Source organism: Heterodontus francisci, chromosome 37, assembly GCF_036365525.1.
Source record: "Heterodontus francisci isolate sHetFra1 chromosome 37, sHetFra1.hap1, whole genome shotgun sequence".
Taxonomy (NCBI): domain Eukaryota; kingdom Metazoa; phylum Chordata; class Chondrichthyes; order Heterodontiformes; family Heterodontidae; genus Heterodontus; species Heterodontus francisci.
This window is the reverse complement of record NC_090407.1, coordinates 17112347-17256525: the sequence shown is the minus strand read 5'-3', so window position 1 is coordinate 17256525 and position 144179 is coordinate 17112347. Positions and strand designations below refer to the sequence as shown.

General features: G+C 43.4%; 3 protein-coding genes and 1 long non-coding RNA gene across 7 annotated transcripts; 2 read left to right on the top strand and 2 right to left on the bottom strand.

Annotated features, from left to right (window-relative positions):
• Positions 1-11751: 11751 nt before the first annotated feature.
• Positions 11752-13934, top strand: LOC137351934 (transcription factor HES-3-like). The gene is made up of 4 exons (XM_068016812.1): positions 11752-11823; positions 11938-12033; positions 12189-12270; positions 13435-13934. Exons 1-4 carry the CDS (start codon positions 11752-11754, stop codon positions 13932-13934), a joined length of 750 nt encoding a protein of 249 aa, XP_067872913.1.
• A 29969-nt stretch (positions 13935-43903) lies between these two features.
• Positions 43904-121880, top strand: pank4 (pantothenate kinase 4 (inactive)). 3 transcript variants are annotated; one of them, XM_068017176.1, is made up of 19 exons: positions 43904-44049; positions 62189-62271; positions 64095-64303; positions 69681-69864; positions 70662-70754; positions 72438-72591; positions 76415-76596; positions 76797-76878; positions 77676-77776; positions 82553-82708; positions 85709-85821; positions 88201-88288; positions 94669-94820; positions 95952-96007; positions 96737-96786; positions 105302-105406; positions 108374-108474; positions 110757-110825; positions 115691-121880. In XM_068017176.1, exons 1-19 carry the CDS (start codon positions 43908-43910, stop codon positions 115902-115904), a joined length of 2334 nt encoding a protein of 777 aa, XP_067873277.1. In that variant the 5' UTR covers positions 43904-43907; the 3' UTR covers positions 115905-121880. The 3 variants fall into 3 exon arrangements, with proteins under 3 accessions (XP_067873277.1, XP_067873276.1, XP_067873278.1); XM_068017175.1 differs by having other exon boundaries at positions 62162-62271; XM_068017177.1 differs by lacking the exon at positions 82553-82708 and having other exon boundaries at positions 62162-62271.
• LOC137352092 (uncharacterized) lies at positions 79139-108142 on the bottom strand. Of its 2 annotated transcripts, none has more exons than XR_010969637.1 (3): positions 108042-108142; positions 105281-105430; positions 79139-79309 (listed from the first exon to the last, which is right to left on the bottom strand). It is a non-coding gene; the product is annotated as an uncharacterized lncRNA (long non-coding RNA). The 2 variants fall into 2 exon arrangements; XR_010969636.1 differs by having other exon boundaries at positions 105286-105430.
• An 815-nt stretch (positions 121881-122695) lies between the features above and the next one.
• Positions 122696-140273, bottom strand: LOC137352091 (glutamate receptor U1-like). The gene is made up of 10 exons (XM_068017178.1): positions 140164-140273; positions 137121-137152; positions 134006-134068; positions 132303-132485; positions 130687-130913; positions 129748-129845; positions 128179-128396; positions 125859-126084; positions 125314-125558; positions 122696-123067 (listed from the first exon to the last, which is right to left on the bottom strand). Exons 1-10 carry the CDS (start codon positions 140228-140230, stop codon positions 122984-122986), a joined length of 1443 nt encoding a protein of 480 aa, XP_067873279.1. The 5' UTR covers positions 140231-140273; the 3' UTR covers positions 122696-122983.
• Between the last annotated feature and the right edge of the window lie 3906 nt (positions 140274-144179).

Here is a 144179-nt window from a genome sequence, read left to right as displayed (position 1 = left end):
TTCAGCCATAATGTCGCACTTAGTTGAATATTTTGCTGAACGCAATAAGTCCAGGCTAAACCATGGTGGGCCATTTAGGGGTGACACCAGAGGGGACTAACAGAAGCTGCAGGGTTGTAATGGACTGGGACTTAAATCTGGCATGTTAAATATCCAGGATCACACATGAATGGGCATTTTTTCAGGTGCTGATGCCCGTGGAACCTTGAACCAGCACAAGTTTTTAAAAAATTGTTCTTGGGATGTGTGTGGAGCTGGCAATATTGCCCATCCCTAGTTGCCCTTGAGAAGATCGTGAACCTCTGCAGACCCTGTGGTGAATGTACACGGTGCTGTTAGGTAGAGTGTTCCAGGATTTTGCTCCACTGACAATGAAGTAATGACTGATATATTTCAAAGTAAGGATGATGTGTGACTTGGAGGGGAACTTGTTGGTGTTCCCATACACCAGCTGTCCTTGTCCTTCTCGGTGGTGGAGGTCATGGGCTCGGGGGCCGAAGAATCCACACTGCAGCCACAGTGCACTGGTGATGAATGGACTGAATGTGTAAGGTGGTGGATGGGCTGCTGAGCAAAAGACTGCTTTGTACTGTATGGTGTTGAGCTTCTTGAGTGTTGTTAAGCTGCACCCATCCAAACAAGTGGAGAGTTGGCACCTTTGAAGATGGAGGTGTTCCAAAAAAATCTTAAATGAAAGCACTGGTTCATACTAGTTCCTATTGTAGGCATCCATAGAGTAACGAAACACTCCAAATCACTGCAGATTAACTGGATATTATAACAGGTCTCCTGGTCTCTATAGGACTCTGGAATGGGTGTACTGAACCATTTTATTGCAAATAATAAAAGCATTGTCCGCTAAAGCAGATTAGTTTGATGTTGATATTAACCCCTCCTTCGCCATACTGTGGAATCTCCGAAAATAATGCCAGTAGTTATTTTCACTTAAGTGCCTGTTTACAATCAAAGGAGGTGGGGAGGGATTGGAAGGAAGGGAGAGGGGGAGGATCTAGGATTAAGGAGAAGTTGTTTGTTGGTAAAAGTTGTGTTCTGTCCTCGTCCTTGTGTCCCTTTCCACACTTTTCCACCTTGTAAAACTTAAATTGCTTGGTGACACTCACCCATGTTCTAGGTCTTAGCTCATTGCCTTTGAAATACACTTTTGGTGTCCTTTTTCTTTGGTATAAGTAAGGAAAACCTCAACCCCTGGTTAAAGATCCAGGCAGCTGATCCACCCATGGGCTTCTGCCTAACATGCTCTGAAACCAGTCGCTGAAGGTGAGTGAGGAGCCTGTTTTAAGGTCAGGGATTGGGAGCAGGTAAAACGATGAGCAAAAATTCTGTACTGTGATGTATTGAGGCAAAAAGCATCACTCTAGTGTGCTTATAACCAAAGGAACATAGGAGCAGGAGTAGGCCATTCAGCCCATCGAGCCTGCCCCGCCATTCAATATGATCATGGCTGATCATCCACTTCAATGCCTTTTTCCCACACTATCCTCATATCCCTTTATGTCATTGGTATTTAGAAATCTGTCAATCTCTGCTTTAAACATACTCAATGACCGAACTTCCACAGCCCTCTGGGATAGAGAATTCCAAAGAATCACAACCCTCTGAGTAAAGAAATTTCTCCTCATCTCTGTCCTAAGTGGCTTTCCCCTTATTTTGAAATTGTATCCCCTGGTTCTAGCTAAGATGTTTCCCCTGGTTGGGGAGTCTAGAACCAGGGGAAACATCTTAGCTGCATCTATCCTGTCTATCCCTTTACATATTTTGTAGGTTTCAGTGAGATCACCTCTCATTCCTTGAAACTCTAGAGAATACAGGCCCAGTTTTCCCTAATCTCTCTTCATAGGATAGTCCCGCTATCCCGGGAACAAGTCTGGTGAACCTTCATTGCACTCCCTCTTTGGCAATAATATCCTTCCTTAGGTAAGGGGCCCAAAATGCACATAGTACTCCAGGTGCGGTCTAACCACGGTTTTATACAATTGAAGCAAGACTTCACTACTCCTGTACTCAAATCCTCTTGCGATAAAGGCTAACATACCATTAGCCTTCCTAATTGCTTGCTACACCTGCATGTTAACTTTCAGTGACTTATTGACAAGGACACCCAGGTCCCTTTGTAAATCTACACTTTCTAATCTCTTGCCATTTAAGAAATACTCTGCACATCTATTTCTCCTACCAAAATGGATAATCTCACATTTTTCAACATTATATTCCATCTGCCACATTCTTGCCCACTCACTAAGTCTGTCCAAATCCCCTTGAAGCTACTTTGCATCTTCCTCACAACACACATTCCCACCTAGTTTGTGTCATCCACGAACTTGGAAATACTACATTTGGTCCCCACATCCAAATCATTGATATATATTGTGAACAGCTGGGGCCCAAGCTCTGATCCCTGCGGTCCCCCACTGGTCACAGCCCGCCAATATGAGAATGACCCGTTTATTCCTACTCTCTGTTTTCTGCCTGTTAACCAATCCTTAATCCCTGCCAGTTTATTACCTCCTATCCCATGTGCTTTAATTTTGCTAACCAACCTCCTGTGGGGGAGTTTATCAAAAGCCTTCTGAAAATCCAAGTATACCACATTCACCGACTCCCCTTTATCAATTCTCAAAAAACTCTTAACAGGTTCATCAAACATGATTTCCCATTCATAAATCCATGTTGACTATGCCTAATCAGATAATTATTATCCAAGTGTCCATTTATCATACACTTTTATCACTGCTCTAGAAAACCATCCCTAACACACTCCAGAAACTCATCCTTCACAGCATTAGTGCTCATTAGGTTTACCCAGTCTATATACTGATTGAAGTCACCCATGATTACTGTATTACCCATGCTACATGCTTCTCTAATCTCCTGATTAATGCCATGCCCCAAACTGTTTGGTGGCCTATAAAAAAAACTCCTACAAATGTTTGCTGCCCCTTGCTGTTTCTTAGCTCCACCCAAAGAGATTCCACATTTTGTTCTTCCATAAACTTCACCATCTCTGAAGTTAAGGAGGTGGTGGGCGGTTGCCTCCTCGTAGCAGATATAATGTACAACAATGTTCCGCTCCGGTTGATCAACGTGTACGCTCCGGTTCAATGCAGCGAGTGACTGACCGTCCTCCAGCAGCTCCCACTGCTGATGGTGACATCCAGGCTGGTCATTCTTGGCGGTGACTTCAACTGCATCATTGGTGCAGTTGGATGATCCGGCAGTGATGACAGCTAACTGGATGCTACGTCCATATTCCTAATGGAAACAGTAAAGGATGCCAAGCTGCACAACGTCTTCAGCAAACCTGCACATGGAGCACAGCATAGATACATCTGGTCAAGGTCAGATGGGTCTGCCCATTCCAGATTGACTTCCTGTTTGTGTCCCATGCTTTCACAGTCAGATCCACCAACGTCAAGCCGGTGTTCTTCTTTGACCACTGCCTCTTACTGGCCGACTGTCACTTACAGGATGACCAGTGGGTTGGCAGGGGGACATGGAAGCTGAATGCTACACTGCTAACCCCAGAGAACATTGAGGAGCTCAAAAGGGATTACAAAGGTTGGAGAACCGTGAAACCTCTTTGAGTCTCCTGTGCACTGGTGGGAAGTGATCAAGGTGAACATCAAGAGGTTCTTTATCCTCAAAGGTGTTCAGAAGGTGAGAGAGGGAGACAGAGGGAAATGTCCCGACTCCAGAAAAGAATGCAAAATCTGCTCCTGCTGCAGTTGATGAGGCTTGAGGTCAAAGAGGATCTCCAAGAGGTGAAGAGCTTGCAGGCCTCGCTCTTAACCATGGAAGCCTCCAAGAGCATCGTCCGGTCCAGAGTCCGCTCTGTTGGGCAGGATGAGACGTGCTCGCGTTTCTTCTTCCAAAAGGTACACAGAGAGAGCTCTGTGATCAGCAGCCTAAAAGAAGAGGATGTCACAGGGTGTCAGTTTGGAGGTATCAGTGTCACAGGGTGTCAGTTTGGAGGTGTTAGTGTTACAGGGTGTCGGTGTTTGGAGGTGTTAGTGTTACAGGGTATCAGTGTTTGGAGGTGTCAGTGTCACAGGGTGTCAGTTTGGAGGTGTCAGTGTTACAGGGTATCAGTGTTTGGAGGTGTCAGTGTCACAGGTTGTCAGTGTTTGGAGGTTATCAGTGTCACAGGTTATCAGTGTCACAGGGTATCAGTGTTTGGAGGTGTCAGTGTCACAAGTTGTCAGTATCACAGGGTGTCAGTTTGGAGGTGTTAGTGTTTGGAGGTGTCAGTGTCACAGGGTGTCAGTGTTTGGAGGTGTCAGTGTCACAGGTTGTCAGTGTCACAGGGTGTCAGTTTGGAGGTGTCAGTGTCACAGGGTGTCAGTGTTTGGAGGTGTCAGTGTCACAGGGTGTCAGTGTTTGGAGGTGTCAGTGTCACAGGGTGTCAGTGTTTGGAGGTGTCAGTGTCACAGGGTGTCAGTGTTTGGAGGTGTTAGTGTCACAGGGTGTCAGTGTCACATTGAGTCCTTGTTACAGTGTGTTAATGTTTGGGTGTGTGCATGTATTAATGTTAGTGTGTGTCTGTTAGTGTTGTGTGCTAGTTTTGGTGTTAGTGTGTTAAGACTACAATTCAACCTGAGCTTTTCCCTTCTGCTTCAGTGAATGAACAATGTGAGGGTTTAGAATTCAGTCGCTTTGATTCTTTGTGCCTGTGGAATTGTCCAACGGGAGTCATAACCCTAACCTGCTATGAAAAGTCAAAGGAGCAATTAACCTAAGTTTACAGCCTGAGGAGGTGAATCCTAAAGGACTTCCCATTCATTCTTCTTATCAATTGATTCCCACCAGCTCCCCTGCCGGGGCTTTCTCTGGGGTTGGGTATGCTGGAGTCCCGCAGGGTGATCTAGTTAAAGATGTAGCCAGTCCGCACATTCTCTGCTGCATCTCAATAGCGTCAGAAACTATCTTCATCCCAAAAGTCGGGGCTCACGTGCTCCTTTGTAACACAATTAATGATCATGAAAACGCACGCCTCGTTACCGGCCGTCCCTCCCATTATAAATAATGGAAACTGAAAGTTGTCACCCGAATCCGATCAAAGCTTTTGTCTGCCCCTGTAGAGCCTGTTTATCCCACGGGTGAGCGGAAATTAGTGGAAACTGGTGCAGTAAGTAACACCGCAGAAACACGTTATTCCAGGACATTGTTGATTGAAGCCACCAATGTGAGCTAGGGAGGTATATCTGTCTGGGTTTGCCTTACTATAGAGCTCCCAAAAAAAGCCTTCAAGCTAATTTTTTTATTCGTTCGTTGAAAGTGGGCGTCGCTGGCTAGGACAGCATTTATTGCCCATCTCTAATTGCCCTTGAGGAGATGGTGGTGAGCTGCCTTCTTGAGACATTACAGTCCATGTGGGGTACAGTGCAGTTAGGAAGGGAGCTCCAGGATTTTGACCCAGCGACAGTGAAGGAACGGTGATATAGTTCCAAGTCAGGATGGTGTGTGACTTGGAGGGGAACTTGCAGGTGGTGGTGTTCCCATGCATCTGCTGCTCTTGTCCTTCTAGGTGGTAGAGGTCGAAAGTTTGGAAGGTGCTGTCGAAGGAGCCTTAGTGAGTTGCTGCAGTGCATCTTGTAGATGGTGCACACTGCTGCCACTGTGTGTCGGTGGTGGAGGGGGTGAATGTTTGTGGATGGGGTGCCAATCAAGCGGGCTGCTTTGTCCTGGATGGTGTCGAGCTTCTTGAGTGTTGTTGGAGCTGCACCCATCCAGGCAAGTGGAGAGTATTCCATCACATTCCTGACTTGTGCCTTGTAGATGGTGGACAGGATTTGGGGAGTCAAGAGGTGAGTTATTTGCCGCAGGATTCCTAGCCTCTGACCTGCTCTTGTAGCCACAGCATTTATGTGGCTGGTCCAGTTCAGTTTCTGGTCAATGGTAACCCCTAGGATGTTGATAGTGGGGGATTCAGTGATCGTAAGGTCAAGGGGAGATGGTTAGATTCTCTCGTTTGAGATGGTTATTGCCTGGCACGTATAGCATGAATGTTACTTGCCACTTATCAGCCCAAGCCTGGATATTGTTCAGGTCTTGCTGCATTTCTACACGGACTGCTTCAGTATCTGAGGAGTCACGAATGATACTGAATATTGTGCAATCATCAGTGAACATCCCCACTTCTGACCTTATGATGGAGGGAAGGTCATTGATGAAGCAGCTGAAGATGATTGGGCCTAGGACATTAGCCTGTAGAATCCTGCAGTGATGTCTTGGGACTGAGATGCTTGACCTCCAACAACTGCTAGGTATGATTCCAATCAGCGGAGAGTTTTCCCCCTGATTCCCATCGACTCCATTTTTGCTAGGGCTCCTTGATGCCGTACTCAGTCAAATGCTGCCTTGATGTCAAGGGCAGTCACTCTCACCTCACCTCACCGCTGGAGCTTAGCTCTTTTGTCCATGTTTGGATCAAGGCTGTAATGAGGTCAGGAGCTGAGTGGCCCTGGTGGACCCAAACTGAGTGTGGGTAATTTAGCCCAGAAAGGACTAATAAGGGACATTAGCTCGTGGCCTGAAAGGGTGGTGGAAGCAGGTTCAACGATAACTTTCATATACTAAAATGGCATAAAATTGCAGGACCATGGTGAAAGAGCAGGGGATTGGGACTAATTGAATCGCTCTTTTGAAAAGGCTAGCACAGGCACGTTGGGCCGAATGGCCTCCTTCGGAATGGTTTGATTCTATAAACTTTGACAAGCAGCTCAGTACCCACTGAGAGAGGCCCCAAGTCTTGTATGTGCCAATTTGTGTCGCAACTATCTGGGCTGACGGGGAGAGGGTGCACTGGATTCGGCCTAAACGCAAACTGTATACGCTTTGTGGTAAGTGGGCCCTGAGGAGAGGTGCCTGTTGTTAATGGGATTGGAAATGCTATTTCTCGGAGAGGGACAGCGGGACTGAGTGAACTGTGGCTTTCCTTCCGTGCAACGTGTAATTGACGAGCGTTATTGCCCCAATCGTGTGCAGGGTTCAACAGTGAGGGGCTCAGGATTCCTTCACACTCTGCTCCATTCTCCCTCCTTTTCCGCCCACATTCTATCCCGAAGTTTGCTTGTATCCTTTCTCTCCTCCAGCAGATGTTTTCCACATCAGCCCACAACAATTGCAAGCAGCTCATGTTTAAGAATGAAGGGCCGCCTGCTTTTTTTAACAGCACCGAAAAGACAATGAACTGTTTGTCCCGGGTGATGGCCATAAACTCACTGCTGCCTCTTCACAAACTCCTTTCAACTCTTGCCTGAACTCAATGGGATGTTAATGCGGCTCATTGGGGCTTTCTCGGCTATTCATTCCCCCATCGAGCTTTTATGTCTCAAATCAAACTCGAGTGACTTAAACAAGCTCCAGAAGAGTCCATCGAGGTTGTGTTTGGTCTCGAGTTTTTTTTCAAAGGCCTGTCGCGTGCCAAATCCCCCCTTTCAACCTGTTCCCAAAAACTGGCTTCAATTTACCATTTCAAGATATTTTTCGCAGTATCGAATCGATTTTTTTCAGAGATGCTCCCACATTAATTGTGCGCCCGGAGCTGGTTGTCTTGTCTCTGTCTGTGGGCACCGAATTGGGACAGTGTGAACTCAATGAGACGGAGGCGTTTCCGCGATTTTCCTCGCTGCGAGGAGCCGTCCTGGCTGAAGGCTGCTGTCAGGGACTGGGTCACATTTAATATGATAAACAGGAGGCCCCGGGGATTCGCCTCAACTCAGCAAATTGCTGCTTTTATTCTTGTTTTAATAGCACACAAAAATGTCCTTTTGAACTGGTTAGAAAATAAAAGTGTTGATCAGACTGGATTCAAACAGAGAGAAATTGAGTCACAGATTGAAGCAAAGAACAAGCTATAGAATTAAAAACAAGAGGGAAAGAGGGCGGAAAACAGAATACAGGGAAACATAAATGTTGATCGGTGCGTTCAAACATTTATCCACAGGGGGTTTAAATGCCCCAAGTTCGCGCTTCACCCCACTTCCATAACCAAGACTGCTGATTTCCACCTAGACAACACTGTCTGTTTCCACCTCACCTCAGCCCGTCTGCTGCTGAAATCTTTTGACACTATCAAACCCTCCTTTCTGGCCTCCCATTTCCAACTTGTCCCAAATGCAGTCACTTGCATTCTCTTCGCCTCAGTTTCAGTGATCTACATGGGCGCCCCATCTCCCAACGTCAACTCCTCATCCTCAACCTTGCCCACTCTACCTCAGCAACCTCCATTGTCATACCCCCATCCCCCACACACATATTACCACGCTGCTTTTTGGTCCTTCATATCTGACACTCCCCCCCCCCCCCCCCCCCCCCCCCACCACCACCACCATTGTGGCAGTCTTAAACCAGCTTTACATAGTTTACTGCAAACGAATTTCACCCAGCTGGACTATGCTGGTGTTTCTGCTCCACACGAGCCTCTTATTTCACTTAACCCTTTCAACATATCCCATTTCCTTCTCCCTCACTAACTTATCTCTCCCCCCCCCCCCCCCCCCCCAATGCATCTCTGCTGTTCGCCTCAACTACTCCAGGTGACAGCCAGTCCCACGTTCTCACGCTGTGGGTAAAGAAGTTTATCTAGTTCTCCGATTGGTTTTATTAGTGGCTATCTTATATTTATGGCTCCTAATTTTCAACACCCCTACAGTAGAAGCATCTTCCCTACGTCTACCCGATCAAGCCCTTTCATAATTTTAAAGACCTCCATCAGTCTTCCCTTTTCCAGGGAAAAGAGACCCAGTTTTTTCTGATTGTTATCACCTCCCACTTTTAGTTTCATCCTTGTAAATCTTCTTTGCACCTTCTTCAGTGCCTCTATATAAGTTTTGTAATACGAAGACGAAAACTGTGCACAGTTGTCCAAGTGTGAGACCTTGGCCTGTCATTCGAAACTCTCAAACCCCTGCCCCTCTGCAATTCTCTTACCTCCTTTGAAATTTTGTTCAAATATGGCAGCTCGTCAGTGATTTCCTGCATCCTACACTGAAGCACATTGAGTTCAGTCACCGTAAAGAAATGTGTTCCCACATATCCCCCAAGAACTGGGGGCAGCCACTTTGCTATCGCACAGCGATAAAGCATTAAATTATGTGTGCCTGGAGAGAGATCTAACGAGGGCGATTCCGTGCCCCTCGCAAAGCTTATCTTATACAGACATCGTAATGTGGTTTGACTGTACTTACCAAAAATATAGAATGTTCCAATATTGTAAATAAATCCTATTAATTTATCTTTAGAGTTTACAAGTGAAATGTACAGGAACGCACCGTCTGAAAGGGCAGTGGAAGCAGATTGAACGATAGCTTAAAAGTACACAGGAAAAGACCCGGGAATGAAAGTTCTTTTTATATTTTTATACTTGAAAAGGGGAACAATTGCAGGGTGATGGAGAAAGAGCAGGGATTGAGACTAATTAGATAGCTTTTAAACAGCCGGCATAGGTGCGATGGACCGAAGGGCCTTCTATATTGCATGATTCTGTGAAAAATCCGTTAAGCACGATGAGTTACATTTTCAACTGGCTGACAACTAATTAATCTTTATCTTTCGACTGTATCTTAGCTAATATTGAATGGGCGGGAGGGTAATTAGTTGCAACTAGCAGCTATACCGTTTAAGGGCTTAGGTTTATGTGAAAAGGTTCAATATTTAACAGTTAACGTGTTGCCAACGTGAAACTGTAACATTCTATAATCATGCGTTTTTAAAAACTCAATTCCCTTTTCCAACCCACCCCACCCTCCAAAAAAAGAATCCTGCCGTTGAATATTGGTTTAGTTACAGTGAAATGTTTTTTTGAAACTCCACCTTTGGCTCCTGGGACAATCCCAGCTCCCAACCAATCGCAAGAGTCTACCTACTAGCTGTCCAGACTCTTCCTCGTCCTTCCTCTCTCCAAACAGGAGCTTGACATTCCCAGAAGGGTCAGGCCGTTTCCACTGGCTGGAGAGTTATGAACTTCGAATGAGGTTTCGGTCATTTAAGATGAGGAGACATTTCTTTACTCAGAGGATTGTGAATCTTTGGAATTCTCTGCCCCAGAGCATACACAGTCCTTGAGTATATTCAAACCTGAGCCTGATAGACTTTTGGAGCATTAAGGGACATGGGGGAAGGGCCAGAAAGTGGTGCTGAGGTAGATTAGCCAGGATCTTATTGAATCAGTCTCCAGAGGCTGTACGCTCTATTCCCGCTCCTTTTTCTTATGTTCTGATGAAGAAATGTTTTCACCTCACGGTGTAAAATGTAGCAGCAACTCCCTACAACACTCCCCTCCTCTGTCTATCATTAATGGAAGAAACTTTAACGGGAGAAATGTTAAACCGCCCTAAAAATATAAAAACAACTTTCACTCCTGGGTCTTCTCCTGTGTACTTGAGTTAACGACACGCAGCTGGGCTTAGACAGTAAAACATTTCCCAGACAGAGTTGTTGCAAACTTCAGTCCAGTAAAACTCTGCACTCAGTGTAAGGCAATGTATTAATTACAGTGAACACGTTTTCCGAATTGATTTATTTATCTATCCTTAATTCGCACTGAAATTTCTGTGTAATTTGAACTTTAATTGAATGTTTAATTGTGTTTGATAATTGCTCCTGTCAGCGTCTTGGAACGTTTTGCCGCGTGCGCTATAATAAACGCAAGTTGTTAACTCAAGACGTAAAGGACAAGTAAATCATCATCTCACTTCTAAACGCATGTTTAAAAATACAGATCTGTGTCACAATTACCGACACTAATCCATTAAGTAGAAAGTTACTTTAAAATGTTTCAAACCCCCCCCCCCCCCCCCGTCACCCCAAGAGAGACTCAAAGGACGAATATAGAGAGTTGTGAAGGGACCTTTTCTATCTTATGCAATTGTTGCTGGGGGGCTGTTCACGGTGGGAAGCGCTGAGGTCGAGGGGAAGCTGAAGCTGCTGTGAGATTCTGAGCAGAAAATTGTGATTGTGTCAGAACATGGAGATCATTAGCACGGTGCTGCCTTTGAGAGCAAAGCGTGAAACGGATTTGGGATTTACCAGAGAGCGAGAAATGAGCTTTGAATAGCACCCCCACTATGACATTGGCCGCCAGCCTCATCACCGCCCTGTCACCCACACACAGCAATTTTTCGGTTAATTTTCCGCTGTGTGAGGGACATTACCGCACAAGATGCGGATCCCCGACCTCTCCGCAATGCCTTTCTTATTTGGAAGAATAAATTGTAAAACATTAGACACAAACATCTAGAAATCGACAATTAACTTATTAGTAACTATACTAAAATTAGTAACAAATAATCCTTAATAGCAACAGCAAATTCTGTTTCAATCAATCCAATCTCTACCTCTTACAGAAATGTATGTGTTTCTTTCCACTTTCTATCTGGCTGTGTTTTTATTAAGAATTGGTATGATTTTCTCATTTTGCCGGATTCAGATAAATCAAAGAATTCCTTTCATTGCCCTAAAAGTAACGTTTAAGAACTGACTTGACCAAATGACTCTGGAAGATCAGCTCTGTGTTTCAGATTCAGTGGCGAGGAATAATAAGAACAGAGCCTTTCTCTTAGCTTTTACAATGGGTTCTTACAACCGGAGCTTCTGCGGGCAGTAAGTCGCTTTATTCAAATGCAAAGTGGCGATGCTTTATAAAACCCCGGAGTTCCTCCAGCATTCCACCACACAGGGCAAGTACACACGGCTTTCAAACAAAAAGTCAATTCCCCAAAACCAGGCAGGGAAATGAAAAATACCAACAAAGCAATGGAAGGATTTCCGTCTCCACTCACGGCGCAAGCGTGCAGTTACAGGAAGGTGGGTGTGAAATTTACAGCAATCGGCTTGAAATTTTTTGACCTCATCTTTTAAAATGTCATTGGAATCGTGGAAAGTACTGAGGAGCTAGGCTTGTTTATTTTCTGTCTCCAGATTTCAAAGCCTTTGATGGAGAAAAAGAGAAGAGCTCGGATCAACGAGTGCCTGGAGCAGCTGAAAACTCTCCTGGAGGAACATTATTCCAATAATGTGAGACATTGAATTAGAAACAGCACCAAATGTTTTTCTCTTGCAGTTGTCCAGTGAGGATGAATGGGTTTGGAATGTGCTTTGTAAAAATGCTTTACGTCTCCTTTCTCCGATAACCTAGTCTAAAGAAGATATATGTATATTTTCCCCAACAGATCAGGAAACGTAAACTAGAAAAGGCCGATATTTTGGAGTTAACAGTGAAACACCTGAAGGATTTGCAAGGGTCTCGCAAAGGTGAGCATTATGAGCGCTTTAGCTTTGATAGGCCTGCTCCTTGTAACCCTATTGGTTGGAGCCGGAGATGTAACATGTTAGGGAAAAGAACAATGCTTTGTAAGTTTCATTTTCTCCCAATGTGATATTTCTCTAAAGGGATTTTCCGTCCATTTTCTACATTTTTTGTGTTGTTGCCTGTAACGGTTACAACTGTTCCTGATAAGAAATTAGGAACGGGGTGGGTGGTGCGGGGGGCGCTTCAGCCTCTCATCCTAGTTCACCATTCAGTTAGATCCTGGCTGATCTGTACCTCAACTCCATTTCCCGCCTTAGCTTCCTAATCCCTTGATACCCTTAACTAACACATCCCAGCATCACAGTCTTTTTGCGGAATGCATTGAGATGAGAGTGTGTGTGTTCAGATATCTACCACCCTTAAATGGAATGAAATATTTTGTAGATGGGGGATATATATAGTTGGCAATTTTCAGGAGCTGTGCTCGCTGCTGGGTGAAGTCTGTCTATTATAGTCTAATTCAGTTAAGTTTAGCGTTTGACTAGTGAGTTTATCCTTTAAACTCATCCTCCATAAGCTGTGTCGAAGTATGACGCATGAGTAGAGTTCAAAGATGCGAGTTAGATGCAGAATGCAAAAGTTGCACCGCAGTCGGAGAATTCGGAGTTCCTACAAGGAGAAATCTGGGGAACTTAGGACTATTAAACTATAGTTCGCTGGTGCAACTACAATAATGAAATACATTTAAGGGGAAGTTGGATAAGTAGACGAGAGAGAAAGGACTAGAATGATATGGTGATGGAGGAAATGAAGTAAGGTGGGAGGGGGCTCGTTGGGCCGAATGGCCTGTTTCTGTGCTGTAAACACTGAAATATAAACAGTAAATGCTGAAAATAGGCTGTCTCTGGAAAGATGTACGTTTGGGATGTATATTCTTTCTCGGACCTGACAGATAAATATCCCCAATAGGTGGGTATAGAGAGAGAGAGAGGGAAGAACGGGTACTCCAAGCACAGATAGGGAGTTAATGAGTTTTTGAATAAAGTAGAAAACTGTGATATAAAACTTAACCAGTGAGGCAATGAGAGAGTGTTAAAAGAACGAAATAACTGACTGGTGAAGAGGTCCAATCGAATTGCTCACATTGACTATATTTGGGTTTTCAGGAGTTCTGATGCTGACTCAGGAAGGTGTGGCCGAATACCAGGCTGGATTCAGAAGTTGTTTGAACGGGGTCAGCCAGTATCTGCTCCGAAGCAAAAGCACAGACGAGCACTTGCGCCTGGGAGTGCTGAACCACTTGGTCAACGCGTTTCCTGTCTTCTCCGGCTCCCGTTTCAGCACCGCGGACAGCGCCTGCCGCTTCGAAGCCGCTTCGTTGCACCGGGCTCAATCCGCCAACCTTACGCCAACCACAACGCTGCCGGGCGAGCTCTCCACCTCCGCCACCCGCGTGAATAGCGCCCCCAAACCCATCTCTCCCCCCTTAGTTAGAAACAGCAGCCAGCGACAAGTGGCTGAAATCAAATCGAATGATAAGAAAACGGAGATTTGTAGTCCGGAACCAGAAAAAGACGAGCGGTGTCCGCCCCTCATTATTCAGAGTAAATGTCCCACCAACAATATCCTTTTCCCCGACTCAGAACCTCTCTGGCGACCTTGGTAGCTGTCTGATTCCCCCTGATGTATATCGTATACATTAAGTGCACTGCCCTTTCTATCATTTCTTGTAGTTTTGTGTATTTAAGATGTTCTGTAAATGTGTTGTAAAAAGGTGTTTGAAATTTTATTTCTATATTGGAACACAATAAAGTTTGTATTGTTTAGATTTTGTCTCAAAGTTTTATCTATTGTAAATGTATTTTATTTATTGTAAATCCAGCTGGTGTGAAGCTACTCACTTGCTTGTTCTTTCTGTCCAGCATCTCTTCTCCCCTTTTCAAGGTATTGATCCTGGGTGGGTGATGGTTTCACACGTACCAACTGCCCTCTGGTGCCCTGGCCAATTGCCAGATCAAGCTTGATCTCGGCAACAAATGTCAGCTGATTGACTGCATCACATGGCGCCCGATTTGCTGTAGGAGTCACTAGATAATGATCAGGTGTGGAAACCCTGGCTGATTCTCATCCTCCTTTTCCCATTCTAGGGCTAATATAACCAATTATACATCCTCCTACCAGTCCTTGAGGTATAAAATTTATCAAGTACCCGGATCTGACTACTTCATCATTCTTCTCCATCAGAAAAAACATAACAGTCAGAGTATGGTTCACAGTGCATGCAGAGAGCCATCACCGCTCCCCCATTCCAACTTACTGCTAGATGAACAATCAAATGTGAAACAGTTACTGATCTGGTCAGTCTATCACTGGTAAGTGAAATGTGATTGTATGGGGGCTGGGTGCAGGGTGAGTTCGTTGAAACTTGGATTGCTACTGTGGAATAAAATACATCAACACTTGTGGCTATAAGCTGGAAGAATATTTAATTATTGATTTTAATAATTTGGAATATTACCTATCTAATATTCCATTGGATTCCCTTCTGCTTTGTGTCCACTGCGTTTGCAGTTCAATGAAATAGACTGGATTTATTGTATAGTGTTCTATTCATCAATTACAGGTGAAACCATTAGATGGCAGTTGGGTGTTTAAAACTGGTTTATAAAAGTTCAATAGTAATTTTCAAAAGGGAATTGGATAAACGCTTGAAACGGAAAAATTCAGGGATAAAGAGAAAGAGTAGGGAAGTGGGACAAATTGGAAAGTTCTTTCAAAGAGCCAACACAGACATAGTGGGCCGAATGGCCTTCTCTTGTGTTATAAGAGTCTATGATTCGAAGTATAAAATGGTCAACACAGACTGAGCCATTTCATCCAGTACCAGCTCCACATTAAGCCTCTCTAAGATGTTTAGTCTCATTGCCTTGAGTTCACTTTAGCTTCTGTCTAAGTTGCAATACCGCTGTGAAACACTCCAGTCCAGCCAGTCAACCAAGACTTAAAATAAGTTGCACACAACTGTGGAAAAAAAGTCTCAAGCCTCAATTCATCAAGCATTGTCGTCAGTGCAACAGAGAATTCCCTGGATATATTTACAGTACAACTTTCCAATTGGATTAACCAATTAGAAGGTAGTCTCACACCACTTCCATCAGAAAGGATCTGGAGAGTAAATCCACTGTGGTGTCAAACTACCTGTAAAAAGTGGTCAGGGAATGAAAACTTTTGGCAACTACCTGCAATTTATTTAACCAACTTGCAATTTTACAGCACATTTTAGAAAGCAAAATGGCCCAAGCTTCACAGGAGCATTATCGGACAAAATTGACAGAGATATTTGGTTAGATTACCAAAATCTTGGTTAAAGAGGTAGGCTTTAAGGATTGTCTTAAATGAATAGAAGTGGAGGGGTTTAGAGAGGGAATTCCAGAGCTTGGGGCCTAGGCAGCTGATAGCATGACCGCCAATGGTGAGGTGAAGGAATTGGGAGATGCACAAGGGACCAGAATTGGAGCAATGCAGAGATCATGGAGAGTTGAGAACGGGAGAAGGTTGCAAAAATAGGGAGGGGCAAAATCATGGAGGGGTTTGAACCTGATAGTGAGAACTTTAAAGCCCAGGCATTGGTGAACTGGAAGCCAATGTAGGTTAGTGAACACAGTGCTGATGGGTGCAGGGGACTTGGTGTGAGTTAGGATACATATCTATCTACATATTTAGAAAATGCAGACACAGACCCCAGCACTATGTAAAGATTTAAAATATAACTGATGGAAGAGGAGTTCTACACCTGAATTCAAACATGTTCTCTGCTGGATAATAGAATTCAAGTGCCATGCTTGCAGAGTAAGCAAGTTTGCCTCAGACTGGAAGCTGCAATGCAATATACACCCACTCTTAGATAGTCACAATAACTGATACAGGATGTCAAAGAATGAGTTATCGAGAGCAAGATGATAACATTTGATAGTAAATGTGCATGAATCAGTGACTATATAGGGAACATCATTTATACACCAGGATTTAAATTTTATGACTTTTTTAAACTCAGTTTTCTCAACTTTAGATTAAATGAGTATCAGTAGTTGCTGATTGTGTTTTTTCTTTTGGGATCTTTCACTGCAGTTTGTGGCCTCCTCATATAGAACCATGATTGGGGAACTCCAGCTTTTCAATAGGGTTATATTTTGTTGCATTTTATGCACAAGATCTGAAGCAAACAATAAATAACAAAACAGACTAAGAGCCAGTATGGTATATTGATTGTGTTAGTCATGGACACCCTGTTGGGCAATTGGGGTATTTCATAAAGTGTGTGTTTAATCATTAACACCGCAATAGTCATTAATCAGCAATGAATTACGATTCCTATTTCCTCTCTATTCGCTGTGTTCATAAAAAAACAAAGTGCTCCCATACTGTGTAATAAAAACTAAACACCACGGACGTAATTAGAGTCATATTATTGAAATTATCCTTGTACTCGTAATCACTAAATAGGCTCCAGTAGGCCTAAGAGATATGAGAGTTAGCCTGCCATTCTGTTACATCATGATTCTGGGTCCATTGGTGTAAAATGTGAAGCAAAGCTTCACACACACAAAAAAAAGAAAAGCTGAGAAGAATGGAGGAACATCTGAACATAGGGAAAAGGAGGAGGCCATTTGTCCTGCTCCTCCATTCAGTTAGACCATAGCTGATCTGCACTGCAACTCCATTTACCTGCCTTTGCTCCACATCCCTTGATAGCCTTATTCAATAAAAATCTATGGATCTCAGCTATGAAAGCTTCAATTGTCTCTCAGCATCCACAGCCTTTAAGAGGAGAGAACTTTAAATTCTTATTACTCTTTATGTGAAAAAGTGCTTCTGATTTTGCTCCTGAATGGCCCAGCTCTAATTTTATTATGTCTCCTTGATCTTGATTCTCCCTATTGAGCCTATCGGATCCTTTCAATGTTTTGAGCAGTTAGACTGTAGATTCGGACAGGTACTCTGCTTTCCAGTAGAAAGGTATGTGTGTGTTTATTTAAATGGCGTGTACTTAGCAGAACCCACTATTATATATCATGAAAAGACTAAATACAATGTTTATACAGCACCTGGGAGATCAAATGGATCAGTTCACATTAGACAGGAATTATACTTCATCTGGTGCCAAGTTTAAGATTTGTAACATAGTGTCCTCGAAGTTGAGGCCGGGAGAGGGAATGGGAGAATTGGAGGGGAGGGATTGTGAGGGTGGGACACTGCTTGGCTGGAGTACATTCAGAAGGCTGATCCGGATTTGCCTCCCAAGTTAACATCACTTTTGCATCAATGTTCATCGGAAACCACTTCACAGCAAAGCAAATGTAGTAGAATAACTGTAGTCTTTGAGAGAATTGAGAGCTTGCACGCAAGAGAAGATTAGAATGCATTTACACCACAATCTTAGCTAACAGTTTCCTCTTTGCACCTGTACTAAAGTTTTAGCTGAAATTTGGAGCCAGGACCCAGGGGTTTTAAAATATTTATTCTTCAGACGTGGATGCCACAGGAAAGGCACCCGTTGTTGCAATACACCTGCCTGACTCTGAAAATGAGAAAAAGGTCTACACTTTTGTTACCTCCGGACTCGACTATTACACTGCCCACCTCATGCCTTGCACCATCTGTAAACTTGAGCTCATCCAAAACTCTGCTGCCTGTATCTTAACTGGCAGCAAGTCCCACTCACCCATCATCATATCCTCACTGAACTGCATTGACTCAAATTTAACATTCTCATTCCTGTGTTAAAATCCATCCTTGTCCCCAACCCTCCCTAACTCCCGAGACCTATCACCCTCTGAGATATCTATGATCCTACAATTCTGGCCTCCTGCACTCACTTTGCTCCACCATTGGCAGCCATGTCTTCAACTGTCTGGACCCTAAAGTCTGGAATCCCCTCCCTAAACCTCTCTATCTCTCGCCTCCTTGAAGATGCTCCTTAAAATCTATCTGTCTTAATATCTTTTTTGCTCAGTGTGAATTTTTGTCTGATAACTCTCTTGTAAGCAGCCTTGGGGTGTTTTACTAGTTAAAGGCGCTATATAAATGCAAGTTGGTTTTGGGGAAGAGAGTTGAAGAGTATTAAGGAGCAGGCTAGTGTGAACAGTTAGATTTCGTGAGAGAGAGAGAGACGGCAAGAAGGGGCACCGTGTGGAAATCAGAGCGGACTTGGAGTTAGAGGCAGAAAGATTTAGGGAGAGTGAAAGTTAGAGAAAATGTTTGAGTGAATTAGGACCTGGGAGTTTGTCTGTGAGCAGGAGAAATGTTCATTGTAACATAACACACTAACAAGGATTGATCTACTCTGAGCCAATTAAAAATCAAAACGATCCATTCTGGTGTTGAAAAGGAACATTTTCAAATGCTCTCCCGTAGATTATCCAAGCTCTTTGTTTCCTCAAGTGTCCAGGAGAGAAAAGAGGAATTTTCTCAAAATAGGATTAAGCCCATCAAAAGAGGAGATTGCAGCAAGTCTGGCCCGGGAAGCAGTCCTGGGTAACGAGCGGTCACTGACCTGTAGCTCACGTCCATCACAATCATTCCGGGTCAAATGTTCCAAACTGCCAGTCATCCTGAGTGACAGGCCATTTGATCAACCCGCGGGTCTGCTTCTCAAATTGACTGGAAAATTGAGGACTGTGGACAGGGAATCGCCTCTTTGTGTTTATATGAAGAAGCTTCAGTCGGTTTTATATTCTGGCCAATAAACAACAGGAGCCGTCTTCAAACCACTCTGAGACACCTCGGAGCACAGACAGGCCGAATGTGAGCAGAGTGCAAAACAGCGCCTGGCTTGAAAAGAGTAACGAAGAAATGATTTGGTGACATCAGGCTTGCGATTTATAGATTGGCGGGGCGGAGAGTGGGGGGAGGTTCTGGAGATCCACAGTTTGAGACCCTGGGAAAGAATGAGTTGGACTGGAGAGGAATGAGATGATAATTCCTATATAGTGATGGTCCAGGAAGGGCCAAGAATATTTGGAAAGCTCAGAGAAGCAATGGCCAGAGTGAGAAAATGGGGAGAGGGGTGAGGGGGGAGCCAGAGAGAGGGGTTGGAAACTAAAGACGGAACGTTATAAATTATTTATCTGACTCTTTGTCAATTCTTACCCTGAATCAATAAAACTGAATATTGATTGGATTTGGCCGCTTTACGTATTTTTGTGGAATGCTTTTTGGGTAGAGACTGGATTGGAAAGTGTTTGTCCCCAAACATTTATTAACTTTCATCTTTAACTTCGTCCCTTTGTTAACTCGGAAGATTGTTATGGATAATTTGATGCTAATGTTACTATAGTTACTAAAAAGTTAAACTGTCGAGATTTAGATGTTTGTGTGCAGCGTTTTACAATTTAACTTATGCACCCGAAAAGAAAATGCATTTTGAGGAGGTCGGGGATCCGCATCTTGTGCGGTAATGTCCCTCACACAGCGGGAAATTAACCGAAAAATTGCTGTTGATCAGTGTGTGTGTGGGTGACAGGGCGGTGAAGAGGCTGGCGGCCAATGTCATAGTGGGGGTGCTATTCAAAGCTCATTTCTCGCTCTCTGGTAAATCCCAAATCCGTTTCACGCTTTGCTCTCAAAGGCAGCACCGTGCTAATGATCTCCATGTTCTGACACAATCACAATTTTCTGCTCAGAATCTCACAGCAGCTTCAGCTTCCCCTCGACCTCAGCGCTTCCCACCGTGAACAGGCCCCTACTCCCCTAACAACAATCTGTACAAAACATTGAAAAGTCCCTCTTCACAACTTTAAAATACTTTGCAAATAATCTTTGAAAATGTAATAATGGAGCCTGGTTGTGCGTTAATGATTCTCAACAAGCCCCCAGGCACCGTTCATGGTTTTACGCGTGTGCTGCATATTCAAACAGCAGGTGCAATGTTGTGCTTCTTTGGGGAAATCCTGAAAGTAAATGGAGTTCACGGCAGCGTAAATGATACATGCACTTGTAGATTCCAGTAAATTAAATCAACAAGTGGGCCCATTACTGTTAACAAAGGCAAGAATGGAGATAGGTTGAGATGTCACTTAACGTGCAGAAAGCAGAATTTCCATTCAAATCAAACACAAAGCAATTTCCCCCTTGAATGGCGGAACAGGTTTTAGGGCTGAATGGCCTTTTCCTATTCCTAACGATACTACGATATGACAAAGGGACATCGGTTAGAAACTTCCATCCAGTTGTTGCAGGGGAGGTGCCTCCTCTGGGGGAAAAAAGGAGTTTATTTCTGCATAGGTTTAAAAATAAGGAATTTGCATTTCTATAGCGCCTTTCACAATCCGAGGAGGTCCAAAAGAGCTTGTTACAGCAAATGAAGTACGGTAGTCCCTGTTATAATGTGGGGTGGGGGTGGGGGTGGGGGTGGGGGGGGGGGGTGGGGGAGTACAGCCTATTTGCGCACAGCAAGATCCCACAATCTCACAACAGCAATGTGATAACGACCACATAATGTTTTTGCAAGGAATCTCTTCGAGTTGGGATATCACACCTGGAGCTTCAATGGTCCCTCCTCCGCTGTTAGATCATTTTCACAGGCTCAGCCTCCTTTGTGCAGAGACAGAGAGAGGGGATGAACTGAATGGGGAGACGCCAGCTGTCAGTGAGAGGGAGAAGGGCCCGCTGTGACTCTCCATGTTACGGTTATTAGTGATTTCTACATTTCCCACACCAGTAAATGGCAACACTCCCAGTGAGGCTCCAGAGAGTTCTCCCCCGCAAACGCTTCCATTTATCACCACTCAGTACATTGAGCCACAGATAAACACGGATGGGTCACTCCCCCACTCTGTGCAAGTTGCACCCATTTGAGTTCACTGAGCAAAAGGGAATCTCCTCAGGTTTTTTTTGTGTGTAAAGTTCCCTTTGATATCGTGCGTAGAACCCATTCACACCGTGCATGAGATACCGTGGAATCAGGTTAGGGTGTAATAGAAATATATTGTAGCGATAAACTGAATGGCATAAACTCCGCTCCTATTCTGTCCGGTGTATTTTCCCCAAAGTTTGAATACTGCTGTAATCTCGCGATTTTGCAAAACTGTGCAGGGCACAATTGTACTGCAGTCAATACACATGACAAGCTGTTCCTCCATTTTCTATAAGTCTATATTCAAATTTTACACACACTCTTAGAGCAGAAAAGCTAAAGGGAAGATTAAATAGAGCTGTTCAAAATTGTGAAGGGATTTGATTAATAGATTGAAACTGATTCTACTGAGGAGGGTGGGTAACCAGAGGACACAGATTGAAGTTAATTGGCTAAAGAACCGGGGGGACCTGAGGATTTATTTTTTTACAGGGCGAGTTGTTCTGAACTTTCTGGAATGCAGCCTGACAAGTGGTGGTAGCAGAATTGGACAAACACTTGAAGATAGTAAGTCGCAGGGCTCTGGGGAAAGAGAGGGTGGGACTAACTAGATAGCTATTTTAAAGGGACAGCACAAGTACGACGGGACGAATGGCCTTCTGTACTGTGTCATTCTTCAAATGTGATTACTCTACAACTTGGGTGAAACTATAATTAAAAATAATCAATTGTAAAGTTACTGACTACATATTCTCTTGTCCACTTGGTTTAATATTTATTCCGCCCTTTTCCTCTCTACGGTCACTAACTGTTTGAATGCAGTCTGTTTCCCTGTATTCTGTTTTCCGCCCTCTTTTCCTCTTGTTTTTAATTCTATAGCTTGTTCTTTGCTTCAATCTGTGACTCAATTTCTCTCTCAGTTTGAATCCAGTCTGATCAACACTTTTACTTTCTAACCAGTTCAAAAGGACATTTTTGTGTGCTATTAAAACAAGAATAAAAGCAGCAATTTGCTGAGTTGAGGCGAATCCCCGGGGCCTCCTGTTTATCATATTAAATGTGACCCAGTCCCTGACAGCAGCCTTCAGCCAGGACGGCTCCTCGCAGCGAGGAAAATCGCGGAAACGCCTCCGTCTCATTGAGTTCACACTGTCCCAATTCGGTGCCCACAGACAGAGACAAGACAACCAGCTCCGGGCGCACAATTAATGTGGGAGCATCTCTGAAAAAAATCGATTCGATACTGCGAAAAATATCTTGAAATGGTAAATTGAAGCCATTTTTTGGGAACAGGTTGAAAGGGGGAGATTTGGCACGCGACAGGCCTTTGGAAAAAAACTCGAGACCAAACACAACCTCGATGGACTCTTCTGGAGCTTGTTTAAGTCACTCGAGTTTGATTTGAGACATAAAAGCTCGATGGGGGAATGAATAGCCGAGAAAGCCCCAATGAGCCGTATTAACATCCCATTGAGTTCAGGCAAGAGTTGAAAGGGGATTGTGAAGAGGTAGCAGTGAGTTTATGGCCATCACCCGGGACAAACAGTTCATTGTCTTTTCGGTGCTGTTAAAAAAAGCAGGCGGCCCTTCATTCTTAAACATGAGCTGCTTGCAATTGTTGTGGGCTGATGTGGAAAACATCTGCTGGAGGAGAGAAAGGATACAAGCAAACTTCGGGATAGAATGTGGGCGGAAAAGGAGGGAGAATGGAGCAGAGTGTGAAGGAAGCCTGAGCCCCTCACTGTTGAATCCAAAAAAATCTGGGGACACTGAACAGAATTCCGATTGTAATCTCGGCAACATCCTTTTATAAAGGGGAAAGGTAACTCAATTTGTAATTAATTTATAACATAGCGTTACTCTTCTTCCTATGGTGTAATATCTGTTAAAACAAACGAATGTTCAATCTGAGAGACATCATATTGGGCTCAATGAGGGTTGAATATAAAAGGACTGGATGCTATGAACATAGGAATTGCTGGACGAAAAATGGCCAAGCTCTATCTCGTTCGCCTTCTACCATCCTGGTCCTCCTATGGTACAGTGATAATGGAGTTGTTGTTGTTTAATCACAGCAGTCAATCTTTACCAATTATTCTACAACAGACCCCAACATGAGGTGCAGTAAACCCCCAGTGGTGGAGAGCTTTGGGAACCATAGGTCCAAAATCACCCTTTCCTCCCAAGCATATTTAAACTTCCATCATGTCATGTCTCCAGTTATTCATATACTGGATCCTAATATTTTACTTGTGTTTTCTCATAGAAATGACTGAAAAGTAAATTTAAAACTGATCAAAAAGGGTAATGAAGTTGCTGAACAATCTCTCAGGGTTCTGAAATACTGTGTTTATGACTGATTAACACATTGGTCTCTGAAATCCCTCTCTCTGCTCTCAGATGGAGGTTTTAATTGTCTTCACTAATGTGGAGTTTCAAATCAAAGTGATAATTCTTGGAAAATTAGTTTCTCTAGCTTCTAATTTCAGGATCCAGGTGAGTTGGTGGAGTTAAAGATCTGAAAAAACAGTTAGATGTTAGACTTGGTGAACTGAATAATCAAGAGGAGCCGCTCATTTGGGCTCTTCAGGTCCTTAACTTTTTATTTTCTTATATACTGGGAGTAGAAATGAGTCTTTTTGTCCCAGTACTCCTCAGCTCTAGGCTTTTGGAATGAGTTACTAGGGAAGACCATTGAAGTAAATGGTATAAATGACTTCAAGAGAAATTTACATATGTATGATGGCGAGTAAGGGAACTTGAGGAATACGGTGACAATAGGACAGTGAGCTGAGGCAACTCACTAGAAAAACTGCTTGTTGAACCATATGATCCATTCCTGTTTTACAACTGTCCTCAAATTATCAGACCCTTCTCTCCTAAAGTTGTTGACTCTGCAATTCCACATGTACTTGGTCACCCTACAGTACTTTTTGCACGAACAGCCATTCCACATGTGGGAGCCCAGACGGTGAGTTTCTGCAGGATCCTCAATGGAATTGGGGAAGGGAGAGCACAGATGTTCTTACCTAATGTCTGCACGTGTGCACTGTCCAGCAGGGATCACCAGACAGAGACTGGGAGCAAGAGCATTGGCTAATTATTCCCCCTACTGTAACCCAGTGATACCGAGACCAATTATTGTTGACACACTAGCTAAGATCAATAACTCAGCACAGACTGGACCTGGGACTTCGTGACCTAGATGGCTCAGTTACATAGGTGATTTTACATCAAAAATAAAACTGTTCCTAAAACTGTAAAATGAAAGACAATACCATGAATGTGTTGATAATGTTTGATTTTATAGAGATCAATAAACACTGTAAAATAATTTGAATATGCCAGTGTCTGAAAGAAAGAGGCAACAAGAGTCTAAATTAATATTGGTCTTTCAATGAGCTCACAAAATTGTATCATAATATTTAACAACAACGTTTATTAGTAACGTCACCATAATTTTCTTGGGATAAAGCATGGCTAAAAAAATCTTTCATCAGTACATCTTATAAAAACTATGGCTGAAACGTTTCCGATATATTTATGTCCAGCTGTTGGATATATTTACTGACATGTTTTAGGATTTGTTGTTGAAATTGGTTTGCATTATCCAAACTTCATCTCCTGGTGACTGACAAAAAGGAAGAAAGACTTACATTTCCATAGCACCTTTCACAACCTCAGGACATCCCAAAGCACTTTAAAGCCTATTATTTTTTTAATTTAGCAATTGCTGTAATGAAGGAAACACAGAAACCAATTTGTACACTACAATTACCCACAAACAACAATATGATAATGACCAGATAATCTGTTTTAGAGAAGCTGGTTAGAAATAATTATTGGCCCTTGGCATTGGGGAGAACCTTACTGGTGTGCTTTGAAATTGTGCTATGGGGTCCACCTGGCCAGTGCATCACACTGAAGCGTCAGCCTAGATGTTATGCTCAAGTCTGTGGAGTGGGGTCTTGAATCCACAACATTCTGACCCGGAGGTGACAGTGCTCCCACTGATGACATAATGTTTTAGCATTTGTTGGTGAGCTTGGTTGCATTTCCTAAACTTCACCTATTCTCCTGAAGGCAGTAACTCATACTGGATATAGTTCTAGGGCTCTAGCACCCTCTGATTCCTACTTCAAGAGGCCATTCTTTGTGAGTGTTCTTTGATGGTTAGAGTGGGGCAGGTTACCTCCATCATCAGAATCAAGACCCACGTTATCCTTAACTAGCATGTATTTTCTATCAGGAGACACTGGATCAGGAGCTAGGATTGAATGTTTGTCTGCCGATCCAAGAATTGCTGACACTAATTGCAAGGTTGTAAACCAATTCGATCAGTAGACATCACTAATTAAACCTGGTATCATGCAGCCTCTACAGTTTAGCATTACACCAACTACTATAGTGTCCTTTTCCAGTAGGTCATTGGTGGGGCCTCTACAATTATATCTTTTTAAAATAAATTTTATATATTTGGTTTAACATAATTGCATTTGTTCACAATTGCTCCCTTCCTGTTCTGAAGGTGCTGACTATTGTGATGGTACAGTACCATGGATCTCATGCACCTTGCCCATGTGGTCACTCCTCATATATCTCAGATTATTACATAATATGAGGACGGGAGATGGGATGAGAGAGAGAACATTATAATCCAGGCCAACAGTGTGCCTGATGTCCAAGCAGTCTGTACAGGAAGCAATTGGCAATCTCAACCAGTGGAACATTACTTTTTTCCCCCAGATCTCTGAAGGAGCTCCTTAAAAGTCAATTTAAAGAGCAATGTATGTTTTTTGTGGGAAAAAGGGTAGAAATGGTTCAAAATGTTCACCGTGTTCAAACATAATTCCAATGACAAGGCTATTAAAAAAACAAACCAAGCACCAGGATTAATTTCTGGAGGGACAGAATTGAAAAGCAGGGAAGTTATGTTAAACTTGTATCAAACCTTATTTGGACCACATTTGAAGTACTGTGCACATTTTACAAAAAGGAAATAGAGGCATTGGAGAAGGTACAAAAAAATTCACAAGGATGATACCAGATCTGAAAGGATATACTTATCAGGAAAAACTGAACAGGCTGGGGTTCTTTTCTCTCGAAAAGAGAAGGCTGGAGGGTGACCTGATAGAGGTCTTATAGATAATGAAAGGGTAGAAGTAAAGATCAGACAATGTGCTTCTTGGATTATAGTTAAGAGAGATATCAGGTGAGAGAATTGGAGATGCAATCAATTCGTGTATTTTTTCAAGATTTAATTGAACTCGGGATGTGTAAACATCTGTACTGGTGGAGGCGGAAAGTTGATTCTCATGGCATTTCAGGGGTTTGATAGAAAGATAGATAGCGCCTTTCACATCCAACGCGTTTTACAACATTTTTTGAAGTGTATTCACCGTTGTAATCTGGGAAACCCAATCGCGTTTTGAACGCTCATATGGAATCTGATTCCATCACTTTTTCAGGTAGTGCATTCCAGATGATAACTCTGTGTGTGAAAATTTTTCTCCTCAGTTTCCTTCCTTTAGTTCTTTTGCCAATTATTTCATGAAGTGTCTTGTAATTACCTATGGTGGGTTATTAAAAGGGGCACTGCCTGCCGTCATATAACGTTAAGCCAGTAGGACCCACAGTGGGAGGAGGCCTTTTTTGTCACTGCTTTGATGTGAAGGATATTAATGTCACATTAATATAAGAGCACAGCACTGTGGATACTGGAAATCTGACATAAAACAGGAAATGCTGCCAATTCTTTTGGGCCTCCTTATCTCGAGAGACAATGGATACGCGCCTGGAGGTGGTCAGTGGTTTGTGAAGCAGCGCCTGGAGTGGCTATAAAGGCCAATTCTAGAGTGACAGGCTTTTCCACAGGTGCTGCAGAGAAATTTGTTTGTCGGGGCTGTTGCACAGTTGGCTCTCCCCTTGCGCCTCTGTCTTTTTTCCTGCCAACTACTAAGTCTCTTCGACTCGCCACATTTTAGCCCTGTCTTTATGGCTGCCCACCAGCTCTGGTGAATGCTGGCAACTGACTCCCACGACTTGTGATCAAAGTCACAGGATTTCATGTCGCATTTGCAGACGTCTTTATAGTGGAGACATGGACGGCCGGTGGGTCTGATACCAGTGGCGAGCTCGCTGTACAATGTGTCTTTGGGGATCCTGCCATCTTCCATGCGGCTCACATGGCCAAGCCATCTCAAGCGCCGCTGACTCAGTAGTGTGTACAAGCTGGGGATGTTGGCCGCCTCGAGGACTTCTGTGTTGGAGATACGGTCCTGCCACCTGATGCCAAGTATTCTCCGGAGGCAGCGAAGATGGAATGAATTGAGATGTCGCTCTTGGCTGACATACGTTGTCCAGGCCTCGCTGCCATAGAGCAAGGTACTGAGGACACAGGCTTGATACACTCGGACTTTTGTGTTCCGTGTCAGTGCGCCATTTTCCCACACTCTCTTGGCCAGTCTGGACATAGCAATCGAAGCCTTTCCCATGCGCTTGTTGATTTCTGCATCTAGAGACAGGTTACTGGTGATAGTTGAGCCTAGATAGGTGAACTCTTGAACCACTTCCAGAGCATGGTCGCCAATATTGATGGAGCTTTTCTGACGTCCTGCCCCATGATGCTCGTTTTCTTGAGGCTGATGGTTAGGCCAAATTCATTGCAGGCAGCCGCAAACCTGTCAGTGAGACTCTGCAGGCACTCTTCAGTGTGAGATGTTAAAGCAGCATTGTCAGCAAAGAGGAGTTCCCTGATGAGGACTTTCCGTACTTTGGACTTCGCTCTTAGACGGGCAAGGTTGAACAACCTGCCATCTGATCTTGTGTGGAGGAAAATTCCTTCTTCAGAGGACTTGAACGCATGTGAAAGCAGCAGGGAGAAGAAAATCCCAAAAAGTGTGGGTGCAAGAACACAGCCCTGTTTCACGCCACTCAGGATAGGAAAGGGCTCTGAGGAGGAGCCACCATGTTGAATTGTGCCTTTCATATTGTCATGGAATGAGGTGATGATACTTAGTAGTTTTGGTGGGCATCCAATCTTTTCTAGTAGTCTGAAGAGACCACGTCTGCTGACGAGGTCAAAGGCTTTGGTGAGATCAATGAAAGCAATGTAGAGGGGCATCTGTTGTTCACGGCATTTCTCCTGTATCTGACGAAGGGAGAACAGCATGTCAACGGTCGATCTCTCTGCACGAAAGCCACACTGTGCCTCAGGGTAGACGCGCTCGACCAGCTTCTGGAGCCTGTTTAGAGCGACTCGAGCAAAGACTTTCCCCACTATGCTGAGCAGGGAGATTCCACGGTAGTTGTTGCAGTCACCGCGGTCACCTTTGTTTTTATAGAGGGTGATGATATTGGCATCGCGCTTGTCCTGAGATACTGCTCCCTCGTCCCAGCACAGGCATAGCAGTTCATGTAGTGCTGAGAGTATAGCAGGCTTGGCACTCTTGATTATTTCAGGGGTAATGCTGTCCTTCCCAGGGGCTTTTCCACTGGCTAGAGAATCAATGGCATCACTGAGTTCTGATTAGGTTGGCTGTATGTCCAGCTCATCCATGACTGGTAGAGGCTGGGTTGCATTGAGGGCAGTCTCAGTGACAGCATTCTCCCTGGAGTACAGTTCTAGGTAGTGCTCAACCCAGCGGTCCATTTGTTTGTGTTGGTCAGTGATTATGTCCCCTGATTTAGATTTGAGGGGGGCGATCTTCTTGATGGTTGGCCCAAGAGCTCTCTTCATGCCATCATACATTCCTCTGATGTTTCCGGTGTCTGAGGCCAGCTGAATATGACTGCATAGGTGTTGCCAGTAGTCGTTTGCGCAGCGCCTGGTCAGGCATATTCATGTGTTTTACTGTGATTTACTTCATTGTAATTTTTATTTGTAAGCAAGAAAAGAATTGCCATTTTTTCTCACAAGGAATGGGCCCCTTTAACTTGGACAGACAATATGCCTCCTTAGGTTATTCACAATAAGTAGGAAGAACAGTTAAAGTAAAAGTCAACCTTGCCTGTACAACATATACTCAAAGCAGCTCTTCATTTTGAACAGTGTCTGTCAGGAATATCCCACATGTTTTAGGGGAGGAATTGCGTCCCTTCACGTGGTATGGAGCCAAACAGAGGGGGCAGGTGGTGCTGGGTTATGGAGGGGAGAAAATCAAGATTCCCATTGCTCGTTGTTGTCCAGTGGCCTCCTGGAGTAGAGAAATGACAATTGTATCAAGAAACATAGGTGAAGGGGCGAGGCCCATAAATGCGGTTCACCGAGTTTGGAGAGGGTAGAAAAGATGCTGTAATCCTGGAGGCAGAGATTAGGCAGCATCTGAGGAGAAAGAAACAGAGTTAACGTTTCAGGTCTGTGACCTTTCATCAGAACCCTGATGGGTTTGAAGCGCCTGAAGGTAGCAGGAGGAAGGAGGGTTCGGATTCAGAGATTTACATTCTGTATGTGACTCAAGTGTCGGAGTGCCGAAGTAACGATGATTTACTCAGTGTGCGAGATTCTAATGACAAAATAGACCAGATAAAAGTGTGTAAGCTCCTCTAACTCATATTTATCGAATCCTTTAGTTTGATTTCTCTCTTTTTAGTCAACACACTTGATCCTGGGAGATGCCTGGATCCGGTTACTTTGAGAAGGTTGTGTTTCTGAACTATGTTCTAATACGTGTCTGTTCGAAATTAGATATTTTAATCTTTCCCTTTTGACCCTGCGGCCACCGAGTTGGGTCAAAGATGGCAGAGCAGGGATCCGCATCTTGTGCGGTAACATCCCTCACACACAGCGGAAAATTAACCGAAAAATTGCTGTTGATCAGTGTGTGTGTGGGTGACAGGGCGGTGATGAGGCTGGCGGCCAATGTCATAGTGGGGGTGCTATTCAAAGCTCATTTCTCGCTCTCTGGTAAATCCCAAATCCATTTCACGCTTTGCTCTAATGATCTCCATGTTCTGACATAATCACAATTTTCTGCTCAGAATTTTACAGCAGCCCCGACCCAACGTCAGTGCTTGCCACCGCCAACAGCCCCAGCCTCACCTCCATCCCCACAAGCAACCTGCAAGCGACAGAAAAGCTCCCCTCACACCTCTCTCAATCAGTCTATACTCGTCCTCTGACACTTTCTCTGAGGATAGGAACACTTTAAAGCAGCTTTCCTGATGTATTATTGAAAGATGTCGGTCATTGTGTCGTAGACCTGTATCAGTAAACCTACTTTGCCATTTCAGTCTTAAATTTAAACTAAATTAACCAGCAACATCCTGCACAAGGCTAACTCCTGCAAACCCCCTCTCACAAGTCGTCTTAACAGACTTCGGGAAGGAATTACATTCAAACATAATTAAATCAAATCTAATGCACGTAATTAGACTCGAAAGCCCGTCCCAGATATAAACATTCAAGGAGCAGGATTGCAAGTTATTAGCGTCACGACTGTTGGTCCAGTGCCTGTGACGGTCTGCTGCTGGAATTAATGCACCTGACAAGCGATAAAACAAGGTAATATTCCTGCTCCGAGCAGGCGAGAGTGCATTCCAATGGATACTACTAAATGGCATTATTATATCGTAATATAAATATGTTAATAGACCATTATTATTTGATTATGGAAAGAGCCTCCGTGAGATGGTTGAGGGAGCACTTTACGTGAGAGGTTATTTTTCATTTATTATGTTACGGTTGGGAGTGAGGCCGGGTTTGAAAAGCCTGGCGATTCTCGAGCCAGTGATAACATTAAACCTGGCCTAGGTTCGATCACTTGCACTTTTCACAGGCCCAGCCTCCTTTGTGCAGAGACAGAGGGGATAAACTGAATGGAGAGATGCCAGCTGTCAGTGAGAGGGAGAAGGGCCCGCTTTGAATCTCCATGTTACGGTTATTAGTGATTTCTACATTTCCCACACCAGTAAATGGCAACACTCCCAGTGAGGCTCCGGGGCTTTTCCACAAACGCTTCCATTTATCATCGCTTCTCACTCGCTACATTGACCCACTGATACACAGTGGGATCAGCCCACTCTCCCCCACTCTATGCACGTTGGATCTATCTGAGTTCATTAAACATAAGCGAATATCCTCAGGTATTTTTGTGTAAGTTTCCCATTGACATCATCAAATGTATATAACACATTCACACCATGACTGCGACAGAGATAGAGTGGGAGCAGGTTGTGATTATATTAGGAACATTGTATTGTAGCGATTGTGTATTTGAAATAAGATAATGTATATTTTATCCCAGATCTACTTCTAAGTTATCTGTTGGTAGGATTTGTTGCCATAGGGACACTCAAAAATCATTCATAAGGTACCGTTCTTGGACAATGATCAAATAAACTATGAAGTGTCGACAAATGGGAATATTTTAGCAAGTACAAACTCCTCATTGTAAATAACGAACTTGCATTTATATAGCGCCTTTCACCATTTCAGGACGTCCCGAAACACTGTTCCAGCCAATGAAGTACTTTTTGCAGTGTAGTTACTGTTGTAAAGTAGGAAACACTGCAACCCATTTGCGCATAGCAAGCTCCCACAAACAGCAATTCATAGTGGCCAGATTTTGGTTGAGGGATGGATATTGGCCAGGATTCCAATAAATGTTGGAGAACTTCCATGCTCTTCATTGAAATAGTGCCATGAAATCTTTTATGTCCACCTGAGAGGGCGGACGAAGCCTCAGTTTAACTTCTCATCTGAAGGACAGCCCCTCAACCGTGCAGAGCTCCCTCAGTACTGCACTGGAGCGCTAGCTTCTATTATGTGCGCAAGTCTCTGGAACATCCGAACATAAAAAATAAGGAGTAGGTCATGCTATCCCTTGAGCCTGATCCACCATTCAATAAGAATGATTGATTTTCTACCTCAACTCCACTTTCCTGCCTTATGTCCAAAATCCAACAAACTCAATCCTTTATATACTTAATAAGTGAGCATCTACAGCCCTGTCAGGTACAGAATTTCAGAGTCACAAACCTCTGAGTGAAGAAATTTCTCTTCATCTCAGTCGACCCCTTATCCTGAGTTGTGACCCTTAGTTTTAGACTCTCCAGTCAGGAAAACAGCCTCTCACCCCTATCCTGTCAAGCCCTCTAAGAATTTTCCGGAGTGGGGTTTGAACCCACAAGCGAGAGCCACGGCTGACACAGAGGAATTACTTTACCATAAACTGTGCCAAAAGACAGGACAGAGAAACATAACTGGGGGATTTACATCATTATCTACTACCTGATGAATGGGAAGGTTTTTTTTTGCTCAGTTTGTTAGTGATGAATTTGTATAAGCTCATCATTGGGGAAAGGTTCTGTGCGTTATGTTTAACGAAATGTTCATAATATCTTCCCTCGTTGTAATCACCAGAGTAACTCAAATGTGTGAGTTTTATCCCAGGACTGGTTGAATTATTTGTTATTTAAGAATTCAATGTGTTAAACGCTCAGAGTGATGGGTTTCCTTTCTGTTTGGTAACTTCACTGACTCCTCTTGTTCCATTTTTCTTCCTCGCTTTTCAACACTTTCGTTTTCCAAAGGGTTTTGTTTCGTTTCTTTTTTTTTAAGTATCAAAAGCAGCGATTTGCTGAGTTGAGGCGAATCCCCGGGGCCTCCTGTTTATCATATTAAATGTGACCCAGTCCCTGACAGGTCGGGGAGCCAGGACGGCTCCTCGCAGCGAGGAAAATCGCGGAAACGCCTCCGTCTCATTGAGTTCACACTGTCCCAATTCGGTGCCCACAGACAGAGACAAGACAACCAGCTCCGGGCGCACAATTAATGTGGGAGCATCTCTGAAAAAAATCGATTCGATACTGCGAAAAATATCTTGAAATGGTAAATTGAAGCCATTTTTTGGGAACAGGTTGAAAGGGGGGGATTTGGCACGCGACAGGCCTTTGGAAAAAAAACTCGAGACCAAACACAACCTCGATGGACTCTTCTGGAGCTTGTTTAAGTCACTCGAGTTTGATTTGAGACATAAAAGCTCGATGGGGGAATGAATAGCCGAGAAAGCCCCAATGAGCCGCATTAACATCCCATTGAGTTCAGGCAAGAGTTGAAAGGGGATTGTGAAGAGGCAGCAGTGAGTTTATGGCCATCACCCGGGACAAACAGTTCATTGTCTTTTCGGTGCTGTTAAAAAAAGCAGGCGGCCCTTCATTCTTAAACATGAGCTGCTTGCAATTGTTGTGGGCTGATGTGGAAAACATCTGCTGGAGGAGAGAAAGGATACAAGCAAACTTCGGGAGTGGAGTGAGAAAAGGGATTGAGAAATATCTTGATCAGCGAAGAACTGCAGGTGCAATGAAAATAAAGAATCAACTTTGAAGAGTCGGTTGTATGGTTTTCCCTGCGTTGGTCTTTATAACATGAAGTAAGAGTTGGCTGTGGTGTCGATTTGAAATGTCGCTGGCATTCAAATGCTGGTGAGCAGATTAGTGCACTTTATAACGTGCAAACTCTGCTTTCCTCATTCTGTACACTTCTCACCCTCCTTTCCCACTTGGGACTGATTTCAGGGGTAATATGTGCACTGCACACTTGCATCACTGTCACACACTGCAGATGCGATATTTCTTGGTACAGTACTACTGAGATACAAGCGGGCTGTCCCTTGGAGCATTGCTTTCGTCTTACCTAGTGTCACCACAGTTTACTTACTCGATAAATATAGATTAGGAGATTGACATGGTGTTTTTTAATCATTAAGGATTTGATAGCGGGGGAGAGAGGGAGAAACTATTCCCTCTGATGGGGCGTCCAGAACAAGGCAACATCACCTTAACATTGGAGCGAGGCCGTTCAGGAGTGATGTCAGGAATCACTTCATCACACAAAGGGGAGCGGAAATCTGGTACTCGCTCCCCCAAAAAGCTGTTGAGGCTGTGGGGCGGGGCGAATCGGGGGGAGGGGGGTGTCAGTTGAACATTTAAAAACTGAGATGGATCGATTTTTGTTAGGCGAGAATATGGATATTCAGGGCCTGTGGAACCTAAGAGGGTAACAGGAGTTGAGATACAGATCAACCATAGTCTGACAGACATATTGCTATGTTCCTATTCATCTCACAAGTGCCACTTGGAAGTGTGCAGCACTTTTGGAGTAATTTCCTTCGTAAACAAAAAAAAAAACCCGAAAAATTGCTGTTGATCAGTGTGTGTGTGGGTGACAGGGCGGTGATGAGGCTGGCGGCCAATGTCATAGTGGGGGTGCTATTCAAAGCTCATTTCTCGCTCTCTGGTAAATCCCAAATCCATTTCACGCTTTGCTCTCAAAGGCAGCACCGTGCTAATGATCTCCATGTTCTGACACAATCACAATTTTCTGCTCAGAATCTCACACAGCGGCTTCCAATTACTACAATACCCCCTCCCCAGCCCCATCGACCTTAGCACTTCCCAGAGAACAGCTCCCCCAGCAACAGCCTGCACAAGACCGAAGTAGTCCCCACACAACTCTCTTGATATACATGCATTGGTACTGCAGCATCTGCGGGTTTGTCAGACTCGGCTCTTGCCACATTCTCTGTGGTTAGTAGGTGCAGCGCGTTCCTGTCAGGTGAAAAAAGCCTGTAGACCAACAGAAAATCTGCTTCTGGGCATTTCTCAGTCATTTGAATTGGAGACTTTTAAGCCTGAGAATGGGGTTTTTGTACAAGTCAGACATTCACCTGACAAAAAAAACTTTCATACCACTTTCACTTACTGAGGTATTATAAATGAGTTAGAAGTAAGTATAAACAGCGTTTCATTATAAATTCCAAACTATAGCATCTCGTAGTCTGATGCGAAAAACATTCCGTGTATTGAAGTTTTTTTTTGGAGTGGAATTGAAAATTAAGAGGCAAGTTATTAAAATAGATACCTGAAATTGAGGCATTATTCAACCTGATTTATTACCCATCCCTACTTACCCTGAAAAGGTAGTGGGGGGTCTTCTTGAAGCACTGCAATATTTGTAGTGGTTTGATACAACTGAATAGCTTGCTTGCAATTAGGAGTCAACCAGGTTGGTGTGGGACCAGAGTCACATACTGGCCAGACAGTGTATGGACGGCAAGTTTCCTTCCCTCAAGGACATTAGTGAATCAATCGCACAGCTCCATAGAATCATAGAATGGTTACAGCACAGAAGGAGGCCATTCAGCCCGTCATGTCAATACTGGTTCTTTGCAAGAGCAACTCACCTAGTTTCACTCCCCTGCATTTTTCCTGGAGCCCTGCAATTTTTTTTCTTTTCAGATAATTGTCCAATTCTCTTTGAAAGCCACTGTTGAATCTGCCTCCACCACACTCTCAGGCAATGCATTCCGGATCCTAACCACTCACTGCATAAGAAAGTTTTTCATTATGTCACCATTGCTTCTTTTGCCAATCATCTTTAATTGGTATCTTCTCTCACCACAGATGCTGCCAGACCTGCTGAGTATTTCCAGCTTTTCTTGTTTTTATTTAATTGGTATCTTCTGGTTCTCACTCCTTCCACCAATGGGAACAGTTTCTCTCTATCTACTCAGTCCAGACCCCTCATGATTTTGAACACCTCTTTGAAATCTCCTCAATTTTCTCTTCTCCAAGGATAACAATCCCAGCTTCTCCAATCTATCCATGTAACTGAAGTTCCTCACCCTGGAACCATTCTTGTGATTTTTTTTCTGCACCCTCTCTAATGCCTTCACATCCTTCCTACAGGGTGGTACCCAGAACTGGACACAATACTCCAGTTGAGACTGAACCTGTGTTTTATATGGGTTCAGCATAACCTCCTTGCTTTTGTACTCTCTGCCCCTATTTCTAAAGCCCAGGATCCCGTATGTTTTAATAACTGCTCTCTCAACTTGCCCTGCCACATTCAATGATTTCTGCACATATACCTTTAGATCCCTCTGCTCCTGTACCCCCTCTAGAATTGTACCCTTTATTTTATATTGCTTCTCCTCATTCTTCCTATCAAAATGAATCATTTCACACTTCTCTGCATTACATTTCATTTGCCACTTGCCTGCCCATTCCACCAGCCTGTCTATGTCCTCTTTTCCATGCTCACTTCTATGATGTCTTCATCATATTTAATAATAATTAATCCAAATTCTCAAACTTCAATGGAGAGATTACGAGTGCATACATTCTGGATTTGGAGTCCAGTAACATAACCACCACACTACCGAGCCATAGAATATAAGAGTGGGCAGCTTATGCTCGAACTGTATAAAACACGAGCTAGGCAACAGCTAGAGTACTGCATAATGTTCTGATCACCGCATTACAGGAAGGATGTGATCACACTAGAGAGGGTACAGAGGAGATTTACAAGGATGTTGCCAGGAATGGAGAATTTTAGCTATGAAGAAAGATTGGATAGACTGGGGTTGTTTTTCTTGGAACAGAGGAGGCTGGGGGAGGGGGAGAGCATTTAACTGAGGTGAACAAAATTTGGGGGGAGGGGGGCCTAGACAGGGTGAATAGGAAGGACCTATATCCTTCAGCAGAGTGGTTGATAAACAGGGGGCAAGTAACTGGCAGAGGATGAGAGGGGAATTGAGAATTTTTTTTCATGCAGAGAGTGGTGGTGGGGGCGGGGGGCGGCACAGTGGCGCAGTGGTTAGCACCGCAGCCTCACAGCTCCAGGGACCCGGGTTCGATTCCGGGTACTGCCTGTGTGGAGTTTGCAAGTTCTCCCTGTGTCTGCGTGGGTTTTCTCCGGGTGCTCCGGTTTCCTCCCACAAGCCAAAAGACTTGCAGGTTGATAGGTAAATTGGCCATTATAAATTGTCACTAGTATAGGTAGGTGGTAGGGAAATATAGGGACAGGTGGGGATGTTTGTTGGGAATATGGGATTAGTGTAGGATTAGTATAAAATGGGTGGTTGATGGTCGGCACAGACTCGGTGGGCCGAAGGGCCTGTTTCAGTGCTGTATCTCTAATCTAATCTAAAAACTCACTGTCTGAAAGGGTGGAAGAGGTAGAAAGCCTCATTACATTTTTAGAATACTTGGATATTCACTTGAAGTGCAACAACTAATAGGGCTTCGGACCAAGAGCTGAAAAGTGGGATTAGGCTGGATAGCTCTCCTTCACTTGACACAGATGCAGTGACCCAAGTGGCCTCCTTCTGTGTCATCATTTTTTTAAGTTTCACGACCACGCCCCTTGGGATCAAACGGAGCAGGGTGTCACCGTGTTCTCTGTATGAACTATTACAGATCAACTCACTGTGAACCAACCAGGATTTGTTCTTTGATGCACTTTCTTCGAGCAAGCTTCTTGAAGGGATCACATCAATGCAGAGGGATTGTTTGAAATGGCATTTTCCCGAAGTTTCTATAATTAACTACAATGGATGATGTTTAAGGCATTTTCTTAAAGGAAGTGGTTCACGTCCATCATCACTTGTTTCTGGGGTAGAGTGGAATTGTAACAGGTTTTCACCATAACACCCGTTCAAAATACCGGAGATAAAGTATATTTTCTTGCCGAAATGTTGCAGAGATGTTACATTGCGTGAAAAGTTGGTCGAAGTAGGTTTAATAGTAACTTTTCAAAAGGGATTTGGTTACATACTTGAAGGGTTTGGTGTGGGGGGAGGGGTTAAATTTACGTCGACGGAGAAAGAAGAAGGAGTGGAACTATTTGGAGAGCTCTACCAAAGAGCTGGCGTGGGTAGAATGGGCCGAATAGCCTTCCTCTGTGCAGTGTGATTCTAGAAGCATTCGATGGCTTTATTTCAAGGAGCTAGTGACGAACATATAGGTCAGCAATTACATATAAAAAAAAACGTGAATCTTTATACTCCGCGGTGAATATTTTTTTTGGTTTCCTTTAAGCAGCAATTTGCTGAGTTGAGGCGAATCCCCGGGGCCTCCTGTTTATCATATTAAATGTGACCCAGTCCCTGACAGCAGCCTTCAGCCAGGACGGCTCCTCGCAGCGAGGAAAATTGAGGAAACGCCTCCGTCTCATTGAGTTCACACTGTCCCAATTCGGTGCCCACAGACAGAGACAAGACAACCAGCTCCGGGCGCACAATTAATGTGGGAGCATCTCTGAAAAAAATCGATTCGATACTGCGAAAAATATCTTGAAATGGTAAATTGAAGCCAGTTTTTGGGAACAGGTTGAAAGGGGGGGATTTGGCACGCGACAGGCCTTTGGAAAAAAAACTCGAGACCAAACACAACCTCGATGGACTCTTCTGGAGCTTGTTTAAGTCACTCGAGTTTGATTTGAGACATAAAAGCTCGATGGGGGAATGAATAGCCGAGAAAGCCCCAATGAGCCGCATTAACATCCCATTGAGTTCAGGCAAGAGTTGAAAGGGGATTGTGAAGAGGCAGCAGTGAGTTTATAGCCATCACCCGGGACAAACAGTTCATTGTGAGCCTCTTGTGCTAAAGCCCTGACAAAAGCAGGATCAAATTCATTCTTCAACACAAACTCTTTGCCATTGTTGTGGGTTTAATCTGGCAAACATCTGCTGGAGAAAATTAAACAAGAGTCTGAAGAATCTTTAGAATGAAGGTGAAAATGCTGTTTCACTCTTGTGTTTCAAACATTTACAATTGAAAGAAGATTTTAAAAACGTTTACCACAATATGGTGACAGATGAAGAGGCTGAAAGGTAATCCTATTAATCATTAATGGATTGAAGTGTTGTTTAGGGATTTTTTCCCCCAATGTCAGTCTCCTTTTATAACGATATCAGTTGTTGCAGTGATCTGTCCGTAAGCCTATTTACATCACAAGGTGTGAATCTGCATCCTATCGAGTATTTGTGAGGCATTTCCCCCTGGAGAAACTGCTGGAATTTATAAAGGGTAGATTGATGGTTTAAGCACTTTGAAAACCTGGTTTTAACATTGCCTTATGTTTTGTCGAGCCCAAGTGGGAATGAGATGCCCTCCCTCTGTGGTGCTCACACACTGATTTGCTCTGGAGTCCAGTCAGGATCTGATTCCGAAGTTACAAAGTATTTACATCACAGAAACAGGACATTCAGCTCAACAGCTCCATGCTGGTGTTCATGCTCCACACAAGCTTCCTCCCATCCTGGCCACCTGAGAGAAATAGACCTACAGGGCTTTGAGGATCGAGCTGGGGAGTGAGGCTGACAGCATAGCTCTGTGGAGAGTCGGCATGGCCTTGATGGGCTGAATGGCCTCCTTCTAGTGCCATCAATGACTCTATGACACTATTCCTCTTCATCTAACCCCCATCAACATCTGCTTGTGGAGTTACTTTTGAAGTAATGCAAAGTGACTGTATAACTGCACTTCAAGAGGCTAACGCAACAGAATGTAATGAAACTCATACAAATGTTGGTTTTGTACAACAGAAAGATTCAAAAGAATCGGATGTGTAATGAGTTAGCTGTTGTCACCAATAACATCTTGTTATGTCATTAATGGAAAACGTCCTAAGGCACATCAGATATTTAATTAGACAAATGTCACTGAACAAAGAGGAATCAAGAGGGGTGATTAAAAGCTTGGTCAAAGAAAGAATATTAATTGATGTCATTCCTTTCATCAAATTGGAATGTCCCAAAGTGATTTACAAACAATGAAGTATGTTGAAATGTTGTAATTTTGGAAATGTGGCATGACAGTTTGAACACAGCAAGATGCCATAAACAGCAATGAAATAAATGGCCAAATCATTTGTTGCAGGTAATGGTTGGAGGATAAATTATGGCCAGGACACCGAGAGAACTCACTTGATCTTGTTCGAAGAATGATTTGGGAATTCTTATGTCAACATGAGAGGGCAGAGTGGACCTGGGTTTAACATGTCATCTGAAAGACCAAACAGGTAGGTTAAAAGAAGAGAGAGGTGGAGAGCCAAAGAGGTTTTGGGAGGGGATTCTGGAGCTTAAGGCTGCCTATGGTGGGGTGAAGGAAGTGGGAGATGCACAACAGGCAAGAGTTGGTGTAATGCAGCCTCCTCAAAGGGTTGTACGTCTGAGGAGGTCACAGAGATAGAGAGGGGCATGTTCAAGAAGGGGGTTTGAAACTGAGAATGAGAATTGTTCGAACTGAGGTTGGAGAAATGCACTGTCTTTCTCTAGTTCCATTTTCCCATGGCTCACAACATATATGTAAATATTTTACCCAGTTACCGATACAGCCAATTACTAGTTTACCCATTTTAGTTTCTGAATAAAAATCCACCAACTAGGTTTCTTTAATAAACAACAAAATTATTGGTTTATTATGAAACAAAACTGATTCAATAATGATGCAAAGCTTTAACACACAGTTTGAAATATGAAAGTATAAACATTTTCCCTTCTAAAATAACCCCCCCCCCGCCACACACACACACACACACACACACACACACACACACACACACACACACACACACACACACACACACACACTGGTAAAAGAGGAAAAAAATAAAGAAAAATGAAAAAACTGTCTCTGCAGAATCAACTTTAAGAAAAATACTTTGGCCAAGTTATTGTCGATTCTTGAAGAAAAAGGATAAGGTATGGAATGTTCCAGATGGCCCTTTCGTCTGGCGTCCAGGTACACAGAGACGGCTGTCACTAGGATCTTTTTGGAGCAGTTCTTTTCAGGTGACATCAAGGATTAGTCTGGCAGGTGTTTCTGGCGAATCACTGCATCAGGGGTTTCAGCTATACACTGGATTCGCAGGTTTTCTCAAAGAGGTGGAACAGGATGAGTTGGTTGCTCTCTCTCAGCAGGCTGCAATCCCAACTGAACTCCCAACAATATCCAAAAATGAAACCAAATCTCCTGAGCCATAAACCTAGACATGTGACTTCTTTAAGTCCAAGCAGTTCCATAGTCCATAAGGCTCCAGCTGTTTACTTAGCTTAAGACATGTGACTTCCAGTAAGTGTTTGATTTTAAACAAAGTCTCAAGTGTCCTTCCAGTGACCTTTTTTTTAAAAAAGAAACAAGTCCAGCATCTCTTCCGGCACTTTCTACAGTTCTTTCTTGAAAACAAGTCCTCAAAAAATATTAATAGTGGAAGCACCTTCATAACAGAATTTTAAATTAGGGGTGTAGTGGTATTGGGAGCCAATGTAGGTCAGCGAGGGGTGACGGGTGAACAGGAGTTAGTGCAGGTTAGGATATGGGCAGCAGAGATTTTGCAGGGTTCAGGTTCATGGAGTGTGGAAGATGGGAGGCTGAACAGGAGAACATTTGAATAGTTAAGTATGGAGCTAACAAAAGCATAAATGGGGTATGTTACAGGGTATGTGACAGCTAAGCTTGGGGTCAAGTAAGCAACAAAGGTACGAGCAGCCTGATTCAACAACAATAACAATCAATGTTTATATAATTCAGCCAGAAACAGTGGCAGGGAAGGATGAATAAAGCAATGGTGAGGGAACAGAGTGGTGGGTGGGGGGGGAGGGGAGGGGCGGGGTGCGAGGGTTGGATGGAGCTGCTTAAGACATCGACTTTGATCTTTCCTACTGGTTAACTACAGGAAATTACGGTGCATCCAGAACTGGATGTCGGGCAAGCAGATAGACAATGACAGTGTGGGGTTTGAGAGAGGCGGTGGAGAGGCAGACCTAGGTGTCATCAGTGTACACGTGGAACCCCCGATGCCTTTTGTCTGTTGATGTTTGAGGGGCAACAGGAGGGTACGTTAGCATAGTGGTTATGTTACTGTCTAGTAATGCAGAGGTCTGGAGTAATGATCTGGAGACAAGAATTCATCCCACCATGGCAGCTGGAGAATTTAAATTCAAGTAATTAAATAAATCTGGAATTGAAAAAGCTAGTTTCTGTAATGGTGATGATGAAACTACCAGATTGCTGTAAAAATCCCACCTCCTTCACTAATGTTCTTTAGGGAAGGAAATTTGCCGTCCTTACCTGGTCCGGCCTACATGTGACTCCAGACCCACAGCAATGTCGTTGGTTCTTAACTGCCCTCTGAAATAGCCTAGCAAGACACTCAGTTTTATTCAAGAAGGTGGCTCATCACCACCTTCTTAAAGTCAGTTAGGGATGGGCCATAAATGCTGGCCTTGCCAGTGATGCACACATCCTATGAATGAATTACAAACATATTCTGGGCTTGCCCCAATTGGTCTCAATACCCCTGGGATAAGTTGGGTAAAATGAGCTGACCAACAGTCTACTTAAACTTAGGAGGGTGTAGCATCACAGCCAGGCCTGATCCTGCCCTCAACTGATATCCACATACTATTCAGCAGGCATCCTGGATATTAATCAGGAACGGAAACCCTGGTGGACAGTCCCTCCCCGCTAACCATAAACAGTGGAGCTGAGATCAAAGGGCTGTGTAATAGATGTAAAGCTGCAGGAAGCAAACCTTAAATGTGTTTCAGGCAGGTAAGTCCCTGCACCCAGAAACACTTCTTGTGGGAGAGGGACATTTGCAAAACTTGCCATCGAATGGACTGTTCCATCAGTGTGCTGGCTGAGGCCAGACAATTCTGCACATGCAGGGATTGAACCTGGATCTTCCTGGTCTCTAGGGTTCAGTGACATATCAAACTTTTCTACCTGAGCTAGCAAAAGAACTTGCTTAGTTCCACTTTTCCAAAAATAAAGACTATGACATATCACAGGGAAGCTTGCAGCGACATCATATTGGTGAATAAACGAACAGCTTGACTCCATCCTGAAATCACAACAAAGCCAAATTAAATGTTAACAATTGCTCAAAACAATTGCAAAGGATCCACAAAATTAATATATTTCTGCCCTTCATTAAATTTCTGCACTTGTTAATTTTTTTTATTTGTTTGTGGGATATGGGTGTTGCTGGCTAGGCCAGCATTTATTGCCCATCGTTAACTGCCCTTGAGAAGGTGGTGGTGAGCTACCTGCTTGAACCACTACAATCCTGAGCATGCTAATTTTGTTGCTGTGATAACAATAATAGAGTGTTTAATGCGACAATAGCAGTGTTTCTCCTTGTGTAGAGACATTGCCTTTTGGAACTTAGGTCAGGGGATCTTGTGGAGTTTCTAACTTTTCAGGGGGTCTTTGGGTGTGTGTCAGTATTTACAAGGGTATTTACTAAAACTGCCTATTTCCACCTCCGTAACATCGCTTGACTTCATCTCTGTCTCAGCTCATCTGCTGCTGAAACTCTTATTTATGCCTTATGCCTATTAACCCTGTGCTTGCTGACTGACATTCTCATCCTTGTTTTCAAATCCCTCCACAGCCTTGCCCCTCCTATCTCTGTAATCTCCTCCATCCCCACAACCTTCCACAACCTCCTGTAATTCTGGCCTCTTGAGCATCCCTGATTTTAATCATTCCACCGTTGGTGGTTGTGCCTTCAATTGCCTTGGCTTAAAGCTCTGGAATACCTTCCCTACACCTCTCTACCTCGCTTTCCTCCTTTAAGACAGACTTCAACCCAGCTTTTGGTCATCTGACCTGATATCCCCTCATGTGGTTCAGTGTCATATTTTGTTTTACAATGCTCCTGTGAAGCACTTTGGGACTTTTCATTACCCTAAAGTGGCTATATAAGTTGTTTTTGTGGGGTTCCATGTTTTGTATCTGATTTTACTGGGAGTCTGTGGGAGTGTCAGTAATTACAGAGATCCCTAGTTCTATGTACAGTTTTACAGGGTCATAGGGGTTGCCCAAGTAGCTAAGCCTCAGAACTCAGTATCATTCCACACTTTGTGAATGAACAATTGGTGCAGATGACGTAATGGCCTTGCATGCGTGTAACGTCACCGAATTTCCTCAGTGGCGTGCGGGTTGCATATGACGTTCGGTCTACGTATGACGCAGGGCGTTGTGGGAACGGCAATGGCGGTAGATTGCAGGAAGGCTGTTGGGGGCGTTCGAACGTCCCGCTCTGCGCGGGATGGCCTGGACAAAAGCATTACACTGCCGCCTGACGAGATTTTCCGAAACTTGGAGAATGCCAAGAGCTTCGCCATCGACATAGGTGAGCAGTGAAGTCAGCGTGGCGGCTATGTTGGGAGTGAGGGGCGGGTGATAACGGGCAGGGAACTGTTTGGCCTGAGAGGACTGGGGGGGGGGGCGGACGTGTCGTGGAGTGGACGGGGTGCGACGCGCATGCGCGGCATTGTGTAGCGCCTCCCACAGGTTGTAGTTCTCAGCAGGGACGCTACTGGTGGTTCGACGTTCAGAAACAGGGACTCTAAAACTACAACTCCCATCACGCATCGCTCTGGCAACCCACTCTGGGGACAAAAGTACGCAAACACGCAGGTGTTTATAGGACTGATGAAGTAAGTGCACCCAGCCAGTGTGGGACAGGAATGTACTTCATTCAGACCAACCTTCAGCACATGATTGTTATTTATCAGGGACCTCGTAATTTGTTATCTTTACAGCCAGTTAATAGGTTGGTCTAATAATTTCAGAGCATGACAGCCCCCCCATTTTACTTTCATTTTTAGTTATTTTTTCTTCCTATTTTTTACAATCTTTTTTTTGCATTTATTTCATTTCATCTTAGTTTGTTCAGTTTGCTTACCCACTGTTTTTTTTTCAGGTTTGCACTTGCTGCTGTTCAATATTCAGTGTATTAACACCTAATCTGTACTAATGCTTTGTCTTTCAACACACCATTAACATATTGTTTGCTTTTGCTCCGTGACCTTTTGGTCAGCTATGTGGCCTGGTCCAATCTAGACCTCCTTTGTTATCTCTTGCCCCACCCCCACCTCACTTGCTTATAACCTGTGACTTTTCTAATATTTGTCAGTTCCGAAGAAGGGTCACTGACCCGAAACGTTAACTCTGCTTCTCTTTTCACAGATGCTGCCAGACCTGCTGAGTGGTTCCAGCATTTCTTGTTTTTATTTCAGATTTCCAGCATCTGCAGTATTTTGATTTTATTATAATAGGTTGGTCTAACAGTTTGCATTTACAGAGCATCTTTAATGTTGATGGTCTTGACTATTCCAATGCTCTCCTGGACAGTTTCCCACCATGAACCATTCGTATACTTGAGCTCATCTAGAATAGTTTCTTAACTCTTGCCAAGTCCTGTTTGGCTGTTGTCCCTGACCTTGCTGACCTACATTGGCTTCCGATCCAACAATGCCTCAATGTTAAAATTCTCATCCTTGTGTTCAAATCCCTCCATTGCCTCATCCCTCGAAATTTCTGTCACCTCCTCCAGATCTGTGCTCCTCTGAGATCTCTGCAGCCCTCCAAATCAGACCTCGTGCACCTCCCAGAATTTCTTTGCTTCATGTTTAGTGGTTTGCCTCTAGCCATCTACGTCCTGAGCTCTGGAATTTCCTCCTTAAATCTTGCCACCTCTGCCTCTCTGTTCTCCTTTAAGACATTCCTTCAATCTTATCTCTGACCAAACATTTGGTCATCTGGCCTCCTATCTCCTCATGGCTCATTGTCAAATTTTGTTTGATGATTGCTCCTGTGAAGTGTCTTGGAAAGTTTTGCCATGTGAAAGACGCTATATCAATGCAGGTTGTTGTAGAAGAACAGCCCAAGTCACAGTAAGACCTCAATGTGTTTATCCTTGGACACATCTGTGATGGGGCAGTTTGCACATGATTATTTTTTGATTTTACTGACAACTATTTTTGTTGTAACTTCGTAATTGAAAGAAAATATGTTTTTTCTTCCTGCCAGTCTTATCTACCACCTTTTTCCCATAAAGGCGCTGACGCTATTGGAATATGGTTCCACTGATGCCAGGTCCCGTCTTGTGAAAAATCAATGTTGACCAGGCTGTTAGATGGTTGGTATTCGTGGGTAACATTCAAGAAAGGAAGCAGTCCATTTTTCCTTTCTCTTCCCTCTTGATCCATGACGGCTGAAGCCAAATGGAATAGACTAGAATGGGCGGCTAGTTTTGTTTGGCTGGCATGGACGCGATGGGCTGAATGGCCTCCTGTGCTGTAATGTTTCTGTGGTTCTACTACTGATAGCCTGGCTGAGATTACGTAACTCAGCACAGATGAGAGATCAAATATCCTCTTGTTTGTAGCTAAGCTACTCATGTATTCCCACCCTTCTGCACCAGTGTCTGACATTTATTTCAGTAATGTGTGATAATAGAAATTATAAAGACTCATATATGCATTTTCCCAGCCAGTTAAAGAATGTTCTCCATTGGGAAACGATTAATTATTTAGAGAGTCATGTGTGAATTGCTCATTGCCAACTTTAAAAAAAAACAGACTTTGAAACTAATAAATGGCTTGCCAGTTATAGAAAACTGAGGTTTGAGCATAACAGCAGTTTGTAAAATTGAATGCCCACCTTAGTGTAAGCAATGTTAGGGCATACAGTTTTCCAGTTCATAATTTCCTGGAATGGAACAATTTGATTCAGTAATGCACAGGTTTTTCTAATAAAATCCAGAGACATTCAGTCAATATTCAGAATTTAAAAAATCTTTGTGATCATGGGAAATTTGTGTAAAAGAGTTTCAAATCCTTATATGTTCGTATTTCTGGTTGGACTGTGTGATTGAGACAAGTAGTTGCTTATATTTAGCTGAAAGGAAATGGAGGAAACTTATTGGAAATGGTATTTATTTGATCTGAGGATTGATGGAATAATAGAATGGGTACATTGGATAAATATTGTAAGAATTAAATTGCTGGCATGTTGTCCAGATGTAACTTTTTCTTTGTGAAAGCACAATGTGCTGGAAATAGACAATATGTTAGTCAGCGTCTGTGAAGAGAAAAGAAAGGTGGTGATGTTTACACGTGTGCCATTCATCACAACGGATACACAAATGGAACCTCAATTGATTGACTTGCTGCATATTTCTTGTTCTTTCTGTTGTTATTTGATTTCCAGCCTTTGTTTTTCTGTGCCTGCTTTGTATAGTTGAGGAACCATTCTCCTCCCTGAGTTACCAGTTGTGGGTTGAAGTCCCCATTCCAGTGATTGAACACAAAATCTGGGCTGATGTTCCATTGCAGTCTCGAAGAAGTGCTACATTGTTGGTAGTGAGGCCCTTTGGATGAGCTGTTAACCCAAGCTGTCTGCTTGTTCTAGTATAAAATAAAAACAAAAATGCTGGAAATACTCAGCAGGTATGGCAGCATCTGTGGAGAGAGAAGCAGAGTTAACGTTTCAGGTCAGTGACCCTTCATCGGAACTGGCAGAGGCCTAGAAATGTAATAAGTTTTAAGCAAGTGAAGCAGGGGTGGGGCAAGAGATATGTTGATAGGACAAGGTCACAGAGAATAACTGACCAGAAGGTCATGGAGCAAAGGCAAATGGTATGTTAATGGTGTGGTGAAAGACAAAGCGTTAGTACAGAGAGGGTGTTAATTGACAGAAAACTGAACAGCCTGGCCCCAAGCACAAACATAAAAAAACAGTGGGTAGGCACAGTATAAACAAACTAAACAAATTAAAATAAAATAAACACATAAAAAATAAGTAAAAATAAAAAGGTGGGGTGGGGGGGGGGGTCCGTCATGCTCTGAAATTATTGAACTCAATGTTCGGTCTGGCAGGCTGTAGCATGCCTAATCGGTAAATGAGATGCTGTTCCTCGAGCTTTTGTTGATGTTCACTGGAACACTGCAGCAATCCCAGGAGAGAGATGTGAGCATGAGAGCAAGGGGGAGTGTTGAAATGGCTGCTTGTTCTAGTATATAAAATAAAAACAAGAAATGCTGGAAATACTCAGCGGGTCTGGCAGTATCTGTAGAGAGAGAAGCAGAGTTAACATTTCAGGTCTGTGACCCTTCATCAGAACAGTTCTGAAGAAAGGTCACTGACCTGAAACGTTAACTCTGCTCTCTCTACAGATGCTGCCAGACCTGCTGAGTATTTCCAGCATTTCTTGTTTTTATTTCAGATTTCCAGCATCTGCAGTATTTTGCTTTTATTTTAATGCTTGTTCTAGTGTTGTGGATGGTAGTTTAAAGTTCTCATAGTTTTTTTTAAGAAGAGCAGGGAACATTTTCAATGTCCTACCCTCAACCAAAAACAGATTGACTAACCATTTAATGTATTGCTGTTTGTGTGGGTGCTTGCTGTGTGCAGAATGATTATGGAGCTTGTCTAGATGGCTGTGGTTAAACTTATTAAATTACATATGAAATATGTTGAGATATTTGAGATAAGATGCTGTATAAATGTAACTCTTTTCCAATTTACTGTGAGAATAAGCGTAAGGTACTGTATTGATAACCAAAGAATTCAAGAGGTGGCAGTAATGTGGCACATTATGATTTGGCAATCAGGTTTTGTTTGTAAACTGTGGTTTGCAGGGCTTCTAGAAGCAGGTTCTCGTGGTTGATTTCAGATCAGTGTTTCTGTAACTCTTGGGTGATTTTTAGGGCTATGACAAAAGAACAGATGAGTGGGACTAATTGGATAGCTCTTTCAAAGAGCTAAATAGCCTCCAGCTGTAATTGTCTATGACAAGTAGATTTTTAAATATTTCATGTGTGCCAAGACACCAATTTAAGGGGCACACATAAATGGGCCCCCTAATGGTTCGGTACTGCATCCCCTTGTCTGAATTATTTTAATCTCAGCTTGGGAAAAATATTTGGTTTCCTTCTCCTGAGACTGGTAAGAAAAATCAGCTTCTCATTGCTCTCCAGTTACCTCTCCTGGAAAGTGTCCTGAAACCTGTTGACTTCAGGTTTGGGTTTAGCTGTGATTGTCAAAGCAGTATTTGGCTACAGGGAGTCGTCATTCAGCTCGCATGTAACAGAGAGTGACAGGGATACACGCCCTGCTTCAGTTCCTTCCTGAGTTGCTAACTGTAAGATAGTTTTACCAATGGAGTTTGGAGGTAGAAATATACTGCTTTACTACATTACACCAGGGCAGAGGGACTTCACTTATGTGGAGAGACGAGAGAAGTTGGATTGGTCTCAGAGAATTGAAAGGAGATTTAGCAGAGGCGATCTAAATCACAAGGGGTTTTGATGAGTGTAGATTAGGAGAAACTTTCTACCAGTGGGAGGATTGGTAACCAGAAGACACCGATTTAAGATAACAACAACCACTTATTTATATAGTGTCTTTAATGTAATAAAATGTCACAAAGCACTTGACAGGAGCATTATAAAACAAAGTATGATACCGAGCTGCAAAAGGAGATATTAGGTGACATGAGCAAAAGCTTGGTTAAAAAGGTAGGTTTTAAGGAGTGTCTCAATGGAGGAAAAGGAGACAGAGAGTGGTAGGGAGGGTATTCCAGAGCTTGGGACGTAGGCAGCTGAAGGCATGCCACCATGGTGGAGTGATGAAAATCGGGGATGCTAAAGAGGCCAGAATTAGAGGAGTACATATATCTTGGAGGGTTGTGGGACTGGAGGAGATTAGAGATAGGGAGGGTGAGGCCATGGATGGATTTGAAAACAAGGATAACTTTAAAATTCAGACATTGCTTTACTGGGAGCCATTGTAGGTCAGCGAGCACAGGGATGATAGATGAACAGGACTTGGTGCGAGTTAAGACACGGGCAGCAAAGCTTTGGATGACCTCAAGTTTACGGAGAGTCGAATGTGGGAGACCAGACAGGAGTGCGTTGGCATAGTCAAGTCTAGAGGTAACGATGGCACGAATGAGGGTTTCAGCAGCAGATGAGCTGAGACGGGTGAATTTGGGTGATGTTATGGAGTTGGAAATAGGTCTTAGTGATGGCATGAATTTGTGGTCGGAAGCTCATCTCGGGGTCAAATGTGACACCAGGGTTGCGAACACACTGTTGCCAGGGAGAGGGATGGAGTCGGTAGCTGGGGAATGGAATTTGGAGTGGGGTCCGCACACAGTGGCTTCAGTCTTTCCAGTGTTTAATTGGAGGAAATTTCTGCTCATCCAGCACTGAAAGTTGGATAAGCAGTCTAATAATTTAGCAACAGTAGAGGAGTCGAGAGAAGTGATGGTGAGGTAGAGCTGAGTGTTGTCCGCATATAGGTGAAAAGTAATGCTATGCTTTCAGATGTTGTCACCGAGGGGCAGCCTGTTGATGAGAAATGGGGGCAGGCGGTGGCGTAGTGGTATTATCACTGGACTAGTAACCCAGAGACCCAAAGTGTTTCTCTGGGGACATGGGTTCGAATCCCACCACAGCAGAAGGTGGAATTTGAATTTAATTAATAAATCTGGAATTGAAAAGCTAGTCTAATGATGGCCATGAAACCATTGTCGATTGTTATAAAAACCCATCTGGTTCACTAATGTCCTTTAGGGAAGGAAATCTGCTGGCCTTACCTGGTCTGGCCTACATGTGACTCCAGAACACAGCAATGTGGTTAACTCTTACATGCCCTCTGAAATGGCCCAGCAAGCCACTCAGTTGTATCTAACCGCTACAAAGTCTATAAAAAGGAAAGAAACCGGACGGACCACCCGGCATCGACTTAGGCACCAGAAATGACAACGGCAAATCCAGCCCTGTCGACCCTGCAAAGTCCTCCTTACTAACATCTGGGGGCTTGTGCCACAGGTGGGAGAGCTGTCCCACAGACTAGTCAAGCAACAGCCTGACATAGTCATACTCATGGAATCATACCTTACAGACAATGTCCCAGACACTGCCGTCACCATCCCCGGGTATGTCCTGTCCCACCAGCAGGACAGACCCACCAGAGGTGGCGGGTCAGTGGTATACAGTAGGGAGGGAGTTGCCCTGGGAGCCCTCAACATCGACTCCGGACCCCATGAAGTCTCATGGCATCAGATCAAACATGGGCAAGGTAACCTCCTACTGAGTCCCACCTACCGCCCTCCCTCAGCTGATGACAGTACTCCTCCATGTTGAACACCACTTGGAGGAAGCACTGAGGGTGGCAAGGGCACAAAATGTACTCTGGGCGGGGGACTTCAATGTCCATCGCCATGAGTGGCTCGGTAGCACCACTACTGACACAGCTGGCCGAGTCCTAAAGGACATAGCTGCTAGACAGGGTCAGCAGCAGGTGGTGGGGGAACCAACACGAGGGAAAAACATACTTGACCTTGTCCTTCCCAATCTGCCTGCCGCAGATGCTTCTGTCCATGGCTGTATTGGTAGGAGTGACCACTGCACAGTCCTTGTGGAGACGAAGTTCCGCCTTCACATTGAGGATACCATCCATCGTGTTGTGTGGCACTATCACCGTGCTAAATGGGATAGATTTCGAACAGATCTAGCAATGCAAAACTGGGCATCCATGAGGCGCTGTGGGCCATCAGCAGCAGCAGAATTGTACTCAACCACAATCTGTAACCTCATGGCCCGGCATATCCCCCACTCTACCATTACCATCAAGCCAGGAGACCAACCCTGGTTCAATGAAGAGTGCAGGAGGGCATGCCAGGAGCAGCACCAGGCATACCTCAAAATGAGGTGTCAACCTGGTGAAGCTACAACACAGGACTATCTGCGTGTCAAACTGCGTAAGCAGCATGCGATAGACAGAGCGAAGCAATCCCATAACCAACGGATCAGATCGAAGCTCTGCAGTCCTGCTGCATCCAGCCATGAATGGTGGTGGACAATTAAACAACTAACTGGAGGAGGTGGCTCCACAAATATCCCCATCCTCAATGATGGGGGAGCCCAGCACATCAGTGCGCAAGATAAGGCTGAAGCATTTGCAACAATCTTCAGCCAGAATTGCTGAGTTGATGATCCATCTCTGCTTCCTCCTGAAGTTCCCAGCATCACAGATGCCAGACGTCAGCCAATTTGATTCACTCCGTGTGATATCAAGAACTTAAGGCACTGGATACTGCAAAAGCTATGGGCCCTGACAATATTCCGGCAATAGTACTGAAGACCTGTGCTCCAGAACTTGCCGCGCCCCGAGCCAAGCTTTTCCAGTACAGCTACAACACTGGCATCTACCCTGCAATGTGGAAAATTGCCCAGGTATGTCCTATACACAAAAAGCAGGACAAGTCCAACCCGGCCAATTACCGCCCCATCAGCCTACTCTCAATCATCAGTAAAGTGATGGAAGGTGTCATCAACAGTGCCATCAAGCGGCACTTGCTTAGCAGTAACCTGCTCAGTGACGCTCAGTTTGGGTTCCGCCAGGGCCACTCAGCTCCTGACCTCATCACAGCCTTGGTTCAAACATGGACAAAAGAGCTGAACTCGAGGTGAGATGAGAGTGACTGCCCTTGACATCAAGGCAGCATTTCACCGAGTATGGCATCAAGGAGCCCTAGCAAAACTGAGGTCAATGGGAATCAGGGGGAAAACCCTCCGCTGGCTGGAGTCATACCTCGCGCAAAGGAAGATGGTTGTGGTTGTTGGAGGTCAATCATCTGAGCTCCAGGACATCACTGCAGATGTTCCTCAGGGTAGTGTCCTAGGCCCAACCATCTTCAGCTGCTTCATCAATGACCTTCCTTCAATCATAAGGTCAGAAGTGGGGATGTTCGCTGATGATTGCACAATGTTCAGCACCATTCGTGACTCCTCAGATACTGAAGCAGTCTCTGTAGAAATGCACCAAGACCTCGACAATATCCAGGCTTGGGCTGATAAGTGGCAAGTAACATTCACGCCACACAAGTGCCAGGCAATGACCATCTCCAACAAGAGAGAATCTAACCATCTCCCCTTGACATTCAACAGCATTGCCATCGCCTAATCCCCCACTATCAACATCCTAGGGGCTACCATTGACCAGAAACTGAACTGGAGTAGCCATATAAATACCGTGGCTACAAGAGCAGGTCAGAGGCTGGGAATCCTGAGGCGAGTAACTCACCTCCTGACTCCCCAAAGCCTGTCCACCCTCTACAAGGCAGAAGTCAGGAGTGTGATGGAATACTCTCCACTTGCCTGGATGGGTGCAGCTCCAACAACACTCGAAGCTCGACGCCATCCAGGACAAAGCAGCCTGCTTGATTGGCACCCCATCTACAAACATTCACTCCCTCCACCACCGACGCACAGTGGCAGCAGTGTGTACCATCTCCAAGATGCACTGCAGCAATGCACCAAGGCTCCTTAGACAGCACTATCCAAACCCACGACCTCTACCAACTAGAAGGATAAGGGCAGCAAATACATGGGAATACCACCACCTGCAAGTTCCCCTCCAAGTCACACACCATCCTGACTTGGAACTATATCACCGTTCCTTCACTGTCGCTGGGTCAAAATCCTGGAACTCCCTTCCTAACAGCACTGTGGGTGTACCTACCCCAAATGGACTTCAGCGGTTTAAGAAGGCAGCTCACCACCACCTTCTCAAGGGCAATTAGGGATGGGCAATAAATGCTGACCTGGCCAGTGATGCCTACATCCCATGAATGAATATAAAAAAAAAAAATAGGGGGCCAAGAATAGATCCTTGGGCGACACCAGAGGTAATGGTGCAGGAGCAGGCAGAGATGCTACTGCAAATGATTCTCTATCTACGATTAACCAGGTGAGAGTAGTCCCACCCAGCTGGATAGTAGAGAGGCCTTGGAGGATGATGGTGTGGTCAGCCATGTCAAAGGCTGCAGACAGGCCGAGAAGGATGAGGAAGGATAGTTTACCTTTTGTTACAGTCACATTGGATGTCATTTGTGACTGAAGAGAGCTGTTTCGGTACTGTGGCAGAGATGGAAACCTGATTGGAGGGATTCAAACATGTAGTTCCAGGAAAGACGGGCATGAATTTGGAAGGCAACGACACGTTCAAGGATTTTGGAGAGGAAAAGGTAGTTTGAGATGGGCCAATAGTTTGTAAGGGTGTTGGGGTCAAGGGTTGGATTTTTTTGAAGAGTGGGGTGATGATGGCAGATTTAAAGGAGAGTGGGACAACATCTGAAGAGAGAGAGCCATTTACAATATTGGCTAACATGGGGACCAGGAAGGGATGTTGGGTAGTTGGCACTTTAGTGGGAATAGGATCGAGTGAACGGAAGGTGGGTCTCATGGACAAGGTGAGCTCAGAGAGGGCATGAGGGGAGATGGGAGAGAAACTCGAAAGCTGTGCGTTCAGGGCGAGGGCAGGGGGAGCATTCGAGAAAATTTGGCCAGGTGGGCTAGTGGAAGGGAGCATCGCGTGGCAAAGGCAGCTGATTGGATAGTCTCGATCTTAGTGACAAAGAGGTCCATGAGCTTCTCTCACTTATTGTTGGTAAGGGTGGAGGAGAGAGGGGTTTAAGAAGATGGTGTGCAGTAGAGAAAAGAAGCTGGGAGTAATCTTTGCCTTCCAGGATAATCTTGGAATAGTGAGTAGTTTTAGCAGACGAGAGCAGGACCTGATAATGTTTTAAGTGGTCCAGCTAGATAATTGGCAAAAGAATCAGAGGAGAGGTGACGTTCCAGCAAAGATTGGTTGATGACCATTTTCTCTTTTTTTTTCTCTTTATATCTAAACTCTTCTTCTTTGGCCTCCTTATCTCGAGAGACAATGGGTAAGCGCCTGGAGGTGGTCAGTGGTGTGTGGAGCAGAGCCTGGAGTGGCTATAAAGGCCAATTCTAGAGTGACAGGCTCTTCCACAGGTGCTGCAGAAAAATTTGTTTGTCGGGGCTGTTGCACAGTTGGCTCTCCCCTTGCGCCTCTGTCTTTTCTCCTGCCAACTGCTAAGTCTCTTCGACTCGTCACACTTTAGCCCCGCCTTTATGGCTGCCCGCCAGCTCTGGCGAACGCTGGCAACTGACTCCCACGACTTGTGATCAATGTCACAGGACCTCATGTCGCGTTTGCAGACGTCTTTAAAGCGGAGACATGGACGGCCGGTGGGTCTGATACCAGTGGCGAGCTCGCTGTACAATGTGTCTTTGGGGATCCTGCCATCTTCCATGTGGCTCACATGGCCAAGCCATCTCAAGCGCCGCTGACTCAGTAGTGTGTATAAGCTGGGGATGTTGGCCGCCTCGAGGACTTCTCCGTTGGAGATACGGTCGTGCCACCTGATGCCAAGTATTCTCCGGCGGCAGCGAAGATGGAATGAATTGAGACGTCGCTCTTGGCTGACATACGTTGTCCAGGCCTCGCTGCCATTGAGCAAGGTACTGAGGACACAGGCCTGATACACTCGGACTTTTGTGTTAAACTAAGGAATTTTAATTAGGGTTAGTATAACATTAATTAGAATAGTAACCATAAGAATCTTCTGAGACTCAGGTGATTTATAGTAAAGTTTTATTTGTTTTAAGGTTTACCAGCAGTAGTAAAGCTTACTAGAAGTGAAGATTAGTAGTAATGGGGTTTATTAATTATAAATTAAGATTAATCAATTAATTAACACATTATAAAGATGGCAGTATGTGGGAGCTGGTGGATCCACCGCAAACACGTTTGCGGTAAGTATCTGACTCTTGAGGAGCCAAAGCTGCTCAAGCCGCAATGAGCTGGAGGCCGAGCTACATACGCTATGATGCATCAGGGAGGGGGTTAGTTACCTGGGCACTCTGTTCCAGAAGCCAGTCACACCCCTTAGGCTAGGGTCTTCAGATTTGATCAGTGGTCAGGGACAGGAAGGTGTGACTGCAAGTGAGGCAGGTAAGGGGATCAAGAAGGCAGAAGTGGAGGAGCCTCAGCCCTTTCAATTGTCCAACAGGTTTGAGGTACTTTCTACTTGTATAGATGAGAGTGAGGGCTGCAAGGTGGATGAGCAAACTAATCATGGCATCATTGTACAGGAAGCCATTCATGCAGGGGGAGTAAATAGGAATGTAGTGGTAGTAGGAGATAGTATAGTTAGGGGGATAGACATCCTTCTCTGCAGCCAAGAGCGAGAGTCCAGAAGGCTGTGTTGCCTGCCTAGTGCCAGGGTTTGGGACATCTGCTCAGGGCTGGAGAGGAACTTTCAGTGGGAGGAGGAGGATCCAGTTGTTGTGGTCCACGTGGGGTACCAATGACATAGATAGGTCTAGGAAAGATGTTGAAGAACGAACTGTATAGAGAGTATGAGCAGCTAGTGCCTAACTTGAGAAGCAGTACCTCAAAGGTGGTAATCTCTGGATTATTACCTGAGCCATGAGCAAATTGAAGTAGGGTAAATATGCATGGCCCAAAGATTGGTGTGGAAGAAATGGGTTTTGATTCAAGGGGCACTGGCACCATTACTGGGGAAAGTGGGAGTTGTACAGTTGAGACAGTCTTCACCTGAACTGTGCTGGGACCAGTTTTCTGGCAAGTCATATAACTAGGGCAGTAGAAAGGGCTTTAAACTAAATAGGGGGCGAGGGATCACGTAAGGGAAGATGTGGTAATTTAGAGAGAGGAGCAAGTTCGCAATAAGGGAATTGATAATCTGAGTGTGGCAGGAAGGGAAGATTGGAGGGAAGCAAAACTTGCAACATGAAGTAGAAAACGATTAAGTGAAATTAGAAGACAGATGAAGCGAAAGCAAGCATCAAATAGGATCAGAATGCGGAATAATTCTAAAAAGGCAAATTTAAGGGCAATCTATCTGGAGGCATGCAGCATTCGTAACCAGCTAGATGATTTAAGCTCAAATACAGGTAAATGGGTATGATCTAATTGCCATTTCAGAGCCATGGTTACAGGGTGACCAAGACTGGGAACTGAATATTCAAGGATATTTGTCATTTAGGAAGGATAGGCAAAAAGGAGGTGGAGCAGTGCTCTTAATCAGGGACAAGATCAGTACATTAGTGAGAGAGGATCTTAGATCGAAGGATCAATGTATAGAATCAGTTTGGATAGAACTGAGAGGCAGTAAGGGACAGCAGATATTGATGGGATTTGTTTATAGGCCACCAAACAGTTGCAGTAATGTTGGGTACGGTATAAATCAGGAAATTAGAGGTGCATGTAACATGGATAATACAGTAATACTGGGTGACTTCAATTTACATATAGACTGAGTAAACCTAACCAGCACGAATGCTGTGAAGGATGAATTACTGGAGTGTTTACGGGATGGGTTTCTGGAGCAGTATGTTGAACAAACTAGGGATCAGACTATTTTAGATTTAGTATTATGTAATGAGAAAGGGCTAATTAATAACCTTGCTGTAAAGGAGTTTTTGGGAAATAGTGACTATAATATGACAGAATTTTACATTAAGTTTGAAAATGATATTCATTCTGAAACTAGGGTCTTAAATCTCAACAAAGGAAACTATGAAGGTATGAGCGGCAAGTTGGCTATGGTGGATTGGGAAAATACACTAAAAGATTTGACAGTAGACACGAAATGGCTAGTATTTAAAGAAGTATTGCATGGTCTGCAACAAATATACATTCTTCTAAGACGCAAAAACCCAACAGGAAGGATGAATCAACCATGGCTAACAAAAGAAGTTAAAGATTGCATTAGATCAAAGGAAGTGGTTTATAAGGTTGCCAGAAAAGTGGTAAGCCCGAGGATTGGGAGCAATTTAGAATCCAGAAAAGGATGACCAAGGAACTGATGCAGGAAAGGAAAAGAGAATATGAATGCAAGCTAGCGAGAAACATAAAGGTGGACTATAAAATCTCCTTTAGGTATGTGAAAAGGAAAATATTAGCAAGGACAAATGTGGGTCCATTACAGGCGGAGACAGGAAAAGTTATAATGGAGAATAGGGAAATGGCGGAGAAATTAAACTATTACTTTGTGTCTGTCTTCACAGAAGATACAGCACATCTCCCAGAAATACGAAGCAACCAAGGGACTTGTGAAAATGAGGAACTGAAAGAAATTAATATTAGTAAAGACATAGTACTCGGAAAATTAACTGGATTGAAGGTTGATAAATCCCCTGGACCAGATGAGCTACATCCCAGAGCGTTGAGGACATGGCTATGGAGATAGTGGATGCATTGGTGGTTATCTTTCAAAATTCTATAGATTCTGGAAAGGTTCCTGGAGACTGGAAAGTAGCAAATGTAACCCCACTATTTAAGAAAGGAGGGAGGGAGAGAGAGAACGGGGACCTAAAGACTTGATAGTTTGACATCAGTAGTAGGGAAAATGTTAGAATCTATTATAAAGGATGTGATAACTGGAGACTTAGAAAATAATGATGTGATTGGGCAGAGTGAACATGGATTTATGAAAGGGAAATCATGTTTGACAAACCTGTTGACATTTTTTGAGGATGTTATTTGCAGCATAAAGGCGAATCAGTGGATGTGATGTATTTGGATTTTCAGAAGGCTTTTGATAAGGTCCCCCACAGGTATTGCTGCAATTGTATCAAGCTTTGGTGAGACTGCACCTGGAGTATTGTGTACAGTTTTGGTTCCCTCATCTAAGGAAGGCTCTACACGCCATAGACGGAATGCAAAGGAGGTTCACCAGCCTAATCGCTGGGGTGGCAGGATTGTCTTCTGAGGAGAGATTGCAGAAACTGGGCCTGTATTCTCTAGAGTTTTGAAGAATGAGAAGTGATCTCATTGAAACTTAGAAAATTCTTAAAGGGTATGCCAAGATGGATGTAGATGGGATGAGTGAGTCTAAAACCACAGAATCGTTACCATGCAGAAGGAGGCTATTCGGCTCATTGTGTCTGCGTTGGCTCTCCTAATGAGCATTTCACCTAGTACCACTCCCCTACCTTCTCCCCATAAATTCCATTTTGAATGCTTCAATTGAACCTGCCTTCACCACGCTCTCAGGCAGTGCATTCCAGACCTTAACCACTCACCGCGTGAAAAAGTTTTTCCTCATGTCTCTTTTTTTGCTTCTTTTACCAATTACTTTAAATCTGTGCCCTCAGAGGGGGCCATAGTTTCAGAAAAAGGGGTAGGCCATTTAAGACTGAGATGAGGAGGAATTTCTTCATTGAGGGTGGTGAATCTTCAGAATTCTCTACCCCTGAGGACTGTGGAAGCTCAATCATTAAACTTGTTCATGACAGAAATCAGTAGATGATCAGCCATGATCTAATTAAATGGTGGAGCAGGCTTGGCAGGCTGAATGGCCTACTCCTGTTCCTATGACAGTTTTTCTTGACACAGAGTTATGATCTGGAACGCTCTGCCTGAAAAGGGTGGTGGAAGCAGGTTCAACATGACTTTCAAAGGGGAATTTGATACTTGAAAAAGGAAAAACATGCAAGACTTTGAGAATACAGCAGGAAAGTGGGACTAATCAGATAGCTTTTTCAAAAAGGAGGCAAAAGTGTGACGGGCTGAATGGCCTTTTTGTTGTAACTTTCTGTGATTTTTCAAGACAGTCACTGAGGTAATGCTGGAGTATAGAATTAGCCCTAATTTATACAGTTGACTAAATTATGTAGCATAGATGAATCAGCAGGACTCAGATTTGAAAAATGGTCTTTGCTCAGTTAAGTGATGTGACCCAAGGCAGGGGGAGGAATACAATTGGCAACGGTGTCTGGGCTAGGAAAGGAGAAAAACTCAGACTCTGACCATGTTCACTGATTCCCTGCTGAAAATGTGCATAATGGGTGAGGATCGAATTTGGCTATGATGTATTTAATGTGCAAAAACACCACCTAGGCTGACGCATGAAAAATTGGCACTTGGGCAAAGCACCGTACCCCAGCTGGACTCAGCACCTTCAGGAAAGGGGAGAAAGTTTCCTTTTATTTAAAAAAAAAGTTGTCCAACTATTGGTACATACATTTTGTTGTTGTATTTTTCTGCATGGCAAGTTTTTGATAACGGTTGTGTTGGAGGGGAAGTGTGTGCAGAGGTCAGCTATTTCCACACACAGAAGCAGAAATACCAAGAAAGCTGGTCATAGCTTGAATGTGATTGTCAGATTAGGTTGTTTGTTTGCCTGGCCTTGGAGCTGAGCGAGTGATATACAGTATGGGTTGGTGGGTGGTGTTCATATCTGCTTCTCCACATTTCTAATCCTTAGGGTAGGAGTTTTATCAGCTTTGATTTCTACATGTGACAGCTAATGGATAACAACTTTTCACCACAAACACAGTGATATGTTTTTCCAGTAATTTCCTAATGAAGTGGACAAATGAGCTTTATCTACTTAATGTACTAGCTAAATATAAACTTTGCCACAGACATCACTGATGAAGTGCTTCAAAACCAAGATTAGCTGTGGTCCTTAGTTCGAGTTCACTGGGTGCTTGTGTGAAGGAGCAGAACTGCAATTAGTAAATTAGTACACACTCCATTCTGTACACTAGAGTATTGTGCACAGTTTTGATCTCCTTATCTAAGGGAGGATATACTTACCATACAGTGAGTGCAACGGAGGTTCACCAGAGTAATCCCTGGGATGGCGGGATTGTCTTATGAGGGGAGATTGCAAAAACTGGGTCTGTATTCCCTAGAGTTTCGAAGAATGAGCGGTGATCTCATTAAAACTTACAAAATTCTTAACAGAGCGTGACAGGGTAGATGTAGATAGGATGTTTCCCCTGGCTGTTGAGTCTAGAACCAGGGGACGCAGTCTCAGAATAGGGGGCAGGCTATTTAAGACTGAGATGAGGAGGAATTTCTTTACTCGGGGTGGTGAATCTGTGGAATTCTCTACTCCAGAGGGCTGTGGAAGCTCAATCATTGAGCATGTTCAGGACAGAAATCAATAGATTTCTGGATGCTAATGACATCAAGGGATATGGGAATAGTAGGGAAAAATGGCATTTAAGTAGATGATCAGCTATGATCTGTTTGAATGGCTCGATGGGCCAAATGGCCTACTCTTGCTCCTATTTCCTATGATCCTATTCGCCTAAGCGTGTCTATGAACATGCCATTTTAAATTGTATTTGTTCAGCCAACCCCTCCTCATGCTGATGGCCTCCTTCTAGACCAGTTCAGCACTAACCCCTGATGATGATTTCCCAAGGTCATTAACAATTTGTCTTTATTGTAGCAGAAATATTGGGTTGCAGGGAATCAAAAGTAGAGAGTGAGAAACAAACAGATCTAATATATGAAACATTGCCTACTTTGTTCCTATTTCTTAAGCAGGAAACAGATAGCGTGTCGTCAGTAGGAGGAGGCTTGTAGTCTGACTGCGCCTCCATCAACTGGGACCCAGCTTTTCACAAGAGTGGGCATTGTCAGTGCAGAATTTGAGAACTTTTTATTTCTTGGGATGTGGGCGTCACTGCAAAGGCCAGCATTTGTTGCCCATCCCTAATTGCCTTTGAGACGGTTGTGGTGAGCTGTTTTCTTGAACCACTGCAGTCCATTTGGTGTGGGTACTCCTATAGTGCTGTTAGGAAGGAAGTTCTGGGATTTTGATCCAGCGACCGTGAAGGAACAGTGATATAGTTCCAAGTCAGGATGGTGTGTGTCTTGGAGGGGAACTTGCAAGTGATGGTGTTCCACACGTCTGCTGCCCTTTTCCTTCTAGGTGGTAGAGGTCGCGGGTTTGGAAGGTGCTGTCGAAGGAGGTGTGGTGAGTTGTTGCAGTGCATCTTGTATGTGGTACACACTGCTGCCACTGTGCATGGTGGAGGGAGTGAATGTTCAAGTTGGATGGGTGACGATCAAGCGGGCTACTTTGTCCTGGATGGTGTTGAGCTTCTTAAGTGTTGTTGAAGCTGCACTCATCCAGGCAAGTGGAGAGTATTCCATCACACTCCTGACTTGTAAATGGTGGACAGGCTTTGGGGAGTCGGGAGGTGAGTTACTCAGAATTCCCAGCTTCTGACTTGCTCTTATTTCTGCAGTATTTATATGGCTGGCCCAGTTCAGTTTCTGGTCAGTGGTGACCCCCAAGATGTTGTTAGATTGTTCCCCAACAGAGAATGACAATGTACAGGTGTAATACAAAGTGGAGAACTGACTTGGCAGCTGCACGTCTCTGCTTCAGCTAGAGAACTGACAGTAAATTAAAAATGAATGAAGAGTTAGTATGTAGCTTCCTGTTCAGGAACGATGGTGTTGCCTTTAGGATTTTAGTGAAGGATAATGGCAGGCATGCTGAATTTTTGTGCCGTGCGCTTTGAACTGCAAAGCACCCAACAGTAAGAGAATGAATTTAGTTCTTTCAAACTTGCGAGTCAAGAGCATTTTGAGCCAAATAACCCTGGGCTGAATTACAGTCCCATCACTGATACTGGCTATAGGAGCAGTTTGAGCAGGTAAATGAAGAGCAGCATACAGCATTGAATCATATTGGCACCAAATCATTTACGTCCAGTGACATAACTGGTTTAGCATTGCTGAGAGTTTCTGGAACTGCTGCTCATTTACTGTAGTTTCTAAGCTGTCATGCTATATATTATTTACAGAACTAGCAGAATGTCTTTCGTTAACAGGTGGCTCCTTGACAAAGCTGGCCTACTACTCAACTGTACAGCACAAGGTAGCCAAAGTGCGATCCTTTGATCATTATGGCAAAGTAAGTATGATGTGTAACAACACTTCTATTTATACAGTGCCTTCAAAGTAATAAAACATCCCAAGGTGTTGATAACAGGAGCATTGTAAAGCACAATTTGATACTGAGCCAGAAAAAGCGATATTGGGGCAAGTGGCCAAAAGCTTGGTCAATGAGGTTAGTTTTAAGGAGCATCTTCAAGTTTGAAAGAGGCACGGCCTCAATAGTGAAGCAATTAAAATCAGGGATACTCGGGGCTAGAATTAGAGGAGTGCAAATATCTGGGAAGGTTATGGGGCTGGAGGAGATTACAGCTATAGGGAGGGTTAAGGCCATGGAGGGAGTTGAAAACCGATGAGAATTTTAAAATTGAGGCATTACTTGACCGAGAGCCAATATAGGTTAGCAAGCACAGGGGTGATGGGTGAATGGGACCTCATGCGAGCAATGACATGGGCAGTAGAGTTTTGGAGAACTTCAAGTTTACAGAGGGGAGAATGTGGAAGGCTGACCATGAGTGCTGTGACTTAGTCAAGACTAGAGGTAACAAAAGCATGGATGAGGGTTTCAGCAGCAGATGAGCTGAGGCAGGGGCATAGTCTGGCGATGTTACAGAGATAGAAATAGGCAGTTTTGGTGATGGAATGGGGGTTGGAAGCTCAGCTCAGAGTCAAATAGGAAGCCTAGATTGCAGAGCTCTGGTTCAGCCTGAGACAATGGCCAGGGATGGGGATAGAGTCGGTAGCAAGGGAATGGAGTTTGTGGCATGGGCCAAAGATGATGGCTTCAGACTACCACGTTTTTAATTGGAGGAAAATGCAGCACTTCCAGGACTGGATGTTGGGCAAGCAGTTTGACAACACAGAGGCAGTGAAGGGTTCGAGAGGGATGGTGGTGAGGTAGAGCTGGGTGTCATCAGCGTACATGGGAAACTTGGCAAAAGAGAACTGGGTGGGCCAGACAGTTTATACTGTTTATACCATCAACGGTGCAAGACTCACATACAACGTAAAAACGTTGGTGATGGTGTCTTTGTATTTCCTACAACAAAGAACTGTTTGTGAAAGTGGTTGCTCCTCGCATGACAGTAAGCAGGCTAACTGGTTCACATTATTGACTGGTAAATAGAATTAACTTTTGCCATTTCTTTTTAATTACTTACCTCCTGACTGCCCAAAGCCTGTCCGCCATTTGCAAGGCACCAGTCAGGAGTGTGATGAAATACTCTCTACTTGCCTGGATGGGTGCAACTCCAAAACATTCATGAAGCTCAGGGCAAAGCAGCTTGCTTGATCAGCACCCCTCCCACCACCTTAAAAATTCACTCCCTCCACCACCAGCACACAGTGGCAGCAGTGTATACCATATACAAGTTGCACGACAGCAACTCACCAAGCCTCCTTCGACAGCACCTTCCACCTCTACCACCTGGAAGGACAAGAGCAGCAGACGTATGGCAACACCACCATTTGCAAGTTCCCTCCAAGTCGCACATCATTCTGACTTGGACCTTTATTGCCATTCCTTCACTATCACTGGGTCAAAAACCTGGAACTCCCTTCCTAACAGCACTATAAGCATATCTACACCAGATGGACTCAGCGGTTCAAGAAGGCGGCTCACCACCACCCTCTCAAGGCCAATTATGAATGGACAATAAATGCTGGACTCTCCAGTGACACCCACATCCCGTGTAAGAATATAAAAAAAAAACACCTGAGTATCCATTAGAGACAAATTGGAGTAAATTTTTATTAGTCATGGTTTGTTATATTTCTCCTAGAAAATATGTTTTTCCACAGCCTATGTTTCAGACCATGACGCTGTGTTTGTGTTTTTCTAAGGTCCCTGATGATGAGCCATTGTACGAGATCTCTGTTCAGGAAGAGATCACTGCTAGACTTCATTTTGTTAAGTTTGAAAATGCTTATATAGAAACATGTCTGGACTTCATCAAAGCCCACTTGGTGAACACAGAGACCAAAGTGATTAAAGCCACAGGAGGCGGTGCTCATAAGTTCAAGAATCTGATTGAGAAGAAGCTGGGACTAAAGTAAGTGAGAGCTTAAAAGTTGGTGAGATCAAATGGTGTTGGTGAACACACTGACGAACCATGCAGTCTCCAACCAAATCTTTCTTTTTGTCTTGTGTTCTGGGAACAAGTGGGAAACTTGATTTGATCCACTAAATCTAAGGGTTTCTATTAGTGCTGCACGTAGCTGCCAAAACCTGTTGGCTAACTCTCCTGGGTTTGGTTTTGGATCGATGGAGAATGGACTCCAATTGTCAGGAGTGATATGTACCAGAGGACAGATGATGGGAAGGGTGAGTTAAAAGGAATCTTTTGAATGAAAACAAAACTGTAGAAAAAATTCCTTCCATGGGAGGAATGCCCAGTTATCTTAATGGACTGTCTAATCTTCTTTACGTCAGTCTTGGCTGAAAACACTTCTGCCTCTGAGTCTGGATGCTATAGATTTAAGTGTCACTGCGGGAAATTGAGCACAAAATCTATGCTAATAAATCTAGTGCAGAACTGACGTACCACTGCACTATTAGAGGGGCTGTCTTTCGTATGAGTCATTAAACTGAGCCTCTGTCTTCCCTCTTCGGTGGATGTAAAAGATCCCGTGGCACTATCTTGAAGAAAACAGAGTTCTCCCCAGTCTCTTGGTCAATATTTATCCATCAACCAAGATCGCTAGAAAAGATCATCTGGTTATTAATCTCATTTCTATTTGTAGGATCTTGTGTGCGAATTGGCTGCCACGTTACAACATTGACTACGCTTCAAAACAAAATTGCTTCATTGGCTGTAAAGCCCTTTTGGATATCCTGAGGTCATGAAAGGCACTATAATAAGCCAAATTATTTTTTCCTTTCTGTTTAGTACTTGTGATTGTGTCTACTAAATTTTTTTAAAACTTGGAATAGACATCAAATATTTGTTGGTAAGTCCCTGCTATTTAGATTTCACCTCAGAGTCTGTCAATTGTGAATTATGTGGTTTTGCTATGTTGCAAGAGAAGTCGTCTTCAGTTACCTTTTGAGTTATCCTCTGTATAATCATTTAGAATTCAAAAAGTAAATATTTATTCAGTCCTCTAGCCCTCCGCTGCGAAGCAACAACCTGAAATCCTCTTCTGTTTCTGGCTTTATATTTAGCTAAATCTCAGGAAAATAAAGACTTAAATTATTACTGTGATCCCTGGATGTGGGCTTGTGTTAATAATCCTTAATCAGCACACTGCTGGGTCAGTGGCATGTTTAGGTTATATGTAATTAAATATGTTAATATGTACTGTATAATTAAACATTATTTTTTTACTAATTTCAGTTTTTTCCCTCTCCTGAAGGAGTTAGTTTTGATGCAGAGACTATATATCTTTTGTATTTTTATATATGTTTTAAAAAGTCTTGCATCTGCATGTACTTCATGTCTAGTCTTATAAATCCCAAGTCCACACTTATAATGGAAATAGCCCAAATAAAATTGTTCAGCTGTAGTTACACTGTCCAGCTACTTGTGCTGTAGCCCCACCACTTGTGGTAATTGTAGCACCAAGTTTACATGGGAACATAGGAATTTGTAATGGAAATACAAAGATTAGGGTAGAAGATATGACTTTGAAAAGGGAATGGAATTATGTTTGGTCTAATTTCCCTACCCTGTAACTGCTTCACCTGAAGGCTGTACTTGATCTTGAGTCCTCGTGTGCAATGTCGCAGAAGATTGACTGGTATATTAAAACTGGTAAATCAAATGTGCATTTCCTGTGTGTCATACTTAAAAGCAATGTATAAATGAAACAAAGGAACTCTTCAGGAACACAAAATACTGAAGCCAGTCTGCTAGTCCTTTAATTGACAATGAACTTATTCATTGTTTTCTTAGCAGCAGCAACTTTATCATTAGTCTTTTTATATTTCCAGTGCTTAACTAGTAACGATTAAGCTTTACATAATACATAGTATGTACAGCACAGAAGCAGGCTGTTTGGCCCAAATGAACCATGCCAGTATTTATGCTCCACACGAGATTCCTCCCACCCTACTTAATCTAACCCTATTCTTTTCGCCCTCATGTATTTATCTAGCTTCCCCTTAACTACTACTTGTGATACAGATTTCCACGCTCTAACCACTCTCTGGGTAAAGGAGTTTGTCTTGCATTCCTTTTTGGATTTATTGGTGACTATCTTATATTAATGGCCCCTAGTTTTGGCCTCCCTGCAGAAATGCAAACATTTTCCTGTTTCTACCCTATCAAACCCCTTCATAATTTTAAAAATCTGGAATTGAAAGCTAGTCTCAGTAATGGTGCCATGAAACTATCATCGATTGTCGTAAAAATGCATCTGATTCACTAATGTCCTTTAGGGAAGGAAATCTGCCGTCCTTACCTGGTCTGGCCAACATGTGACTCCAGATCCACAGCAATGTGATTGACTCTTTACTGCCCTCTGAAAAGGCCGAGCAAGCCACTCAGTTGTCATGGGCAATTAGGGTTGGGCAACAAATGCTGGCCTGCCAGTGATGCCCACATTCCATGAAAGAATATATGAAAAAGAGCTCCATTAGGGTCACCCTTCAGCCTTCTCTCTTCTAGAGGGACTAGCCAATGCCTGCACTTAAGCAGAAGAATAATGCCATTACATTTTACATGGTATAATTCTTTCCTTATAAAACAGTTAACTGAGCATGAGGAATGCTATTGGAGATTGGCTGGGATATGATAATATTGAATTACTTCTCCTTTTCCTGCCTGCCACACTTTTAAAAGAAAATATATATAGTAACAAAGGCAGTCATTTGGAATATAAAGAGAACCTCCACCAGCAGCTGAAAGTACCTTATTGACCCAGGAGTTGGAATATCTGGGATGTCTGCCTGACCTTAGCAATTGTACTTTTTTAAAAAAAAAAGCAAGCCAGGCCATTCATCCTGAAGAACAGTTGAACTCTTGATTTCATGCAGTAACTGTTTGTGAAATGCACAATTTCTGATTTTAATCAAGTTGTGTTCTTTTAGACCCAAATAGTCTAATTGCTGTTAAGTTAACCCAAGGTCCATCCATACACAGGTCACTTAAGATGCTGCTAGCACTTTTATGAACATTCCATGTGATAGCCTTTGTTTCGTTACACGTTTTGTCTTTAAGCGTAATGGTCTGAGTTTTTCATGAGTTGGAGTTTGTGCAGGGTGGTGCTCAGGAAGATCTTGGAGAAGCTGAGTTTGGAGGTCGCTGAAAGAATGGGATGTGTTTCAGTGGCGGTTGGGGTGAGGTAGCATTGCTGCTTCACTGCACCTCCTCAGATCCAGTTCTGCTTAAGTGTTATATTTTATAGAAACAGAAGGATTTAAGGATCCTGATTGTTGTGTTTTCACCATCAACATGTAGCTAGTTTTTAAAATAGTTTTTGCTATTGTGGAAAAGAGTAATGGTTCCTTTAATTGGTACTGGATCTGGGGAGCAACATAAATTAAACTGCATTCAGGTGCATTTTAATTATTTTTTATGCATTTAAACTGAAGTATGCAAAAGAAATCCAATTATCATTTTGATGTGTTTAATTCTTAAGGCTCCTTTAGTCGATAAGGCCATAACATCTTATTAAGCTTTCAATATTGCTGTCAATTATATGTGGATGAGGTGAGGTGAGCTGAGTGTGCTTTGAGGCTGGAAGCCATTGAAGTGAGATTTTAGTGTCTTTCCCCTGCTGCTGGTCCTAAAGTAAATTCCTGCTGATGGCACTGAATTGTTTTCCATATATGGTAACCTATCATAATCTTAGTGGTGTGCAAATATTTGTTAACCAATGGTATTAAGGGATATGGGGCAAAGTTAGGTTACAAAACAGCCATGATCTCACTGAATAACAGAGCAGGCTTGAGGGACTAAATCGCCTCCTCCTCTTCATATGTTCCTATGACCCCTATACTACAGTATTTAGCATTAAGCTTCTGGAAAACGAGTATATGACAGAAACAACAATACTGGATATCATATTAACATAGGAACACGAGTAGGCCATTCTGCCCCTCGAGTCTGTTCTGCCATTCATTGAGATTATGGCTAATCTGTATTCCAACTCCATTTACCCATATTGGTTCCATATCCCTTAATACCTTCGGCGAGCAAAAAATTATCCTTCTCAGATTTAAAATTATTAATTGAGTTAGCAACTGCTGCTTTTTGTGGGAGAGAGTTCCACACTTCTACCTGGTTACGTCCCCTTTTCCTAGTCTACCCTACTGGCAGGAAAAGTTTCTCTATCTACCCTATGATTCCTTTCAAAATCTCAATCAACCCCTTAATCTCCTATATTCCAGACAATACAAACCTAGTTTATGTAATCTCTCTTCACTATTTGACTCTGAGTCCTGATAACATTCCAGTGAATCTGTGCTGCACTCCTTCCAGGACCAGTATATCCTTTCTCTGATGTGGTGGCCAGAACTGTGCAGCATACCTCAGATGTTGTTCATCCAGGGCTTTTTGTAGTTGCAGCAAAACTTCCCCTTTAACATCTAGCCCTCACACTTAATGTTGTTGAAATTCATCTACCCAAGTTTTGCCCACTCATTTAATCTAGCAATGTCTCTCTTTAATTTTATACTCCCGTCTACACTACTTACTATGGTCACCAATCTAATATCACCAAATTGTCCTGTTTCTCAGTAAAACCCTCGATCTCCAATTATAATGGTATAAAATGGTCCCTCCCTCCCCCTCTTTCCCCCCATTGGTTCCCGTACGGAATATTCATTGATCAGAAATGGAAGATACAGGAAGGCTCTTAATTTGTAAACTGCTGTGTTTTGGGAAGAAGAATTGTGTTTATTCAAGATTCTGTTCCCCTTAAGTAAGTTAATGACCTTGATGCACATTTCTAGCCAACAGTTATTCCTTATTCTGCAACTGTAAGCACCATATTCTAGTAGCACACTCTTCATTTTAGCTTTTTAAAATAAATTTAATGTTTTATATTTATAAATACCTCCTGCATGCAACGGCTTGTTTTTAAATGGAAAATGAGCACTTTTTGGAAGAGTTAGAAGAGCTGGTGGAAGGAATGGCCAAAAGATGGGGTTTGTTGAGGGTTTTAAAGGGAGGGAAGGAGTTGCAGTTAGTTGGATGAGATAGGAGGTTGTGTGGTGGGATGGAGAGTTGCAGGAGAATACATTGTTGCTTTGGTTTTGCAAGTGCAGTGCTGAAGACAGTGCACTATTTTGGTCCCAAGGCTTTTTTAAAGTTGGTTCCTTTGTGATGGGGCAGGTTACAGGGTACATTTCTCATGGCTTGTGCTTAACAATGAGTTTTATTTGTATAACCCATTCAGTGCTGATGTTGCCCTAATTGATGTGATGCTTTGCGCTTTGACTTTCTGTCTGAGTGAGACCAGATTTTCCTTTCACTTTCTTTGCAGAGTGGATAAGGAAGATGAAATGACTTGCTTAATCAAAGGTTGCAACTTTGTGCTACGAAATATTCCACACGAGGCCTTCGTGTACGTGAAGCATGCAGACCCTGAATTCCGCTTTCAGACGACGCACCCAGATATCTTCCCCTACCTGCTAGTGAACATTGGGTCAGGAGTATCTATAGTCCGGGTAAGTAGGATCGATCTAGAATATTTGGGCACTGTCAGTGACTGACAGTGCCACATGTCTTCTTCTGGTCTTGCCTCTTTCAAGGAATGAAAAGGTGCATTCCACTAAATTGCCATACATAAATATTGTAAGGGGATACAGCTATACACTTATTGTGTCTCAGTTTCTTAATTACTTTGTGTTCTCCATTAGCTTTCAAAACAGAGCTGACACAGGCAATTGATGTAAAATCGTGGCTGTGATTTTTAAAAAAAGTTTGTTCATCTTTCTCTCACATAGATGTGCATGCAGTTTCCAGCAAGGTAACTGGAGACACAAAGGTTAGTTGTAGCACTCAACTGATAGTTGTGATAGCACAGAGGGCAGCCATTCGGCCCATCAGTTCCATTTCCCAGCTCTATCCCCATAGCCCTGCAACTTTATTTCCCTCAAATACCCATCTAATTTTCTTTTGAAATCATTCATTGTCTCTGCTTCTACCACCCTCGTAGGCAGCAACCGAGATCAGCTAATTTATCCTTTCAGCATACGAATCCTAAATAGTAAACAGATCAACGATTTCTCAAGTTAAAATTCAGACTTGTGTGCCACTGTGGTGAATTCAATGGCAGATGATTTCCTCTGTGTGTAATTAAATTTTAAACATTTTTTAAAAAACAGGTTTACTGACTCAGTAATACTGAAAAAATACCTACATTTATACACTGCCTTGTGATGTCTCTCAAAGTGGGTTTGAAATAATGAATTGAACAACAAATTGTGTTTATTTTTAATGTGATTCCTCTCATCCATTATAGGTGGAGTCTGAAGACCAATTTGAGCGGATTGGAGGAAGCTCAATAGGAGGTGGTACGTTCTGGGGGCTTGGAGCCTTGTTGACAAAAACAAAGGTAGTCATTTTTTCCTCCCCTCCCCTTTGTCCTTTATAGATTCTCTCCTCACCACATGTCTATTTGTGGTCAGGAATATGGGCTTGAAGCAGTCTTCAGGCATCGCCAGTTCTGCTCTGTAGTCAGGTACTTAGAAGCTTGGGATGATTGCTCCTCCCAATATGCAGTAACAAGGGAAATAAAAAAAGAACGACTTGCATTTATATAGCACCTTTCATGACCTCATGACTTCCCAAAGCGCTTTACAGCCAATGATGTATTTTTGAAGTCTGTTCACTTGTAATGTACTGTGGCAGCCAATTTGCGCACAATAAGGTTCTGTTTTAGTAATGTTGGTTGAACCATACATATTGGCCAGGACAGCAAGGATAACTCCCCTGCTTTGCTTCAAAATAGGATGGGATCTTGGGGTAGCCAAGGGTTCTTTTACATGCACTTGAGGCGCCAGATGGGGCCTCAGTGTAATGTCTCATCTGAAAGACTGCACATCTGCTAGTACAGGACTCCTTCACTGTTGCACTGGTGGTGTCAACACAGAAGTTTTGCTCAAGTCTCAAGGGTGGGACCTGAACCCACATCTTTCTGACTCAGAGGCAAGAGAGTGCTACCACAGAATCAGGGTTGACTCCTTCATCAGTCCTGAAGTTCTACCACAATAGTGATAATGATGGCAACTGCTCTTTTCTGTTGAGGTTATCAGTTAAAATACTATCACTTTCCATGAATTGCTTTTCTTGTTATTCAGCAAATTTCCTGCTTTACCTCAGTGCAGCTTCCTGCTGTCTCTTCTGCTGCTTCTTTCAGATTGACGTCTTGTTTAGAATATTGTCGCCACCCCCAAACTCAGATCAACGAATTTGACTGATCTTGAACTGTGCCCCCCCTTTCTGCGACGGAGTCCTCATCATTGCTGCGTCATCAGTGGGTGATGTTAACAGTGAGGAAAGCACCCACACATAGTGAGGGATAAGCTGAGCACAATTCTGCCAAAACTATCCTTGCGAACCTCCTTGTATCTGGTTGTTGAGCACTAACAGAAGAGTTATTCGGTTGCTGGTTCCTATCATGGTCACTAAGTGGATGTATTTTGACTTAATATTACGGGATGAAATAAATCAAGCCATTTTAAACTTCGATGCAAACCCAGATAATGTTTAATTCCCAGTCTTTCCTGAGTTAATTGATCTTCGCTGTAGTGCAGAGTAAGGGTGCAATAATTAACCTCCGATTACTGGGTTAGTGAGAGCAGAATTGGTCATCGTTCCTGCTCTTGATTGTTGTTCATCCAACACAGTATGGACAGATGAGGGCAGGGTAAGGGTGATGACACTGCCTGTCTATGTAAAGACTGATGACTTGACTGAGGTGCAGTAGGACGACTGGCACTTATGGACCTATATTCCATCAAGGAGTCAATGAAGGAGGAGGATAAGAAAAAGGGTTTTTCATTTAACATGAACTGCAATTTGAAGTTCAGGATTTTCTTTCACTTTGCTTGGTTATTCCTAATTATGTGTAACAACCAAAGAGCAAAGGGATGTAAAATTAACGTTATTTTAGGATTCATGCCATTTTAAGTTAGGAAAGCTATCTCCTGTGTTCTGCGCTTTTCGACTCTTATGCCCCAAAGGCTGACTTGATTTTATTATGGTTTACATACAACTTTTATTTTTTTCCCTACAGCGATTTGATGAATTATTGCAGCTTGCAACAAAAGGGCAGCACACAAATGTTGACATGTTAGTTCGTGACATTTATGGTGGAGCGTATGAGTCCTTTGGGTTGACCGGGGATCTTATAGCCAGTAGCTTTGGAAAATCTGCGACTACTGATAAGGGTAAGTGCATTTTGGTGTGTAGCCACGTCTTCCCATACACCCCCTTTGGCTGAAGGCACTTTCTTGAATTAACTGTTGGGGAGAGGTGAATTGGGCTTTTACTTTTGGTACTTGGTTTTGAATCAAACCCAAATTTGTGGAATGAAAGTCTCTCTCTGTCCTATGTGAAGTAAGTTTGGATAATCTCAATCCAGTCCTCAGTATGCACAATTTCACAGCCTAAAACTGATGCCAAATCAATACTAATTTGTTCCTCTCACTCAGGAACAAAGTGGCTGGAGTGGGAAATGGAAATTGTCATAGAGTGGTCTTCTGAGGTTGGAGTTACAGTATGTGAAATTCCTGTCCTTGCTGATTTTAGCAAAATGGTGTATATAATTAAAAAGCAACATCTCTCCAATTTTATAAATATGTGTATTTATATAGCACTGTCATGTAAAAGCAACATCTTGGATGCTCAAGGAAAATGTGGCTGTTAGAAATTTCAGGTCTGCTTTAGATATTTTCTCAAACAACAGCGAGTGCCTCTTCCCCATGAGCAGTTAGAGTGATTTGTGTTCAGATAATTTGCCGTATTGCATAATATCCATTTACACAATAATGTAACCCTGGGAATGCAACCATGGAATTGTAATCTGATCTGGATGTTGGCCTTGCACACATGTCCTCATGTACACTTCTCCAGTCTTTCTTAAGGCAGAGTGAAACAATTTAGTGAGAAGGCCAGATTTTATTTTATTCTTGGGACGTCAGTGTCGCTGGCAAGGCCAGCATTTATTGCCCATCCCTCATTGTCCTTGAGAAGGTGGTGGTGAACCGCCTTCTTAAACAGCTGCTGTGCATATGGTGTAAGTACACCTACGTGCTCTTGGGAAGGGAGTTACAGGATTTTGACCCAGTGGCAGTGAAAGAACGGCGATATAGTTCCAAGTCAGAATAGTGAATGATTTGGAGGGGAACTTGCAGGTGGTGGTGTTCCCATGCATCTGCTGCTCTTGTCCTTCTTGGTAGTAGAGGTTGCGTGTTTGGAACATGCTGTCGAAGGAGTCTGATGAGTTTCTGCAGTACATCTTGTAAATGGTACATACTGCTGCCACTCTGCCTTGGAGAGTTGCTGCAGTGCCTCTGACTGACTTATTTACTGATTTGCCACTAGACTTGTGAATAAAACTGGCTGGCCCTCCTGTTCATTTTTGTGGTGTGTGTATATCAAAACATTTCCTGATATTCACAAAATGCATAAGTACTGCATTGACTCTGAGTTCGGTATAAGTCAGTTGACTCTCTTTGTCTCCGTTTGAAGTATATGGCTGCGAGGTTCCACATATTCGCTCACCTGGTTTTAATGCACATCTTCAATGCCTGCAGTCTTTTGCTGTTGCTTTTTTAAAAATCTGTGCAAATTCACTTTGTTATAAAACACAATATATAAACATAGCTCTCTCAAATTTAGTTTTAGTTTTAGTTTTAGAGATACAGCACTGAAACAGGCCCTTCGGCCCACCGAGTCTGTGCCGACCATCAACCACCCATTTTATACTAATCCTACACTAATCCCATATTCCTACCACATCCCCACCTGTCCCTATATTTCCCTACCACCTACCTATACTAGGGGCAATTTCTAATGGCCAATTAACCTATCAACCTGCAAGTCTTTGGCATGTGGGAGGAAACTGGAGCACCCGGAGGAAACCCACGCAGACACAGGGAGAACTTGCAAACTCCACACAGGCAGTACCCAGCATTGAACCCGGGTCGCTGGAGCTGTGAGGCTGCGGTGCTAACCACTGCGCCACTGTCTTAGCCATGGAGGGGGCAAACAAATTCCAAGTTATACCAGTGGATATCGAGCAGACAAAATGGGGGAAAAATTGGGAAGGAAGAGGAGGATCCTTACAATGCTTTTGAAGGCAGTGAGAGGACTTGCGTACCGTTTGATTTTTGGGCAAGTATTCCAGAAAGCAGTGACCTGGTGACTGATGAATCAGCCTCATCGAGAGAAGTGAATATTGGAATCAGGAGTGTGGGCTGTGAACAGGGAGTAGAATTAGCCAAGCCAGGAATTTCCCCACACATTGCTGGGTAATAGGAGCCTTAAACTGCTCCGAATCCAATGGTATAAAGCGTTGCTGCCACGTGTATTTCCTAGTAGCTGGATCAAGATAGGAGGAGAGCAAGATGCCTGAGGAGAGCCCTAAAGAAGGAGTTTAGAACAAAGTCTCTCAAATGGGATTAAAGTAAATTTTTCTAAAGGTAATGGGGCAAAAATAAAATGGCATTTTAAGAACTGGAGGTTTTATGTAGGTTTGCATTACAGTGCTATGAAGAAAATATCAACCCCATATTTTTAAAAAGCATGAAACTCATAAATGTTGCTGTTCAGAGAGACTTGGGTGTATTTGTACAAGGAACACAAATTTAGCATGCAGGTACAGCAAGCAATATGGAAGGAAAATGGCGTGTTGGCCTTTATTGCAGGGAGATTGGAGTACTAGAATAGGGCAGTCTTGCTACAGTTGTACAGGGCTTTGGCCACACCACACCTGGAACACTGCAGTTTTGGTCTTCATGTTTAAGGAAGGATATACTTCTATTGGAGATGGTAGAGTGAAGGTTCACTAGATTGGTTCTTGGGATGAGGGGCTTGTCCTATGATGAGAGGCTGAGTAAATTGGGCCTATACTCTGGAGTTTAGAAGAATGAAATGTGATCTCACTGAAACATACAAGATTTTGAAGGGGCTTGACAGGGTAGATATGAGAGGTTGTTTCACTGGCTGGGGAATCTAGAACACAGGTACACTCTCGGGATAAGGGGTTGATCATTTAGGACTGAAGTGAGGAGAAATTTCTTCACTCAAAGGGTTGTGAATCTTTGGAATTCTCTACCCCAGAGGGTTGTGGATGCTCCATCGTTGAATACATTTAAGGTTGAGATAGACAGCTTATTGGTCTGCCGGGGATTTGAGGGATATGAGGAGTGGGTAGCAAAGTGGAGCTGAGGCAGAAGATCAGCCATGAGCATACTGAATGCCAGAACAGGCTCGATGGGCCTTATGATTTACTTCTCCTATTTCTTATGTTCTTATAGGTGTATTCGTAGTGCAAAACCCAATTAACTGAGTAACAATGGTTAGTGTTATTGCTCTTGTATGGTCTTGCCCGGTGGAGCTACCCTAAGTCTGTATTGTAAGAAGCAATAGAATACAAAGGTGTACCTCAAGTCGAATCTTGCACAGAAGATGATTGATATACAAGTGATGATGGTAGCATCCAGAGCAAAAACTCTCGTTCAACCCGTGACATTTTTAGGTTTTAAGCTCTTAAAGGGAGATGTTAGTGTTGAGAATGGAATACCTCTCATTTCAGACATTCAGAGTCCATGTTGCCTGCTTCTATGTCCGGTGTAGCCTGGTTTCATGCAGAGTAAAGCTTCTTCAATCATTGAACAATGTCTAAGGCCCAGGCTCTACTGCACCAGCATACCATTCTCCGTTACCAGTCATCCCGTGACACCTTTCAGTCAAATCACTAATTTGATGTAGAATTGAGGAAAGCCAGATCTGTAGTGGCATGACTGAAATTAGTAGCTCCCTTTTTGGGAATTGCAGCTGTAGGTCTGTATCCCTTTGCTTCATAGTTGCAGTTAAATAAGACATTGGTTGAGATTCTGGCACTTTGCAAGATGTTAATAACGCCTACAACTGAACCACACCCTTCCCCCTCTGTTCTGTTCTTTTGTTTCCCCCCCCCCCCCCCCATCTCCATCCCCACAACCTCACAGAGCATTAAATGTGTCTTTTGTTTTTCTTTGTGTCCAGAGTTCACCAAAGAGGACATGGCAAAGAGTTTACTCCATATGATCAGCAATGACATTGGCCAGCTGGCCTGCCTGTATGCCAAGCTCCACAATCTCAGCAGAGTTTACTTTGGTGGTTTCTTTATCCGAGGCCACCCTGTTACCATGCACACCATTACCTATAGTATCAACTACTTCACAAAGGTAATGATTGCAAGGGGGCACTGGGTACATCTTGTCGTGAGGTTTCCGCTATAGGTACCTAAACTGTTTAACATTAACTATTCCCATGAATTAAGCTGGCCTAACCTCTTTATATTAAATCTATTTACATGAAGTTATTGTGGAGTGACAAATTTGTTGTTGACTGGTTTATCACTGGTTTCTTCTCGCTTGATTGTTAGGGTGAAGTTCAGGCACTCTTTTTGAGACATGAAGGGTACCTTGGTGCCATTGGGGCTTTTCTCAAGGGAGCAGAAGAGGACAGTAAGTACCTGTTTTCCCTTTCAGTTTTAGTAACAGCTGGTATGTTGTTCTCACCCTTGCATTGTGTTTTGGTCGTAAGAACCGAAATAGACCATTCAGCCCCTTGAGCCTGTTCTGCATTCAGTTAGATCATGGCTGATCTGTAGTTTAACTCCCCTTACCATCCTTGATTTTGTAACCCTTAATACCATTGCCTAACAAAAAAATCCTTCGATCTCGGTTTTGAAATTTTCAGTTGATCCCTGGCATCCAGAGCCTTTTGTGGGAGTGTGTTCCGGCTTTCCACTACCCTTTGTGTGAAGAAGTACTTCCTGGCATCAGCCCTGAACAGCCTGACTCTAATTTTAAGGCTATGCCCTCTTGTTCTGGAGACCTCCACCGGAGGAAATAGTTTCTCTCTATCTGCCCTCTCAACTCCTTAGTTCATCTTAAGCATCTCACTTACATCACTCCTTATACTTCTAAATTCAAGGGAATACAAGCCGAGTCTATTCAACATGTCCTTATAATTTAGAGCTGGTCAAATGCCCAATTACATTGGTCAGCTTTGCTCAGCTGGTAGTGCTCTTGCTTTGAGTCAAAAAGTCATCAACTCAAGCCATACACCAGGACCTTGAGCATGTAATTGGGGCTGATATTCCAGGGCAGTACTGAGAGGATCCTGGAGTGTGTATTAGTTCATGGGAAATCTATTTCAGTCCAGTGTGGTTTCTTCAAAGTTTTCTTCGTTCCCAGAAATATAAACTTCCTGCTGCTGAGTTGTACACTTTCTACCCCATAGTTTTTTTATTTTTCAGATCCTAATCAGTATAGCTGGGGAGAGAACTATGCTGGTAGTTCAGGTTTAATGAACAGCTCTCCTGATGTTCATCCAATGCAGCGAACACGAAGTGGAACGGTATGCATCTGTAATGAGAATCATGTATTCTTTGAACCATGTGAGTTATATAAAATGTGGTACCTTCAAAAGACTAGTTTATGGAGTGGGCTTTTACCAGTATGTCCTTCTCTTTAAGTAGTTGCCATTTAATTAGAGAGCAGTTGTTGGGGAAGCAGGGAGTTAAAGTGACATTTAACATTCTTGTCTATCACGACGAAACAAAATTTATGTTTCAAATTTTGCGTAATTTGTTCCAAATGATTTGCAAAAATGTCCTTGTTTATAATGTTTTCTGATGTAGTACATTTAATATGGTGAGCACTTTGGGTGTATTCACATTTGAAGTTCAGCACTGGACTTGTGTAGTGTAACTGCAGAGTGGAGGGTCAACTTGACACTGAAGAGATGCAGGAGGCTCTTTCCTCCAGGGAGCCTCACTCCACTTAACTCTGGTTGGTATCACATTGGGCCATGACTCTTGATTCAGGCTAATTTTACACCACAGTAGTGGGGAATACACTTAGAGTGCAAATGTGCCTTGGAGCTACAACAAAATTGACATGAATGTGAGTTCATTCACACACAGGCTGTTACAGTAGTTTGACTTGTTCTGAAGAATTCCCAAGGATGTATTTTTTTCCCCCTCATCACGCCATGAAGGGATACGGAAAAACCTTTTGTTTTAAATCAACAGGTGCCTCTCCAATGCCCCCCAGACATTGTGACATGTTTTGCACGTTCCAGAAGATTTCCAAAAGGTCCTTTTATATAATGGTTTTTGAAACTGCATGTTAACTCTTCAATGTAAGTGCATATAGAGCATTTGAAACTCAGACATTACTCTGTACAAAGGTTTTTTCCAGTGCCTTTCTTGTACCTGTGAAATAATGAGTAAGTCAGGTCACTAGTTATTGCTGAGATCTGCATAGATACAGGTGTTCCTACCTCTTCTGCCACATCTTGTGTGAAACCATGCTACTTTTTCATCAAATCGTTTATCACAGGATGTGGCACCAAGTCACATGCCCTAGATGTGAGGTTTTTTTTCCTGACTGAATATTCTTCAGGTTTAAGTTTTGTTAGGTCATTGCCTACCTATACGTCAGTAGAATGTTATTTGTTCAGTTAAAGTAACAAACTTTCTTCATCAGAACCAGTGGGTTGAATTTAGAGTGATGATAAAAAACCTTTTTAAGGTTTGAAGTAATTTTTAAAAAGCATACATTATCCTCTTCCCTCAAATGGATGCTTCAGGTCTTGGGCATATGGTTTGAGATACCAGAATTTTTGGGAGGGTTAGGGGTGAGAGGAAAAGAAGGAAGAATACTGCAAGCATTTCCTTTCAGCTGGTGAGATTTTGCTTGCAGGGAGTTGTGGGGTGACTCATTTATTTTCCTTTTGTTTTGCACATTTATGTTCTAACCTGCATCTTTCATTCCTTTCTGGTCTCTTCCACATTCTGTTAAACCTTCTACAGTTTTCAGTAAGTGATCCTCTTCATTTTTTACCCCCTTTGCTTTGTTGCATTAACTCTCCTGTGTAATTCGCATACTGTTGAAAGAAGGAACAGAAAGTAATAATTGAGAATTGTCCTGGACAGTGGCATTGAGGGTAAGCAGGTTGAACTGCCATACCCTTCAATTGCTGTCCTTTACTCAGTACAGTATAGGTTGGAGTACATTTGATTGCAGTTGCTGCTACTGTTTAAGTACTCTGGGGAGAGAATGGGGGGCAATTGCTGGAAGGTTTACTCCTGATAGGGATATCTGCGCTCAGAATGCTGTGTCGATGCTGCAGTTTGAATTGCTCTAACAGGCAGGCTGGCTTTTACCCCCTTGAATGTCTATCAGTCTTTCCAAAATTGCCAATTGTAAGTGTACTGAAACCACCTGTAAACAAAGAGTAAGATTGAATGCAGTATTTTGGATGCCTTGGTAAGGAGCAAGGAATGGAAAGACTTATGACCCTTACACTGTGCTGTTAGGTTTTCAATGCCCCCCCTTCCAAATGTTCATTGGTAGACACACAAAATGTAATTTTAAGTAGATGCTTTAAAAAAAAATGATTTTAAGTGGGCAGTTAATGGGGTCACCCATGCTGGCCCATGTTTATAGCTTCAATTTTGTGATCAAGTCATGGAATAATAGACTGATACAGCACAGAAGGAGCCATTCAGCCCATTGTGTCTGTGCCGACTCTTTGAAAGAACTGTCCAACTAGTTCCACTCCCTTGCTCTTTCTCCATTGTCCAGTAAATGTTTCTTTTTCAAGTATTTATTCAATTCCCCTTTGAAAGTTATTAATGAATCTGCTTCCACTGGTCTTTCAGAACATACATTCCAGATCATAACTTGCTGTGTAAATTTTCTTTCCTCGTATTGCCCCTGAATTTTCTTTCCTCTGGTTGCCAACCCTTTTGCTACCGGAGCAGTTTCTCCCTATATTCTCCATCAGAATTCTTATGATTTTGAATACCTCTCTCAAATCTCCCCTTAATCTTCTCTGCTCTAAGGAGGGAATAACCCTGGGTTATCTTGTCTCTTCATGTGACTGAAGTCTTTCATCCTTGTGCCATTCCAGTAAATCTCCTCTGCATCTGCTCCAAGGCCTTAGCATCCTTCCTAAAGTAAGGTGCCAAGAATTGGCCACAGTACGCCGTTTGGGTCCTAATCAAGATTTTATAAAGGTTTAATATAACTCCATTGCTTTTGTACTCTATGCCTCTTTAAAAAGCCAAGGATCCTGTGTGCCTTTTTAGTAACCTTCTGAACTTGTTCTGTCACCTTCAAAGATTTGTGTATGTACACCCCAGCCCGTCCATTCCTGCACCCTCATTAAAATTGTACCATCCACTTTATATTGTTTCCACTTCTGTGCATTAAATTTCATCTGCCATGTGTCTGCCCATTTCACCAATTTGTCCACGTCCTTCTGAAGCCTTTTACTATCCTCACTGTTTACAACATGTCTGAAGATTGTGTCATCTGCAAACTTTGAAATTATGTCATGTGTGTCCAATTCCAGGTCATTAACATATGTCAAAAAGAGCAGTGGTCCTAAGAATGACCCCTGGGGGGCACCACTGCACATTTCCCTCTCGCCTGTCAAACAGCTCTTCATGTCTACTTTGTTTTCTGTCCTTTAGCCAATTTTACATGCACGCAGCCATTGTTCCTTTAATGTCATGGGCTTCAATTTTGCCAGCAAGTCTGTTATATGGTGCATTATCAAATGCCTTTTGAAAGTCCAAGGGACACTTCAACCGTACTATCCGCAGCCACCCTTTCTGTTATTTCATCAAAGAATTCAGTCAAGTTAGACAAACATAATTTTCCTTTAACAAATCCGAGCTGGCTTTCATTTATTATTGCTTATTTTGCCAAGTGACAATTAATTTTGTCCCAGATTAATGTTGCAAAAGTTTCCCCACCACCAACGTTAGGCTGATTGGCCTGCAATGGCCAGGTTTATCCCTCCTTTTTTGAACAGGGGTGTTTCTTTTACACTCCTTTGGCACAACCCCCATATCCAAGGATGTTTGGAACATTGTAGTCAGAGCCTCCGTAATTTCCACCTTTACTCAGCAACCTGGGATGCATCCCATCCGGACCAGGTGACTTTTTGGCTGGAATTTTACGGCTCCCAAACGAGCGGGCTGGTGGTGTAAAATTGAGTGGGAGGCGGGGGGGCATTGCTGACCCCCTTCCATCTCCGCTGCAATGTAATGTGGGGCGGCGGTGGTGAGAAACGGCCTGCCCACCCCAGGCCAATCAAGGCCCTTAAGTGGCCAATTAACTGGCACTTTAAGGGCCTCCTGCTGCCATTGTGGGTATTTTACCCTTGGCAGCTGGACGGCAAAAGCTTCAAGAACCTCACTTGGTAAAATCAGGTGGCCTTTTTGCTGGCTGGGGTGGGGCCTCCTGATCGGGCTCCCTGTGCCCCACGGATGGCTGTCCCCGGAGCCCCAATCACCTGCAATGCACAATGCTCCCCCGGCCCCCCTTGCCTTACTGGGGCCTGGCCGATTGTCCCTGGCAAGGCCCTAAAAACTTGCCTGTCTTCCGGGCCGTCGTTTACCTTGCTTGCGATGACTGGGTGCAGTCCCAGCAGTGGCGACCCCTCCTGTTGGCGCTGTTGGGTCTAAAAGCTGCCAGCCTGCTGGTTGGCCGGCACCTCGGTTAGGCGGGACTTCCCACCTCAAGGAGGTGGAAGGCCCGCCCAAGACCAATTAAAGGCCAAGGGAGTGAAAAATCCCAGCCTGGCTCCCTAGGCCCGGCGGAGGCGGGCTCACCACCAACTTATCGGCTAATGGGTGGGACCTCCCGTCCAACGAAAAATTCTGGCCTTTCACTTGACTGTGACCAACCTTTTAATTCTTTATCTATTTTATCCAATCCAATTTCCCTACTACGTCCTCCTTTACTGTAATATTGGCAGCATCCCCTATTATGAAAGCAGATATGACCTTTGTCCTGCTTTTTGTGCCTATGACGCTTCTAAAGCCTTGCATATGTTTAGAGGCAGATTCTAGCACACTAGTGCAAGGAGAAAACGGAAGAAGCTTTAACTGTTGCCTGGATAAACACCAGCAGCCAACTAGACCTTGTGTGTGTGTGTGTGTGTGTGTGTGTGTGCGCGCGCGCCTGCATTGAGTTTTTTTGTTGCATTTTTGTCAACTCCTCCCCCATCCGACCAATATTTTCACATTTTCGAGATGCTGCAAAAGGTGCTTAATGCGAAATTAAAAGGAAGAGTTGCTTCATGCAATAAATTGAAGGTTTGATTCATTGGTAGTTTGACATGCTGGAGATGGACCGACTGGAACGGCAGCTGGTGAACCTTCCCCTCCTCCTCGATCCGTCATCATACGTCCCAGATACGGTTGACCTCACTGAAGACGCCATGGCAAGGGAGTATTGGCTGAGCTGCTTCGAGGATGCTTTAGATGGTGTAAGTTTTACATTAGTAGAATTACATAGACTTTACAGCACTGAGGCAGGCCATTTGATCCAGCTGGTCTATGCTGGTGCTTATGCTGCACACGAGCCTCCTGACACTCCCGGTCATCTAACCCTAACAGCATATTCTTCTATTCCTTTCTCCTCATGTGCTCCCCCTTAAATGCATCTGCGCTATTTGCCTCAACTTTCAGGGGCAACTGCTACTTATCTCTTTAGGAGCAAGCTGAAAATGTTGATCTCCGGGTTTTACAATTCCCCCTGCCCCCCCCCTTTTTTTTTTTTTAACCCTTCTCCCCTCTTTTGCTGAGGGTGTCCTTCCTGTCAGGGTTCAGTTTCACAGGCACTGACAGTTGCCCATTGCCTTGTCTAAGCAGGCATTCAGCATTTGCCAGTCTGGAAAATGAGTGTTGGGCTGCTTTGTCACAGAGGGCATCACAGTGAAGTTTTATCCAAAACTCTGTTGAGATCTACACACTGCACTTCCAGGAAGATTTGCTGGCTAACGATCAGAGATGGAAATCCTGACTTTTTTTTTCTCCTCTTCCTCAGCCCAACTAAGCTAAAGGTCTAGATCTCGAGTAACTTCACCAGCTGAGATTAAATCAGGAATTGAACATAGCAGTGCCTGTATAGGTTGGTATCACATCTTGTGGTGCATGTACCCACTAAGCCACTGAAATTAAATATAAAGTTTTTAAAGACAATAATCAGTGAATCGGGATATTGTTGCTGTTCCAGTGTTAGTCAAGGCCTGGTGGGTAGGACTCTCACCTAGTCAGTAGGTTATGGGTTCAAGTCCCACTCCAGCAACTTGAGCACATAATCCAGGCTGACACTTCAGTGCAGTACTGAGTCTGTGCTGCACTGTCAGAGTAGCTGTCTTTCGGATGAGGTTTTAAACCCAAGGCGCCTCAGGTGGATGTAAAAGATCCCATGACACTATTATGAAAAAGAGCAGGGTAGTTCTCCCCAGTGTCTTGGCCAATACTTGTCCCTCAACCAACACCTAAAAAGTAGATTATCTGGTCATTTATTTAATTGTTATTTGTGGGAGCTTGCTGTGTCAAATTAGCTGCCACATTTCCTACATTGCAACAGTGACTATGCTTCAAAAGTACTTCATTGGCTATAAAGCACTTTGGGATGTCCTGCGGTCATGAAAGGTAGTATAGGAATATAGCAGGAGGAGGCCATTCAGCCCATCGAGTCTGCTCCACCATTCAGTATGATCATGGCTGATCATCCACTTCAGTGCCTTTTTCCCACACTGTCCCCATATTCCTTTGTCATTGGTATTTAGAAACCTGTCAATCTCTGCTTTAAAAATACTCAACGACTGAGCCTCCACAGCCCTCTGGGGTAGAGAATTCCAAAGATTCACGACCCTCTGAGTTAAGACATTTCTCCTCATCTCTGTCCTAAGTGGCTTTCCCCTTATTTTAAAATTGCGTCTACTGGTTTAGACTCCCCAACCAAGGGAAACATCTTGCCTGCATCTACCCTGTTTATCTCTAAGTATTTTGTAGGTTTCAATGAGATCACCTCATACCTCAATACTCTAGAGAATACAGGCCCAGTTTCCCCAGTCTCTCTTAATAGGACAGCCCCACCATCCTGGGAACAAGTCTGGTGAACCTTCGTTGCACTCCCTCTATGGCAATAATATCCTTCCTAAGATATGGGGACCAAAACTGCACACCGTCCTCCAGGTGCGATCTAACCAAGGTTCTATACAATTGAAACAAGACTTCACTACTCCTGTACTCAAATCCTCTTGTGATAAAGGCTAACATACCATTAGTCTTAATTGCTTGAAGCACCTGCATGCTAACTTTCAGTGACTTATTGAGGAGGACACCCAGGTCCCTTTGTATATCCACACTTTTATTACATAGAATGTCTTTTTTAGTTTTTTTTTAACATGAACAGAAAATGCTGAAAACACTCAGCAACTGAGCTCTGATGAAGGGTAATGTTTGAAAGGGCAATGTATTTTTCCTTTCTTTGCAAATACTACCTGACTTGCTAAATGTTTTTAACATTTTCTGTTTGGATTCAGATATCCTGCATGTGAGGTGCTTTGTTTTGTGTTTCATGTTGATTTTATATTGGTGAAATTGGCACCTTATAGTCTTGCCATCACTAGAGGGCAGGTGATGTCATCGTAGCCTTCTGTCAACACCAATGTTCAAACTGCTGCTGGGTGATTCGAGGGCAGAGACCCACATCCTACCACTGTGTAGCACCACACTCAATACCAGATTCATGGCAATACATTCTTGTATGAATCATAGTACAATTGTTTTTTTCATACTTTCTGTCACTTTGTTTTCAAAGATAAATTATTGCTGAGTAAGCCACTAAACTTTTACGAAAGTGATAATTATGAAGGAGTTCCAGATAAACAAAACTTTAATGCACATGGCGGCTGGCTGCCTAGCAACACATTACTTTGACCTAGCACTTTTAATGTTGTAAAACGTACCAAGGTACTTCACAACAGCATAATCATGAGAAAAATTGAAACTGAACTATTACACTGGGTTACTAAACATTTGGTCAAAGAGATAGCTTTTAAGCAGTTTCTTAAAGGTGGAGAGAGAGGCGGTCAGGATTAGAGATGGAATTCCAGAGCGAAAGGCACGACAGTCAGCCAGCTCCAATGACTGGAAATAAAATGTATAGAACTGTTGAAAGAAATGCCCACCCTCAACCAGCACTAGAAAATGATATTACCTGCTCATTCATGTCATTCACCGTGTTCCAGTTGGCTACCATGATGGCCTACTTAAGTGTCTGCACATCAAAAATAATTACTTGGTTGTGAAACTCTTTGGGATGTTCTGAGGGTATGATGAGGCACAATGTAAATGTGAGTTCTTTCTTTGCAACTCTTCCTGTCTCAATATATTGTACTACGAAACCTCAAAAAGATCAGCTAAAAGAGGCTGTTCCAAAATGAAGCTGTGTTTTGTTTGTTCTGTTTCAGGTAGTAAAGCGGGCTGTGGCTAGCCAACCACAGTCGCTGGATGCTGCAGAGCGAGCAGAGAAATTCCGGCAGAAATACAGGCACAAACTTCATACACTGAGGCACCAGCCATTGTGAGTTTTGACCAAGTCCAGTGTTTTAAGTGGATCCAAAGTAGTCGTAGATTGATATAAAAGCACACAATTCCCTGGTGTTACTCGTCTTGAAAACATCATCACTTCCAGGCATTCCGAGTCTTACTGCTTTGTTGCCGTAATGCATGTAAATATTTGACTGATTGTTGCATCATGTTGGGATATACTTAAAGGTCAATATTGTGTTGAAAGTTGCTGCCACAAGGCGTGTTTGAGGTGATTAGCATAAACACATTTAAGGGGAAGCTAGATAAGTGATGGGGTTCGATGAAGTAAGCCGGGTGGAGGCTTGTGTGGAATATAAATGTCGGTATAGACCAGTTGGACCGATTGGCCTGTGCTGTAAATTTTATGTAATTCGATGAATTAATGCGGTAATCCTGCCATTCTGTAAATCATTGGTGTGACTGCACTTGGAATACTGTGTTGAACAGTACAGAAATGACATTGCAGCTACTGAGACGATACAGAATAGAGCAGCCAAAATGATTGAGGGAATGGAAGGGTTGGATAATGAGCAATTATGTAAATTGGACATTCTCTTACTGGAAAAGAGAAGGTTGAGAAGTTGATCTGATTGCTTTCATTAGCATTTCCCGAGCAGTAGCTTCAGAGGACGCAGCCTGTGCTCAAATGAGGTTAAATTCAAAACTTATCTGCGGAAACATTATTTCATGGAGTGAGTGGTAAATCTGTGGATCATACTCCGTAGGAAGACGGTAGAAACAGACACTGTTAATTCGTTCAAATGCAAATTAGATAGATTTCTTTCAGAAAATAATATTTTGCTATATAGTGTGTAAGTAATTTGAGACATGATGTGTGTGTAGTGTGCTTGGGAGAGGCAGGTAACCGTGGACCTGTGGGTCCCAAAGCGCTTTACTACTAGTCTGAGTCTGTTGTAGATTAATTAAGAGATCAATTGCTGCGATTGCTCAACAACTCCATTATCCTTGTATGATACAACATCAGGATGGTAGAAGGTGAACTCTTGTCTAGCAATTCCTATATTTCTATCATTAAGGGTCATAGCAAGTCTTGTGACCAATCAGGATTGCTGTTTCACAAAGTCAAAACACATTGCTGTCAAAGAGATGGAGAGATGCTTGAACAAAACCCTTCACCTGGGCAGAAAAGTGGCAGCTGGAATTTAACCCTGAAAAATGTGAGGTGATACACTTTGGAAGGAGTAATGTGACATGGAAGTATTCAATGAATGGCCTGACACTGGGAAGTTCCAAGGAACAAAGGGACTTTGGCGTGTTTGTCCATAGATCCCTGAAGGCAGAAGGGCAGGTTAATAGGGTGGTGAAAAAGGCATATGGGACACTTGCCTTTATCAATCGAGGCATAGATTACAAAAGCAGGGAGGTCATTTTGGAGTTATATAGAACTTTGGTAAGGCCACAGCTGGAGTACTGTGTGTAATTCTGGTCGCCACATTATAGGAAGGATGTGATTGCACTGGAGGGGGTGCAGAGGCGATTCACCAGGATGTTGCCTGGGATGGAACATTTAAGCTATGAAGAGAGGTTGGATAGGCTTGGGTTGTTTTCGCTGGAGCAGAGAAGACTGAGGGGTGACCTGATCAAGGTATACAAGATTATGAGGTGCATGGACAGGTTGGCTAGGGAGCAGCTGTTCCCCTTAGTTGAAGGGTCAGTTACTAGGGGGCACAAGTTTAAGGTGAAGGGCAGGAGGTTTAAGGGGGATTTGAGGAAGAACTTTTTACCCAGAGGGTGGTGATGGTCTGGAATGCACTGCCTGGGAGGGTGGTAGAGGCGGGTTGCCTCACATCCTTTAAAAAGTACCTGGATGAGCGCTTGGCACGTCATAACATTCAAGGCTATAGGCAAATGGGATTAGGTAGACAGGTCAGGTGTCTTTAATGCATCGGTGCAGACTTGATGGGCCGAAAGGCCTCTTCTGCACTGTATTATTCTGTGATTTCATAGTGTTGAATTATATTTAAACAAAAATGCATAATTTAATGAAAACCATCTTTTTTTGTGCATGCATTTTCTCCCCTCCTATGTTGAAGACGTGGACTCTTGCCAGGCCCTGCACTAGAAGCGGTGGGAGCCCTCCAGTGCTTCACTGGAGTGGCTGTTGATCGTGGAGGAGACTGAACAATGAATGTCAACCGACTATTCAACATGGAAGGCATCAGTGCCAAGCCTGGTCCTACTATTGCACACCCTTCACATTGTGCACCTTCCATTGGGGCTAATAACAGGGAGCAGTAACCTTCAGCTGCATTACAATGGTGTTTTTTTTTAAACATAGATTTAATTTCTGTACACCTTTGGCTATCCTGGTAAATCCTGAAAATGCTTTTTCACTTCCCTTTTCTCTCAGTGCATACGGATCCCTAACAGTCAGAAGCTTGTTGGACACGCGGGAGCACTGTCTGAATGAATTCAACTTTCCAGATCCTTACTCAAAAGTAGGCACTCCTGCTTTCCTTTACTTCTCCTAAAAAAAAAAATCAGTAATTTGCTTGCAGAAGAAAGCTTTGGCCGAATGTCTTTGACCCTTATGTTGCGTTGATTATGGGAAAACTAGGGTCTGTGATGTTGATACTGCACTTGACGAAAAAGCCCCTGAAATATTTCAAGGGTGTTGTGGTGATGAGCCTGCAGCCAGGAGGCACTGTTGAGAAAAATATTCTCTGATATGACTAAACTAAATTGGTGGGGTGGGCGCCAGCATGTAGAAGTAGAAAAGAGAAGTAGTACTGTTAGTTAGAAGCAGACTGAGAAGGACTACGAGGAATACAAAGACAGGTTTAGAATGCATCTATGTAAATGCACAAAGTGTGATGAATAAAGTTGGTGAGCTGCAAGCACAAATAGCAATAATGGAAACGTGGCTTAAAAATGGTGAGGCCTGGGCCCTTTAATGTTCAAGGGTACAAAGTGTTCAGAAAAGATAGGGAAGGAAAAAAGGGAGGTGGGGTAGCAGTACCGATTAGGGAAGACATTGTAATGCTGGAAAGGGAAGATGTACTTGAAGGGGCAAAGACAGAATCCATTTGGTTAGATGTGAGAAGTATAAAGGGTATGATCACGCTACTGGGGGTATTCTATAGACCTCCAAATAGTGAGCACGAGATAGAGGAGCAAATCTGCAGGGAAATCAGAGATGTGCAAGAACAAAGAGTGGTGATATTGGGAGACTTTAATTACCCAAATGTCAATTGGGATACTATTACAGTAAAGGGAAAGGAGGGGGAGGACCTTCTGAAATGTGTTCAGGAGCACTTCCTTGACCAGTATGTTCTCGGTCCAGCTGTAAAGGAGGCATTGGTGGATCTGATGTTGAGGAATGAGGTGGACCAAGTGTCTGTGGGGGAACACTTTGGTACGAGTGATCATTGTATCATAAGGTTTAGATTAGTAATGGAGGAGAGCAAGGAACAATCTAAAGTAGAACTTTTAAATTGGAAGGGGGCTAACTTCAATGGCACGAGAGGGGATCTAGCCAGGGTAAAGTGGAACCAAAGATTGACAGGAAAAACTAATGGAACAATGGGTGATCTTTAAGGAGGAAATGTTTCAGGTATAGTCTAAGAACATACCAGCAAGGACGAAAGATAAGGAAACCAAAGCCAGGGCTTCTTGGATGATGAGGGAAATAGAGAATATGATGAAACCAAAAAATTCTTCAAGTGAGAACGAGGCTAAATACAATAAGTTGAGAGGGGAAGTGAAGAGGAAAATAAGACTGTCAAAGAAAGAATATTAAAATAGAATGACAGTTAACATAAAAGGGAGCCCAAAAATCTTCTACCGGCATGTAAATAGTAAGCAGGTTGTAAGAGGTAGGCTGTGGCCTTTTAGGGACGAAGAGGGTAATATATGCTTAGAGGCGCAGGGCAAGGTTAGGATACTTGATGAGTACATTTTTTTTGGTGTTTACTAAGGAAGAGGATGCTGACAAAATATAGGTAGAAGCAGAGATGGTAGAGGTCATAGATGGGGTGAAAATTGATAGGAAGGATGTACTGGAAGGGCTGGTGCTAGAGTGGATATTTCGCCTGGTCTGGATCGCTTGCGTCCCAGGTTGCTAAAAGAAGTGGAAGTGAAGATAGCAGAAGGGCTTGCCGTAATCTTCCAATCTTCCCTAGATACAGGAGAGTGGCAAATGTGAAGCCATATTCAAGAAAGGGTATCAGGCCATTCCTAGTAACTAGGCCGGTGAGTTTATCATCAGTGCTGGGTAAGATTTTAGAAACCATAATCAGGGAAAAGATCAATAGGCACTTGGCGAGGTTCATGGAATCGGAAGATCAGTGTCAGCTTGATGAAAGAATTGGTTTAAGGACAGGAAGCAGCGTGTCATAGTAAATGCTTGTTTTTCTGATTGCAGGATGGATGACTGGTATTCCCCCAAGGTTCAGTGCTTTTTTTGATTATATATAAATTACTTTGATCATTCAAAATTTTCTGATGATACCAAACTTGAAGGTGTGGCAAACAGTGAGAATGATACCATTCGACTGCAACAGGATGAAGATAGGCTAGCAGAATTGGCAGACAAATTGGCAGATGGAATTTAATACAGAGAAGTGTGAGGTAATGCATTTTGGCAGAAGGGATAGGGAAAGGCAATATAAATTAAATGGCACAGTTCTAAAGAGTACAGGGACAAGAGTGACTTGGGGGTTAATGTGCATAGATCTTTGAAGGTGGCAGGACATATTGAGAGAGTAGTTAGCAAAGCATATGGGATCTTGGGCTTCGTAAATAGAGGTATTGAGTACAAAAGCAGAGAAGTTGTGCTGAACCTTGATGAAGCTTTGGTTAGGCCCCAACTAGAGTCTTGTATCCAGTTCTGGTTACCACACTTTAGGAAGGATCTGAGGATCCTTGAGAGAGTGCAGAGGAGATTTACCAGAGTGGTTCCAGGGATGAGGGATTTTAGCTGCAAGGTTAGGTTGGAGAGACTGGGATAAAAGCAAAGTACTGCAGATGCTGGAAGTCTGGAATAAAAACAGAAAGTGCTGGAAGTACTCAGCAGGTTCGGCAGCATTTGTGGAGATTGAAGGGAGATTTGATAGAGGTGCACAAGATTATGACAGGTTTAGATAAGGTAGACAAAGAAAAGCTTCTCCCAATAACTAATGATAAATGGACTAGGTGACACAGATTTAAGGTTTTGGGTAACAGATGCAGGGGGATGTGAGGAAGAACTTTTTTACGCAGCAAGTGGTAATGACCTGGAATTTGCAGCCTACAAGGGTGGTGATAGCGGAGATGATAAATGATTTCCAAAGGAAACTGGATGGGTATTTGAGGGAAATAAACTTATAGCGTGAGGGGATGGTGCAAGAGAATGGGACTGATTGGATTACTCTACAGAGAGCTGGCTTGAACTCGATGGACCGAATGGCAGTCTGCTGTGCTGTTATGACTCTATGACTGATGTCTCTCAGAATCGTTAGAAATTATTTTCAAATATTTTTTCACGCCAAGGGGAAGCTTAACACAAAACTGGCAGTGCAGGACATAGCAACAAGATTATAAAAATAATATGTGGAGAACAAATTAATAATTTACAGTCAAACGCAGTGGATGTGGGACGATTGCAAACACTATCAAAAGAAAAGACAAGACATGGTTCGAAATAAAATGATAGTGAAGGGGCAGAGGTGAGATCAAAAACCAAAAGAAAGGTTGATTCTTTTAATCTACTTAAGTTATGGTATAAACAGAATATGTGGGATCTGATTTCTCCTCCTTTACAATATTTGAATTTAAAATGGGTTCTTTTAAATAAATATAACACTCAGACTGAAAGTTGAACATTCACTCAACCAGTGTAATTGTCTCTAGAGTCTAAGCAGCTGCAGAATACTGGAGTAAAACAATTGTTTTAATTATAACCTTGTTTCCTCCTTTGGCAGTATGCACTTTTGCTTTGCTGTTTTCTTCGAAAATGTCTATTGAAAATTACCCAAAGGGAAAAGTTTTCAAATCAAAGGCGATGGCTTTGTATATTGCCGACAGGTTCCGGGAGACCAGCCCTTTATGTTCAGAGTCTATTAAAGCCACTGTGCCCGCCAATGAGTTGGAGGTGGGATTGGACTTGCAGCAGGACTCAAAGTAAACAGTCTATTTACTCAGCAGAGTCTATTAAAACAGCGCACTACAACAGTCTACAGAGTCTATTTAAAACTAGTTTCTGCAAACTGCAGCAAACAGAATTCATGACTGAAACTACGGCAGCGTCTCAATAAAAGCAGGGTGATTTCTGCAGCAAAATGCAGTGAGTGGAGGATCATCATCTTCTCCTTCTTTGGCCTCCTTGTCTTGAGTTACAATGGGTAAGTGGCTAGAGGTGGTCAGTGGTTTGTGGAGCAGCGCCTGGAGTAGCTATAAAGGTCAATATTAGAGTGACAGACTCTTCCGCAGGTGCTGCAGAAGAAATTGTTTGTCGGGGTTGTTACACAGTTGGCTCTCTCCTTGCGCTTCTGTCTTTTTTAAAGCGGAGACATGGCCGGCCGGTGGGTCTGATAACAGTGGCGAGCTCGCTGTACAATGCATCTTTGGGGATCCTGCCATCTTCCATGCGGCCCACATGGCCAAGCCATCTCAAGTGCCGCTGACTCAGTAGGGTGTATAAGCTGGGGATGTTGGCCGCCTCGAGAACTTCTGTGTTGGAGATACGGTCGTGCCACCTGATGCCAAGGATTCTCCGGAGGCAGCGAAGATGGAATGAATTGAGATGTCGCTCTTGGCTGACATAAGTTGACCAGGCCTTGCTGCCATAGAGCAAGGTGCTGAGGACACAGGCTTGATACACTCGGACTTTTGTGTTCCGTGTTAGTGCGCCATTTTCCCACACTCTCTTGGCCAGTCTGGACATAGCAGTGGAAGCCTTTCCCATGTGCTTGTTGATTTCTGCATCGAGAGACAGGTTATTGGTGATAGTTGAGCCAAGGTCGGTGAACTCTTGAACCACTTCCAGAGCGTGGTTGCCGATATTGATGGATGGAGCATTTCTGACGTCCTGCCCCATGATGTTCGTTTTCTTGAGGCTGATGGTTAGGCCAAATTCGTTGCAGGCAGCCGCAAACCTGTCGATGAGACTCTGCAGGCACTCTTCAGTATGAGATGTTAATGCAGCATCGTCAGCAAAGAGGAGTTCTCTGATGAGGACTTTCCGTGCTTTGGTCTTGGCTCTTAGACAGGCAAGGTTGAACAACCTGCCCCCTGATCTTGTGTGGAGGAAAATTCCTTCTTCTGAAGACTTGAATGCATGTGAAAGCAGCAGGGAGAAGAAAATCCCAATTTCTAAATTCACTCGCAAAAGCCTTTCAAAACACTCCCACAGGGGATGCTGAGTGGAGGATAGTTACATTCAAATTCTGTGTGTAAAATCAATCCCAGCCACTTACAGCAGTGATTGACAGGGGAATTACCCAATCATCTTCATTCTGTCTGGGAATAGTGATGTCACTATATGCGGCCCTATATTTTTGAGCCCTAATGTGACTGACTGCTTTATTAATTTGTGGAAAATAATTATTGATTTTCTTTGTCTCAGTTTGAACCTTAAAGAGAACTAGAGGTACATCTCCGCAGCTCTCAGCAGTTGTTTGGGTTCCATTGATGAAGAGGCTGAGGACTGTGTAGGGGTAGACTAAAGTAGTATTTTTAAAAAATGTCCTTTGTCTCAGTTTGAACTTCAGAGGGTTAGGCAGATTTATTGCATCCTGAGGAGGGAACACTCTCGCCAATAAGATTATGGGTTCAAGTTCCACTCCAGGAACTTGACCACGTAATTTAAGTTGACAATTCAATGCAGTACCGAGGGAGTGACATCTTTCAGATGAGTTAAATTGAAGCCTCGTCTAACCTGAAGTGAACGTAAAAGATCCCAGGACAGGATTGGAAGAAGAGCAGGGGAGTTCTCCCCGTCTCCTGGCCAGTACTTATCCCTCAACCGACATCACAATCTCATCATTTATTTAGTTGTTCATTAAAACAGGTTATGTAGCCATTATTGCATTGCTGTTTGTGAGACCATGTTGTGCACAAATTGGCTGTTGTATTTCCACGACCAGGGTGACTACACTTCAAAATTAATTAATTAGTTGTGAAGTGCTCTGGGATGCCCAGAAAGATATGATGAAATGCTATTTATTTATTCCTTCTACATCTCCTGCACCTGAGCCTGCAGCAGTCTTCAGGTTCCATCGATGTTGAGACCAAGCCTCCTGTATAACTTCTGTGTAGTGAACATTGGTCTGGGTTCAGGTTTACTGTGAAATTAACTTGGTATCACAACCTTTCATTGTTGTAACTTAGGAGTTGTAAGTTTAGTGTTGTGAAATTTTTTTTTGCTTTCATTTTATTTATACTTTTAATAAACCTGTTTGGTACATTATAGCCAAATCCCAGTCTTATTGCGATTCCTGTTCTTCATTATTTGAAAGTTTGGAGAATACAAGAAGGACTTGTGTCAATTCCAGTAATGAGGGTATTTTGTTGAGTCAAAGGAAATCTATTTTACTTGATATTGTATCTGGTATCCAGACGTATGTTCGGTTACACTTTGGTTTGTTAGCAGTGAGGACTCATTTACCAGAGCGGTTCTTCGCCCAGAGCACGAGAGCAACATCTGGTGCAGCCCTGAAATTGCAGAACTGAATAATGTCCCACTCTTTGTGCTGATGTAACTTGCTTGTGATTATCAAATCAGCCGATTCACGGTCCACCTATCTTTCCCCATGTTGGCTGATCAGGTACATTTTTTTTTCTCTCTGCCAGTTTTTCTCCTGTAATATTTGACTAGAATCTTGTGCACTTTCTGTTTCAGGTGAAACAGAGGGAAAATGACATAGCGTTGAAACACTTTCAGAAGGTTGTGCAGGCCTTGGAGTCACTGAGCATGGAGGAGCGGCAGTTTGCATTAGTGAAAGGTCTCTTAGCAGGGAACGTCTTTGACTGGGGAGCCAAAGCTGTTTCAGAGTAAGTTGGAAAGAGAACTGATAGAAGCTGTTACATTGTGTAATATTTTACTGGATTGGTGAAATTTTGAAAAGGGGAAGGATGATCTGTTTCTTGAGATGTTAACTGGTGCCCAGGTTTTGGATGAATACTGGTCCATGCTCACCTCGATACCGGTTGGTTGGGGTTGCACCTGTGTTATCTAAGTAGGTCTGTTCTGGTTGGGCGACCTGACCTCTTGGGGAGCAAGCAGTCTCAGTGAATTAGTTTTGTGTGGACCAAGTACATACTTTGTTTCTTTTACTCCTAATTGATTTTTTTCCCATATTGTGAAGACTTTGACTTTTGCTGCTTTATGGCTGCTGTTCAGCACTTCCCCAATGGGTATTCTTTATGTCTTGTGTTTTAGACCATAGATGTGTGCAACCTATTTGACTGTGGGGCAAAAGGGGCATCACAATCGAACCTCAATTCTGCTCTCACTTGACATCTATATCTGTGTGTTTCCTCGCAGGGGTAACATCACAATGATCAGGAGCAGGAACTCTGGCCCATGGGATTTGATTCCTGTTGCAGTCAAAGGGAGACATTGATAAATTGAGCACAGAGCAAGAATAGAACCTGGCTAACTATCACTGGGTGGTGCTTTTACAAACAAATGGAGTAGTTATTGAAAAGCACTGCCTTGCCATATTTATTTATTTTTAATTTTATTTTTTTTAGAGATACAGCACTGAAACAGGCCCTTCGGCCCACCGAGTCTGTGCTGACCAACAACCACCCATTTATACTAACCCTACATTAGCCTCATATTCTCTACCGACCCCCACCATTCTCCTACCACCTACCTACACTAGGGGCAATTTACAATGGCCAATTTACCTAGCAACCTGCAAGTCTTTGGAAGTGGAAGGAAACCGGAGCACCCGGCGGAAACCCACGCAGACACAGGGAGAACTTGCAAACTCCACACAGGCAGTACCCAGAAATGAACCCGGGTCGCTAGAGCTGTGAGGCTGCGGTGCTAACCACTGCGCCACTGTGCCGCCCAGTAACAAAATTTAGAAAGCCACTTGAAAAACTTTTTTTCGTTCCATACTTGCAATGTCCTGAACTTGTCTGTGTTAAATCATGTTTTTCTGTCACATTTAGTGTTCTTGAAACAAATTCAGCATTTGGCTTTGAAGAAGCAAAAAAGCAGTTGCAAGGTAAGGAGCCATGAAACATAATTTGACATTGTAAGAAATTAAAATTATTTCCATGCTGCAAATGAGATTGATGTCCTGTGTGCTATGGTGCAGTGCTGGTGTTACATCTCAGATTAGGGGAAGTAGAGTAATTAAAGTTTAAACGGAATTATTGAAATCACTTTTTTTTTCATAAAAACATCCCCCACCAACACCCCACCCGCCTATCCATATGCCCCTGAAGCAACTGTATCCTGCTGGAGGATGGTTCATTGGGCACTTGCCCACCTGTATACTCATTTCAGTCATTCTTCAACATCTTGGAAAGGAGGGTAATAAACGGAGAAGAAAAACAAGCCTTCTACACTGAGCTAGTTCAGTTAAATTCTACACTAAAGGAATAAAACACCCCAATGTTCCCCCACCCCCCACCCAGAAAAAAACAGGTAACATCAGGACGGTGCGAATCTGTAACGAGAGAAGCCAGATTAATATTTTGGGTGGAGCCCTGCTGAAGCATCTCCATTTGAATTATTTTAACTTTTTTTCTCTCTTTAGATGTTTTGCCATCTATATATGGTGAGCACAATTTTTCTTTTTGTCACTGAGACTGATGTTGGAATGTGTGTGCATTGACACACTACTTAATCTGAAGTTCCCCTTTAACAAAAAATGAAATACTTGGGAGTCCATTCCTTAAGGAGTTTGATGAAAGCAACTAACAGAGATGTATGTTCTTGTGCTTCTCAGAGCGCCCGTGGCTGGTGGATGCATATAATGACTGGTTAGAAAGACTTAAGGTAGGAAATGTGAAGTGCTGTAACCTGCAAGGCTATGGACTAGGTGCTGGAAGGTGGGATTAGATTGGGCAGCTAGTTTTTGTTTTCTTCAGCTGGCACAGACATGGCGGGCTGAATGTCCTCCTGTGCCGTAATTTTTCTATGTTTCTGTGGAATTTGTAGAAATAACTCTGTTATTTGCATTTCGTAGTCAGGATACTGGACTAGGATGTTTTGTAATGTTGAGTACAGAAAACGTGGGTTAAATATTAAATTTTAGATATAGATATTGTACCTGGAAGTGAGTTACAAGGTTGTAATGTAGAAGGATCCATGCGGGTGTGCAGAATCATAAGAGATCATTACACTAGTTCTGGTGGTTCCCAAAATTGAAAATGCCATACAGTATTCTATTCTTCATGCCTCTCTATCACTGACTCTGCTAAGTATTTATACAGTTCTGTCCTGAATTTGCAGACACTGGCCTCCTCCACTACTAACCCAGACGATCTGTTACATTTATTCATCATCTTCTGTGTTGAACTTATGTCTAGCATGAATGCAAAACCTGACTAGTGTGTAAAAAAAAATTAAACTCATACTCATGATACATCTATTACCAATTATCACCATTGGTGGATACTTTATAAATGCATCTATATTTCAGCTGAGCTGTTGCACTTAATTGTGTTCTGCAATATACACAAGTGCAAGATGTCACATGACTTGTCAATGGATGTTGTGACTCTTTGTGCTTAAAAGGTTTGCTTATGCGGAATTGAGATTGACATGTAAATATATTGGAGTTTCTTCAAAATAAATGAGAGGAACGTTCAGAGGAGAAGACCAGACGGATTCTTCCACTTGCTAAACTCTCCACTTGAGGAATTTTGGGCAGGAATTCCCATCCTGCTACTTGAGTATTCTAATGGCTTGGTACCAGGGCTGCCCAAAAGCATGATGCTTTTTTTAAAAAAACACTTGCGTTATATTTTTATGCCTTTTTAATGTCCAGGGTTGTCCTGTCACTCATTCCTCATGAGGCCAAAAAGATTCCAATATCACCTAAAATGCCAATCTGGGAATTGATACATAATACATAGAAATTACAGCACAGAAACAGATCATTCAGACCAACTGTCTATAGTAGCATTTATGCTTCACACGAACCTCCTCCCACCTCTCTTCGTCTAATCAGGTCAACATAACCGTCTATTCCTTTTCTCATGTATTTATAGAACTTCACCTTAAATGCTTCAAACAAGGAAATGATTTTAAAAAGGCCATTTGGCCCATTGATTTTGTCCTTCTAGTATTTCAGCTCACCCAGTCTAGCATGCAACTGCCCAACCCCATCTTGAAGTCTGCCATTTCTTTTGATTACATTGCTTTACCAGTTAGATTGTTCCAAACAGTCAAGTGGAGGAAAATTCTTCTAAGAACTGTTGTTAAATTTACATCCGCTAATTCTGTCATCTGGTTTGGCTATAAAGCATTTTTTCTGGATTTGTCTTTTGTGCTATTTAGTATTTTGTGTATCTCAATGCAATCTTCCATCTTAACCACCTCCTCCCTTGAGCTTCTCTGTCTTTTCCTTGTAGCTCATCCTTTTTACTTTTAGAATCATTCTTGCTCTGCTCTGCACTCCCTACAATGCATACAGGTCATTTATGAAGTGTATCAGAATTGCACAGTTTCTTGACTCCTAAATCATTCTGTATGAATAAAGCGACCCTTCCCCTCCTCTAATCCCCTCTCTCCTGTATGATCTACAGTCCTGCATATTCCCTGTTCTGGGATGTGCCATAATTTCATAGTCCGTAAGATACCTTATTACCCTTCCTGTACATATTCTAATTCCAGTATTTTATTCCCAACTTTTCTAGCATTCAGGTAAAGGCACTTATTCCTGTCCCTTGTTTGTGTCATAAGTTATTTTTATAACCTTTTTAAGTCCATTCAGATTGTTAGTTTTGTTTCAGCTGACATTTGATTAGCTATTCATTTGGGACCATTCTGTCCAACCCTGACCCACAAGTTATTGTTGCAGTCCATCTGTGATGTCAGATTTACTTTGTTCTTTTTGTTTTTGTCAACTGTGTTGCTGATAATTGAATTGAACCTGTTGCACCTTTTGTATTATCAGGTGAGCTCTCAATTTTGATCAGTGAAACAACTCCAGTGTCATAGATTCATAGAATGGTTGCAGCACAGAAGGAGGCCATTTGACCAGTCATGTCCATGCCAGCTGTCTGCAAGAGCCAATCAGCTAGTCCCACTCCCCAGCCCTGCAAATATTTTCTCTTCAGTTGCTTACTCAATTCTCTTTTGAAAGCCCTGATTGAATCTGCCTCCACCACACTCTCAGGCAGTGCATTCTAGATCATAACCACTCACTGTGTTTAAAAAAAAAAAGTATAGTTATAAAGGTTCATCATAATTTCCTTGCTTTTGTACTCCAGGCCTCAATTTATAAAGCCCAGGATCCTGTATGCCTTTTAGCACTTTCACAACCTGCCCTGCCACCTTCAACGATTTGTGCACATATACCCCCAGGTGTCTCTGTTCCTGCATGAGAAAACAAGAAATAGAAGCCAAAGTAGACCATATGGCCCATCGAGCCTGCTCCACCATTCAATACGATCATGGCTGATTTTGGGCTTCAATTCCACTTTCGTGCCCACTCCCCATAACCCTTGATTCCCTGTGAAACCAAAAATCTATCCATCCAGCCTTAAATCGATTCATCGATGGAGCATCCACAACCCTCTGGGGTAGAAAATTCCAAAGATTCACAACCCTTTGAGTGTAGTAATTTCTCCTCACCTCAGTCCTGAATGATCGGCCCTTTATCCTGAGACTGTGTGCACCCCGCGTTCTAGATTCCCTGACCAGTGGAAACAATCTCTCAGCTTTTACCCTATCAAGCCCTTTCAGAATCTTGTATATCTCAATTAGATCACCTCTCATTCTAATAAACTCTAGAGAATATAGGCCCAATTTACTCAGCCTCCCATCATAGGACAACCCCCTCATCCTAGGGATCCGTTTCATAAATCTTCGCTGCACTGTGTCCAGTGCAAGTATATCCTTTCTTAAATGTGGAGATCAAAGCTGCACAAAGTATTCCAAGTGCTGTCTCACAGAGCCCTGTACAATTTTAGTAAGACTTCTTTATTCCTGTACTCCAATCCCCTTGCAATAAAGGCCAACATGCCACTTACCTTCCTAATAGTCTGCTGCACCTGCATGTTAACTTTGTGCATTCCTTGTACGAGTACCCCCACGTCTCTCTGGACATCAACACTTGACCAGGTTCACACCTTTTTAAAAAAATAACCTGCTTTTCTATTTTTTTATATACATTCATGGGATGTAGGCGTCGCTGGCCAGGCCAGCATTTACTGCCCATCCGTAATTGCCCTTGTGAAGGTGGTGGTGAGCTGCCGCCTTGAACCGCTGCAGTCCATTTGGGGTAGGTATACCCACAGTGCTGTTAGGAAGGGAGTTCCAGGATTTTGACACAGCAACAGTGAAGGAACGGCGATATAGTTCCAAGTCTGGATGGTGTGTGACTTGTAGGGGAACTTGCAGGTGGTGGTGTTCCCATGTATTTGCTGCCCTTGTCCTTCTAGTTGGTAGAGGTCACGGATGAGGAAGGTGTTGTCTAAGGAGCCTTGATGCATTGCTGCAGTGCATCGTGTAGATGGTACACTGCTGCCATTGTGCGTCGGTGGTGGAGGGAGCGAATGTTTTTTGTGCATGGTGTACCAATCAAGCGGGCTGCTTTGTCCTGGATGGTGTCGAGCTTCTTGAGTGTTGTTGGAGCTGCACCCATCCAGGCAAGTGGAGAGTATTCCATCACACTCCTGACTTCTGCCTTGTAGATGGTGGACAGGCTTTGGGGAGTCAGGAGGTGAGTTACTCGCCTCAGGATTCCTAGCCTCTGACCTGCTCTTGTAGCCACAGTATTTATACGACTACTCCAGTTCAGTTTCTGGTCAATGGTAGCCCCTAGGATGTTGATAGTGGGGGATTCAGCGATGATGATGCCGTTGAATGTCAAGGGAGATGGTTAGATTCTCTCTTGTTGGAGATCGTCATTGTCTGGCACTTGTGTGGCGCGAATGTTACTTGCCACTTATCAGCCCAAGTCTGGATATTGTCCCCTGCTGCATTTCTACACAGACTGCTTCAGTATCTGAGGAGTCACGAATGGTGCTGAACATTGTGCAATCATTAGCGAACCTCCCCACTTCTGACCTTATGATTGAAGGAAGGTCATTGATGAAGCAGCTGAAGATGGTTGGGCCTAGGACACTACCCTGAGGAACTCCTGCAGTGATGTCCTGGAGCTCAGATGATTGACCTCCAACAGCCACAACCATCTTCCTTTGCGCTAGGTATGACTCCAGCCAGCAGAGGATTTTCCCCCCGTTTCCCATTGACCTCAGTTTTGCTAGGGCTCCTTGATGCAATACTCGGTCAAATGCTGCCTTGATGTCAAGGACAGTCAATTTCACCTCACCTCTTGAGTTCAACTCTTTTGTCCATGTTTCAACCAAGGCTGTAATGTGGTCAGGAGCTGAGTGGCCCTGGCGGAACCCAAATTGAGCGTCACTGAGCAGGTTATTGCTAAGCAAGTGCCGCTTGATGGCACTGTTGATGACACCTTCCATCACTTTACTGATGATTGAGAGTAGGCTGATAGGGCAGTAATTGGCCAGGTTGGACTTGTCCTGCTTTTTGTGTACAGGATATACCTGGGCAATTTTCCACATTGCAGGGTAGATGCCAGTGTTATAGCTGTACTGGAACAACTTGGCTAGGGGCACGGCAAGTTCTGGAGCACAGGTCTTCAGTACTATTGCCGGAATATTGTCAGGGCCCATAGCTTTTGCAGTATCCAGTGCCTTCAGTCGTTTCTTGATATCACGCGGAGTGAATTGAATTGGCTGAAGTCTGCCATCTGTGGTGCTTCAGGAGGAGGCCAAGATGGATCATCAACTTGGCACTTCTGGCTGAAGATTGTTGCAAATGCTTCAGCCTTATTTTTCGCACTGATGTGCTGGGCACCCCCATCATTGATGACGGGGATATTTGTGGAGCCACCTCCTCCAGTTAGTTTAGTTTAGAGATACAGCACTGAAACAGGCCCTTCGGCCCACCGAGTCTGTGCCGACCATCAACCACCCATTTATACTAATCCTACACTAATCCCATATCCCTACCTATACTAGGGGCAATTTATAATGGCCAATTAACCTATCAACCTGCAAGTCTCTGGCATGTGGGAGGAAACCGGAGCACCCGGAGGAAACCCACGCAGACACAGGGAGAACTTGCAAACTCCACACAGGCAGTACCCAGAATTGAACCCGGGTCGCTGGAGCTGTGAGGCTGCGGTGCAAACCACTGTGCCGTCTAATTGTCCACCATCATTCACGGCTAGATGTGACAGGACTGCAGAGCTTAGATCTGATCTGTTGGTTATGGGATCACTTGGCTCTGTCTATTGCATGCTGATTACGCAGTTTGGCATGCAAGTAGTCCTGGGTTGTAGCTTCACCAGGTTGACACCTCATTTTGAGGTATGCCTGGTGCTGCTCCTGGCATGCCCTCCTGCACTCTTCATTGAACCAGGATTGGTCTCCTGGCTTGATGGTAATGGTAGAGTGGGGGATATGCAGGGCCATGAAGTTACAGATTGTGGATGAGTACAATTCTGCTGCTGCTGATGGCCCACAGCGCCTCATGGATGCCCAGTTTTGCATTGCACGATCTGTTTTAAATCTATCCCATTTAGCACGGTGATAGTGCCACACAACACGATGGACGGCATCCTCCATGTGAAGGCGGGACTTCGTCTCCACAAGGACTGTGCAGTGGTCACTCCTACCAATACTGTCATGGACTGAAGCATCTGCGGCAGGCAGCTGGTGAGGACGAGGTCTAGTATATTTTTCCCTCGTGTTGGTTCCCCCACCACCTGCTGCAGACCCAGTCTAGCAGCTATGTCCGTTAGGACTCAGCCAGCTTGGTCAGTAGTGGTGCTACCGAGCCACTCTTGGTGATGGACATTAAAGTCCCCCGCCCAGAGTACATTTTGTGCCCTTGCCACCCTCAGTGCTTCCTCCAAGTGGTGTTCAACATGGAGGAGTACTGAGTCATCAGCTGAGGGAGGGCGGTAGGTGGTAATCAGTAGGAGGTTACCTTGCCCATGTTTGACCTGATGCCATGAGACTTCATGGGGTCCGGAGTCGATGTTGAGGGCTCCCAGGGCAACTCCCTCCCTACTGTATACCACTGTACTACCACCTCTGGTGGGTCTGTCCTGCCGGTGGGACAGGACATACCCGGGGATGGTGATGGCAGTGTCTGGGACATTGTCTGTAAGGTATGATTCCGTGAGTATGACTATGTCAGGCTTGACTTGCCTGTGGGACAGTTCTCCCAACTTTGGCACAATCCCCCAGATGTTAGTAAGGAGGACTTTGCAGGGTCGACAGGGCTGGGTTTCTCGTTGTCGATGCCGGGTGGTCAGTCCGATTTCATTCCTTTTTATTGACTGTCGCGCTTAGGTACAACTGAGTGGAGTTAACCACATTGCTGTGGGTCTGGAGTCACGTGCAGGCCAGACCAGGTAAGGACAGCAGATTTCCTTCCCTAAAGGACATTAGTGAACCAGATGGGTTTTTACAACAATCAACAATGGTTTCATGGCCATTAGACTAGTTTTAACTTCAGATTTATTAATTAAATTCAAATTCCACCTTCTGCTGTGGTGGGATTCGAACCCATGTCTCAGAGAAATACCCTGGGTCTCTGGGTTACTTGTCCAGTGATAATACCACTACGCCACCATCTACCCTTTTACGGCCAAAGTGAACAACTTCACTCTTCCCTGCATTATACTCCATTTGCCATCTTGTTGCCCACTCAGTTAACCTGTCTATATCTCTCTTTGCAGCCTCTCTATGTCCTCCCCACAGCTTACCTTTCTACCGAGCTTTGTATCAACAAACTTAGATACAATACTCGCTGTCTCTTCATCCAAGTCATTAATATAGAGTATAAATAGCTGAGGTCCCAGCACTGATCCTTGCGGCACCCCACTATTCACTGCCTGCCAACTTGAAAATGCCCCATTTATGCCCACTCTCTCCTTCCTGTCTGTTAACCAATCCTCTATCCACGCTAATATATTACCCCCAACACCATGAGCCCTTATCTTGCCTATTAAACTTTTATGTGGGACCTTATCAAATACCTTTTGGAAATCCAGGTATGCTATATATACTGGTTCCCCTTTATCTACCCTACTAGTTACATCCTCAAAAGAACTCTAATAAATTTGTCAAACAGGATTTCCCTTTAGTAAAACCATGCTGACTTGTTTTAATCATACTATGCTTTTCCAAGTGCAATGTTAAGACTTATTTAATAGTTTCCAGCATCTTCCCAATGGCAGATGTTCGGCTAACTGGCCTGTAGTTCCCTGTTTTCTCTCTCTCCTTGTGCCCTTTATTTTATATTGGCTCTCCTCAGTCTTCCAACTAAAATGTATCACTTCAGACTTCTCTGCATTAAATTTCATCTGCCACATGTCTGCCCTTTCAGTCAGCCTGTCTGTGTCATCTTGAAGTCTATCACTAAGCTCCTCACATTTAGCAAAACTTCCAAGTTTTGTGTCATCTGCAAATTTTGAAATTGTGCCTTGATTAACATATAACAAGAAAAGCAATGGTCCTAGTACCAACCCCTGGGCAACCCCATTGTATACCTTCCTCCAGTCTGATGAACAGCTGTTCTCCACTACTCTTGTTTCCTGTCAAGTGTGAAGTGAAGAGCAATTTTCATGTTGGATTTAAGCTGTTGAGTACTGGATTCATTAAGTGGCCCATTGAGTTTCTTCAATATGTTAAAGTGTACAGACAGCTTTGGTTTGATACCACTAAAACACGGTGATTAAAAACCTTTGGGTCTTCGAAATTATCTTCATTTTACTTGGTGTATTTGAGCCCTCATGAACTAAGCACCAGATGGAATTGTAATCTAATTGCAGAGATTGCATAGTTTGTATATAAAATACCAGGTAGCTAGAAATGAGTTACACGGTGGAATCTAATTATTTGTTCTGACAGTTTATAAATGGAACATTGGAAACCCAGAGTTAGTTATAAGACAGTTATGTTCTTTAAAGAGTTAATACAAATCATAAATCCCAAGAGCAAAACGCAAGAGGTTAGAACTATCATATGGTCTCTATGATTTGACTACAGCCATAAATCACTCCCTGGTGTTAGTTATTCATTATACACAATGTCAGTTTAATATCGCAGCAGTGACTATCAGTGATGCCACTAACTCCTATTGTTAATACTGCTGTTTTACTGAAACATCTGTCATTGGTTAGCAAGAAATTCTATGTCTACTTCTTAAAGATATCTAAATATCAATATGATTAGAGATTAAAAAACAGAGACAAAAATTACTCAGTGATCAAATACCAAACCTTACTGGCTTTCTCTTGCAGGGTCCTCCTCACAAATGTGCCTTATTTTTCGTAGATAATAGTGGAATAGACATAATTCTTGGAGTTTTCCCATTTGTCAGGGAGCTGCTGTCCAAAGGCACAGAGGTAAAGTATTGTATATTGTTCCATCTGGTTGAGAAATAGTAAACAAAAAGGTGTGATTATTCCTGGATTTAACACATTCCTACTCTGATTCCCTTCCTTATGCTGCCCTGTTGGCTTTAATGGTAAATTTGTTGCCTTGTAGGTGTCTGAGCCACGAGTGTTCAATATCTCAACTGTGTTGAGTTAGCTGATTGGAGGTAGGGTGGTAGTAGGGTTCACGGTTGTTGGGCTCCAGGGCACTGGGATAATGAGGGGTCAAATTGGTTCCCGCTCCTGATCATTAATTGATGACTACTGCTCGGCAGCATGCAGGATGAGGACAGGACGAGGCTCGGCTTTCAATGCCTGAATTGAGTAGCTAGCTGACACTGCTTTGTAGACTTTCTTTTAACAAAAGGTCATTCGGGCAAGAGTCCAGAGCGCATTTGCAATTGGCAGCATCATTGGGAAGGGTGACGATGGGGGGTGAGGTTCAGGGGCAGGGGCAGAAAATGGGAGAATCGGGGAGAGGCTAGCTTATTTTCTGTTAGCTAAATTAGTCATTGTTCTCCCTCCCATTAGACTTCAGGTGGGTGGTCAGAAGTGGCCTGATTCCAATCCTTTTATCAGTGCTCTTATGTCACCAGCTTTATGTCATTGGCTGAAAGCGATGTCGCCCAACCCCCCACACTCCCCACTCTGGATCAGTAATACCAGTAACAGTTGTGTTAAAACCTGAATAAACATACCATGGGGGTGCAATTCCTCCTGTCAATAGAATTATTGAAAGTAGGAACTCTTCCTGCCACAAGTTCTTTATTCGTTACTAGGTTCAATATTTAGTGTGGATTCTCATCATTTATATTCCACCTTTTGCTGTAGACAAATTCCAAAGTGGAACATTTGCTACAAATGTTCAACTCTCAGCCAGTGAGATTTATTTGTGAGATCTACCTGTAATCCAACAAGAACTATAATAAGTGCTTGTTGCTCAGATTAACATTTCTGCCCAAATTGGAGGACTGAACTTTATTTCATATTTTTTGAGGGGAGAAAGAGGGCCAATATTACTTATTCATCTTGGTTTCCTAATTTGCCAAAATTTGTCTGTTTTAAGAACAAGCTTTAGGGAATATTTCGCCCAGGTGTCAAAAATAAAGCATTTTTAAATGTGATGTATTTGGACAGGATTCTATCTGAGCAGTTGCTTTATGTTGTACTGATAGAACAATCATTTGTGTGTGTGCTGTTTGTATGCGACATTGGCTTAAGGGTATTGAACTGTGCCAACTTTTCTTTATAGAAACCTGCTTTGTGTGAATGTTACTAAATTTCTAAGAGTTGTTTTGCCCCTGTGCTATCCTCAGTTAGGAGGATGTAGGAATGCAGCACACTATTTTCTCTGTGAATGCCTTGGTCACATGCTCTTGGAAGACCAGCTGCTCGTGTGTGGAGCAGGTAGAAATGGGGTGACTACATGTCCAGTTCCAGAGGAAGCTGCTCAGTAATTGTGAACAACAATTGTTTCTACTCAATCTGATATAAAACTGCTGCCATCTTTTTAAAAGGATGCTGTGCGTGCACGAGCAGCTTCCTCTCCCCTGTTGTCCTGTGCACGAGCAGCTTCCTCTCCCCTGTTGTCCTGTGCACGAGCAGCTTCCTCTCCCCTGTTGTCCTGTGCACGAGCAGCTTCCTCTCCCCTGTTGTCCTGTGCACGAGCAGCTTCCTCTCCCCTGTTGTCCTGTGCACGAGCAGCTCCCTCTCCCTTGTTTTGGAACATGCACGAACCAACTGCATTGCACATATGCACGGGCTTTTTAAAATGTACTAAGAGCTGTTGCCCTGGCGCGCGCACAACTAGCATGTAGCATAGCCTTGATCTATCATCAGGTTGGAAAGGTATTGAAGCATTAAATGGCTTCTGTAACAATATATATAAATCTGACATTTTAAAAAATCCATGGAGACTAGCACATATCTGTCATACTCCAAATATTAGTTTGTCACAGATTTAAAGCAATTTTTTTTAAAAGCCAGTTATTGACCTGAATCTTAAAATTTACTTGATCTTTGAAATTAACAAGCAGTTGCATTTACAACAGTGAGTACTTGAGGACACTGGTCTTAAAGGGCTGGATAAGGCTAGCATCTCAATTTTGCAACCATTCTTTAGATTCCCCCAGGGGACGTGAGCAAAGCCACAGGAGATTCATTTTTATATTCAGCTATTTAATATCTCAAACCCTAATGCAGATTGTGTGTGCGCGCTCGCACGACACATGTCTGACCTTGTGCGATTTTGCTGAATCAGTGGATGCATTGCCTTTATAACGGGTCTGGTGTCAGTGTTACAGGAAGTAAGCGTGACACTTACAGGAAGACTGTACTGCACTCAAGACTTTTTACATGCATATCTGCAAAATAAATACCATTTAAACTTCTCTGACTGCTACCTCCAGCTTAAATCCAACCTCGTCTTTAAATGCCATTTTCACTTGGTGTAGAACAGTCTTTCACCTTGCTCTTTGTCAGCTATAATGGTAATGCAACATTTTGGAGGGGAATAAATGACTTTAAAAATACATCTTTTGTGATCTAGCGATCATCTTCTGAGCTGGAGGTATCAGTGCCAAGGTTGACCTTGTTCTAGACTTGCCTGTTAGCAGCTGTCCAAAACTGCTTTGTCATGATCTTGCTATTTTGCTGCTGTCTGATTGCCTTCCTGTGTGTCTGACCTCCACTCGGGCATCTCTTCCCCTCCCCCATTCCAACTCCCAAGCGCACTGGAAACGGAAGTTGTCAGTCAGTGGCGATATACTTTGGGTAACATGCTACAGCTACTGGATCATCGCTATAAATGGGTTTGATGTGATGAAGGAAGCTTCTGAGACTTGCTTTGTATTATGGCTTTTACAGGATGTATCTAAACAGTGGATCTGTTTGCAATTTCACTCCAAATTTGCCTGACATAATTGTCTTCAAATGCAGGTTATTTTAGCCAGTAACTCAGGACCAGCGTTAAATGATGTTACCTGCAGTGAGTTGGCAATAGTTACAGAGCGGATTGCAGCGATGGATTCAGTCATCAGGTATGCAATGTGACAAAATTGCATCTATCATGCCGTCTTTGGTTTAGGTAAAAGAAAACCTTCACTTGTGGCTGGAGGAGTGCTGATAAAATGGGCCACTTTGCCTTTTCAGTTTTCTTTGTAGCATTTGGGTGAATTTGCAGTGCTATGGAGAAAGAATGAGACTAATTTGAATTGCTCTTTCAAAGAAATGATGGGCTGAATGGCCTTCTCTTGCTGTATAATTCTGTATCCTGGAACAGAGGGCAGCTGGTAAGTGCCATATGCTGGTTGCATGGTCTTAAGTGCAGTTATTCCAGTAACTTGGTTGCTTGACCCTTGCCTGGAAAGTGAGAAGAGGAGGTTCGGCTATGGCACCTTCTGTTGAATTGCCTCCTGATAAGACACACCGTCTGGGCTCAGTCCTGAAGAAGGTACATTTGAGCCAGGTTCCTGATGCTTCACGGGTGAGGTCCCGGAGGACTGGAGAATTGCTAATGTTGTCCCCTTGTTTAAGAAGGGTAGCAGGGATAATCCAGGTAATTATAGACCGGTGAGCCTGACGTCAGTGGTAGGGAAGCTGCTGGAGAAGATACTGAGGGATAGGATCTATTCCCATTTGGAAGAAAATGGGCTTATCAGTGATAGGCAACATGGTTTTGTGCAGGGAAGGTCATGTCTTACCAACTTAATAGAATTCTTTGAGGAAGTAACAAAGTTGATTGATGAGGGAAGGGCTGTCGATGTCATATACATGGACTTCAGTAAGGCGTTTGATAAGGTTCCCCATGGCAGGCTGATGGAGAAAGTGAAGGCGCATGGCGTCCAAGGTGTACTAGCTAGATGGATAAAGAACTGGCTGGGCAACAGGAGACAGAGAGTAGCAGTAGAAGGGAGTTTCTCAAAATGGAGACGTGTGACCAGTGGTGTTCCACAGGGATCCGTGCTGGGACCACTTTTGTTTGTGATATACATTAATGATTTGGAGGAAAGTATAGGTGGACTGATTAGCAAGTTTGCAGACGACACTAAGATTGGTGGAGTAGCAGATAGTGAAGGGGACTGTCAGAGAATACAGCAGAATATAGATAGATTGGAGAGTTGGACAGAGAAATGGCAGATGGAGTTCAATCAGGGCAAATGCGAGGTGATGCATTTTGGAAGATCCAATTCAAGAGTGAACTATACAGTAAATGGAAAAGTCCTGGGAAAAATTGATGTCCAGAGAGATTTGGGTGTTCAGGTCCACTGTTCCCTGAAGGTGGCAACGCAGGTAAATAGAGTGGTCAAGAAGGCATACGGCATGCTTTCCTTCATCGGACGGGGTATTGAGTACAAGAGTTGGCAGGTCATGTTACAGTTGTATAGGACTTTGGTTCGGCCACATTTGGAATACTGCGTGCAGTTCTGGTCGCCACATTACCAAAAGGATGTGGATGCTTTGGAGAGGGTGCAGAGGAGGTTCACCAGGATGTTGCCTGGTATGGAGGGCGCTAGCTATGAAGAGAGGTTGAGTAGATTAGGATTATTTTCATTAGAAAGACGGAGGTTGAGGGGGGACCTGATTGAGGTGTACAAAATCGTGAGAGGTATAGACAGGGTGGATAGCAAGAGGCTTTTTCCCAGAGTGGGGGATTCAATTACTAGAGGACACGAGTTCAAAGTGAAAGGGGAAAAGTTTTGGGGGGATATGCGTGGAAAGTTCTTTACGCAGAGGGTGGTGGGTGCCTGGAACACGTTGCCAGCGGAGGTGGTAGATGCGGGCACGATGGCGTCTTTTAAGATGTATCTAGACAGATACATGAATGGGCAGGAAGAAAAGAGATACAGACCCTGAGAAAATAGGCGACATGTTTAGATAGAGGATCTGGATCGGCGCAGGCTTGGAGGGCCGAAGGGCCTGTTCCTGTGCTGTAATTTTCTTTGTTCTTGTTCTTTGGAACTGTACCCCAGCATGAATATAGTTTCAGTGGAGGGAGGGGAGTCGAGGTGAACAGAAGATTTACTGTCCAGTAATAGTGCTGAGATTTAAACACCAAGGCTGGAATCCCCACCACATTTTTTCAGTATTAGATTGGCAGAAACCCCAGAGAAATGGCATCAATATGGCCCTTTACACTGTTACTTCAGGTTTTCACCTAAGTTAAGCCAGGAGACCTCTACGGAAATTAGTTTCCTGTGACTTCAGGATTTGTTTTTGCTGCTGTTGGACCATCCTTGGCCCTGTAACAGTTTGCTGTGAGTTTGTGTTTAATGTTTGAGCTTGTAATAGAGCTTAACTCTGCTTCTTTTCCTCCTTACAGGACAGCTTTACAGGAAGATAAATTATTATTGGTTCAGAGTGGCTCCAGTTCACCTTGTCTAGATCTGAGGTAAGTTTTCTGTTGCCCTTTTTTTTTTTAATAAACCTTATTTAATTGGCTATTGTCTATTATCGCCAGCTCCTTCTTCAAAAGCATTCTTAAAATCTGTTCCCCAGCTATGCTTTCAGTCACCCCTCCCAACCCTTTTTATTCATTCATGGGATGAGTGCGTCGCTGGCTAAGCCAGCATTTATTGCCCATCCCAAATTGCCCTTGAGAAGATGGTGGTGAGCTGCCTTCTTGAATCGCTGCAGTCCTAGGGGTGTAGGTACATCCACTGTGTTGTTAGGAAGGGAGTTCCAGGATTTTAACACAGCGACAGTGAAGGAACAGCGATATAGTTCCAAGTCAGGACGGTGTGTGGCTTGGAGGAAAACTTGCAGGTGGTGGTGTTCCCGTGCATCTGCTGCCCTTGTCCTTCTAGGTGGTAGGGGTCGTGGGTTTGGAAGGTGCTGTCTAAGGAGCCTTGGTGAGGGTGCTGCAGTGCATCTTGTATATGGTACACTGCTCCCACTGTGTGTTGGTGGTGAAGGGAGTGAATGTTGAAGGTGGTGGATGGGATACCAATCAAGTGGACTGCTTTGTCCTGGATGGTGTGGAGCTTCTTGAGTGTGCTCTTTGTGCTCGGTTTGACTTCAACCAGTGGAGAGTTTACCCTGATTCCCATTGACTGCAGTTTTGCTAGGGCTCATTGATGCTGCACTCAGTCAAATGCTGCCTTGATGTAAAGGGCAGTCACTCTCACCTCACCTCTGGAGTTCAGCTGTCTGTCCATGTTTGGTCAAAGGCTGTAAAAAGGTCAGGAGCTGAGTGGTCCTGGCGGAACTCAAACTGAGCCTCAATGAGCAGCTTCTTGCTGAGCGAGTGCCGCTTGATAGCTCTGTCGACGACCCCTTCCATCACTTTGCTGATGACCGAGCATAGACTGATGGGGCAGTAATTGGCTCGTTTGGATTTATCCTGTTTTTTGTGTGCAGGACATACTTGGGCAATTTTCCACATTGCCAGGTAGATGCCAGTGTTTGTAGCTGTACTGGAACAGCTTGACGAGGGGCGCAGCTATTCTGGAGCACAAGTCTTCAGTACTATTGCTGGAATGTTCGTTAGGGTCCATAGTCTTTGCAGTATCCAGTGCCATCAACTATTTCTTGATATCATGTGGAGTGAATCGGATTGGCTGAAGACTGGCATCTGTGCTGCTGGCGACCTCAGGAGAAGGCCAAGGTGGATCGTCCACTCGGCACTTCTGGCTGAAGATGGATGCAAATGCTTCAGCCTTGTCTTTTGCACTGATCCCATCATTGAGGATCGGGATACTTGTGGAGCCTCCTCCTCCTGTTAGTTGTTTAATTGTCCACCATTATTCACGACTGGATGTGAAAGGACTGCAGAGCTTAGATCTGATCCGTTGATTGTGGGATCGCTTAGCCCTGTCTGTCAAATGCAGCTTCCACAGTTTGGCATGCACGTAGTCCTGTGTTGTAGCTTCACCAGGCTGAGACCTCATTTTTAGGTATGCCTGGTGCTGCTCCTGGCATGCCCTCCTGCACTCTTCTTTGAACCAGGGTTGATCCCCCGACTTGATGGTAATATCCATGGAACAACGATGCAATAAAAATTGGAATTAAAACAATGCATTTTGTTACATTCACCTACATCACAAAGATGAGAGACAGACCTATGCCCACCAGCACTTCACACTCATGATATATTGTTTAATCAAAGTCCGGAGCAAAATGTGAAATTTTAGACTCCAAACTTTTCAGTTCAACTGGATGCTTTATGAAAATGACAAATGCACATTTAAAAAAATATTTTTCAGATTCACTTAAATTATAGGTTATGTGATGGCCAGGCGTGGGTACACACTCGCGACTGGCTGCATGGTCGGCTCCAGCTCTACATCAAGCTGACACAGGGAGCCGCTGAGTGGATGTAATATGCTTTTCCCTCGAGAAGGCCTGAAAAACTGTGGATGAGATAGTTCCCTCTCACACCCCTGTCAGCAGTTATTGGCAGAACTGACAGCAATTTATTCAGTTCATGTGAGCACAAGCATAGCAGTAGAATGTTTTAAAAAGGGTAACAACTCCCCAATGGCTCAGTTGCTACAGGCAACTTAGCTGCACAGACCAGAATGTTCCTGAGTTCAGACAGCTGATCTCAATTGGAACAACAGTTTGGATACTACAACTGGGACAGCAGTCCTGGTTTATTATGAGGGAAAAATAAATAAGCCAGTGTTCAATTTCTAATTATGCGGTCACCTCTGTGCATGAGAGAGAGAGAAGAAAAGGAAAGCCAAAAAAGCAAGGTTAGAGAGAGAAAACCAGAAAGAGAGGCTCACATGGGCAAGCTAATGGAGAGCAGATGTCACCAAGAAACTGTACTGTAGCAAGAGCTAAACTCAAGAGGACAGATCAGAATGACTGCCCTTTGCATCAAGGCAGCATTTAACCGAGCCCTAGCAAAACTGGAGTCAGTGATAATCGGGGACAACTCTCCACTGGTTGCAGTCATACCTAGCACAAAGGAAATTGGTTGTGGTTGTTGGAGGTCAATCATCTCAGTCCCAGGACATCACTGCAGGAGTTCCTCAGGGTCGTGTCTTAGGCCCAACCATCTTCAGCTGCTTCATGACTGACCTTCCCCCTGACACCCCCCCCACCCCCCAATTTGTGCCTCAAAAGTGCCAGACAATGATCATCTCCAACAGCAGAGAATCCAACCATCTCCCCATGACATTCAATGGCATTACCATCGCTGAATCCCCCACTATCAACATCCTGGGGGTTACCATTGAGCAGAAATTTAACTAGGGCAGCCATATAAATACTGTGGCTACAAGAGCAGGTGAGAGGCTGAGAATTCTGCGGCGATTAACTCACGTCCTGACTCCCAAATGCCTGTTCGCCATCAACAATGCACAAGTCAGGAGTGTGATGGAATACTCTTCACTTGCCTGGATGAGTACAGCTCCAGCAACTCTCAAAAAGCTCTGGGTACTGCCTGTGTGGAGTTTGCAAGTTCTCCCTGTGTCTGCGTGGGTTTCCTCCGGGTGCTCCGGTTTCCTCCCACAGCCAAAAGACTTGCAGGTTGGTGGGTAAATTGGCCATTATAAATTGCCCCTAGTATAGGTAGGTGGTAGGGGAATATAGGGACAGGTGAGGATGTGGTAGGAATATGGGATTAGTGTAGGATTAGTATAAATGGGTGGTTAATGGTCGGCACAGACTCGGTGGGCTGAAGGGCCTGTTTCAGTGATGTATCTCTAAATCAAAATCAAATCAAACCATCCAGGACAAAGCAGCCCACTTGATTCGCACCCCATCCACAAACATTCACTCCCTTCACCACCAAGTACAGTGGCAGCAGTGTGTACCATCTACAAGATGTATTGCAGCAACACACCAAGGCTCTTTTGATAGCACCTTCCAAACCTGTGACGCTATCTAGAAGGACAAGGGCAGCAGATGCATGGGAACACCACCGCCTGCAAGTTCCCCTCCAAGCCCTGACTTGGAACTATATCGCCGTTCCTTCACTGTCACCGGATCAAAAATCTGGAACTCCTATCAGCACTGTGGGTGTAGCTACACAACATGGACTGCAGCAGTTCAAGAAGGCAGCTCACCACCACCTTCTCAAGGGCAATTAGGGATGGGCAATAAATGTTGGCCTAGTTAGCAACGCCCACATCTCGCGAATAAATTAAAAAAAAAAGTAAGCTGAGAGAATGGTGGGGTTTTATTTAGAACAGTAGAATAGAAGGATACGGAGGTGGTGCTGAGGTTTAACAGCAAGAAAATGCTAACATTTACGTGGCACTTTAACATGTTTTTAGGCTGTTCTATAGAGCTTCACTTGTTATATTGCAAGGTACGGTCACTGTTATGCAGGTAAACACTGCAGCCAATTTATACAAAGTCTATCAATCAGCAGATAAGACACTTGACCAATTCTTCTGTTTGGGGTGTTGATGACTGAGCAAAGAATGTGGTTTGGGCACAGGGAGAATTCCCTGCTACTCTTCAAATCTTGCTATGGGATCTTTTATGTCCAGCTAAACCGACATGGCCTCGATTTAACTCCCCATCTCAAAGAGAACAGCTCTCAGTATTGCACTGATGTGCTCAAGTGTAGGAGTGGAACTTGAACTCTCAACCTTCTCAGTCTGGTAAGAGTGTTACCAACTGAGCCAAACTGCCAGCAAACCACTGACCATATGTGCCAGGTATGGTGTTCAAGTCCAGTCAGCACGACACAAAAAAAGGACGTTATGGAGGCAACAAAGCTCTCCCCTAAAACCCCCTACTAGTGTAAGGGGCACTGACTGTGGAAGATTAGAGAGGCTTAAGCTCTCTGGTGTGGAAAGAAAGTGGTTAAATGGAGACCATCACTGAGGTAATTCAGAGACATGGGACCTGAGGATGCAAATTTTAATTGGTGAAAAATACATGAGAGAGAAATCCAGAATAATTTATTTACTCAATTGTTTGAAATAATGTGAGAGATGGCATAACAGAGGGAGTTCAAAATGCAGCTGATGCCACAGTGGAAGTGCACATTACTGCCAGAGGAGGAGGCTGGAGCATGAAGTCTCACTGTTTACTAGATAGGATAAGCATGGATGGGTCTGATGGAGCGTATGTTCCCTCCACTTTTGCTGCATTTTAATATGGGAGAGTCTGGATATTGTAGGGACGAGCTTCATTGGGCTGACTGCTCCTTTTCCTATATTTGAGTACTCATCGATTGATAGCAGTAGGCTAAGCTGAGTGACAACACTGAACTCTCCCGCTCCCCCGCACCCCTCAAAGGTTCGCCTTGGAGTAGAGGCTAATGACAGACTTTAATGTCCCTTTCTCCCACAGTCGGCTGGACAAAGGATTGGCGACGGTGGTCTGGGAGAGGAAGACAGACCTGGTGATAATCGAAGGCATGGGTCGAGCTATTCACACAAACTATTACGCTGCATTGCGTTGCGAAAGCCTCAAGCTTGCCGTCATCAAGAATGCCTGGTTGGCAGAGCGGCTTGGCGGGAGAATCTTCAGTGTGGTTTTTAAGTATGAGATGGCACCAAAGTGAAAGTGTGGACTGCCTTGCTGAGGAAGGACTTGACATTTGCACTGGCACTGAGATGTCTCCTGTGGAATGTAATTGTATTTTTTTTTTCTGTGACTATATAATTGCAGTTTGAAAAAAAATGTCAATATGGATCAGCAAAGCTTTTGTGTCAGAAGCAATAATATATATTATATATGTACAGCAGCCATATTCTTGTTTTTAAAAAAGTGTTTATTGTATAGACACGCAGTATTTGTGGAAACGAACCTTGTTTTGCTTTTGGTCACTCAAGACAATCAGGTAAAATGTTATCCCTTTCGCAAACTGTTCCCTTGAAGAGATCCAGTTAAAGGATAGTACAGTTTGCAGATGCTATTGTTGCCATTAGGGTCCTCATCATGTGTAATGGTGCATTGGTGATATTTTCATACTGTATCCACTTGGAACTGTGAATAATAGTCAGCAGCGCAATCACAAATGTGTTTCAAACCTTGAATCATATTTGAAAAGAACAACTGAAGTTATGTAACACTGGGGTACAGTACTGGTGGGTACAAATCTTGTCACTAGCACTAGGAGTATAGTACTGGTGTATATAGGTCTGTTGCTGTAGCACTGGGGTGCGGTACTGGAGTCCACGTCTGTCACTAACACTAGAGGTCTTGTAACAGTGGTTACAGGGTCTGTCATATAACACTACAACCAGTGAAGTACAGTTGAAGTGTAGTCACTGTTGTAATATAGGAAACTCATCAGCCAATTTGCACATAGCAAACTCTCACTAACAGCAATGAGATAGATAGTTTGTTTTCGTGATGTTGAGGGATAAATATTGACTATGATACCGGGAGAGCTTCCCTCAGCTGCTTCAAAGTAGCACTAGGATTTTTTACATCCACCTGAGTGAACGGACGGGGCTTTGGTTTAATGTCTCATCTGAAAGTGCAGCACTCCCTCAGTACTGCACTAGTGTGTTGGCCTTGATTTTTGTGCTCAAGTCTTTGGAGTTGGACTTGAACCCACTACCTTCCGACTCAGAGGCAAGAGTCCTACCCACTGTTCTATGGCTGACACCTGTACCAGAAACGTACCCAGAACACTGCAGGTAAAGTCTGTTTGTGATTTGAAATGGCTAACATAAATCTCTAAGCAGTAAATCAAAAATTCTTGAACTAAAACTTGTTTTGAACTGCAGTGGGTGTCAGGCTTGGCTGACACCTTTTTACAGAATGACCATCTACTTGGAGATATCAGTATCGTATGAATTTTTCTCGCTTTAAGGTGTGAGTGATGTGCTATTATAAGAGGCTTGTCTGGTTGCAATTATTACATTAAATTGCTGTCCCTTATTATGTTTCAAAGTAAACAATGCTCAGCACAGGAATTGTGCAGTCTTGGGCACCTCATTGTAGGAAGGATATAAAATCAATGGGAAAAGTATTCAGTAGAATGTGCCCTGGGCCAAGAGCTATATTTGTAACGTCACTTTAGATGGTGTTTTTCAGTCGAGCTGTGAAGGTTTGAAAGAGTCCTGATTGAGCTTGTTATTATGAGGGGTTATGGTCAGGTAAATAGTTGTGGTTTGTTTCCATTGGTAGGTGATATAATATTGGGGCGGGGGGGTGTGGTTTGCAAATTTAACATAATCTGAGTTGAGGGGGCCCATCAACATTTACTGGCTAGGCTGGCTTGCAAATTGTGGCCACTTATAACCAGCTCCTGAAGGATGGTCAGTACCTGTGGATCCGTACCCCTGTATGAGTTTGCATGGTCAGGAAAGGTGGGGAACATTAAAAAAAAAAGTGAAGGGTGTAACTTGCTATTTTTCTGAGCTGCTGTGACCAAAATTGGCTTCTTCTCCCTCCTCCAGCCCATTGAAGACTTGAGATCCCTGCGTACTGATTGGCTATTGATAATGTTTGTCACTACATCTGACTTTTGCCCTCAATCTTGGTGTATACACTTCTGAAGGATGTTCAACCTGCTTTTTTCCTGCCTCTATAGCTTTAAAAACTGCTAATTTAGGTGTAGCTTGGGAGCAGACATTTTGTGTAGTATTACTTGCCCCAAGCCCACTGTAGCTGATATTGTTCATGGTTAGTTGTTGCATGGCTCACTGTGGTAGTGTTTCTATCTTTGTGATGGGAGTGTCCATGCCTACTCATTGAAAGATCAATCCAATTAGTCCCATTCGCCTGCATTTTCCCTATAGCCCATCAATTTTTTCAAGTTTGTCCAATTCCCTTTTGTTAGTTACTACAGAATTTGCTTCCAACACCCTTTTAGCCAGTGCCTGAAGAGTGCCAGTTGCAATGGGCTTGGGGAGGATCTGGTGGAAGGAATTGAAACCACCTTTCTTTACTTTACTGCTGTTTGCGTGATTGTAAAGCAGCAGAGTGTTAGAAAATGTGCAAGCTCGTACTGCTTTCTGGCAGTAGTTACTTGAATGATCACTGGAGCGATTCTTAAGGGATTATGGAGTAGGTTTTCAGCATCAATTCTCATGCCATCTTTCCAGAAAGCTCAAACTTGCTGCCTTACAGTGCCACATGCACTAATAGCACCTCAACAAGTGACCATTGCTCATGAATGTGCCTAGACAGCACCTCTCACCAGGCTTTTTGACCATGGGAAGTACTACAGACGAGCTTGGTCCTCTTCTCTTCTACGTGTGCATGCGTGCACTTTTGTAACTGGAGTTACCAGGCAGCAGTCGTGAATGGGAATCCTGGCTGGTTTTCCCCCATCAGTAACCCTGGGAGAGCTTTGACCAATTGTTTGACCTGTTATTTCCATCCTGGCTGAGATCAGCTTACTGGACGTTGATCAAACCTTGGCTGTTCCTGGTGTCTCTGGCTAAATGTTGCAACAGGCATAATCAGACCACTGAAGGAGTTTTGTTTTTAGGTTAAGGGGAAAAATTATTTTAATGGCATTTTAATCATGCCTTTTTAATTTAGAGCCAGCATCTTGACTTGCTAAGATAGTCACATGATATTCTTCTTGGCAGCATAAAGTGACACCACAAGCCCTGGCCAGAATGGAGATGTTTGGTTATTCCCCCCCTTCAGTCAGACCTGGAGATGCCATTGCTGAGTGGCTGGGATTGATTTTACACACATAATTTAGAATGTAATTATCCTCCATTCACCACCTTGCTGGAGAAACAACCCTGCTGTACTCGGGGGACTTGTTTGCTTTAGTTTTGGTAATGAGTTCGGAAACTGTGAATTCCAGCCACAAGTCCCTGACCCATCTTCAACTCGTTGGCTGACACAGTGGTGCCAATATGCACTCCTTTTCTTTTTCTAAGCCCCAAACAATGATCCCTCTAAATTTTCTTTGCACATGCATGTTGTCTTAAAGGGGACAGCTTGTGAGCAGTCTGCACATTACCTTCACGATTGCTGTATGGCCACGCACGCAGCTTGGAGGGAGCATTAGCCCCAATTAATTATTGCTTTGATCTTTTTGTTGAGCGAGGCAGTTGTTTTCAGGAAGTGGTGTGAGTTTCTCAGTGATTTACCAGATTGTAAATGGTGCATGGTCAGCACTCCTTCAAATTAAATGGTGACGGTAGGACAGGTTCAAGCTGTTGAAAGGTAACTAGAATGACCATCAGGAAGTTTTTCACACTAAAAATTGCTGGCAGGTTGCGTAATAGAGACACCAATCATTTCAGAAGCTGTTGGATGGAGAGTTGAGGAGAAGGAACCTTACTGCATGGATGAATTTGGATGGGCTGAAGGGCCCTTCTCATTGTATTGAAGGTCGAAATAGAGGAATCTTTTTGACTTAAAAAAAAAATCAACTTTAATTTTATGCAAGGACATGCCAAAGTGCTTTAAAAGAAATGTACTAAACAGCTGCCAATTTTCACACTGCAGTTGTGCAAAAAATGACTGAATAAATGAATAATTGGTGGTGGTTGAGGAAGGACTATTGAGTGGGACACCGGGAGAACTTACTTCTCTTAGAATAGTGCCTCAGGGTTTTTGACTTGACAAGCAGTTAGGGCCTTGGTTAATGCTTTAGCTTGAAAAGCAGTACCTCTGGCAATGTAGCACTTCCTCAGTATTGCACAGTCCAAGTTGATGAGGGGACTCAAACCCATGACCTGAGTAGCGGATTTAAGAGCTACCCACTGAGCAAAGCAGGCACTTGTATATTTGAGATGCTTCATTAAATAACTTATTTGTAGTCGTCTATACAATCTTGATTTGTGTTTGATTAGTTAGTTAAAAGTCCCAGCCTAGCCATATGGCTCTAATATAAATTTCACTTTATGGTTGAGTGGTGTGGATTTGTTATACACCATTTAATTATAAAGCTAGTTTTTAAAAAATATAATCAGTATCATGTGGCTCAATAGGTTGGGAGTTGGAACAAGCTCGACTGAGCTACATCACCTAATTCATTTTCATAATAAGATACTACAGAAGTAGCAGTCTCCTATGCCCTTTCCCCATGTTGAAAATATCCTTTAGTTGCAGAATGAAGTTTTCAGAAAAAATTGAGGTGAGCAGAGCATTTTGTAAAGGAATTATTTCTCATGGTGGGGTGGAGGGACTTTTAAACTTGCAGCATTAATTGAAAATTGAACTGGGTTACCAGCCTCTCCAGATTCCAGCTCATAGCAGCCTGCAACCCTTCGTTGTTGCTGATCAGGCAGCCCTCTCTGGGTGAGCCTGTGGTCCTCATGCGTACATAGTCCTTTTGGGATGGTTAAAAATGAATGAAACCAACTGAATGTGTGGACGATTATGGGGTAAAGCATTGGGAAGCAGTGGGAGTGTACCATATATTGCAGTGCTGTGCTTCTGCCCATGAGGGAGGAGAATAATCTGGCACTGTAGAGACAATAGTGAAATATGAAGCAATATTGCACCACTATCCCTTCCTGATTCATTGCTGCTTATTGTGGTCAGCTTATAAGTTGAATTATGTGTTTTAATTAAACCATTTAAGTTGATAAATTCATTCATGTAAAGTTAGGGTTGGTTTTGTACTGTAGACCCATCTAAGAACTGGATTGAAACTCATTTCACATTACACCATTTCATCCCATCAGTCCAGGCTGGATTGAGCCATGCTTCTAGAGATCAGAAGTCAGTGACTAACCCTGTGCACCAGCTTATGTAAGGAATTTACAATGTTACCTGTGTTCACTTTAGGAACCTTTAGCCCTGTTCCTCGCAGTCCAACTGTATTGGCTTAGTAACATACTTCCTTGCTTCCCATTTCTACAGTGCGATATTATGCTCTTCCTTCCCTAAAATGGTTTTCCCTTCCTTCCCAAAATAGTTTCCCCTCTAAGGTAACAAACAACAATTTGCATTTATATAGTGCCTTTAAGTAATAAAATGCCCCAAGTTGTTTCATATGAGCAAAATCAGGCAAAAGTTGAGATATTGGAACAGGTGACCGAAAATATGGCAAAGGCATAGGTTTTATGGAGCATTTTGACAGGTGGAGAGGCTTGCAGGGAATTCTAGGGCCCAGCCAGGTGAAAAATAAATTGCTAATAGCTTCTGCAGTATGGATTCTGTCAGTGTTGGGTGAGTACAAGCAACAAAACCGTCATCTAGTCTGGGGATAAGTGGCATTTGTTGTGTGATGGGGGAAAGTGTGATTATGCAGACCAACTTACTGAGAGACTGGCAGCCATGTTCTAACCAACATTCAGAGTTGGGTCCAACAGTCTGGACACCTGAGCCAAGACTTGATGCTGTTTGTGTACTGTTAAAATAGAAATAATAGGACTGATTCTAAACCCAGAACAATTTTGTGGGACTTGTGCTGGGCTTGCTCCTTTTCTTTCTGTGCTCCTTTAGAATGGGCACAGTGGAATCTTCACAGGCAAATGGAACTCTTTTCGGAGCAGACCTTGTGTATGCTTTTCCAATGTTTACAACATGTTTTAATGCTGTATTATTTGAAAGATTTCGTTTCCACTTCTCCCATTTTTAAACTTTTTTTTAGGAAAATAAATGAAGGTTTTTAAACTCCTTTATGGTAAGTTTGTTTTTACGGTGATTCAAATACAGCATTTCATGGTTGGGGTGATACAAGATGTCAGAATTCTTGCACAGGCGATCAGCAGGCACCAGATCATGTCTGCAGACCTTGACACACCTACCTGCAGTAACCAAGGACAAATGCTTTCATTTCCTTTGTCAGCACAAAACCAGTTGTAGAACTTGAAAGGATATCTACAACTAATTTGCAACTTAGGGCAGTGCTGCCAGTAGTTGGCAAGATTTCCAGTGCCTTCAACTGTTGTTCCTGTGGCTCATTTCTGGACAGCATTCCTGGTGGCTGATTAATTTCTTTAGCTGCATAACTAATTGCAGTGAGCTGTGATTCACCTGAGTCACAGAACTCGGTTACAGAACATAGGGGTGAATTTACTTGCTAACCTGATGGAGTGGATCGCCCATCTGTTGTAGATCCTGTCTGATTTTCATTCCATTGATTTCAGTTTTAAAATCAAAGCATTGCACTATCTCCAGCTGTAACTCATTCGTAATTGTGGAACTCCTCACTCCCCTTGGTCTTGCTTTTTTCCTACGATCTACAGGCTTTTTAATCCAAACCTGGCATCAATCACTACTTGCTGATTGATCTATAATAGTCTTTTCAACCTTGGTTGTGCCTTGCATGATATGGCTCAATACCTTGGTTTCTCAATTTTAAAGAAGTGTCCTACAGTAAGGTGGGACATATCAATGAAGCTGTCGAGGCTGGAGGGTAGCTAAAGGTTCCAATTTCAGGACTGCATTTGAATTAATTGGTTTGAAAACACTTCCTACTTGACGTGTATCCTTGCAGTTTATTTCCACATCATCTTGACTCCCATTTCCAAAGTCCTGAGATATTTACCTTCCCATGCAATTCAACCATTTAATTTCCAGTTTTTAGTTACATGAAATAACAAATAGTAATTCAAGGTCAGGCATTTAGATATGTACTGTAATTTTCTAGGTTAGCATTAACATATATATTGTTAAATTCAACTTTCCGTATAACTTGCGTCAGAAGAGTTGAAGTGGGATGGTCGGGATCATCTGATTGAAGAAGGATCCTTCATTGTATAGTCCTCAGGCCTTGGTCTTTTTATTGGCCTCACCTCTCCCTTTAAATCGAAGATTAAGTTCTTCAGTGAAGACATTGCAGCAGGATTTCTGTAAATGAACAAAGAATGAAAGAGAAAAACAAAACAAGACATGAAAACATTTACTAAGATTGAGTCAATTCTGATGACACCCTTTCCAATTTTGGCACCCATACTCTTTAAGCTCCCAAGTCAGGGGTACAGCATTGACTTTAGCTCTAACCCAGGAGGCCCAAACTATTTACTGCACTAGTCTGAAAGATTTCTACTGCTTACGCCAGTCATTTGAGGAGGCGTGTATTTGAGATGTGACTCCAGTCTGAGATTAAATCCAGAACTTCCACCTGTTCACTGACCCTAGCCTGCCACCATGCTGACTTTTGACCCTGTTTTAGGGATGGAATTTCCCCCACCCCCTTTTGGCCCTTGGGGTTTTGAATGGCCTTTCAGAATGATGGTCTGGGAAGACCCTGGCCTCTAGACGTCGGTGCTGGTTTGGGAAAGGACCGAGCTCGATCAGGCCAGCCCCTGGGTAAGTTGCTAAGCCCCTTCTTCCCAAAGCAGGGCAGGGGGCGAAAGTCATTGTGAGCCTTCAATATTCAAAGTGAAACTGCAAGGCCGAGGTCACAGGCTTGGCGAAATCATTCACTAAAGTGTGAAAAAAGTAAGGAAATTTTGAGCTAGGATCCGGGTTAATGTTGCCCTGACATAATTTCACACACAAGCATTACCACCAGAAGTCAGAGGAGACTTTCATTAAATAAACTGGGGTCCAAATTCCAACACTAGAAATGAAATGGTAAGTATCCCACCTCTACATATCGGACCCTTCCATCAAAATAATCTCTTGTTTGATGCCAGGTTTCTCCACAATCCTTACAAACATATCATGACATCCTATTTTCTTGAGGCTAGTGGGGTCTTGAGCAAAGCTCGACAGGGCATAGGTCCATGGGAGTCAGGCTGCTCAATTCTCTAATGTTTCCTAGGTAGTTTAAAGCATGCTATTGAGGAATGTATTCATATTCTACCATATTTTCTCAATTTTTTTTCCAACTCCTAAAGCCATAGGTTCTTTGCATGGGGTACAGTCATTTCTGGTGCCGAGCCAACTTCCCCGTACTTTGTGTGTGAGCTCAGACTGTTGAGTGTCGGGTAATGGAAGGAGCATCACAGCTGAGCTCAATCCTGTCCTTGTCTCGTTACGCACATGCACAACTTCCAGCAGGAATCAGTAGATTGGCATTTGGAGTGAGAACCCTGGCTGTGCTCCCCACCCACCCCTTCCCCAGCTGAGGGACACCGAGTCCAATCATAGTAACTGCATTGTGACCCTCACTAAGAACAGCTACAACCCAGAGTTGAATCTGGTCCTTCCTGCTCTATCTGACCAGCTATTTATTAGATAAAATGGGAGTGGCCATGAAGAGGAAGGAACAAAGAGACCAGTTGTACAACATCTAGATAGGTTTGGGGATTGGGCCAAAAAGTGGGAAACAGAGAAATTATTTAGAGTAATGCAAAGTCAGGAAAGTGAGGAAGGGAAACACAGTGGGGGTGTAAAGTAAATGGGAAAAACTTGCAGGAAACAACACAGGAGAGGAATCCATGAGATTTTAGCAGAAAAAGTAGCAATGCAATGTGATGTGGAGGAAAAGGCAAGATCTTAGGATATGTAGTTCGAAGGATAGAACACGAGTCCTAGACAGTGACAGCTTGTATAATGTGTGGTCCACTACACGTTTGAGTAATGTTTAGTTCTCAACTCTACTGTAGGAGAGACTATCCCAGGGTTGGAGGAAGTACAAAGAAAAGAAGTTGATAAAGGGATTGGGCACCTGAGTAATGAGGATTTTCTTTTAGCATGTAGAGATGTTTTTGTATTGTGCGTGTGTGTTAGGGTTTGTGTGTGTCTGGGAGAGTGATGGTGTGCAAGTGTGGGTGAGAGAGTGCCAGTGTGAGGGTGGCTATGTGTGTGTACAACAGAACATGTGCTCGTTAGAATGTGTGTGAGAGTGGGAATGTGTAAGAGTGTGCAAGACTGAGAGCATGTGTATGACAAAGGTGTGTGTGTGTGTAGTGGAGAGGGATAGAAAAATGGTACATGTGATTAACTTTTCCCTGTTTTGCACTGGGAAAGTGCATAGCCTCAGCTGCCTCCTGGCAGCTGGCTCTGGAATATGGGGCTGGGTCACCATGGGACAAGATATTGGAGTTTTGTCGCCTTATCCCCTTTTCTGCATGGTGTAGGGAAATTGGGAAGAGAGGGAGAAAGCAACTTTGGGGGTTGGGGGAAGGAATTAGTAGAATACATACATCTTGATCAGCCTTTTTTCTTGATTTGACAGCCAATTCAATGCAGGCGATGACCAAGGCCAATGACAATCCAATTGCTAGAAAGAGGAAGGTGCCTCCAATCTGGTTGAGTTTCAGTGGACTCCATTCTGCTGCATCTTCATCGCTACACGAAGATTTCCACCATTTAACCTTCAACTGCTGGAGGTTTCCAGACTCCTCAAGCTCCAAAATGGCAAGAGTTAAATTGTCTCTGAGTGGATCACCTTGGGCCAAAACAAAACAAAGAATGATACATTCCTGAAACAAAATTGATAGTTAAACTGTGGACGTGTGAGTATGCAGAACATGAGATTGGGGTTGCGAGGGTGAACATGGAATATTGAGTAGGCAAGGACCTGTATACAGCATCACTTATAATCCCAGCACATCTCAATGCACATCACAGCCAACAAAAGTATTTTTTATGAGCTGCAATTGTAAAGACTCCCAAGAAATACCCAAAAGGGGATCTGTCCATCTATCTTAAATAAACCATTTGGTTTAGCAGGAAGGTGGCAACTCACCCAGGCGAGTGGCAATTCCATATCCCCTTACAGCTGCAAAGTCTGAGACCCTCATCAAATTGCAGTGCTCTGCAATAGCCAGGTCTATCATCGAGGATTCGCCAATTAAAGCGTAGTTGTAACTGAGCACTCGTTGCACCCCTTCCTCCATTGTATGAACCAAGACAGAATCACTCTGACTGTTCATTGTTTCATAGATTTTAGAGTAGGTTGGAATTTTTGAGTTCTGTCAGAATATCAAAGAGAGAAGCATTCATATTAATAAAGGAGACATTCATTAATAGAAGGATAATTAGAAATAGGATAAATGTCAAATGCTCAGCATTTACCTCTACCTCTACACCCACCTTTTGTTTCTATATTTGTCCTATTATCAGCTCCTTTTGTCTTGTACCATCATTCCTTTTATCTTTTAATCACTCCCTGCTCTTCACCCTGCTGCAGGCCTTCCTACTTTTTCTTTCTTTCCCCCTCCCACTCCCGTTTTTTTCCACTGGCTTTGCACTTGCTTCTGAACTGGGGAAGGGGGTCAAAGTGACATCGTTGGTGTAGGGGTTGATGGGAAGGGTGTTAGATTTAAATTTATGCACTTTGACGGGAGGGGGGTAGGTCAGGTGGACAAGGTAAGTGTTTTGGGGAGAGGGCAAGTAATTAGTTTAGTTTAGAGATACAGCACTGAAACAGGCCCTTTGGCCCACCGAGTCTGTGCCGACCATCAACCACCCATTTTATACTAATCCTACACTAATCCCATATTCCTACCACATCCCCACCTGTCCCTATATTTCCCTACCACCTACCTATACTAGTGGCAATTTCTAATGGCCAATTTACCTACCAACCTGCAAGTCTTTGGCATGTCGGAGGAAACCGGAGCACCCGGAGAAAACCCACGCAGACACAGGGAGAACTTGCAAACTCCACACAGGCAGTACCCAGAATTGAACCTGGGTCGCTGGAACTGTGAGGCTGCGGTGCTAACCACTGTGCCACTGTGCCGCCGTGCCGCCCTGAGTGGTGGGAGAGGGGCAAAATTAATGTATTTAATTTTTTTATTAACTGTACCTATAAATCTTTAAACTTAACGGAAGGGCTCAAAGCTGTTTAAAAATGGTGTCAGCACCTGTGCACAGGCAGCTGATGCCACTGCTGGGGACGGACAGGTTGCCCCCTCCATGTTATCAGGGGGGTGGGCGGGGGCCGCCCCGGCCATTCAAATGAGCTGGCACACGGAAGATTGCGGTGACTGCGACATGCAGCCATGTGTGCAAGCCACCGATTTCTCACCTGCCGCCAACCTCGGCGATGGACACAAGATTCAGCCCAAGGTTTGGGTGACCTGACTCCTCTTCACTTGGCTGCGAAGATGCATTTCACTGTTGCGTTAATAGGCTGTAATGATGGGTAATTAGGTTAGACTTTATTAGTTGACAGTTAAGCTGACTTTACTCCTGGTCAGCAAAGCATTCTTCATTGATGGTTACTAAGCTGCTCTTCACTGATTAGTTATCAGGGATTATGCTAATCATTGTTATTAGGCTTCAAGGGTCCTTGTTTTTTTCATACTCTGTGTGGGCATCACTGGCAAGGTTGGCATTTATTGCCCATCCCTCGTTACCCTGAGAAGGTGGTAGCTGGGCCGCCTTCTCAAACCTCAGAGTGGCTTGCTCAGCCACTTAGAGTCAGAAAGAGTCGACCAGATTGGTGTGGGACTGGAGTCACATACAAGAATGGCAGGTTTCTTTCCCTAAAGTCCATCAGTGAACCAGCTGACTTTTTATGAGAATCTGACTATTTCTTGGTTACTTTTACTGACACCAACTTTTTATTTCCAGATTTTTTAGAAATAGAGTTCATATTCTCAAATTACCAAGGTGGGATTTGAACTCACTTAGTAATGATTATTAGTCTAGGCACCTGGATTACTAGATTACTAGTCCCATATCATAACTATTACTCTACCATACCCATAAGTATTGGTTGGTAACTAAATTGTCTTCCTCTCCAAACGATTCCACATCGTTGCTCCTCACTGTTAAAAAGTTTCCTCAAAGCCTAACTTTCCAACCATGCTTTGGGTCACTAGTTTGAACTCCTCAGTGCTCATGCCTCTTCAGTGAAGTGCCCTGAGATGTGTCAGGTGCTACACAAGTATGGTTTGTAATCAGGAAATCTGTCCAATTGAGTATGAGACACCTATTACTGATGAAGAATAGGATCTCCTCGGTCAGTATCCATTGTATTCTTACTGTACTCTCCTGAATCCTGCTAAGAGTTGGGTTGTGAAAATACAATGCTGGTGCTGGACAGAAACACATACCTTGAAGAATGCGAATGTGGAACCACCGTACACTGTGCCGTAGTCAATTTCACTTTGTTTTGCAAGGTCATCAAAGGATTTGATGGCTGGTCTCTGGGCCTCCGAGTTCATTGAGGCTGCAAAACTGGTCATGTACACTACCAGGAAAACGATGACGAACAGCCACCAGACTGTCCCAATGATGCGTGTGGACAGAGCTCTGGGATGTGGCTCCACACCTATTGGAATACAACAAGGGTACAGTTTTCACAGAATTTGCAGTGCAGAAACAGGCCATTCAGCCCAACTCGTCTTTGCTGGCATTTATGCCCCACATGAGCTTTCTTCCACCCTATTTCAGTTAACCCAATCAGAGTATCCTTCCTTTCTCTCTCTTGCTTATCTAGCTTCCCCTTAGAAGCATCTACACTATTCACCTTAGCTACTACGTGCTAGCAGGTTCCACATCCTAACCACTCAATGGGTAAAGAATTTTCTCCTGAATTCCTTGTTGGATTTATTAGTGACTATCTTATATTTATATTCCCTAGTTGTGGACTCCCCACAAGCGGAAATATCTTCTCTACGCCTACCTTATCAAATCACTTCATAATTTATAACATCCCTATTAGATCACCCCTCATCCTTTTTTCAGGGGAAAAGACCCCAGCCAATTTAGTCTTTTCTGATAGTTATAACCTCTCAGTTCTGGATCATCCGTGTAAATCTTTTTTACACTTTCTCCAGTGCCTTGTTATCCTTCATGTAATATGGAGACCAGAACTGTGTACAGTGCTCCAACCTCCAACATTCTGTCCTTCTCTCCTGAAAACATTGTCTGGAGTTAAGTCGGATAGGTAGTACTGAGGAAGTGCTGCATTGTCAGTTGGTCAGTACTGAGGGAGTGCTGCACTGTCAGTTGGTCAGTACTGAGGGAGTTCTGCACTGTCAGGGATCAGTACTGAGGGAGTGCTGCACTGTCAGTTGGTCAGTACTGAGGCAGTGCTGCACTGTCAGTTGGTCAGTACTGAGGGAATGCTTCATAGTCAGGAGGCAGTACTGAGGGAATACTGCACAGTCAGGAGGCAGTACTGAGGGAGTGCTGGAGTAGGAGACCACTGTTACAGATGAAGAACAAGCTCTTAGGTTGGTACCTACAGTACTCTTACTGACTCTTTGCTCCTGAATCCAGGAAGCAATAATAATAATGATAAAAATAAGGCCTACGTTCTAGTACAGAGAGGTGGGATTAGGCTGTGTGGCTCTTCATTGACCAGCATGGATGTGATTGGCTGAATGGCCTCCTTCTATGTCATAAATTTTTCTATGATTTCTATTAGAGCTGAATCCAGTGAAACTCCAGAGTCTTGAAGCAGAGAAATTGAGGGGATTTTGTGGGATGTCAGACAGTCTTATGTCACTTGCCTTTGTGATCAGACGCAAAGGTGAGTTGGAAGGTTAGCACTGACTGGCCTTTTACCCCTTGACAAAAATCAAATCGTGGAAAATATGACCATCTATGGGACAAAACCACTCGTTAAAGCTCACTGGCAGCTAGCTGTTGATCGTCAGTTCTCAGAGACCCTTTACCTTGTAGAGTGAGAGCTCCGACTCCAAACCAGAAGCTGTCAAGCAGAGAGAAACGGCTATTTTCAACCTCAGGCTCACTCCATTCATTGGGGCTCAGTCTGCAAAATAATAGTCACATCAAACACTGCATATTGTCGAATAATAACATATAGCACTTCTCTGCACCAATAATATTTTAACCTCCTCCTCTTTTTGTAACTATTAACTTTTAATGTGCAATATTTACTTTCCTGTATCTAACCTGTGTTGTACCTGTAAAAGTTACAAACAGTTGCTGTGCCAACTACATTCCAGCCAGTGGCACAGTTGAGCTGCTGAAAGCTGCTATTCTCAGTAGCACCAGCAGAGGGATGAGTGGTCATGCAGTCCTGTGGCACTGTTTGCCATTGTGGTAATGCTCCCTCTATTCTGCCTGCAATACTGCATCTTAAGCCCAACCTGTTCTGAACACCCCACACTGTGTTACCTGGCTTTGAGCCCGTGTCCTAAAGGTAATGCAGCAGTGTCTACTTTGTCAACCATTGCCTCACATCTCTCCCTCATCCCTCCCAACACACCTGAACAGCCTCTTTCTGTGCCATAAATCTTTCGACGTTTCTATATTTCTACCTTCCTCTGGGTGATCTCAACATGATGGACGATTTTTAGGAATAATGTTTGATGTCGCATCGTTCTATGCCAGCTAGGAAAAGTAAGCTGAGTTTGGATGAGGAGATAAACTGGAAAATATCAAGTCGAGGAGTGCGAAAAGATTTCTTCCCTATCTTCCTTTCACACTTTCTTCATTTTCCTCCTTTCTCTTTTCTTTCCTTCTCTCTTTCCCTCCCTCATTTCCTTCTTTTCTTTTTTCTCTCGTTTTCAACAGGAATCAGATCTTACTGGTGCTGCATTCCACTGCACTTTGGTCAGAACTAAACCCGATAAGCATTTAAAGAATACCTTGCTGCAAGGAACAGGCAGAAGCAAGTCAACATATAGGCGGTGAAAAGGCCGAGCCAGGTTTCAGTGGAGAATGGACTCAGGAATTGGAAAAGGCCGGCGCCCTGGGAGTTGGAGTCCTTACGCATCAGGATGCTGATCCCCACTGACATGAACGGGCGGGTGAAGCTAAACTCATTTCTGCGCTCCCAAGTGATGGTCAGCGGAGCAATGGCCACATCTGCCTCCTGCCAAGAGTTGACCAGAGGAGGTGAAAGTTACTTTATTGTTTCTGACTTTTTCCTTCTCTCTGACAGCAACAGACATGCACTTAAACAAAACCTTTAAACATCGGGGGGAAAGGAAGTCCCCTTACCATTCTAACCATGAACGGAGGGAGGTCCCGAAGGTGTCCAAGTCATCCATTCCTTATGTGTTGCCCTAGACAGTGAGTGTTAGGGGCAATTTACAATGGAGCACTTTGCAATCCAGCAGGCTTCACCAAGCAATGACCAGGAGCAGGCCCACTGCCTGATTTCCCCCTTCATAAAGCTAGGGGCACTGTGGATAATTAGAGGAGCTGTGTGCAAGTTAGGCAACACCTTTTGGTAACTAAAGGCCTTATTGCCTCACCCAAAGCAAGCGTGGGGAGCGTAGGCCACCAGTTCTGTGACTTTGGGGAACTCCCCCTGCACTTTCATCGTTCATTATTTTTGGTGCTTTGTGCTGCCCCCAAAAAGAGTGGCATAAAATTTTGTAGCTTTATCTCCCTCTTTAACTGTTTTTACCATTTTCAGTGTATATGCTATTTCATTGAGTCTGCACTGATCCATGGCAAGTTTACTGTGCATCCTTCACAGTCTGAGGGACATGTCTACTTTACTAGTGCTGCTTAGCTGAAAGGAATTTCGCTGCCACACCCTCTTATCTCACTGGGGCTGCTGTGTGGCAGGAGTCAAGACCAGATATGATGCTTCTATCCTGAAATCATGAATCTGGCACCTCAGCACAGATTGAAAACTTGGCAACCTGTTGCAGGAGGGATGATGTGAGCATCATGGCAACTTTTGCCATTCTGCCATTGACCTCTGGAGCTCCAATCAGCACAATCCATTGGTGTCAGCCCACGGATAGGGAAAGGCAACTTACTTGTCCACGTAACGGGGTACACTAGTGTACTGATTACGTTCCTCGACTAGTAATCCAGAACCTTGGGCTCATAATCTATTGGGAGGCCAGTTCAAAACTCACTAGGGCAGTTTCTGAATTTGAATTCAGTTTTTAAAAATCTGAAAATAAAAAGCTGGGATATATAAAAGTGACGATGAAGCTGTTAGATTATCGCAAGAACCTAACTGGTTCACCAATGGCCTTTAGGGAAGGAAACCTTCCGTCCTTACCCAGTCTGGCCTGTATGTGACTCCAGTCCCACTCCAACATGGTTGACTCTCAACTGCTCTCTGAGGTGGCTTTGCAAGCCACCCAGTTGCATCAAAACTGCTGTAAAAAATATGACCTTCACCACATGTACTGAGGAAGTTGAAGAAGGCACCACCTCAGGGCAATGAGGAATGGCCTGTGAATGTCCCCCATGCCAGTAATGCCCACAACCAAAAATGAAACTTAAACAAACTTACTTCTGACATCAATTCCCCAAGCATTCCATTCCATCTGCCATTTTCTAATTTCCTTCCATAGAGACCGTCCTTCACGAGCTTGATTTCATAGCGGAATTTGAACTTTTCTGCGAATAATTGAAGCAGGTCGATGCAGAATCCTTCTAAGCCTCCTGTCGGCTTGGCCATTATAAAAGGCTTTTGCTTTTGAATGAAACATCAAGAGAACTCCATTAGCGTGTAACTGAACCAATCCTATCAATGAAATATGCGATATAAATGCAAGTCTTTGCTTCTTGCCAGCATGAATAGCATCTAATCATGACTATTATTGGACAGAGTGTTTGAACCTTTCTATTAGTCTAATGTGACTTCATCCAAGTTTGGCTGGTTAACCAGTTGCGGTGTTCATGGCTTTGTAAATGTTAACCTCACCGCACAAGTCAATGTTAAATATACTTTGGAAGTTAATCTTATCAAGATTTGTTTGCATGGAAGAATATATTTTCTAAACTGGAATTTTTCAGACACTGAAGACTAATTTGAAGAGACCTGGAAACATTCTGCAAGAACATGCTGGAGGGAGAGGTGGGAGCTTGGCTTAAAAGAGCGAGACTTGCATTTCTATAGCACCATTCACAACCTCAGAATGTTGCAAAGTGCTTCACAGCCAATTAAATACTTTTGGAGTGCTGTATGGAAATGCGGCATTCAATTTTCACACAGCAAGCTCCCACAAACAGCAATATGATAATCAGATCATCTGCTTTAGTGATGTTGGTTGAGGGATAAATATTGACCAGGACTATTATTGGATTTGGGATCTTTAACATCCATTGGGAGGCCTCCGGTTTAACATCTCATCCAAAAGATGGCACCTCCAACAGTGCAGCACCCCCTCAGTACTGCACTTGGTGCGTCAGCCTAGATTATGAGCTCACAGTCTTAAGGTAAAGAGCAAAATCCAATGACAGCCCTGAGTACTTTGCAGTAATAAATAAACTGAGTTCCAAAATTGTGATACAGTGCTCTGGTACTAGACCTGTACAGATGATAGCAGTTTTCAGCAGAGTTGGTAACACTGATGTGAAGGCCTAGAATTCCTGTTATTCAAAAAATCCAAATGGGATAGGATGGAGCAGCGCATTTGTGCACCTGCAAGGAGACCAATCTATGAATCCATCTCAGAACTGATGGGATGTAAGATTTGTTTCTTTGTTAGCCTCTTGAAGTACCTTTGGGTCTGTCTCACTCAGGTTTCTAGTGTGTCAGGTTCCTGTCATTGGAAAATCCTGTCATTTAACATGAAGCTTACTCAGCAAGTGTATTTCCATTCCCCTAAACCAGCCTTCCCTCTAGGCTGTCCAAGCAAGATGGCCAGTGAAGTGACAGTTTGGTGCTGTGGGTCCATGGCCACTAGGAGCTGGTCATTTCACACAGAGCAGATCATCCTCCATCAATCATGGGCTGCATTTGAGCCCAGAAACCCAGAGGTGTAAGGGTACTGTCTAACCTGTCTCATTGCTCAGTCCATGATGCGGACTATGGCTTTGCTCTTCTAAAGCAGAATTGTTAGGGAAGAAGCTGATGTATTAATTTGGTGGGAAACGTTCCTGTTTATAATGTTCAGCGCTCCCTGGAAATTCATTTGCAAGGGCAGTGATTGCTGTGGTTTATGTGTCTATGCTGCGTGTGTAGCAATATGCAGTTAAAGAGAATGTTACCATAATGGTGGTGACTATCAGCGCCTTCTCCGAAAGTTGCCTCTTTTCTCTGTCCTGCATGGGCTGAAAGATAAGAAAAGAAGAATTTGTTTGCCACAGGCTCCTGGTTAGCAGGTGGGATCATTCCCTTCCATTGACGAACCTGTGAAGGTTGCTAATTCCTCTGGGGTGGGTAGGGGGAAAGGAGGATTTAGCAACAGGGGGAGGATTTAAATTTGATGACTTAGGGGCTCAATCATCGTGTTTGCCTACCTCTCCTGGTTGATTGAAAACATGAGTAACTGTCCAGCTCCCTGTGCTAACATTGCAAACGAGTTGAAGAATTCAGTCTCTCTGGTTTTCTCTCCCAATGAGATTGTGATCAAGTTTGGATTATCCTCCTTGGTTTATTTGAGATGAGGAACTTGCCTTGTAGGCAAAGTGCATGGAAAAATCCCAGTAATCATTCCACAGCATGATGCAAACTAAGTCACTGGTGGTGCAGTGTTTAGCAAATTATTGTATTTTATAGTTTTATGCACTAATGTTCAAAAAGTTATTTGAATATTTAAATTGCACACATGAATATTACATTTTACATGGCATGAACTGCCTGACTGGGTGGTGGAAGCAGATTGAATAGTAACTTTCAAAGGGAATTGGATAAATAGTTGAAGGGGAGAAAATTACACAGCAATGTGGAAACAGCAGAGGAATGAGACTAATTGGATAGCTCGACCAAAGAGCCAGCATAGGCAAGATGGGCCGAATTGCCTTTTTCTGTGCTGTAAGGTTCTATGATTCTATTTTGTATCTAAATACCCACTTGAGATAATATTTAATTACACTAAGTTGATATTTAAATGAGCTATTTATAGATTCATACAATTTTACAGCATTGTAAGAGGCCTTTCGGTCCATCGTACCGGCATTTGCCCCTGAAAGTGCTCTCCACTGAGTCCCAATTCTCTTCCATTTCTCCATATCTTTTTATAATTTTCTATTTCAAATATTTCTTCACTTCCCTTTTAAAAGCTTTCATGGATTTTGATTCTGGTTGGGTGTTCCATGTCCTAACAACTCCTTTGAGTAAAAAACATTCCTGCTAACCTCTCCTTTTGTTCTTTCAATGGTGATCGTAACTGCATTCCCTCTTGTTACCCAGTTGCTAGCCACTGAAAAATAGTTTTCCTGACTTACCTTGTCAAAACATCCATCAGATCTCCTCTTTACTTTCTCTGCTCTCAATGAAAAGAGCTTCAGTTTGTCTAGTCTCACCTCATGGCTAAAGCCTCAATGCTGGGATTGTTTGGGTGATTCAGTTCTGTGCCTCTACATGACCTTGACTCTTCCTTCAAGTAAGGAGCCCAAAACTGAACATGATATTCTAACTGTGGCCCAACTAATGACTTGTGTAGGTTTAGCATTGCCTTAGTCGTTGTACTCTTTATGCTGGCATCGGGTGCTGTTCATCCATCACATGCCTGTGATCACTGACCTACATTGGCAGCCAGGCCAGGAATGTCTTGATTTTAAAGTTCTTCACCTTGTTTTCGAATCCCTCCATGACCTCGGCCCTCCCTATCTCTGTAACCTCCTCCAGCCTTATAACCCTCCAAGATCTCTGACTTCTTCAGTTTTAGCCTCTTGTGCACCCCCTGATTTTAATCTCTCCACTATTCAACTGCTGAGGTCCTAAGCTCTGAAATTCCCTCCCTCAACTTCTCTGCCCCTCTCTCCTGCTTTGAGATGCTTCTCTTTGACCAAGCTATTTTCGCCTCCTAATATCTTATTATGTGGCTCGCTGTCAAATTTTGTTTGACTACACGCTTGTGAAGTGCCTTGGGATGTTTTACTATTTCAAAGGGGCTGTATAAATACAAATTGTTTTATTTTTTTTAAATTTTTATATTTCCAAAATATACTTTATTCATAAAAATCTGGAAAAAAATGCATTACCAAACAGTTTCAAACAGCACCAAGTCAAAAAATACAAAGTGCCAGGGAGATCAGTTTCCTTCAATACAATCATGAGTTGCCTCACAACCCTTCCATTTCATTTGTCATGCCATATACATTTTTACATTTTACAGCAAATGATAATTTTCCCAATACAGTTCGAGGGGTTTCCCATGGATCCAGCCCCTCAGTTCAGCTTGGTGGGGGGACCTTACACAGTAGTCTTTCCCCATTGAGCCTTTGCTGCGGCTGGCCCAAGCTTGAGTGCGTCCCTCAGCATGTAGTCCTGGACCTTGGAATGTGCCAGTCTGCAACATTCGGTCGTGGACAACTCTTTGCGCTGGAAGACCAGCAAGTTTCGGGCAGACCAAAGGGCGTCTTTCACCGAATTGATAGTCCTCCAGCAACAGTTGATGTTTATCTCGGTGTGTGTCCCTGGGAACAACCCATAGAGCACAGACTCCTGTGTTACAGAGCTGCTTGGGATGAACCTCGACAAAAACCACTGCATCCCTTTCCACACCTGCTTTGTAAAGGCACATTCCAGAAGGAGGTGGGCAACCGCAAGTTGTTTTATATGCTTTTTTTCACAGATTTTTAACTTTATTCTGCCTCCCACCAAGTCTGTGTGTAAACCCTGAAGCCTTGCAGCTCTTCTCCTTTTACAGTTCGGCTATTCAGGTATATATGTTAATGTCCTCTCCTCTGTTTATCCAACCTCATCTTGCATTTCTCCAGGTTTTCTCCAATCTACTAATCTGACCGTGTACTCCTGAGATCACTTACTGTCTTCCCCTCAGTTAACTACATTTTCTTTTTATATGTCACCTAGAATTCTTGGTATTGTGCCAAATTCAAGTCATTTATAGATAGTTATGTACATGGCGAATATATATTTATAGGGATAGTCTTTATATATGTAGAGAATATGTGCATATAGACAGTTTATTTATAAATAGGGAATAAAAATGCATACATAGGCTGTATTTATACTGGAAATATTTCTATATGTGGGATTATTTATGTATATAGAGAATATTTATATATAATTGGGAATATGTAATTTAGGGAATATATTGGGAATAATTGTATATATTGGAAATATTTATAATCTGTTGGGAATATAAAGACACCACATCGTCACAGGCCATTGTGAGTGTGTAAAAGACATGCTAACCTCCGGTGGGATGTCATGATTCTCCACAGCATCTGTGAACAGAAAAGGGACCCAATCTTAGGCTGGCATCAAAGCAACAAAAATGTACAAAACTTTATTTAAAATTGAAAGTTGAAGAACTTATTTTTAATAGACGTAAAACATGCAAAGCAATCTTTTTTCCTCCTAGGCTGGAGAGCGGGGTGAGCTAGAGTTCTATGGATGCACACTGCTCTCTGGTAACTTGACCAAATGGCCAGTCTTCATTAAGACAGTCAATGCCAGCAAGCTGTTCGACCATGGGGGCATCGCAGTCAAGCTTAATCTCGCCTTCACCAGCCATCTGTGCATGGTCATGTGAGGGGGTGGGGGACTGTGCGAAGGTTAGGTTTGGGGCCCCCACATTTCATTCGATGACACTAGTAAAACAACAGAATCAAGCAATATCCTGTTCTCATTTAACTATTCAACAGGAGGTATTGGGTAGCAAGTAGCAGCTGATTTTTCCAACCCCCCCACACATACCCCCCCATTCCGAACTCAAGAGGGACTGAACTCAATTGTAGAGCCCTGTCGCTCTGCTGAACTGAAATCAGTGCAGGTTGGGAATCAAATTTGGAACTGATGACTTGTATGGCTTAGGGATTGATACTGTTCTGATAGAAAGACAAGAGAATGCCTGTTCCATGCTAACAAAATCACAGCACTGGGTGGCTTAGAATTACAAAGCACAAATGGAGTCCATTTGGCCCATCATGCCTGTACTGACTCCTTGAAAGAGCTATTCCAGTTAGTCCCAAGTAGCTTATTTCTCCTTTTCAAATATTTATCCAATACCCTTTTGAAAGTTACTATTGAATCTGCTTCCACCGCCCTTTCAGGCAGCACATTCCTAATCAGAACAACTCACTTGTGTAAAAACAATTCTCTTTGTCTCCGCCTCTGGTTCATTTGCCAATTATCTTAAATCTATGTCCCAAGTTACATGCAAAGATGTCGCACAGGAACAGATCCACTTGCCTGGAACAGTCATGATGCTCCATGCACCATGATCCTGACACCCCCGACCCACTCAGAGCCATGTAATCCCCAGCACTGGGTGTTTCTAGGGCTCAGATGGCACATCAGATTGCGGCTAGCACTGCAGGTTAACACTGTTCAGTTTTAATTTTCACCCCAGCCTCTCGCCACTGGAAACAGTTTCTCCTTATTTACTCCATCAAACCCCATTTCATGATTTTGAACAGATCGATTTTGAAACGTAACTTCCTAGAATACTCCAATTAGGAAGAGAAAAGAAGAGGCATCCCTCTATTTTGCATTAATCGAGGCATTTTACCCGCATTCCCTCAGCCTTTACCTCCTGCGTCATGACCCCTGACCTCTCTATGGCTTCGACTGCAATAGAAGATGAACAAGATGCTATCAGCTGTACGCCCTGTAACTCTGTGGGAGGTTGGAAGACTTGTCCTAAATGCTCTCTTGTGCGTTTTGTGTTTTATTCAAGAATTCCCCAGTGGCAATCTTCACACACTCTCCCTCTCCCTCTCTTGCTCTGTCCCTCTCCCACTTCTGAATCCTTGACAATAAAACTGATAAAACAACTCAGACGGAACAAGAGAGGCCTTTCACTCCATTCCAGAAAGGAAGTTTACAATTGAATGAAGAGCAGAAAGGAAGCCAGCACGCTGGGACTCTGAATCATTATTAATCATTCCAAAAAAAAAAGACTTGTTTTTAAAAAGAATCCCAGCTTTCAATTGCTTCAGATAATGAGTCCAGGATCTCACTGAGACCATCTTTATTTTCACTAATTTCACTCAAGGAGACAGACTGAAGGATAAAGAGCTCCCGGGGAGCAGGGGGGAATGGGGAGGATTGGGTGGGGAGGGGGTTGCATCCGGTTTCAGATCAGATAGATAATGAAAGTGTGCCCAGTGACATATGCCCATGCTCAGGAAGATGAGCATGGATAGCTCTCAATGGAACGAATTGCAAGTGCAAGATCAAAGAGAATAAAACAGCCCTGCCTCGTACATTATAACAATTTTTCCAACTTTTCTTCGCCCCCCTATCCTGAAGGAGCTAACTCCTCCAAAGGGAATATCAGTTTTTGGGTTAATGGGCACCTGCTGTGACCTCAGCCAGGGGTGTGGTTACCCTTCATGTGGGAAGCCTATTCCACTTGAGAGGCATCACAGCTGAACTTATCCGACAGCCAGTTTGCACACAATGTCCAGCAGGGGTCACTCTAAAGCTCAAACATGGGCATTATTATCCCAGTCCTCCCTTATCCCAGTGACATTGAGCACAATTGCAGCCACCTTAAAGAAAAGAAAGAACTTGCATTTCTATAGCGTCTTTCATGACCTCAAGAAATCCTGAAGTGCTTTACAACCAGTGAAATATTTTTGAAATGACGTTACTGCTATAATATGGGAACTGTGGCAGCTAATATGCACACAGCAAGCTCCCACAAACAGCAAGGTGATAATGACCAGATAATTGGTCTTTAGTGATGTTTGTTGGGGGATAAATATTGGTCAGGGAGTCTCTGAGTCAGAAAGTTGTGTGTTCGAGTCCCACTCCAGAATATTAAGCACAGAATTCAAGCTAATGCTTACAGTGCAATACTGAGGGAGTGCTGCACTGTCAGAGGTGCTGTCTTTCAGCTGAGAGAAGCTCAATTGAGACTCCATCTGCCTTCTCGGGTAGATGTTTAAAAACCTCATGGCTCTATTTTGAAGAAGAGCAGTGGAGTTCTCCTTACTGTCCCGACCAATATTTATTCCTCAACTAGCATCACTAAAAAACCAAACATCTTGTTAAATATCTGATTGCTGCTAGTGTGATCTTTCTGTGCACAGATTGCCTGTCGTGTTTCCTACATGACAACAGTGACTATGCTTCAAAAGTACTTTATTGGCTTTAAAACTTTGGGACATCCTGAGATTATGAAAGTCGCTATAGAAGTTCTACTATTTCAAAAACGTAAACCTTACTAAACTAAATTTAACTATTTTGATTTCAATACTCTGCAAAATACAAGATTCAACTTTCATACCTGTCCTAGTGATGGCAAAGGCCAGCAGTACAGTGATAGAGAGCAATAACTTCACACCGTTCCTCATAGTGATCAATCTGAAATGAAGCAAATACAACAAACAGTAAGAGAAGCACTGACCCCGGGCAGGGGACGGCTCTGTGCTGGGTGAGAGGCAGAACAAAGCCCCTCCCCTTTGCTTTCAGACTGACATAAGGAATTGGCATAATTCTGACAAACACTATACCTACTGCCAGTCACCACCCTCCAAAGCATCCAATCCATTTCCAATTAGCAGAAAGGAATATGAACCTTCAAGCAAGAAAATAAGGTTTGATTCTGAAATCTTTACACAGTTTGGCCTGTGTAATCATGTCACTTGGGAAAGCCACTTCTGAAAATGGCATAGACTGTTCTGGGTTGAATTGCAAGTTACAGATTCACTGCCAGAAGAACAGTGGGGGCTGGTGCAATGGTGTTGTTATGTTGCTAGATCAGGCAACCCAGAGACTTGGAATAATAATTCAGTCAACATGAGTTCGATTCCCACCATGGTGGTTTGAATTTAGGTTAATAAAGTAGGTAACGGCAGAAGTGGCGGTGAAATGGTTGGATTGTCGTAAAAATTCAACTGCTTCATTAATATCCTTTAGGGAAGGAAATCTGCCATCCTTACCTGGTCTGGCCTAAAAGTCACTCCAGTCCCATTTTCTTGTGCTTAATAAAGGTTGCCACATTTGTGAATTTTAATTTACTGTGTGTATAAATTTATGATAAATTTAGCTTCCCATAAATTTAGATTTGCATTTGTGTGTCCGCTGTGGCTCAGTGGGTAGCTGTCTTTCTCCTGAGTTTGAAGCTTGTGAGTTTAAGCCCCACTCCAGAAATTTGAGCATATAAATCTAGGCTGACACTTCAGTGCAGTACTGGGGAATGCTGCACTGTCACAGGTGCCAGCTTTCAATGTGATGTTAAACTGAGGACCTGTCTGCTCTCTCGGGTGAATGTAAAAAATCTCAGTGTCCTGGATACTATTTATTCCTCAATCAACATCACTAAAACAAATGATTATAGATACATAGAATCTTAGAGCATAGAAGAGGCCATTTGGGCCATCATGTGTGTGCTGGCTCTTTGACTAACTTATCCAATTAGTTCCACTCCTCCACTCTTTCCTCCTTCCAGGCAGTGAATTCTTGATGTTAACAACTCACTATATACAGAATTTTCTTCTCATCACTCCTCGTGGAACCTTGCTGTGCACAATTTGACTCCCCTGAATCTCTGCATTATAGCAGTTTGTGCAGGTCATTGGCTGTGAAAAACTTTGGGACATCCTGAGGTCATGAAAGGTGCTATATAAATGCAAGTTCTTTCTTTACTGTAGGTGCCCTTCAGCTTAATTACTGCTGCGTCAAAGAGTTGGCAATCTCGGTGCCAATGGTTTCCTGACGTTTGGTGTTTTGGAACTCCAGGTGAGCTACGGGCTTCTGTTTCTCAAACATGGGCTGCTCCCAGATCACACTCTGATTCCCTTTAAGAGAAAAGTGCCAATCTTAAGCTCAATGGGGGCCAATTTTAATCTAACACTCCAGATGGGAAACCCATGGTATTGGGTGGGTTTTCCACCCCTACCCAATATTGAATGGAGAGTAAAAATCAGATGAGGTATTAAAGTCAGTATTGCTCCTGATCCCATAGGTAGGTTAGGTTTGCCCACAGTGTGCACCTGCCTCTTCTCCCTTCCCTCTGCTGCAGGGCAGAACAACAAACTCATTGTGTGGGGTAACAGGGGAGAGATTAATCCAGATGCTTCCACTGTGCACCATGTAGCTTCTGACACACCATCCCTTGAGCTCTCAAAACACCATCCGGCACTCTATTCACATTTATGATCATGCAGTAGAATTACAAAGATAGATTATATCAGAAGATTGCAGCAGACGGTTAATAAAACAAAATGTGCCATTAGCGGCATTGAAAAACAGAAGTGAGCTGATCTCAATTGTTTTGAGAGCTCCAGGGATCCAGATGTTACTAGTTAAAAATGCAAGCTTAGCCAGAATCCCCTCATAACAAAACTGCTTCTCCAATTTTCAGTGAGAGTTGAGAGGCACTAAAGAGAAGAGAAGGGAGACAGACATAGATTGTGGGTCTCTATCTCTCTCAGTCCTGCTGTGCTTCAGCACAATGATCAAAGCCAGGAGACAGAGAGAGAGAATCTCCTTATCGTGTGCCCTGAACCTTTTTTTTTAAAATCAATGCTCCACGTTTTCTCAGCTCTTAATGGAATTATAGATCCCCCAAGACAGGTAACAATAACTTACTCAGATATGGATGTGATGTCAAAAAGAAAGAACTCCAGAATTCTTCACTTTAGTCAACACATTTCACACTAGGATCAACATTAAGAATTACTTTTGTCTCCTTTTCTGTCTCTGTGCAAGCAGTCCAACTTACGAATCGTTAAAATCAGTTGAGATGTAAATGAAGAACGTTTGGGGACAAAGGAAGGTTTGGGATGTCTGGGAGGAGCCAGTCTAGGAGCCTCTTAGCAACTGGAGGAGTGTTGATACATGAAGCTGTGATTGCTAGGTTAGTTTGAAAGCTACTTGTAGATATTTAACCAAATGCTGGAAGGTTAAACCAACTAGCATTCAACCCCAAATCCTTGTTTTCCCTTTTGCAAAGCTGGTGAATGACCAGCTCCGCCACGATGCATAAAAGAGAAACAAAATGTGTTGCCGAGGCAAGTGACTGCAATTTTCATCTGCAGTCTCCCCTGGTTGCATGGCAGCAAGACTGGTCAAGGCAAGACCATGTATCTCACAAGAAATTCAAACAAGTTTGGAGCGAACAGGAGCACAAGAGATTTCTTCTGAATGACTCATAAGATTTTCATATACATTCTGTTCTGTTTGTAGAACATATAGAGCAGATTTTATCTACCTCAACATGTGCATACAGCTGTGGTGCAGTGGGTTGCATGCTGGCCTCTGCTGCAGGAGTTTGGGGGTTCAAAACCCCACTCCAGAGACATCAGCCCATTATCTTTTAGGGTGACACAAGTGCTGCACTATTAGAGGTGCTATCTTTTGGATGAGATGTCAAACAAAGGCCCCACCTGCCTTCTCAGGTGGGTGTAAAAGGTCCCACAGATGCTGATTCAAAGAGGAGTAGGGAGTTCTCCCTTTGTGTGCTGACCAATATTTATCCCTGCACTATCATCACTCAACAGCAGATTATCTCACTACTCTCTTGACAAATACATGAATAGGATGGGAATAGAGGGATACGGACCCAGAAGTGCAGAAGGTTTTAGTTTAGGCAGGCATCAAGATCGGCGCAGGCTTGGAGGGCCGAATGGCCTGTTCCTGTGCTGTACTGGTCTTCGTTCTTTGTTCTCTAGCTGACATTTATTGCCCATCCCTAGTTACCCCTGAACCACCTTCTTGAACCACTGCAGACCATGTGGTTATTAGGGGTTATCACTGAAGGCATCGTCAAAGCAAAAGATGCTTATGAGGCTTTTAAAGAGGGGAGGAGTGGGTGCAGGTGTGGTGAGGTGGAGTTTAATAGTCTAGTACCTTGATTTGCCTGGCACTCTTTAGACTAAATTATATTGTGTTGGGAACCAGTTTTCACTCCAGCAATCGAACTAAGCCCATTGCACATATGACGGGCCCTTTGCAAACAAAGTTATTCCGTTGGCAATCTGAGGTGAAAGGTCATCACTGACCCTGGAGGACAATTTTGTTTCATCTTTGGGATGTTTTTGCTGGGTTTACAGGTACAGTAGGAACGCCAAGTTGTTGCTGTGAGGGGTTCTGTAGTATTTGGTGTCCTGGGACAGAATGAGTGAGAGCTAAATGAGACTTGCTTTCAACACAGCAAAAGAAATGGGAAGTCACTCTCAGTTCTGCTTGGACCTTCATAGCCAGGAGTTGAATTGTTAACTGAGATCAGTGACAGCTCAGATCCGTCTGTACTTTGTTGAGCAGGCAGTGCTTTCCTTTTCAGCCGTGTTGCTGGCAGAG

Coding starts and splice junctions, on each gene's coding strand:
- LOC137351934 (XM_068016812.1), top strand. CDS start 11,752: ATGAAAAATACCAACAAAGCAATGGAAGGATTTCCGTCTCCACTCACG. Junction 12,034..12,188: donor AGGAACATTATTCCAATAAT/GTGAGACATTGA, acceptor TTTCCCCAACAG/ATCAGGAAACGTAAACTAGA. Junction 12,271..13,434: donor TTTGCAAGGGTCTCGCAAAG/GTGAGCATTATG, acceptor TTGGGTTTTCAG/GAGTTCTGATGCTGACTCAG.
- pank4 (XM_068017175.1), top strand. CDS start 43,908: ATGGCGGTAGATTGCAGGAAGGCTGTTGGGGGCGTTCGAACGTCCCGC. Junction 44,050..62,161: donor GAGCTTCGCCATCGACATAG/GTGAGCAGTGAA, acceptor TATTATTTACAG/AACTAGCAGAATGTCTTTCG. Junction 76,879..77,675: donor CAAGGGAGCAGAAGAGGACA/GTAAGTACCTGT, acceptor TTTATTTTTCAG/ATCCTAATCAGTATAGCTGG.
- LOC137352091 (XM_068017178.1), bottom strand. CDS start 140,230: ATGAGGAACGGTGTGAAGTTATTGCTCTCTATCACTGTACTGCTGGCC. Junction 134,069..137,120: donor ATCATGACATCCCACCGGAG/GTTAGCATGTCT, acceptor CTTATCTTTCAG/CCCATGCAGGACAGAGAAAA. Junction 126,085..128,178: donor CCACATTCGCATTCTTCAAG/GTATGTGTTTCT, acceptor ATATTCTGACAG/AACTCAAAAATTCCAACCTA.